This window comes from Mytilus galloprovincialis, chromosome 1, assembly GCF_965363235.1.
Source record: "Mytilus galloprovincialis chromosome 1, xbMytGall1.hap1.1, whole genome shotgun sequence".
Taxonomy (NCBI): domain Eukaryota; kingdom Metazoa; phylum Mollusca; class Bivalvia; order Mytilida; family Mytilidae; genus Mytilus; species Mytilus galloprovincialis.
This window is the reverse complement of record NC_134838.1, coordinates 46,584,723-46,712,604: the sequence shown is the minus strand read 5'-3', so window position 1 is coordinate 46,712,604 and position 127,882 is coordinate 46,584,723. Positions and strand designations below refer to the sequence as shown.

At 31.3% G+C, this 127,882-nt stretch overlaps 2 protein-coding genes and 4 long non-coding RNA genes across 7 annotated transcripts in view; 3 read left to right on the top strand and 3 right to left on the bottom strand.

The window, feature by feature from the left end:
* The window catches only part of LOC143079547 (uncharacterized), a 7,121-nt gene extending 1,589 nt beyond the window's left edge, over nucleotides 1-5,532 (top strand). The window contains exons 3-4 of the long non-coding RNA XR_012979439.1: nucleotides 2,526-2,720; nucleotides 5,251-5,532. This is a non-coding gene — a long non-coding RNA (uncharacterized LOC143079547). The remainder of the gene's footprint in view (nucleotides 1-2,525; nucleotides 2,721-5,250) is intronic.
* Nucleotides 5,533-20,531: 14,999 nt separating this feature from the next.
* LOC143079505 (uncharacterized) lies at nucleotides 20,532-26,255 on the top strand. The gene is made up of 4 exons (XR_012979425.1): nucleotides 20,532-20,639; nucleotides 21,694-21,960; nucleotides 24,652-24,846; nucleotides 25,703-26,255. It is a non-coding gene; the product is annotated as an uncharacterized LOC143079505 (long non-coding RNA).
* Nucleotides 26,256-28,336: 2,081 nt separating this feature from the next.
* Nucleotides 28,337-54,446, bottom strand: LOC143076032 (inter-alpha-trypsin inhibitor heavy chain H3-like). Its single transcript, XM_076251647.1, has 15 exons — nucleotides 54,253-54,446; nucleotides 49,425-49,588; nucleotides 47,227-47,337; nucleotides 45,961-46,193; nucleotides 44,667-44,830; nucleotides 42,424-42,712; nucleotides 39,856-40,535; nucleotides 39,084-39,171; nucleotides 36,036-36,227; nucleotides 34,032-34,106; nucleotides 33,548-33,622; nucleotides 33,067-33,141; nucleotides 30,715-30,825; nucleotides 29,156-29,464; nucleotides 28,337-28,642 (listed from the first exon to the last, which is right to left on the bottom strand). Exons 1-15 carry the CDS (start codon nucleotides 54,352-54,354, stop codon nucleotides 28,425-28,427), a joined length of 2,886 nt encoding a protein of 961 aa, XP_076107762.1. The 5' UTR covers nucleotides 54,355-54,446; the 3' UTR covers nucleotides 28,337-28,424.
* On the top strand, nucleotides 38,548-42,898 carry LOC143076043 (uncharacterized). The gene is made up of 3 exons (XR_012978519.1): nucleotides 38,548-38,612; nucleotides 40,012-40,159; nucleotides 42,828-42,898. It is a non-coding gene; the product is annotated as an uncharacterized LOC143076043 (long non-coding RNA).
* Nucleotides 49,638-52,273, bottom strand: LOC143076036 (uncharacterized). 2 transcript variants are annotated; one of them, XR_012978518.1, is made up of 3 exons: nucleotides 51,572-52,273; nucleotides 50,956-51,023; nucleotides 49,638-50,194 (listed from the first exon to the last, which is right to left on the bottom strand). It is a non-coding gene; the product is annotated as an uncharacterized LOC143076036 (long non-coding RNA). The 2 variants fall into 2 exon arrangements; XR_012978517.1 differs by having other exon boundaries at nucleotides 49,639-50,194; nucleotides 51,771-52,267.
* A 5,979-nt stretch (nucleotides 54,447-60,425) lies between the features above and the next one.
* LOC143061139 (inter-alpha-trypsin inhibitor heavy chain H3-like) lies at nucleotides 60,426-79,119 on the bottom strand. The gene is made up of 12 exons (XM_076233687.1): nucleotides 78,944-79,119; nucleotides 78,554-78,717; nucleotides 77,430-77,540; nucleotides 76,990-77,222; nucleotides 72,232-72,395; nucleotides 71,062-71,350; nucleotides 68,612-69,291; nucleotides 67,053-67,128; nucleotides 65,961-66,188; nucleotides 64,215-64,325; nucleotides 62,828-63,136; nucleotides 60,426-60,680 (listed from the first exon to the last, which is right to left on the bottom strand). The coding sequence occupies exons 1-12, from the start codon at nucleotides 79,025-79,027 to the stop codon at nucleotides 60,463-60,465; spliced, it is 2,667 nt and encodes an 888-aa protein (XP_076089802.1). The 5' UTR covers nucleotides 79,028-79,119; the 3' UTR covers nucleotides 60,426-60,462.
* Between the last annotated feature and the right edge of the window lie 48,763 nt (nucleotides 79,120-127,882).

Sequence of the window (127,882 nt, the reverse complement as noted above, 5' to 3'; positions counted from 1 at the left end):
TTAAAGATATATTCGATAAGACCATGAAACAGTTGCAACAAAATTTGGCCACTATAAGTCCTAGTTTTTATTTAGTTTTAAACGTTTGAGCGTTGCATCCGCAAGCCAATTAAGCAACATGGCCACCATAGTTAAAAGTATGGAAGTAAATTGCATCTTGTGTTTTTAATATCTCAATACTGTGAACGTCTGATTGGAATAAGAAGAGCAAGAACTAATTTGTCCGTCTCGTCAACATTTGTTTGTACAATATTAAATATTTGTAGACGATAACTCGTAAAATTGATCAGCATGGCAAGTTTTTATCTTACGTGTGACAATTTCCATTCAAATCTAATACTATTTATACATGTTTTGTGTATTCATCAAAAGAGAACTGAAGCTAAAAAAAATGTTATTACAACATTCCATATTGTCCATTTTTAGACATAACTGTATTAGTATGAAATAGAAAATTGAAACTTAAAAATAATTCCTGAAATATATGAATAGTAGACGGTATTTATACAAATGAAGTCATCATTCGATTAGTATGTCGTTTTAGTAGAACTTATAAACACGGAAATGTTTACATTCAAACTGGAAAAATATATATGTCATAAGTCAATAGGAAACACTGCAAGCGTAATATACTCACTATAAACATAATAAATTGTGGTATAACTGCCAACGAAACAACTACAACAGATGTTAGCAGCAGCAGGTGACCAAACGACCTTCAACAAGGAGCAAAACCCGTACCTTTTAGTCAGCTATAAAAGGCCATTATATGAACCGAAGTAATCAGTTCAACCAAAAAAACCAACGGCCTGATTTATGTATTACACAATAAACGAAAAATATATGTACAACAAAATAAACATAAACAAAACAAAACAAAGTGATATACAGCAGCGACGAACGACAACCACTGAATCGTAGACTCTCGACTAGGGACAGACAGCCACAGAATGTACCAGAGTTAAGCATGTATTCGAGCGCTCTGCTCTCCAACTTACCTGAGCCATGTCCAGCGGTGTATCAGCAAAACATGGGAAAAATCAGTTGAATGACACAAAGCAAAAACAAATCTATAATAATAAAGACTACGAACTCAGAGTCACAATGAAACAGTACTCACAGTTACTAAGTGTAATGCTAATTCAAAGCTAATTACAATTGATAAATAATTCATGTTTACAAGAATAAATTTTATCGGTATACATTTGATGAAACTAAGGTAAGGCAGATATAATTCATAAGAATAAAACAAGAATTTGTACAGGCCATAATACAGGTATCGACAAGACGTAGGACCGTAAGTGTCCATAATTTGATAGAACTTAGTATTCTATTCTCTCCATTTAATACGCAATCAATGTGAGTACCGATTAAACCCTATTAAATTGCTCAATTAAAAACCTTTCAGAAAAAGAGTGTTTTCAATGGATCGATAAGTTCACATGGATCGTATATAAGTTAACGGGCTTTATATACACCATCTCTTGAAGTAGGATGTACTATTGTTTGTGTAGACAAAACTTCTCAACCAAATCTTTGTACCTTTAAAATAATGTGTTTATAATGTTTCAAATTGGAAACCAGTAAACAAAGTTTTCTTTTTCCAAAGATGAAAGGATTTGAAAAAGTAACTTGTCTTGAACATTTACGCAGATTAATAAAATTTATCATGGAACCTGTTTGGAGTGCTGTTTATTATATGTCTTGTCTTGAGCGGCCTTCCTGTAATAGCGGGCACATTTTGACTCTGGTATGCAAAATTTGTGCAGTTTTTATTTCCTTGTTCAAGTTAGCGATCATTATATAGACTTATATGTCCGCCTCCGGGTGCGGGTTTTCTCGCTGTGTTGAAGACCCATTAGTGGCCTTAGGCTGTTTTCTTACTCTTTGGTCGGATTGTTGTCTGTTTGACACATTCTCCATTTTCATTTTCTATTTAATAATATATAATATATCGTTTAAACTTAGTTAATTCTTTTTATAGCAACAAGTGATTTATTTTTTTTTTGTGTATTTTGTAGTATTTTCATTGTGTGTTTAAGGTGTACGACATTTGGTCTAGATAATGAAGGGAGTATTTGCGTGCTAACAACTGGTTTATCTCCATTTCATTGTTTGTCTGTACCGATTCAGACTATCTTGACTGTTTATTTATAGCTTGTTTGTATATCTGCTATTACTCGGGTGAGTAAGACATTAGTGGTTGGTGTGTCTGATGTATAATAGTAACTGCCAAGTGTAATTTGGTGATATCTATAATCTGTTGTATGCACATGTACATGTATGATATGTTTAACTTTGATTTCAAGGTTAATTCAGGCCAATGACAATTGTCCTTCAATTTATAAATTTTCTTTTCAGATGTTTGAAATACTCTTTTATATCTTCATTTACAGACAAGAACATCTTTCTGACTTCGTTATAAATATGAAGAACAATACTATTTTATTTTTTAATTAAAAAAAATAAATCGGGTCAAATAAAAAAAAAAAAGATAACTTCAAGGTTGTTTTCTCTTTTTTTAGCTAACAGATGTGAAATGGCAGGCTTTATCTGGGTCAATGATCTGCTGTTTTGCTTTCAAATATACACAAATTCATATAGAAGCCATAATGAATCAAATCTAGCGTGTAGCAAAACAGAGGGAGGTAGACTAGCACGGATCGATACTAGTGACAAACAGAATCATGTGAAAATAACGATTTTATCATTAAACGGCGGTAAGTGCATTTTAAGCTCAATAAATGATATGGCTTTAATAAAAATGAAAAGGGTTTTAATTTCTATCACCAATTCGTAAGAGAGAGATTGGGTGTATGTGACCATCACAAAAAGTCAAAACATCTAAAAGTCAACATACGGTCTCAAACTCTATACACGTCAATGATACATGCTTCATCTATGTATCTTCCTCAAATAGTGGGAAAACACATTTTCACTAGATATGTTGTTTAAGAATCATAGACAGAACAAGCATCACTTTTTAATCGAAAAACTGGAACACTTTCTTTTTAATGAGGACCAAAGAACTTGAAAAGTGACAATATCGGCATACTGAAAACATACTCTAGCCTTCATGTAGACGTTACGCACAGTGTTCGGTTTAGTAATGGTAACGTTAGTCGACGTAATTTTCATTTATTTCAACCGACTTTTGTACAAAACGTTCAAGCACTATTTTTTATACATATGGCTTTTTGATGTTTGCCTTATTTAAAAAAAAATATAGACTGTGAACATGTCAGACTGATTATATATTTTTGATGAATAATCTTTCCATTCTCGATTTATTTATTTCCTCATAATCTTAACTAATTGAAATAATTTTAGGGTCTTTCTATCCGTACTACTAACAGTTACATTCCAAATATGAGTCTTTCGAGAAGATTAAAATGAAAAATAATTCTCGTTCGGGTCAATGGCAGGAACAGCTACTATATGTATCCTATGTTTGCTTGATCTATAATTTCAATTTCATTCTCAGCTTTTGGAAAGAAAACGGCAGTTTGAAATTGCTCATTTTAAAAAGTAATCTAGTCCTTGAATTAGGATCAGTATTTTTCACATGCGTCAGTTTGTCGGATGCGTGGAAATAACTATTAGTGTATGCAACAAACATTCATACTAGCAGAAACATATCTTTTACTAAAGGTCCCAAAGTCGAAAGGTTCGGTATTATAGAAAACTTATCATTTATCAAAAACTTCGACGCCTTTAAGATCAGCACATGGTTAACAAAACACTGATGGAAGTCAAATTTCTTGTTGATTTATTACATTTTAGAATAAATATTTAAAAACTCTCTCCAAAAAATATATCATTCAACAGAACGTGTCAAATGCTTAAGACCCAAAAATGCTTAACTTTTAGTCTATGGAAAATTAAATTTATATACGTTACATTGACGTTCCTTGCAAAAAACGTTCAATTTAAACGTGGTAACATTTTGGGGAGACATGGACAACTTGATGGAAATTGATGAAAAATTTAGCGTTTGCTTAACATTGAAGGCTTAAACCAATCTTTAAAAAAGTTACATTTCAGTAGTAACATTTGTTTTCATAGTTAAAATACCCTAAATTAGCATGGTACTGAAAAATCTTAAACAATGGCTCTATGGTAACATTTAAGGGAGACACGGAAAAAACTGGAAAAAAATAAAATAAGAGAAGCTATGTTAGAAATAAAAATGTGTTCGTAAAATTCAATAAAATTACATTTGCATGTAGAGGTGGCGAACCTTTTCTATGACTTATGTGAAAATATTGTAATATCGAAGTTCTTGCTTTCCTTTTTGTATACTCGAATTTTCAAATCTTACAGCTGTATTGAATTTCGAAAATGGCCACTAGAATGCGAACTGACATGATATTTATCGTAACCATTCCAGACCATGCATATGATTATATTATATCCCACCTGTTTAAATTTTATCGTAATCCATTCAGTAGTTTTTAATTTTTTTTCGTTTATATTTGTATGGTAAGTTATTGTTGTTACGTCTTACACGGCAAAAATGGCGTTATCACGGGACTTATTGCTTAATTATGTAATAATACATAAAATTAAATATTTTAAAATTAGGTTTTATTTAATATCGATTAAACCATGGAAGTATTATATTGACAATACTTCCATGATTAAACTGATGAACCAAGACAAGTAATTATTTGATAATACGCATAATTGATTTGTTTCTGTCCTACTTATGCATCAAGAAATGGTCAAATGAAACATAGACCGAATACCGTGCGTAACGTCTGTAACCGTATCAAAGGAAGTTTAACGTTCAGACCGGAATCGATGATATGTTGCTATAGTATTTAAAAGGGAAAGTTTTAAAAGATAACTGAAGTCAGGATATTAGGTAACTCTCCATAAATGTGGTGCATCCTAAACGCGTTTGCTCGATCTGTCTGCACGTGTTCCACGTACATGTAAAAAAAAAGTCGGTCATCAGTATTCATTTGAAAAAAATAGCAATAACCGAATGGACAGACAAACGGATATGCCAATACATAATGATTCATTATAAAAGGACGCTCTTCGACACATGTTTACAATGAACTAATACTTCTGAAAAAAAGTTTATAAAAATACCAACCTCCAAGAAAAGTCAAAAAGTCTATAAAAACTCACAAAATCAAATGTTTTACTTTGTCATACAACAGAATGCATTGAAAGCAACTTTCATATTCATGACCTGTACATGCATTTACGAAGAAAATGGTAAATTATCTTTTATTACAGTATTTGGCGGTTTTTGGATTGACGGGAATGATCTGGCACAAGAAGGTGTTTGGAAATATTCGGATGGATCTCCCATGACAACAACATTTTGGAATACAGCGCAACCAAGTAATAAGTTTGGCATTGAAAACTGCGCCTCTATGAGGAGCAGTTACGGGTACTTATGGAACGACAGATATTGCGAAGACGATATTAATTATATATGTGAAATCGTATAACATCATTTCATTTATAATAAACTAAAAATGTTAACCACTCAGAAATGTGTTATCAAAGAATTAAAAAGATTTATTAAATCTTACCAAATATTTTATTAGTGTTATAAAATGATCATGAGAATGTATTATGGTATAACTTTTTACATTTGAGTCTTCCGTGATCATACACATTTATGTCCATGTACATGTATACGAAAAACTCTACCGTTTGGTATATATATATACATGTATATGTATATTTTAGCTCCAAGTTCAAGAACCTCTATAGCACCCGAGATCACCCCAGGTTTTTAGTCAAGTTTGCGTCTTGCTTGACGTTAAGCACGATATTGCGTCTCAAATGGTAACGTCAATTTCTTACGTTTTACGGCGATTAATGATGTATTTGGGATAAGTTTTTTATTTCGCTTGTAAGTTTTGTTTTGCATATCAATATGGATACTTCTTAATGATTAGTTGTACTGAATATGCATGAAATATTTCCCACTGAAAGTAACGTAAGCAACAAACAACAAACTATGATATATCGTATTTGGGTAATGCATAAATCTATATGAAATGAGAAGATATATACGGTATGATGAGTGCCATTGAGAAAACTCTCTACTTTCTTGTCTTTGGTCTTTGTTGTGTTTGTGCATTGTTGTTTGTATTGTGGTCTTTTTTTACCATGACGTTGTCAGTTTTGTGCTGACTTATAAGTTTGAATGTTCCGTTAGTATATCCCGCAACCGTTTACATCTCTAGGCTGAAAGGCCCCCACAAAAAAAAATTACGAAGTGAGTGAAATATTTTGGGTATAGCGAAATAAATGTGTTGTGGGTCATAACTACAGAGTAATCTTTGAAATTATAACAAGCCTCCTGCTGAAGTAAATATCAAAACATTAAGTTATCATCTTATATGTAAATCAATTTCCTTTTCATTGAGAAGTTATCACAAACGATTGTACGGTGTATATATGTGGCTACTCGTATTGTCTTCAATATCTGAAAATTTCAGTCTGTCACACATTATAAAGTAATATATTTTTTCTTTATTTTTTCGAAAAGCTGCCTTGATACTGTATTAAAAGATTGTGACAGTATCATGATGAACAATATTGAATATCATTTAATAAGATAGAGGAATTTGTCTTTCTAAATACAACTTTCAATGAGAAAAAGGAATCTTACATTGAGACAACATTGAACTAGAGAGACAGTGCATTGTTTTTGAGAGAGGAAATCAAAAGTCTTAATATGGTGGATTGTACTGCCCGTAACAGAGTAGTGATCGAATTCGCGTTTCTTTAACGTCAGAATAAGTAACGTTATCGACAAACTTATTTCAGAAGTGACATAATTTAATTTTCTTCATCGACAAAATATTTCATATCCAACGTTTCATTGTTTAAGTCGAAGTTTTTTTAACACAGTATTTTTATAATCAACCTCTGTCATTGGCATTTTCATTTTAACGGTAAAGAATCAAATACGGGATCTCCGAAATTTCTATCATTTTTTACGAGGAAATCATTATTCAATCGAACATACATTTTGTATGTCTTTGTTCATAACACATATTATGAAATACAAAGGAGTTGAAATGATCAAATACTTTCGAACTGACGGAAACAAAAATACATAATCTAGAATGTGTGTTCTGTCATAAACAATGGCTTCGTCATGCGAATCGATGACATTGATCATGGCTTTATCGGGGTCGCATCCATCGTTTCTACAATAAACATGACCTCATCGATTTGCTCAATGTAGATATTATATACTGCTTGCACTGTGAATATTTATGGGATTCAACACTGTAATAGTTTTTCTTTCGTCTGATACAGAATACCCAATATCTTTTCTTTTTCATACCTATCTGTTTATTATGTCAATGGGATTATGTCAATCGTACATTGTTGCAATACCGACATGCTTGTACTTTGTCACAGAAAAAAACTGAAATAAATTTCCTTCAAATCGAAGTAAAAAATACAAATGTACCCTTTAACATTTGAAATGTTGAAGACAAAATTGCTCTATATCTTAAGTTATTGACGAATATTTGAAATTGAAACCTCTATAAGATGTGATGTACGGCATTTCATTTTATCATTGGTAATGATCCATATCTGACAGAGAAGAAATATTCATAATTCTCAGAAAGTTTTCATAAATATTGTTAGATACCACTAATCGTTCCAACAATCAAGACAACAGAGACAAACAGGGAAAAAATATGAAAATGAAAAGATATGACTTTAAGCGTTAGTATGTTCTGGGAGACGGCACCCAATTAACAAAAAAATAATTGATGTTTTAAGGAACTGTAGAGGTCTCCACAGGTTTTCAACAAAGGTAGAATTCAAAACCTTGAATATGAAAGCCTCGAAATCCATGATACTTTTTCTGTGCGGTAGTTATATCTACAAAATCCAACCATGTACACGACATATAATACATGTATATTCATACATGTATATTTATATATTGGGAATTTATTTTTTGTTTCAAAACAGAATTATAAGGTTATGTATAAGTGCCTCCGTTCACTGCACAATTGTAAATTGTCTTCCTAAAGAACAGCAAAAATAAATGGCACAAGTTCACGTAATCATAAAAAAAAGTCGTATAATTTACGTTATCGAAAAAAAAATCAGAAATACGGAATATTATATGTGAATGGTTAGGAAATCCGTTTCCCCTACATGTTTTAAAAGTCAAAGAAAAATGTTTTCCCTGATACAAACGTTTTAAGAACCATCTTTGTGTAACCTATAGACAAATTCGACTGGATACAAGGAAGTTAATATGTTTACTCTGATTTGAAATTATCTTTTAGAACTTTTTTTAGTAATTGAGAACCTATGTTGTTTATGGGTAATACAATGTAGGTGAAATGTTGCATGATCCCTCAAAATGACAGCAAGCGCAGTTTTCCGGACGATTTTCATTTGTACACTGCTAAAAACTGTCAGGTCCTGGCCATGGTATATTTTGGAGAAATGTTTTTTTTACTGATTTTCACTAAAAAAATATTCTCTGTGTGTGCCATTGCAAGAAATAGTTTTGCTCGTTATTTTGTCATATTAAAAAAAGATGTCAACAAAATTTTCCCGTTTAAACTGTACTAGAAAAAAGTTTGGCATGTGAAACGGGCGAACATATTCTAACAGAAGTACAAATACCAGCCCTCCCTTTTGTGTATATATTTGGGAAAACATTTCAAAGTTATTGATTGAATTCAAATCCATCACACATACGGTACACATTGTAGTCCGAAAAAATAAAGGACTTCATTCCTATCAAACACCTTTTTAATTGTTTACCAGTATATTTCTTTTAGTTTTGGGTAAAATTGTAAAGGAAATAATACTATCAAGACGTCCTTCCATAAATCTTTTTTTTCTGTTCTGACTTTGAAGAAATGACTACTATTCGCCCAATCGAAATGGTGCATGGACATTTTTGTTTCATATTATTAGAATTATTTTCAATATTATCGGTATTAAACTTGATTATCGACACATGAAAGTTTGTCAGCATTGTCAATCTTTTTAACGTTAAAGTACCAATAGTGCGGTCACTACTCAATTAAGTTTGTCGATAACGTAGCTAATTTTGATGGTAATGAAACATCAATTCGATCACTTCTCTGTAACTGGGTCAGATATCAATGCATTATCAACTCGAATTCAACATGGATTGTACAATGTTTTACATTGTATTACTAACATCATAATATTCCAAAATGACTTATTTTTTCGTAATCTTGAGTTGCCTTTTACTTGTGAAATACTGATCTGCCACACAAAGTTTTTCTTTAATTGTGTATCTTTATTGTAGTTATTGCCGCTTCCAAGAGTTTGGAACTATATATGTGAAAATATATAATTTATACTTGCATCAGTTTACTATTTTGATGCACCTTGTTTATTTTTGTTTGGAGTACACGTGATGCCAATTCATTCGAATCCAACGTTTAATTTGTTTGTAAACTTTTTAACGTAACCACCTGACTTTGATATGCTGTATTCATTTTTCATTGTTATCTTTTTTAAACATATGATTGGATAATTTGTAACAATTATTCAAGCTTTTTTTACGCGAACAATATGTCTTAATCCCTGTCGAAAACAAGTGCAATGAAATGACTAATATCAACAAACGTTACATTTATAAGAGTACTATTTATATGATATATCAGATATACATTGTAATTGATATATTTTAAAGTTTCATATGGATTTCGTTTTAATTATAACCATGTATCGACATCTTTTTGCTGAAATAAGCTTTCCCATTGTGGAATTTCCTTTTCTGGGTTGATTATGTACCAGCACGAGTCTGTTAGATATGAAGATACAGACGTAGACTTCAATAACTTAAATTTTTTGACGGTAAACTGTTTTCCTTCATTCGGCTTCACAATCAACTCTAACCCAAAGCTTTCAATTTCCATTCCAACAAACCAACCTATAAAAATATATAAAAGAAGCATAATAAACTGAACAAAAATTTTGGGGCATAGTGAACACACTAGTAAAACTATTAACACTGACGCGTCTTCTACATTGCACAGCACATATAAAATTTCACACAAACATATTGATACAAATGTATGTACTTCACAAAGAAAGACTGAGATACATCTTTTAGACAGCCCGTAAATTGTGAGGTGCAACAATAAGTACTCCTTAATTAAAAGACGAAATGCTTTATAAAAAAATAGTGCTCAATTACCTTGCTATAGCTACATGTAGTGGTAGTAAAAGGTCATGTAACTAAAACTGACCGGAAAAACGCACATTAAGGTGTAACTGACAATTTATATGGTTTGTAATACAGAGGAAATCCTTTTGTTGAACGTGTATTTTGAAGATATTTTACAAAGACAAAGTGATATTTTTTAACAATATACAATATCAAAAATTGGAAAGCGATTTGAAAATCAAGTATGATAATTGTTGTTTTTAAACAGTTCTTACGTAATGGTCCCGTAGCATTAGCGTTGTTTTTTTGTCTTATGTAAAGATGCAGCTGTACACCTAATAACGGGTCTTTATGAGGGGATACTGCAACTGTTAAATTGTATGACGGAAAATCGGTCGTTGATTTGTTGTTAATGTCATTCCATAGTTTTGTAACATTCGAAGTGGCATTCGATACTTTTAAAACCGTAGAGTCCAAATATTGTTGTTCTGTTCCTTCCCGAATTTCGACAGCTTTTATATTCTCTATTTTCTTCTGTTGATTTATTGTCTTTTCAAAGATTATATGAAGTGCTTTGTGTGGCTCTGAAATTGACATATATTTATATATATATATGAATATTAACATTTGAAATGAGACTGACATTTTCGAGTAGCATTTATATGTTTGCATTTCAAAATGTTGAATAGATGTTTAAGATTTGTACGTTAATGGAAATATTTCATAATGTATCAACTTTTCCAATATTTTATGTAAAACCCTATACATATATATGTCCTAGAAATAAATCATTGTCATAAGATATACAGTTTTAGTTATAATGTAAATTTGACAAACTACAAGTCTTTGTCATTTTATTATTTGAAAGCTGTAATCTTAAATTCTTAGTTACAGTTTTTTACAATATATTTTCTTGGCAAATTTTTTACCGTTTAAAAATTCTTCTTATTTTTGCAGATAAAAACTTTCGAGCACAGAATGAAAAACTTTTTTTGTGAAAATAACGTCACTTTATGAGAAAGCATTTGAAGATGATGTGTTGCCACCTTTTTCTAATGGATATAACTGTCAAAATTAGACGTTTCTTGGGTTCGGAATTAACCTCATTGCTTTGACTACGGGGCTATCCGGTGTATCCGCACACCTAAGACTTTTAACTTCACTTTACTTAACTGATAAAACAAATAATCGGATAATGCTATGTGAACAAATTCTTAACATTCTTTTATTTCATAAAATCTTCTGTATATATATATAAAAATAGAAGATGTGGTATGATTACCTATTACACAAACTCTCCACAAGAGACCAAAATGACACAGCAATTAACAACTATAGGTCACCGTACGGACTTTGTATGGTTTCATCCTAAAGATTTTGTGTAATTGGTGTTCAAAATTAGGGAGATGTTGAGAGTTCTTCAAATATTTTGAATTAAAGAAAGAATTTATGCTACGAAATATTATTGAATTTGAACCAAATACACTACCAAGTATGCAGATCAAAATTTATTTCAATCTGATAAAATTTGACAGCAATGATTCTATATCTGAAACATTGCTGATATGACGAAATCAGGTGATGCGAGGACACCGGGGACTACACATAAACAGCAAACTTTAGGCAGACTGTTAGAATTATTATCCGATTTTGTACTCAACTCAGAATAAACAAAAATTCAATTGATGACACTTACGAATCTGTAGGAATTTATTACGTAGCTAGGTCTGTAGATTATTCAGCTATCTATTTACGTGAAATAAGTTTTGACTAATTTCAAATATTTCAAATATCTTACTTCCTGAACTGTATAAGAACTGGTATTTTCCTGTGTCATTTGGATTTAGGTTCATACAGAGAGGTTCTGTTGATCCTTTCAGGTGTAAAAAGAAATTATGAGATCTTTGATCTAAATACAGAGGACAAATAATAAATTTATAACACAATTGGCATAACAAAAAGCAATTTCAATCATGGTATTTTGCTAATGTAAGACATATTACAGTTTTGAGGTATTATTTTAAGAATAAGTCTTGCTTTGCGTACCGAAGCATAAATTAAAGGTTATATACCGTTGACCGGTTGTAAAGCGGTGGCATTGTAAAATAAACATTTTTTCTTCAATAAAGGATGATGCATTTAAAATAGAGATGTCAACGAATACTCGAGTACTCGAGTATCACTCGGTAGTACCGAGTATCGATTACCAAAACAATACTCGACTAATCGGCTTCCTGTTTATATAATGGTGTTGCTTTCTTAGGCTTAAACAAAAAATATTTTTATTAAGAACGCCTCTCGTGAAATTAATTATTAATCAAATATAATAAAGATCCAAACAGAGAAATGATATATATGATCAGGAACATTATATACTGTTCCTAGATTAGACCAAGATCACTTTTTCAATGCTTACACACAGCTTATCTTAGTCAGAGCATATATTTTCATCAGCAGCACTGTTAGTTAACCTAACAAAGTTGAGAAATCGCCTTGTCCCAGACAAAGTTGATAAGATAATATTTTTTAAATAAGAACAAAGTCGTTGCATGAGAAAACGATTGACGACATCAGTAAGTTCTTATCATCACCCCTTTGGTAATTATTAAATGTGTGTTTTTTATGGTTGCCATTTTTTTACTGTTGTTTGAGTTATTTTTCTATACATATTAATTAATGACTTGCTTGGATTACTGTCAGCTAACATAATTAGTACATTGAGTAAATGGGCTATTAATTATGCTATAAAATTCCTTGGACTATTATCTAGTACTAGGTAATAATGTTGAGGGTTTTACGTTCATAAGGCAACTACCAACAATGCTTAAAATGGGTATAACTCTGTGTTTCCATTGTAAATGTTTTACCGAGTGAGTACTCGAGTATCGCTCGGTAAATCCAATGAATACTCGATTGTTAGTCTTCACCGAGTTGACATCCCTAATTTAAGATATTCACTTCAAAATCGAATGACACATGATATATATTCGTCTATACTAAATGTAGTATTAAGCAGAACGAAATTGATATAATTATATGAATGTTTGTATATTACTTTACTCTACTGAATATTGTAATTTTTTTTTTCGTTAGAAATAACAATTGAAAAATTTCAGAGATCAATCTCAGTTATTAACAAAATTGTTCATTGATTTTTCCCAATACATCACATTGAAATTGCACGTTGATCGTATCATTTTGTTATAGCTGGTTTTTTTTTACAACTTGTACAGCAGAAGTAAGACTTTTTATACACAGTTGCATACAATTGTTGTATATCTAATATATACATACATGCATATGTTTTGTTTGCTTGCATTTCATTAGCATATAATTTGATGTTATTTCTAAACGGTCATTTTAAACGTTAAATTAACTGAAAAGTATGACCGTAAGATATTGGTTTTGTTTTGATTTGAGCGTCACTGATGAGTCTTATGTAGACGAAACGCGCGTCTGGCATACTAAATTATATTCCTGGTACCTTTGATAACTATTTACACCACTGGGTGGACGTTTTGTCCCCGAGGGTATCACCAGCCCAGTAGTCATCACTTCTGTGTTGACATGAATATCAATAATGTGGTCATTTTTATAAATTTCCTGTTAACAAAACTTTGAATTTTCGAAAAACTAATGATTACATTAATTACAATGAAAAAAGCATGTAATGCTAAATTACTTTTGAATTACATTTCAATTACATGTTCTTTTATGGTGTTAATGATAAGAAATAATGTTTTTATAAATTGTAAAATAATATTTATTTTACAAATATCAATATAGCAGGTAAATACTTATTTAATATATAAGTCTGTAATATATTCTTAAGATTTATATTATTTATTTGACATACAGAAATGTTTGCTTAATGTCATATGAAACGAGTGACCGGTGAAAAACAATGTTAATCCAATTCTTGAACCAATGCATACATATATCATAAACTTAGTCTTCTGTGCACGATTTTATCATTTTTTAGCATCAAATTTCGTATAATCGTCAACAAATATTTCAATCAGTCAGTGTTGTTGTGAAAATATGTCAGCTAATTAATGGTCGTGTTTTGAAGCCGAAGTTTAACGATTGTCACCCGTTTGTAAACAATCAACAAAGAAGCATGGATATTCAGGTAAGCACGTGTATTTACATAACAAGTACAATAAGATATAGCTTATCTTGATGACGGAGCGATGTTTACGTTTGGTTTTCCATTCGCCCTTGCGTATTGCGAGTACCGGATTTTTACGAGAAAGGTCACGCTGCATACGGAAAACATGTCGGCGAATTGTTTGCTGGAAGCAAGCAATTAAAATAAAGTAAACTTCTTCTACATTTTGACAAATTATAGAAATTTCATGAGAAAAAAAATATACGTACATAATAAAAACTAGCCATTTAGTTATAAAAAACATATGTATATTTTTTTTTTAATTGAAGTTTCATATGACTTTAATAGTCATAGGATTTTTAAAAAAAAGGTGAGAATCATACATGTATATTAAAAAAATGTGTTACACCCAATTTACAGTGACCATGACAAATCTCACTACTAGTCTTGTTTGTAGTCTGCTCGACTGTCTTCTCTACTACCTGATTGTCTATTATTGTTCTTTGTATTCCAATGAATTCTTCAGAAATTTATTTAGTAACGCTATGAATACCAGATAATTAGTTATCTTAACCGTAGAAACTCGTCAATGGGTTGATAAATAATTATTGTATTATAAATAGCCTCGGAATAAATTTTATTTTATATTATTGGTTTGGGCATAGTAGTATTCACCTTATGTCAGATTATACATGTACATAGTTTTCTATTATAATTTAGATAGATCTTTGGCCATAGACCAATTAAATTCCTCTATTAGATATTTGTAAAGTTTTGTCTCATTAAAAAAATACAAGTCTTCTTGTCAAATATGTTGTGTGTATTAGTACAAAAATATATCAAAAATTCAGAAAGATTGAACTAATCCATCTTACGAATTTAGCCAATTCACATCCACACCCTTATTGACAAACTAGTCGAGAGATATTCAGAATACTGTAAATATGACCCTTTTGCACATGGCCTAATTATCTTTCCGTATCAAAATCAATTAAAATACAACATTCACAAAAAAATTATTTTTCCTTTCTTCACATTTCCAGCCTAAAAAAACTAAGAAATGAACAAGGAAGGGAAAGAAAAAATAATTGAGAAAAAATACACTTTAAGTAAAAGGATCTATAATTCGTAAAAGAATCACATGCACAAATGGTTTTCCGTGTGAGTATATAGGTCATCGTACGGCCTTCAACAATGAGCAAAGCCAAGTCTGCTATAACAGACGCAAAATTACGAAAGTAAAACAATTCAAACGAGAAAAATAACGGCCTAATTTATACATAAAAAAAATGAATAAAAACAAATAAATAACACACCAACAAACGACAACCACTGCATAACAGGCTCCTGACTTTGGGCAGACACATTCATATAGAATGTGGCGGGGTTAAACATGTAACCGGCATCCCAATCCTCCCACTAAACTGGGACAGTGGTGTAACAGTACAACATTAGAATGAACAAAACAAATCAAGTAAAAAAGGTTCAACTCATCAGATAGATACAAACAGAAATAATACCATGTGAACGTGGCCGGGTACTTGTATATCCTATCGACAAAATGACACTATGTACAGATCTGTGAGTACTAGCAGTAACTTACAGCTAGTTCAAAGCCACTAACAACTAATTTAAAACAAAACATGCATCTTAGTCTATTTCTAGATGAAAACGCCATATCGATGGAAATTAGAATATACTAGGCCGTTTTGAAAGTCTACTCTTAAATTTTGAAATTAGCATACATGTATATAGTTTATAATCTACCATATCCCGTCCATCATTCGTCATTGTCGGTTTTTTTTACCTAACGGTACTGCAGTATGTATGGTATCTTTTCACGGATAAGAAAACAACTGTTGTCCTATAGATTATGGTTTACTTATATATTTCAGTTAACAACCAGTTGCTACTTTAAGTTAGGTAAAATATATATAATTTCATTCTGTTTGGTAAGGTTATTTATTTTCAACTCTTCACCAGGCCAGACCATACCCGTAGCCAACGTTGGGGGTTGGTTCGGTGGACCCCTCCTTGAAAACAAATAAGCACTGTTAAAGTCAACGTTCTGTTCGAATTGTGACTGTTAAAGTCGAGTTTGTGGTTACAGCAACTATAAGTAATCATACGGTCTACACCACTATTAGCAAACCAGATACCTGGTTGTCAATCTGAAAGGATCCGACATGACAAAATGTGAAACAATTCAAACGAAAAATACAACTCATTCTCGAGACAAACTTGCCTTCAGAGTTACATGTGATCCATTAGCAAATAAGATTAGGCAACAAATATTAATCAAGTAATTGATGAGCTATATACACCAAACAAACTAATTTCCCGGTATTCGAAGCGTTACTAAATAAATTTCTAAAGAACTTATTGGGATTCAAAGAACAATAATAGACAATCAGGTAGTAGAGAAGACAGTCGAGCAGACTACAAACAAGACTAGTAGTGCAATTTGTCAAGGTTATTGTAAATTGGGTGTAACATTGTTGAATAATCTTTCTCAGACAGTTCATTTAGAATTTTAAATCATTGCACACAATCATTTTGTCAAATTTTTATACACAAAGGGATTATAGAAATAAAAGTTATCAGCTATAAAAACGAACAGGAATTAATCTTTTTATAATAAAACTTAAGCCTCAGTCACACTGTCACGTTTCAGCTATCCAGTTTTGCTACGTTTCCAAAACGTAGCGAAACGGCAATATACATTGCGAATCGTATCGATTCGTACTTAAAACGGCTATATTATACGTAGCTATGTGTGTATTGGTACGTGATCGGTCCCGTTTGTATTGATCCGCACAATACAAACGTGACTAAAAATAAAAACGTAGTAGGAACGTAGAAAAGCGCAGTAAAACGTAGAAGGAACTAGGTGTTATTACGGTTTAGTACGTATCTTTCACGCTTCATAAGGTTTTTGTATGGTATAGTACGCTTCATGGTACGCATTACTAGATTTCATTACGTTTTTCAAGTCCTTACATGTATCACGTGTCGATGCGTATTACTACGCATGTTATCTTCTTCTACGTATAATCAAACCACGTGTATCCATATTTCCCGCCAATTGATAAAATATTTTGTCAGTCTAAAAGCAAGATGAACAGACAACGGATGACAAATTATGGATTATTGTTACACAGTTATATCAATGAATCGTTGTCAAATCCTATCCCAGCACCCTACCTCCATAAATCACAAGATGTTTCGAACATCTATTTAGACCAATTAGAATCAACTAATTGACCATGGTCATGTCCATCGCCCGGAGTCCAAGCCAGTGCATGGTTTCACTTATTTTAAAAGTACTAAAAATTTTATATGGGACTCGACACCTCGTGATTTGTTTGACTCATACTTTTCTATACTTTTCTTTCTGTTTTTCATGTTTGTTAATTTAACAAACACAGTACAGAATATTTTTTCATAGTTTGCAGCATGTTAATTGCCCAGAGTTGTAAATGGTACTGTGTCTTTCAAGCTTTGATTCCTAGGGAAAGCGATAAGGGGTCTTTATTTTGCATTGTATTAAATTGTATTGCATTGTATTGTATTGTATAAAATTATTGTTTGATTGTATTGCTTGACCCTTATGGGTGTAATTTTGCAATAAAGATTATTTATAATCAAATAAAAGTTTTGGCTCCTTGTCATCTTTTAATTTATCCCAGTGTTTTGAAATATTGTTTTTATGTGTGTTTCCTGTCTCGAACACACTGCGGGAATCGACTGTAATGCAGATTTGGGTTTTACCATTAGTGTGTCATTTCTTTGATATGCAGTCACTTCCTGCAGTTTTATTTTTTTTTTTTTTTTTATTATTTTTTTTTAATATCTCCTTGAACATGTTGAATTAGGTGTTCAAAAAATAACGCATATTGTGTTTTCAAATCTACTGGATCGTTCGTACATCTCTTAAAGCGAAGCATTTCTCCTTTAATTATGCCTCTAAGTAGTGGCTGGCTGGCACAAGGACCTAAGTTCTAATAATGACCAGTTTTTTTCCAGAATGTCGTAAGGTCTAAGATTCTTGTTTCTCTAATCTTGGGCCTTTGAATACCAACACATCTAAAAAATGCATTTTAGTTTGTGCTTTCTCGCATGTAAATTTTAGTAGTGCTTGGTGTCTGTTAGCATGTTCAAAACATTGTGCTATTTCATCATCTGTACCTTCATTGGTAATAAAAAAGCAATCGTCCCTAAACATGTAGAGGCTAGACATTTCTGTTTAAGTTAGAAAGTCCTTAAAATACTATTTAAGACTTCATAAACTCTCAGAACGGCTATTTCACGTGCTAAACTATTTGCCATTGGAACTCCAGTTGAAGTTATCAGACGTCGGACCAACGTTGTGGCCTTTACCGCGCCCTCCACGACCCATTCTTCTGCCTCTGGTCCTCATCAGAACGGTATAATTTGAAACACACTAAAATATAAATCAAATATCGATAGAAGGAAAATTGGAATTAAAACGACAATGTGCAACGTAAAACATTTCAAAAGAGCAATTAACATAAAAGGGGAAAAAATGACATGGTTCCTATCAAAGTTTTGAAAGTTTTTCATGATTCGTGTATCCACAAAAACGTTATCTGAAGAAAAAACCAAAACAATAGAAAGTTATATACATGTATGTCTCTGCTTTTAGTTTTGTAGTACCAAAAAAAAATCAAATTTTTTAGACCATCAAATAGGAACCAAACAATTTAATTGAAATGACAGATGTATAATATATAATTACATTAGATGTATGTTTCATTTTCCCTCGGTTTTAGTTTGTTACCCCGATTTTGTTATTTGTCCATGGATTTATGAGTTTGAACAGCGGTATACTACTGTTCCCTTTATATATAATACGTTATTCTGAAAACTGCAATATTCGCGTTATTCCTTAATCAACTTCATTACACAATGAAATTTATCAGTCATGATAACACGAGGTCCTAAAATAAAGTGCACAGGTGAATTGGATACAAACTTGATAAATCGTGTTTTCATGATCCTAGCTAAGAAATGTAATTATAAGTATTGAATGCTTCTTTTTATAACTTCATAGGGTTGTAAAAGCGTTGACCGTGCGCACATTTTCAGAATGAAGCGCTTCCGGGCTTCATACAAAATGTACTTCGCTCAACGCTTTTATACCCCAATGAAGTTACAAAAAGAAGCATTCAATTCGTAATAATAGAGTGAACCTCTGTTGATTTCTCTTGATTTTCTGGAGTTACTTTGGTCCTTCTCTGCATTTCTGTCTTTTTTGTCTTTAAATTTGTTAATTTATGACGCCGTTTCATAGGTCAAAGGTCACAGCGTAGTGACACGTGATACTGCGTAGAATAAACGTACAAAACCGTACGAAAACGTGCGAAAACTTATTTCAACCGTAGTGAACCGAATTAGAAATGTTCTGACCCTTTGTAATACGTACTGAAACATAGTAAAACGTAGTTGATACGCAATGAAACGTATTAAAACTTATTAGAACGTGCCCCGTGTATTTATCGAAAAACCTAGCAAAACGTAACATAACGTAGAAAAACGTATCAAAACGTGGCATAACCTAGTAAAACGTACGGACCGTTACAAATTAACAAAAAATTACACGAAACGTATCATTTTAAAACTGACTAAAACCTAACTGTCGAAATGTGACATTTTGACTGGGGCTTTAATAGTCATTCAAGTATATAAAACATATTCAACTATTTTGTTTGTATTTGATGTTGCATCTGACTTTAAACTCCAGTTAGTTCAAAATTTTTGTCAAATATTCAATGTGGGATAGTTCTCAAAACAAAAATCTGATTCATGTTAATGTTATCCTTTTCATGAAATATCTCATTGTTCTAAAATTTGTATAACGTAGTCGTGTAATAAGAGACAAACACATATTGTTAAGTATTCATCTGAAAGAGAAAAAAAAAAGGTACACAAAATATACTTAAATTGATCAATAATGCATTTAAATAAATTGGCTGCTGGAAAAAAGTGGCTGCTATCTTGATTGGCTGCTAAAAGTGGCTGCCAGCTTGAGTCTAGCCATTTAAATCATTTTAAAAACTGTAAATACCGTTGACGAAAGTGCTCTTGACATTAGAAAGGTCAATATTTGTACAGTTATCAGTGTCATCTTACTAACTGTTTCCCATTTATCTTTTCGATTTTCAGGTCGTCATGACATTAAAATTACGTAATTTAAAATACTTAATATTGAAATTATCCTTTTAATTCCTTTATATCAAATTCATGGAAACTTAGAACACCAGTGCGCTTATAAGCTAATTTCAGCGATGGGTTTTGAAGCAGATTCCCTGCAGAGAATTTTTCTAGCATCGATTATTTTAGGTAAGCATGTTTAATTTCAAGAGCTGAAAAAAAGACATAATGTAAGATTAATAATATAAAACGGTTTTTACTGCACGAACTACGCATTTTGGATATGTAGTAAGTGTCACTTTACTCTAAATTTGTGGATGTGTTTACGTTGTTTTCTGTACTAATGCAATGAGAAATTCTCTGATGGTTTGATATGACGTCATTACAGGATCTAACCGTGAAATTCAGAATCTAACAGTGAATTTCAGAATTCATCGAACGTCTTGTTCAGAAATTTATAACGTATTATAATTGGTCAAGTCTAGACTTGTCTCACAAATGCAGACATGCATCAATGTGACATTGAGATGAAGATCAGCGTCGTTGATATGGTTATTGCGTGTTTTATGCTGTGCATGTACTTACCTTGTGTCTCGGTTGGATATCCCATATCCTTTGTTTTTTTATTATGCATTTTAAGTGTACCCTTGCTGGAATTAACTATAAAAGATATTAGTTTCAGAAAATTGTGACAGGACTTGGTAAATATTTTAATCAAAAGCGCTTATATACATTGTACGTATATAAATATAGTAAAACTATAAAATACACGAAGGGAAATAATTTCCACAAATAATTATTCATTTCAGTGAAAATAATAAAAATGAACACATTCGCATTTCAAATAAAATGTAAATACATGTATAAGAAGATGTGGTATACTTGAATTGCCAATGAGACAACTCTACACCAGAGACCAAATAAAAGTAATAAAAAGGGTTTATCATTTAAAAACCACTGTGGTCTTAATATCATACCATGTTATCTAAATAACAAAACTGTATAATGGACGAGAAAGAACATCAAAAAAGAAAATGATAATTCCGAACAGTGTTTTTTACTTTTTAATTCATTCATATCATAAATGTATCGTTCTTTTTGTTTTGAGTTTGTGTTTTTTTCTTCTTCAATATACATGTATAATCATAGTAATATGAGGTTTTGACCTGTAATGTAATATTTGTTGACAGTTTTTAGAATAAGGCTTTTGATGTTGATATGGTTTGTTAACTTTCATATATAGGAGAAGCAATATCGAGTCAAATAGAATACATAAGAATGCCGGGATTTGAGGGTTACAGACCGACAGACCCAAATCCGATAGTTATAGTACATTACACACCAGAAGATGGAATTTTGTCATGTTGTTTGGCATGTTTACAGAACGAAAATTGCCATTCGTACTTTTGGAACACTCGGGATTTTACTTGTGAAATGTATGCAACCAGATTTGATAACAATCATAAGATGTCTTTGGAACAAAAGTACGGAGAACAATATTACGTAAAAGGTAAGACTGTAAAACATGATTAACAAACAGAAGCAGGATCTGAAGATATTTTATTAGTGCAGTGTTATTCAAGTAAGATTATTTTAAGATGGTCTGGTTCGAAGGTCATTTTCAGCTATAACTTCTGTCCGTCGTTTTTCCGTCGTCTATATTTATAAAAATTAAAGATATATTCGATAAGACCATGAAACAGTTGCAACAAAATTTGTCCACTATAGGTCCTAGTTTTTATTTAGTTTTAACCGTTTGAGCGTTGCATCTGCAAGCCAATTAAGCAACATGGCCGCCATAGCTAAAAGTATAATATGGAAGTAAATTGCATCTTGTGTTTTTAATATCTCAATACTGTGAACGTCTGATTGGAATAAGAAGAGCAAGAACTACCTTGTCCGTCTTGTCAACATTTGTTTTTACAATATTAAATATTTGTAGACGATAACTCGTAAAATTGATCAGCATGGCAAGTTTTTATCTTACGTGTGACAATTTCTACATTTATACATGTTTTGTGTATAAATTCATCAAAAGAGAACTGAAGCTTAAAAAATCTTATTAAAACATTCCATAATGTCCATTTTTAGACATAACTGTATTAGTATGAAATAGAAAATTGAAACTTAAAAATAAGTGCCGAAATATATAAATAGTAGACGGTATTTATACAAATGAAGGCATCATTCGATTAGTATGTCGTTTTAGTAGAACTTATAAACACGGAAATGTTTACATTCAAACTTGAAAAATATTTATGTCATAATTCAATAGGAAACACTGCAAGCGTGATATACTCACTATAAACATAATAAATTGTGGTATAACTGCCAATGAAACAACTACAACAGATGTTAGCAGCAGCAGGTGACCAAACGACCTTCAACAAGAAGCAAAACCCGTACCTTTTAGTCAGTAATAAAAGACCATTACATGAACCGAAGTAATCAGTTCAACCAAAAAACCAACGGCCTGATTTATGTACTACACAATCAACGAAAAATATATGTACAACAAAACAAACATAAACAAAACAAAGTGATATACAGCGACGAATGACAACCACTGAATTGAGGCTCTCGACTAGGGACAGACAGCCACAGAATGTACCAGAGTTAAGCATGTATTCGAGCGCTCTGCTCTCCAACTTACCTGAGCCATGTCCAGCGGTGTATCAGCAAAACATGGGAAAAATCAGTTGAATGACACAAAGCAAAAACAAAACTATAATAGTAAAGACTACGAACTCAGAGTCACAATGAAACAGTACTCACAGTTACTAAGTGTAATGCTAATTCAAAGCTAATTACAATTAATAAATAATTCATGTTTACAAGAATAAAATTTATCGGTATACATTTGATTAAACTAAGGTAAGGCAGATACAATTCATAAGAATAAAACATGAATTTGTACAGGACATAATACAGGTATCGACAAGATGTAGGACCGTAAGTGTCCATAATTTGATAGAACTTAGTATTCTATTCTCTCCATTTAATACTCAATCAATGTGAGTACCGATGAAACCTTATTAAATTGCTCAATTAAAAACCTTTCCGAAAAAGAGTGTTTCCAATGGATCGATAATTTCACATGGATCGTATATAAGTTAACGGGCTTTATATACACCATCTCTTAAAGTAGGATGTACTATTGTTTGTGTAGCCAAAACTTCTCAACCAAATCTTTGTACCTTTAAAATAATGTGTTTATAATGTTTCAAATTGGAAAATAGTAAAAAAGGTTTTCTTTTTCCAAAGATGAAAGGATTTGAAAAAGTAACTTGTCTTGAACATTTACGCAGATTAATAAAATTTATCATGGGACTACATGCAACCTGTTTGGAGTGCTGTTTATTATATGTCTTGTCTTGAGCGGCATTCCTGTAATAGCGGGCACATTTTGACTCTGGTATGCAAAATTTGTGCAGTTTTTATTTCCTTGTTCAAGTGAGCGATCATTATATAGACTTATATGTCCGCCTCCGGGTGCGGGAGTTTCTCGCTGTGTTGAAGACCCATTAGTGGCTGTTTTCTTACTCTTTGGTCGGATTGTTGTCTCTTTGACACATTCGCCATTTCCATTTTCTATTTAATAATATATATTACATAGTTTAAACTTAGTTAATTCTTTTTATAGCAACAAGTATTTTATTTTTCTTGTGCATTTTGTAGTTTTGTCATTGTGTGTTTAAGGTGTACGACATTTGGTCTAGATAATGACGGATGTATGTGCGTTGTTTGCGTGCTAACAACTGGTTTATCTCCATTTCATTGTTTTTCTGTACCGATTCAGACTATCTTGACTGTTTATTTATAGCTTGTTTGTATATCTGCTATTACTCGAGTGAGTAAAACATTAGTGGTTGGTGTGTCTGATGTATAGTAACTGCCAAGTGTAATTTGGTGATATCTATTATCTGTTGTATGTACATGTATGATATGTATAACTTTGATTTCAAGGTTAATTCAGGCCAATGACAATTGTCCTTCAATTTATAAATTTTCTTTTCAGATGTTTGAAATACTCTTTTATATCTTCATTTACAGACAAGAACATCTTTCTGACTTCGTTATAAATATGTTCAAGAAATGTGAAGAAAAATACTTAGTCTATTTTATTTTTTATTTAAAAAAAATAAATCGGGTAAAAAAAAAAAAGATAACTTCAAGGTTGTTTTTTTTTTTTTTTTTTTAGCTAACAGATGTGAAATGGCAGGCTTTATCTGGGTCAATGATTTTCTGTTTTGCTTTCAAATATACACAAATTCATATAGAAGCCATAATGAATCAAATCTAGCGTGTAGCAAAACAGAGGGAGGTAGACTAGCACGGATCAATACTAGTGACAAACAGAATCATGTGAAAATAACGATTTTATCATTAAACGGCGGTAAGTGCATTTTAAGCTCAACAAATGATTTGGCTTAATAAAAAATAAAAAGGGTTCTAATTTCTATCACCAATTCGTAAGAGAGAGATTGGGTGTGTGTGACCATCACAAAAAGTCAAGACATCTAAAAGTCAACATACGGTCTCAAGCTCTATACACGTCAATGATACATGCTTCATCTTTCCTCTGTATCTTCCTCAAATAGTGGGAAAGCACATTTTCAATAGATATTTTGTTCACGATTCATCGACAGAACAAGCATCACTTTTTAGTCGAAAAACTGGAACACTTTCTTTTTAATGAGGACCAAAGAACTTGAAAAGTGACAATATCGGCATACTGAAAACATACTCTGGCCTTCATGTAACCGTGTCAAAGGAAATTTAAAGTTTAGAACGGAATCGATGATATGTTGCTATAGTATTTAAAAGGGAAAGTTTTAAAAAGATAACTGAAGTCAGGATATTAGATAACTCTCCATAAATGTGATGCATTCTCAACGCGTTTGCTCGATCTGTCTTCACGTGTTCCACGTACATGTTAAAAAAGTCGTTCATCAGTATTCATTTGAAAAAAATAACAGTAACCGAATGGACAGACAAACGGATATGCCAATACATAATGATTCATTATAAAAGGACGCTCTTCGACACATATTGACAATGAACAAATACTTCTAAAAAAAAGTATATGAAAATACCAACCTCCAAGAAAATTCAAAAAGCCCATAAAAACTCACAAAATCAAATGTTTGACTTTTTCATCCAACAGAATGCATTAAAAGCAACTGTCATATTCATGACCTGTTACAGTACATGCATTTACGAAGAAAATGGTAAATTATTTTCTATTACAGTATTTGACGGTTTTTGGATTGACGGGGATGATCTGGCACAAGAAGGTGTTTGGAAATATTCGGATGGATCTCCCATGACAACAACATTTTGGAATACAGCGCGCTCGGAACCAAGTAATAAGTTTGGCATTGAAAACTGCGCCTCTATGAGGAGCGGTTACGGGTACTTATGGAACGACAGATATTGCGAAGACGATATTAATTATATATGTGAAATCGTATAACATCATTTTATTTATAATATTGTAACAAACCTAGGGTTACTATAAACTGTTTAACCATCATTCAGGAGAAGTGGAATCGACGGCAGTGTGAAGAAACAGATTTGTAATAAACATAACAATGATATTTATTTCAACAGTATTTTGACTTCTTCTTTCAATATAATAAACATCAAATACACATTCATCATTCAACAGATAAAGCAATAAATCGGGTGGTCAATATAAAAGGTAGTTGACGGTTCAAGAGATTGATTCAGAATGACATGTTTGTCTACAGGCTCCTTTTTATGTCTTTTGGCACTTACTATGACGTTAGAGTAAACATCAAATCGTCCCATAAAAAGCAACGTTTCTTACGTCTTTTGGCTAGTAACGTTTTAGAACGACACACAGATTTCGTTATTCTTAAATAAAGAAACAATATTAAGTTGTCCTCACTTTGTCCTTCTTGTCCGAATTATGTTTAAAAGCAAATGAAACTAAAAGGACATTTCTACATAATGCTATTTTTAAACGGACAGTAAATTCCTTTCTCGATACGGTGTATGAACTTGGCTGTAATTTACATAACCTTACGCATTAGATATAATGCTTAAATGAGATCAATGAAAACCCTGTTCTATCAAAAATAAACACAATGTTAATGAAAAGGGAAGCACAAACATAATAAATACGCAATTTTCCTGCATTGATAAAGTGTTAACTTAAACAAATAATAATATGAGATCGCAAAGTGAAAGTACAGAACGGTGTCATGGCAGATGTAAACAAGTTGAATCATCTCAGGACGATATTTGTCAAAATAAATCACTATATGACGGGATAATCAAAGTATTTCATAGGTAAACATTACCAAGATATACATATAAAACTGACCCTTATCGCTTGCAAAGTACAAATAGTTTAAATCATGAGTATGAAAGTCAATGCATTTCAGTGTTTGTGCACTCCAAAGAAGTTGACCACCCGGCAATGTTCAAATAGATATATGTAATATACAATAAATAATAGGTTAAATAATAACAATTGTCAGTCCAGATTTGTCACAATATACTAAAAATGTTAACCACTCAGAAATGTGTTATCAAAGAATTAAAAAGATTTAATAAAATCTTACCAAATATTTTATTAGTGTTATAAAATGATCATGAGAATGTATTATGTTACAACTTTTTACATTTGAGTCTTCCGTGATCACACACATTTATGTCCATGTAAATGTATACGAAAAACTCTACCGTTTGGTATAAGGGTTCAAGAACCTCTATATCACCCGATATCACCCCAGGTTTTTAGTAAAGTTTGGGTCTTGTTCAGTCTTTAGTCTTTGTTGTGTTTGTGCATTGTTGTTTGTATTGGGGTCTTTTTTTTTACCATGACGTTTTCAGTTTATTGCTGACTTATAAGTTTGAACGTTCCGTTAGTATATCCCGCAACCGTTTACATCTCTAGGCTGAAAAGCCCCCCGAAAAATATAATTACGAAGCGAGTGAAATATTTTGGGTATAGCGAAATAAATGTGTTGTGGGTCATAACTACAGAGTAATCTTTGAAATTATAACAAGCCTCCTGCTGAAGAAATTTATCAAAACATTAAGTTATCACAAACGATTGTACGGTGTATATATGTGGCTATTCGTAATGCCTTCAATATCTGAAAATGTCGGTCTGTCACACATTATAAAGTAATATATTCTTTGTTGATACTGTATTAGAAGATTGTGACAGTATCATGATGAACAATATTGAATATCATTTAATAAGATAGAGGAATTTGTCTTTCTAAATACAACTTTCAATGAGAAAAAATGAATCTTCCATTGAGACAACATTGAGCTAGAGAAACAGTGCATTGTATTTGAGAGAGGATATCAAAAGTCTTAATATGGTGGATTGTAACTGGGTCAGATAGCAATGCATTATCAACTCAAATTCAACATGGATTGTTCAAGGTTTTACATTGTATTACTAACATCATAATATTCCAAAATGACTTATTTTTTCGTAGTCTTGAGTTGCTTTTTACTTGTGAAATACTGATCTGCCACACAATGTTTTTTTTAATTGTGTATCTTTATTGTAGTTATTGCCGCTTGCAAGAGTTTGGAACTATATACATGTATGTGAAAATATATATACTTGCATCAGTTTACTATTTTGATGCACTTTGTTTATTTTTGTTTAGAGTACACTTAATGCCAATTCATTCGAATCCAACCGTTAATTTGTTTGTAAACTTATTAACGAAACCACCTGACTTTGACATGCTGTATTCATTTTTCATTGTTATCTTTTTTAACATATGATTGGATAATTTGTAACAAATATTCAAGCTTTTTTTACGCGAACAGTATGTCTTAACCCCTGTCGAAAACAAGTGCAATGAACTGAATATTAATATCAACAAACGTTATATTTATAAAAGTTTTATTTATATGATATATCAGATATACATTGTAATTGATATATTTTAAAGTTTCATATGGATTTCGTGTTAATTATAACCATGTATCGACATCTTTTTGCTGAAATAAGCTTTCCCATTGTGGAATTTCCTTTTCTGGGTTGATTATGTACCAGCACGAATCTGTTAGATATGAAGATACAGACGTAGACTTCAATAACTTAAATTTTTTGACGGTAAACTGTTTTCCTGCATTCGGCTTCACAATCAACTCTAACCCAAAGCTTTTAATTTCCATTCCAACAAACCAACCTATAAAAATATATAAAAGAAGCATAATAAACTGAACAAACATTTTGGGGCATAGTGAACACACTAGTAAAACTATTAACACTGACGCGTCTTCTACATTGCACAGCACATATAAAATTTCACACAAACATATTGATACAAATGTATGTACTTCACAACGAAAGACTGAGATACATCTTTTAGACAGCCCGTAAATTGTGAGGTTCAACAATAAGTACTCCATAATTAAAAGACGAAATGCTTTATAAAAAAATAGTGCTCAATTACCTTGCTATAGCTACATGTTGTAGTAGTAAAAGGTCATGTAACTAAAACTGACTGGGAAAACGCACATTAAGGTGTAACTGACAATTTATGTGGTTTGTAATACAGAGAAAATCCTTTTGTTGCACGTACATTTTGAAGATATTTTACAGAGACAAAGTGATTTTTTTTTAACAATATACAATATCAAAAATTGAAGAGCGATTTGAAAATCAAGTATGATAATTGTTGTTTTTAAACAATTCTTACGTAATGGTCCCGTAGCAAATGCGATGTTACTTTGTCGTATGTAAAGATGCAGCTGTAAACCTAATAACGGGTCTTTAGAAGGGGATACTGCAACTGTTAAATTGTATGACGGAAAATTGGTCGTTGTTTTGTTGCCGATGTCATTCCATAGTTTTGTAACATTCGAAGTGGCATTCGATACTTTTAAAACCGTAGAGTCCAAATATTGTTGTTCTGTTCCTTCCCGAATTTCGACAGCTTTTATATTCTCTATTTTCTTCTGTTGATTTATTGTCTTTTCAAAGATTATATGAAGTGCTTTTTGTGGCTCTGAAATTGACAAACACACATATATATATATATATATCAATATTAACATTTGAAATGAGACTGACATTTTCGAGTAGCATTTATATGTTTGCATTTCAAAATGTTGAATAGATGTTTAAAATTTGTACGTTAATGGAAATATTTCATATAATGTATCAACTTTTCCAATATTTTATGTAAAACCCTATACATATATATGTCCTAGAAATAAATCAGTGTCATAAGATATACAGTTTTAGTTATAATGTAAATTTGACGAAGTCTTTGTCATTTTATAATTTGAAATCTGTAATCTTAAATTCTTAGTTGTTTACAATATATTTTCTTGGCAAATTTTCGACCGTTTAAAAATTCTTCTTATTTTTGCAAATAAAAACTTTCGAGCACAGAATGAAAAACTTTTTTTTGTGAAAAAATAACGTCACTTTATGAGAAAACATTTGGAGATGATGTGTTGCCACCTTTTTCTAATGGATATAACTGTCAAAATTAGACGTTTCTTGGGTTCGGAATTAACCTCATAGCTTTTGACTACGGGGCTATCCAGTGTATCCGCGCACCTAAGACTTTTAACTTCACTTTACTTAACTGATAAAACAAATAATCGGATAATGCTATGTGAACAAATTCTTAACATTCTTTTATTTCATAAAATCTTCTGTATATATAAAAAAAAAAGAAGACGTGGTATGATTACCTATTACACAAACTCTCCACAAGAGACCAAAATGACACAGCAATTAACACCTATAGGTCACCGTACGGACTTTGTTTGGTATCATCCTAAAGATTTTGCGTAATTGGTGTTCAAAATTAGGGAGATGTTGAGAGTTCTTCAAATGTCCGGTGATTACGCGCATGCCTGCTAAAAATAGCATATTTTGAATTAAAGAAAGATTTTATGCTACGAAATATTATTGAATTTGAACCAAATACACTACCAAGTATGCAGATCAAAATTTATTTCAATCTGATAAAATTTGACAGCAATGATTCTATATCAGAAACATTGCTGATATGACGAAATCAGGTGATGCGCGGACACCGGGGACTACACATAAACAGCAAACTTTAGGCAGACTGTTAAAATTATTATCCGATTTTGTACTCAAATCAGAATAAACAAACATTCAATTGATGACACTTACGAATCTGTAGGAATTTATTACGTAGCTAGGTCTGTAGATTATTCAGCTATCTATTTACGTGAAATAAGTTTTGACTAATTTCAAATATTTCAAATATCTTACTTCTTGAACTGTATAAGAACTGGTACCTTCCTGTGTCATTTGGATTTAGGTTCATACAGAGAGGTACTGCTGATCCTTTCAGGTGTAAGAAGAAATTAGGAGATCTTTGATCTATATACAGAGGACAAATAATGAATTAATAACATATTTGGCATAACAAAAAGCAATTTCAATCATGTTGTTCTGCTAATGTAAAACATATTGCAGTTTTTGGGAATACACATATCCTAGTTGTTTATGAATAAGTCTTGCTTTGCGTACCGAATCAAAAATAAAAGATTATATAGGGTTGACCTGTAATTATTTTTCGATATCAATAATTGTACTAATATTCAAGTAATAACTTCCAGCGTAAATGTGTAAAGCGATGCCTTTGTGGAATAAACGTTTTTTCTTCAATAAAGTATAATGCATTTAAAATATTCACTTTAAAATCGAGTGGCACATACTATATTTTCGTCTATACTAAATGCAGCACTAAGTAGAACGAAATTGATATAATTATATGAATTTTTGTATATAAGTTTATCTTACCTTCTATACATTTCCAGGAATATGATTGGTTAAAAGCGTCCGCGTGCAAACCGTGTATATTTGATATTAGGTTAGTAGGGAGGCGGGGCTTATCTCATACACGGTTAGTAGTGGAGTTACGTCCCTTTATATACCTTATTAGGTAAGAAGGGGGCGGAGCTTATTTTATACACGGTTAGTAATGGTGGTATGTCCCTTTATAAAAAACAAAACGGTACTGAGAAAAAATCTTAAAAGATCCAACAGACGAAGAAATTGATGATTAAGATTGAAACAAATTCATAAAACACATTTAAACCTTACAAGTCGTTATTGTTGGCATTTGTTTTTGTAGGATCAATGGTAGTATTTTCTTAGTGCTAACAGTATTGAAGACTTGCTCATTTTGAGAATCACTAGTCTTAATTTCACACGTTAAGATAGTCGGTAAGATAAATTCGTTACATAGTGTGCTAGTGACGTAATACGTTATATATGGGGTCAGTAAATTCCATATGGGGATTCGAGCTTCGCTCTCACCCCATATGGAATTTACTGACCCCATATATACCGTATTAGGTCACTAGCACACTATGTAACTAATATTACTCTACTGAAGATGGTATTTGTTTTTTTCGTTAGACATAATACTTGAAAAATTTCAGAGATCAATCTCAGTTATTTACAAAATTAATCATTGATTTTTCCCAATACATAACATTGAAATTACACGCTGATGCTATCATTTTGTTATTGTTGGAGTTTTTTTACAACTTAGAGCAAATAAGTTATATTCTGCTAGTACAGCAGAAGTAAGACATCTTATAAAATTGAGAATGGAAATGGGGAATGTGCCAAAGAGACAACAACCCGATCATAGAAAAAAACAACAGCAGAAGGTCACTAACAGGTCTTCAATGTAGTGAGAAATTCCCGCACCCGGAGGCGTCCTTCAGCTGGCCCCTAAACAATTATATACTAGTTCAGTGATAATGAACGCCATACTAATTCCCAAATTGTACACAAGAAACTATACACACTTGAGTACAATTGTTGTGTATTTAATGTATATATACATGCAAATATTTTATTTGCTTGCATTTCTTTAGCATTTGATTTTTATGTTATTTTTAAACAGTCATTTCAATCCTAAAATTAACTGAAAAGTGTGACCGTAAATAAATCAGTTTTGTTTTGAGTATATGTTTTTTTTATTTTAGATATTCTTGTTTCAGAATCTGCTGAATGATTTGCTTCCATACAGGACCTTTTCAGACAATGCATTATATTGTTTTATTCGTTGAGGTTAATAAAAACTACTGAACAATTCGAACATCAGCTGAACAGTTATGAATGGAATGCAAGCGCGATTCGTGTTAACAGTACTAAATATACCGTAAATATAAATCTAATATATAACCGAAAGAATGTTTTAATTTAATAATTTATTGTAAAGTCATTCAACCTATTCAGATCAATATGCCCATTCACGTCAACATTTGTTTATTTGTTTAAGGGTTGCGGATCAAAACTCATAATATTCCTTTGAATTTGAAAAAAAATGACGTAAACCGAATAAGAGTGCTTTTACTATGATTGTAGACAATATTTCAACTGATACAAATGTAACTAGAAATCGTGACCAATCTGTTGATTCTATTCAGTATTTTGTAAAAAAAAAAGAGCACACGAATTTTGCATCCCGGATCCAGTCTTGGAATCAATTCGACAATTTGACTGTTTATATACTATAATTGCTACCGCTGTCATCATTTCATTTATATTTGGCGAAGACAGAATTAACAAATTGTACGTTGCGTAACAATAATAAACAGGTACCTGGAATTACGACAGTTCCTTTGGAGATAGTGGAAACGTCAAGGGTGGTATCTGTCGTTGGTCTTAGTGTTGTAGCTGCAAGAAAAACAACAACATTATATTGGTTCTAAGATAAATTTTCCTGACTGGTAATTTTAATTTCAATTATGTTTTGATGGGGGATGACAAAAATTATGATCAATAAATCAATCTTACAAAACTGAATATATTGCAACCCTTTCCATGCTACTTCCAAACTCAGGTTAAAGTTAAAAAAGCAAACTGATACAAATATAACTAGAAATAGTGACATGTCTGGTTATTTTTTTTTTGTATTTTGTAAAAACAGAGGACACGAGTTTAGCATCCCTGATCCAGTCTGGGGAATTAATTTTAAAATGTGACTGTTTATATACTATTGCTAACTCTGTCATCGTTTCATGTATATTTTGTGTTGACAAGAATTAAGATTGTACGTTGCGTAACAATAATAAATAGGTACCTGGAATTAAGACAGTTCCTTTAGAGATAGTGGAAACGTCAAGGGTTGTACCTGTCGTTGGTCTTATTGTCTTAGCTGCAAGAAAAACAACAACATTTTATTGGTTCTTATGTAATAGTTTCTAACTTGTAATTCTGGTAACAATTATGTTTTAATGAGGGGTGGCAAAAAGTATGATCAATAAATCAATCGTTTATAAGTTAACATATTGTAACCCTTTCTATGCTACTTCCATACATAGGTTTTAGTTGAATAATAAAACTGATACAAATATAACTAGAAATCGTGACATGTTTGGTGATTTATTCAGTATTTTGTAAAAACAGGGGACACGACTTTTGCATCCCTGTTCAAGTCTGGGGATTTAATTTCAGAATGTGACTGTTTATATACTGTTGCTTACTCTGTCATCGTTCATTTATATTTTGTGAAGACAAGAATTAACAGATTGTACGTTGCGTAACAATAATTTTAAAATAGATACCTGGAGTTAAGACAGTTCCTTTAGAGATAGTGGAAACGTCAAGGGTGGTATCTGTCGTTGGTCGTATTGTCGTAGCTGAAAGAAAAACAACAACATTATATTCGTTCTAAGATAATAATTTCTGACTTGTAATTTTAGTAACAATTATGTTTCAATGGGGGTGGCAAAAAGCATGATCAATCAATCAATCTTTAAAAAATGAATATATTGCAACCCTTTATTATGCTACTCCCATACACATATTGTATTTGATTAATATCAAAATATGTTACCAATATAAAAGATACATTGCTGAGATGCCGAAATAGTATAGATGTATTCGTTTGATTTGTTATTTATTCGATAATGTTCTATTCCCGATTGTAGCATTTATAAATTTAGATATCTGAATAGTTGTCTGATCTGTAATTTTACTTGTTGTGTCTTCTATCCGATTGTGACATTTTTACTGAGTTTGGATTAGCTTGGCGGGTGATGTATGCAAAGTATGAGACGTTTACATCTCAATGATATCCTTCTCCTACAAATTGCCTTAAAATGAACAGGCAATTTGTTGAATTTTGTTTAAAAATTTCAGTCATTTTACAAAATGTCTAGGTAATTTTAGTCATTTTTTATAATGCCTGTCAAGGTGTAACACATATAAATAACCACTAGTCCTTTGTTTCATGGCTCCACGTATTGACATATATAGATCATGCCAATCATTATATTAGTTTGGTAGATGTTGTCCGAACAACTGTGAGCTAATGATGGAGCATTCAATACAGTTTGACATGGTCTACTGTTATGAATTTTTATAGACACCGTACTGTTCTGTAAAACTGCCCTAATTTTAAATTTTGAATTTTGAATTATTATAGTCTTTGTTGGAAGTCAATTATTTGCCTAATAAAATGGCAAACTACATGCAAGTTATAGCATGTATTTTGCCATTTTATAAGCAAACACGCTTGCAGTCGTGTACATCACCATATATTCGAGTTTATATACATCATTGGCTTTCGTTTAATAATATAATTGGGGAGTGAGGACGGCGTTCCCGATTAGAGTAAATACAAGAAACCGCTTTCTTTGTTTAACCAGTTCATCAAATAATAAAAACAAAAATATTTTGGCAACAACTGATGGATGACGATGGATGTACGGTTGTTAAACGGCAAAATCAATGCTTTAATGTGCATATTCAGAACGTTTGGCGATTATACTGTTTAATTATCAATCAGGAACGAGTCAACTCGGTTCAAGAATATAGAAATAGCATTTATTTTAAAAAAGACTATTCCAATTCTGTTCTTTTTGTTCTTTGTACAAAACTTTACTACAAACATACTGTCTAGTATTTAATTTTAGCAGTTCTCTTTCAGGTAAAATAAAGTCATGTATATGCATGTGAAGTCCTTTGAAGACGTGAATTTTCAAAACGCTGATTAAATTTTTCTTCTGTTTACAAAACTTTGAATTATTCGAAAAACTAAGGATTTTCTTACCCCAGGAGTAGATTACCTTAGCCGTATTTGGCACAACTTTTTGGAATTTTGGGTCCTCAATGCTCTTCAACTTTGTATTTGTATGGCTTTTTAATTATTTTGATCTGAGCGTCACTGATGAGTCTTATGTAGACGTATAAAATTATAATCCTGGTACTTTTGATACCTATTTTGTATTGAAAAGGTAAGTGTCAAATACAAGGGTTACTTTATCGCAATGTTAGAAGAAATATTGATAATTTTAAATCACAAAAATCGTAAGAGTATGTAATCAAAACTGTCAGAAAAAGACAATTGTCATTCTCAATTTCATATAAATTCCTTTTTTTTTTAACCCAAAATATCAAACACCTTGGGTACATTTATACTGACATACTTAGAAAAGCTATAGTATCAATAAAAAAGACTTAAATTACCGAATAGGTATTTTGAAGAATATTTCAGGCAATTGACATGGCAATTTCTTGACATGTTTACACATAACAAATGAAAGAATAATATTTTTGCTAAATACCTGGTCTCTTAAAGCTTTGCACGCTAAAACTTCTTCCGCCTCCGCCAATGCCACCCATAACTGCAACTCCAATATTTCCTCTACTTGATGGAAAATGAGATACAGACCCGGGTCCCATACTGTGGAACCGTCGTTTGAAACTACGAAAAATAGTGGGACCACTAGCGAGATGTTGAGAACTAATACCATGGGCTGTGAATAAATTTAAAAAAATCATTGTATTAGTGTTAATTTCATCTTTATCATAACATATAGACGATTGTATCATTAAATGTAAACGTTTCATCGTGTTCTTTTGCTAGACATGTATTAATTATTCATCCTAGTTATATATATCTTTAAATTTTGAAATGAAGTGAAATCTAACACGATTTTTCTTTGCAAGCTTTGTATATATCGAAAACTTGATATGAATTCAACACTCGCATCATCACTACATTAATAGTTTAAAAATTTCAATCGTAAAATGGTAGGTGTCTGGTAAGTGTGTACCATTTAGAGAAAAAGAAACACCAATAACTTTACAAATTTTAAAAGATGATAATGGCAATATAGGAACAAAGCATAACCAATACCGTACATGAAATTACAGCTCCGAATAAAGGAGATACATTCCTGTAAAATTATGCATGACTTATTTGCATAATGTATTGTACATCATGCTATTTGTTGCAGTTTATAAAAAAAAAAATGTTAAATGACATTTCAATGATTACTCGTTTGTAGCACTTGTCCTGCCTTTTCTTATATTGTGTGCACTCTTAACTTTTGGTTGAGAACATGTGTATAAGAATTTGTTAGGTGACGGGCATAAACACAACAATAAAACTAGAGTATTCTACGAATCATAGGCCGTGTTCACACCAAACGCTGTGTAGAGTAAACATGTTTACAATTAGTTTAGTGTAGTGTGCACTGGTTTCACATTACATTTGTTCACATCTATACACCATGTTTAGCTACCTGTACATAAGATTTGTTCTCACTTGTAAACTATGTGTCATTTAAATGTTCATTACGTAGAACTGAATTCAAAATTTTGGGACAATTTTTCTAGCGGTAAGGGAACAACCATTTGACTTCAAAAAAGGGGTTGGGTGGGGTGGGAATGGAAATATTCCGATCCCCAATTTGATAAAAAAAAAAATGATCATACAGATGATAAAAGAAATATTCTGAATCAAAGAGTTTCCCCATACATTATAGTGTTAAATATTGAAAAAAAATGTATTTGATCACCAGCGTCGAAAAAAAAGGAATAAAAACGTACGCGCGAAAAAAAATCTTACTCAGATAAAAAAAAAATAACCCTCCCCCTTTTTAAGTTAAGTGGTTACTACTTTATGAAAGCCATTATTATAATTTGCAGTAGTTTGAATATACTAGAGATGTCTCGATTACGCACTAGAAAACGTTAGCTGCAGCAGCGTGCTTACAGCCGAAAAAAAAGGATTGAGTTATTAGGGATCTCTAAATTTTTATCTTTTCTGTTTGTTTCAAATGGTATTTCTTCTCCAAGGAGTATTTGGTAAAAGAATAGGGTCACGTTTTTTAAAATTTATTTTAAGTGTTATTTAACGGATCTGAGATACTAGACAAACATATCATTTACCCCACACTTTTTTTAGTCATGCATTTATGCGTGAATCGTTGTTTGAGTAAAGACCAGTGGCAAATATTTCTATGTACGTCAAGTCGATTCGGGAAGACCTTTTCAAATGAATTAGGCAGCAACTATTTACTTCATTTTTAGCGAGGGAAAAAGGGGGGGGGGGGTTAGAGGGGCGTGGGCTATTGATTTTTCCAGGACAAATTTTGGTGACAAGTCGAAATCAATTTTAGCATAATATATATATAGTGGCAACTGAGGGTGAAACAAACAAATTTTTTTTCAGGGCCAAAAACTTTCCAAAACAAAATCCATAGCTCACCCCCCATCCCCTTGCCTTTATGTTTTATACTCAACTATAATAGCCCCACCCCCATGCCTTTATGTTTTATACTCAACTATAATAGCCCCCCCCTCCATGCCTTTATGTTTTATACTCAACTATAATAGCCCCACCCCCATGCCTTTATGTTTTATACTCAACTATAATAGCCCCCCCCCATGCCTTTATGTTTTATACTCAACTATAATAGCCCCCACCCCCCCGAAAATCAATTGGTTCCTGCTTTATGGGTTCGGCAATGATGCTGCTTTGAGTCTTAATCAGGGGTTAATAAAGTACGTGAATTTGTTTTTAACAACAAAAAATCTGTAAAATTTAGACAACAATTTCTGTAAAGAACTATACTAATAATTATCAAAAATATCAATTTTACTCAAAAATAGTTTCCTCCTTAAATATATACACGGTAAAACTAATGTCCTAAATGCCTAGTTTTGTGTACACTTAACCTACACAAGGCCTACATTGACTATCGACTGTGTGTAGATAAAACATGATTTAAACTACATGTAAACATTACTTTTATCAATGGGAACGCAATTGTGTTTAGTTTACGTGTGAGTTACACTAACACAACACCGAATTTAGGTCAATGTGAACACGGCCATATATGATTCGCTAAAAGGTTTGTTTATGTCTAATTTATAATCCTGGTACCTTTGAAAATTGTTATTTTATTTCTAGTTTATCAATTTCTAGTTTACTAAAATACTATATCACAAAACTGTACTGACTATTTGTTCACTAATACAACTTTGCTGTTGCTTAATTACAAGAAATTCTTTAAAAAGCCTTAAGCGTATTGATAAGTGACCACTTGTATTGGAAACCACAGTTTATGAATTATCCTTAAAACTAAAACCTTAAATATACTTCATAAGCAAATTTAATCATTATTTTATGAATAAAAAATGCATGATATGATTTAGGGAAACACTAGTATATGATATAAATTCTGATGCAATAAGCAGAGATTTTTGTTTGTTTGAAATGTGTTATTTACTTTGGTTTATCTATATTTTAAAGTGCTTTGTATTCTTGAGAAAAAACAAATTCGAAAATGAGATTCCGTAGTATTTTATGATTATCTACTCACTTTGGCTGCTGGACGGTCTTGGTTGTCTCTTTTGTCGGAGCTCAGGTGCAGTTACTACCATAGATGTAAAGGGAGTAACAAACTGGTACTTAAAAGACAAATTTTGGTGTCATTTATATGTTCATTATGCTCCAAATATTTGTGTATATATATATATTAAAAAAGCAATAGTAAGTCAATGTTTAGTACTTCGGTTTAAGGATAAAACCCTTTAGATAAATTTGTTTAATTGTTGTAATCATAATATTAATGTCCGATTTTCCAATATGTTTTTTATTAACTGTCCAGTTTTTTTCCGGAGCACCTGATTTCACTCCCGGTTTTTACTAGAGTTCGTGTTGTTTCTTATTTATTATTGATAACTGTTGATGTAAATGTCCTTTGATTTTGTGAGTCTTGGTTTACTCCTTGTTTTTAATTGTTATTGTCTTTCTTTGTATATGTCATTTTTCCTACACTAAATAAACAGTTGTGTTTGATGTTTGTAATGTATGTTTACAAAGCTTTGACTGTTTCCAAATAACATGTTCAATACAGTTGGGGTATTTAGGTAGCAATAAAACCATCATTTACTTTGGAAACACCTGTATTAGGACAGGAATATTACATGTACTTCATTTCCTTCCTTGGACTGATAAAGTCGAGCGTTGATTTTGTCCAATTTGATTTTTTTTTACCTTCCCACTTTTTTTAATATACCGTTCGGTAATTTTATCAATATCTGTTTAGAAAAATACGTTTAACGTCAAACGGGATCAGAAATCAAACTTACTTTTGTTGCCAAAGAGATAACCTTAGCTTTAATTTTGTCTTTCATAGTGGTCGTTATATCATCCTCGATGTCTTTGAGCAACTGTTTAATTGTGAGATATGCCCACATTTTTTCTGTTATTTTTGCTAAATCAGTATCAGTGGTAATTGCTTTCAGGTCTGGAACTGGTCTTGGTTTCCATATCAGATCTATGTATCCATTATTCCAACCCGTGACACGGGGTACGATGTTAGAACCGTTAGAATTCATTTTTCCAGAAACTATCAACTCTGAACCTCCAAAGTACGATGGATAACGGGTCTGTGTAAGTGTGTTCATGTCAACGTCACCGACATAATCAAAAGATACATTTTTTAAAAGAGCGGATGAAATTTCAGAATATAATCCCTTTATCTGCAAAGAGGCATCCGAATCTTCATATATTCGTCGCGCAAATCCATTATTCTGTGCAGACATCTGTTTCAGAAAGTTAAAATCCAAATTGTTTCCGAAACCTAAGCTAAAGATAGGTACTCTGGCTTCATTTTCAGTTTTTACATTTTTTAAAATATTACTCTGTAAAGTTTCTCCCGAAGTTGCACGTCCATCTGTTAGAAACATTACTATAGCTGATCTGTTAGTATCTAAGTGCTTCGTTAAAAGTTTTATTCCATCTGTTACTGCTGTGTTGATATTTGTTCCTAAAAAGTTTTTTGTTAAACTAATTTAATCACAAATTGCAAAGACTGTCTTTCCGTCACTGATCTTATGGTCTCTGTCTAATTTTCGTTTATTAAAATAATTGAATTCGGACCGTAAGATACACAGTACCATTGAAATTCGGTAATATGCCCGTGATAGACAGATTATGACTTTATCAGAGAAAATATGTTTGCCTTTAAAAAGATCGAGGCCTACTTTTGTAAAATTTACAGACGGAGATATTTTTCAATTCGGTCATTGCCTTGCTAAATTCAAAATCTAAATGAATAGTATTTTATAGGAAGACATACGAAATATTAATAAACACTCAATATATAAAAAGGAAGATGTGGTATGATTGCCAATTAGACAACTGTATACAAGATACCAAAATGACACAGCCATTAACAACTATAGGTCACCGTACAGCTTTCAATAATGAACAAAGCCCATACCGCATAGTCAGCTATAAAAGGTCCCGATAAGACAATGTAAAACAATTCAAACGAAAAAAATAACGGCTTTATTTATATATAAAAAAATGAACGAAAAACAAATATGTAACAAATAAACAAACGACAACCACTGAATTACAGGCTCCTGACCTGGGCATGTTGGGACAGGCACATACATAAATAATGTGGCGGGGTTAAACATGTTAGCGGGATCCCAACCATCCCCCTAACCTGGGACAGTGGTATAACAGTAAAACATAAGAACGTAGTATGTCAATTGTATATTATATATTCTATGGGGTGATATGAGGATGGGGCTTTGCAATTGAAATTGTACATTTAAAAATTTAAGAATGTTAGTTAAATGTGTCTGTTTTATCAGCGGCTGATTCAAACAATATTAGGCTTGATTTGAGTTTTATGAAATAATGTGTTGCGAGCGTTTTGTGAAACAGTACAGTTTGAAAATGTCCTCATGTATTAGAGGGCCAAAAACCAATAAATGCACAAAGAGTGTATTCTCTGAATGACAAAATGAAACATACCTTGTTCAGGTAACGAAACAACATTATTTCATTAAAATATCTTTAACTATTGTATAGCCTTGTCACCTAAAGTAGTTCTTTTTTTTTCTCAGTCAATGTATTGGCATAAACAGTTTTGTAATTCCGATAGGCTGGAATTTACTTGTTCTACTGTTTAACTGTTATCGGACGTAATCAAACATTGAACCATCAATTTTCTGCGAATTAGTTTAGAGTCCATAACTAGTCAGATCCAGGGTCTACGAGAGGGTCATCACATAATAGAAATAGGAAAAGACATGATTTTAAAAATATGAGGCTGTCTCATCAATACCACCTGGGATAATTTTAGTAAGTCGGAAGCGCATCAGTTTGTCTACAAGAGACTCATCGGTGACGATTGCATTTCAAAGTAAAAAATCTTAAATAATGTATGAACTTTTAAAGCATATTGAGGTTCCGAAATTCCAAAGTTGCATATGATAAGAGAGGTTTTATTATCTTTCCAACAAATGACGCACCATCATTCTTTATGATGTTAATCAGTAATTGTCCTTCAACTGATTACTGAAGAACGGGAGTAATATTATTCGACATATCTAACCTTACGAGGAGATTTTTGTTTGTAAAAAAAGTCGAAAAGTTTTTAAAGCTTTGGGTTGAGCAAAAAAACCTACGAAACCTTTTGTTCCTCTAAGTGTGAGCATTTAGACGAAAACGAAAGTTTGTGTTTATTTGAGCTCTGCATTACATTTGTTCACATATATCCTTTTCAGATATTTGTTGAAATCCGGCAATATTTGATCTCTTTATTTAGTCTTTGACTTCAAGTTTATCATGAAATAAGAAATCAAATAAATATCAAAAATTGTAATGTTCATTTAAGAAGTAGAACTAAAATAACTTACCTCCCCTAGCAATAACGGGGTCTATAAATCTGTTTGCTTTATCAAAATTAACTTGTGTCCCTTCTAACATTTCGGTTTTGCTTAACCAATCAAACTTGCTGTCAAAAAACAAAATATTTAATTTGTCTTCTGGTTTCATATCCTGAATGATTAGCTTCATTGCCTCTTTCAGTTGGTTCATTTTTCTTCCTTGCATACTCCCACTTTTGTCTAACACAAACATCACATCTTTAGATAGCGGTTTAATGTCTTTTGGGGCAAACATATGAACAAAATATCCATTTACTACCTGTAAAATATAATCTTCACAATTAGTATGACTTTAAGATTATTTGGTTCGTTGTTTTATTTATGTTTTAAGTGATTCTAATTGTTTAGATGTTTTATATTCCGTATTTTTGTAGACAAGTGATGCCATATGATCGTCAAACACAAAAGAAAAAAGACAATATTGTACAGAACGATTGAAACCAATAAATGTTTGAATGATCTCTGCAGTCTGGTTTGTTTATATTTCTACTTAACGGTCACTCAGCCATTGGACTGTGTTGGTATGACTACCAATATGTATTTTTGAAACGTTGTATCTTGTACGTTTTTAAATGGTAAAACACTTAAATAGATAATGAATATGTCAATGAAACACTAATTCAACACAATTATTTTCCAAAAAAAAAAAACAGTTTACGGCATTTTTCTTATTGAATCCGTGAACAGTGCACTGCTTTTAGATCGTGATCTTTTTTATCAGTTGTGTTTGGTTTGAAACTAGTTGTGCTATTGTGTGTATTATCAGATAGGTACTTTGTAACAGTGTCATTCTGTGTTATGTGCTATGTGCGATTAGTTGCGTTTCGATTTTTATCAATCGCAATAAGGCAATTAATTCAATTTGGGAAAAAAAAGATATTAAATAATTCTTCAAGTTCATTATTCTGCCTGATTGCTATCTATAGTTGCCTTCAAGTAAACTGTTCTTTTGATTGCTTATCAGGCAAGATGTCAAGGCATTCTCAACAATTGAACAATTAATTATTTTTAAGTCATAAAAAAATGGAAGAAGATTTGGTATGATTGCCAAAGAGAAAGCTGCTCACAAAAGTTCAAATGAACGTCCACTTGTATTTTTTTCCATCTGATGGGTTAATCCTTTTTCAACTGATTTTCATAGTTCGTTCTTATGTTATACTGTTATACCTCTGTTCCAGGTTAGGGGAGGGTTTGGATCCCGCTAACATGTTTAACACCGCCACATTCTGTATGTATATGCCTGTCCCAAGTCAGGAGCCTGTAATTTAGCTGTTATCGTTTGTTAATGTGTTACATATATGTTATTCGTAAATTTTTTGTACATAAATAAGGCCGTTAGTTTTCTCGCTTGAACTGTTTTACATTGTCATTTCGGGGCCTTTGAAAGCGGACTATACGGTATGGGCTTTGCTCATTGTTGAAGGCCGTACGGTGACCTATAAGTGTTAATTTCTGTATCTTTTTGGTCTCTTGTGGAGAGTTGTCACGTTGGCAATCATACCACATCTTCTTTTTTTATATTGAATATATATACAATTAAGGTGGTATTGGGGGTCTTTCACCAACTTGGATTGTAAAAACAAGAGAATCTGGGGTCAAGATTATCAATAAATTAGCAAAATTTGATGTAGGAATGCAGAAAACTAATGTGAATTTGCATTTAGAAGAACAATTTATAAGATTATAATTTATAAATTTTAATATTTTTACAAGTGTATATATTTTTTTGCTTAATTTTTAATGTTTTTAAATAGCATTTTAAAGGAAGGTAACTCTGAAGGTGCATTTTCTGAAGGAATCTACATGAAATTTTGCTATTTTGTATTTTAGCCGGGAAAAAACGCACAGTGACCCTATCTTTTCTTTTGATATTCTCAAAGCATTTTCTTAAAGCTATCTTCTCGTATTTTAGTTTACAATTCTATCATTGAGTTTAGCTTCTAATCACATAATGATGTTTTTCCTGTATAATCCATACAAAATGTGTCATTTTATCACAACCTGTAGCTTGACAAAATGCGCGGTGACCTATCATTTTTATTATATTTTTGAATATATATCAATAAATACTACGTTTTGGCAAAGTATGAACAAATTCTATCATTTTTAATTTAGACTCCCATACCACCTTAAATATGGCCTTCAACATGTTTAGCAACTGATAAAACAAACTAAATTGTACTATGAAAATAAAAAAAAAAACCAAACTTTACCAATAAATCTCCAGCATCTTTGTCCCTAGTTACATCATACTTCACTTTAAACTGTCCAGAGATACCTTGTTTTGACATTGCTTTCTGATTCTGAACATTTGGAGCGTATCTTATGTCAATTCTCTTTGGTGAAACATGTTTAATATTAACAAATTTAACATTTTCTAAAATAGAATAAAGTTCATGGTTAATAAGTTAGATTTTTTATTATATAACTACTTATAATTTAATTTTGGATGTAACGCGTCTTCTGATTGGCTGACGTTATTTTGTTATGAGCCCATAGACATAATTTAGTCATGTGACCGTGACGTCATCAACGTTTTTTCATGGTTTTCTACGGTTTAAAATGGAATTTAGAATTATATTATAAGAAATAACTGTAATATTTTTTCTGTCTATTCGAAATAACATAAAAAATGTGGTGCACACTGTTAAATAACCCGCTACGCGCGTTATTCAGTGTGCACCAAATTGTTTATGTTATTTCTTCATAGACAGAAAAAATATTACAGTCATCCCTTAAATATTTAAACAAGCATTCCTATGACATGTTTGTATATTGCATGCCCTATTTATCATAAAGCAACTTACTGATCTTTGATTTAAACGTTTTAAAAAGAATAACACAAACAGAGGAGTTAAAAAACCTTGTTCAAACTTTTAATGAAAGCTGCATTCATTATTAAACTATCTTTTATGTTATAACTTGAAATTTAAAATACTTGAAAATAAAAATGTTAATTCAAAGTTCTAATTCGCTGCTATTTAAAGCTGGTCTTATATATTTCATTCTTGTAAAACTACAATCTGCAATTCCAAAACCGGATTCAAAGAAAAAACGAAATTGCCTAAAGGTCTCATTAACGAAATGGACAGTTATATTACAAGGGTTTAAAAAGTCTTACATGTATTCAAGTTGTAAAAATGTAAGGTTTAAACGGTGGAAACTATTGATATGAAAATCTATTTTAATGCTGATGATACTTGGCTTTATTCTATATTTTCGAATATTAACTTCATTTAGTTCAAGTTAAAACATGGCTCTTATTTGTGATGATGTACTAACTATCGTTTGGACTTTACAATTTTCGTTATCTTGGTTTTGTGCAATAGTTAATTCCTCGAGGCTACAATCATTCAAATCTAATTCCCAAATTTGGTATTCCGGGAAATGCTTGAAATAATATGCAGTAATTTTTCTTGAGCCTGAAGTTGCAAACATAGTAAATAAAATCCTTTTGGAATATGCTGTTTTCCCCTTTTAAATTTTTATTTATACAAATATTCTTACCAACTTTTGTTTTGCCATCAAGTGGTGGTATTGATAGATCTATTATATCTCTTGATTCACTTATATAAACTTTTATTTCAAAGTCTTCCACTATTTGACCAGGATCTACATAAATCACGTGATGATATGATCCAAGGGTTCGTTTCAGCAATTCTTGATATTTCAGTTTGAAAACAACCGATGCATTCCTCTCCACATTAACAAGTATGTTAAACTTGTTTGAAGTTCGTGGGCTGTAAAAACATATGTTATATTGTTAACTGAATTTATGAAAAAGTTTTCTGCTAACTTCCATGCATTTCTATTCATGACAAAATACTTTCATTTAACAGTTAAATGTATGATAATGCAAACATTGATTCATCATTGTACTGTTGTTACCATTCAATTGTTTTGTTGAAAATTCGTACACCGGGTAAAACACATTACAATGCTCTCAAATCTGCTTACTGTTGTGAAAGGTTAGTAACGCGATTAACTTATGTGTTAATGTAATGACAATAACCTCATATTTTCAGAAATTTAATAGGTACATACTACAAGCAAGAAAATTACAGAAAATCTTAAACATATTGTACTTTCATTCTTTGTATCAATTTATAGTAATAATCATAATTTCTATTTCTTGAAATAGTAGAAATAACGACAAAACTAGATTATACAATTAATAATGCAGTCACTAACCCACTTCTGTATTAATATTCTTGTAATTGTTATTCAAATACATCAAATCACATACTTAAAAACCTAATCCTGAATTATATCAAATATTTAGAAGTTTACCTAAAACGTCACTTTTGTGGCGTTGAAACAGTCGTGTGATGGACAGTTCAATGTTCTGTTTTGCAATTTATTTGTACTGTATTCCTGTCATGTACTGTTGTCATTTTAGTTGTATGCTTAACATTGCCATAAAAGCGCGAGGTTTAGCTAGCCACGTAACCAGGTTTAACCAACCATTATTTCTTAAAATGTCATGTAGCAAGTCAGTAAAATTGGAGTTGTTACCTTATAGTTCGTGTCAGTGTGTTTCATTGTCGTTTGTTTCGTTGTTTCCCTCTCATAAGTGGTGGGTTTCCCTCGGTTTTAGTTTGTAATCGGATTTGTTTTCTCTCAATCAATTTATGACTTTTGAACAGCGATAAACTACTGTTGTCTTTATGTTTTCTATTAAGAAAACCTGGCAAATGTAGTTCAACAATTGAATAAAATAAGTATTGAGAGACTAAAGGTATTGTATGCAAGATTTAAAATCTTTACACTTACGAAGCAGCAATGTGACCTGCACTTTCACCGCGACTTTTTGCTTCTTCGAACTGTTTCTTAGCTTTCTCCTTTTCTTTCACATTACCAGCATATCGCTTGCCTCCTATTTCCCTGTGTAATATAGCTTTTGTAAGTGATCGTGATGTAGACTTTAAAGTTCTAATTAAGCAAACACATGCATCAGTTTGAATTATGTTAAAAAATATAAAAAAAACATCAATTATTCGTGGGAATTATACTATGCCTCGACCAACTTACTTTTAATTGACTTGATCGATATGAAATTGGGGTATCAAACATGATTGATTCTTATGGGAAAATTCAAAAGATATATCTTAATATCGACAAACAATACAGTTATATTTAAGGTACAATATATAGAGAAACAGACAAATAATAGTCAATAAAATGCTAGATTTAAACTTGATTGAATTTTTGTTCTCAAGACGAGTTAATATTTTGTGCTCCGATTTTTGGAGCCGTCATCTGTATAAATTTGAAATACTTGATGAGAATATATTAATCAAAAGCAATAGGTGAAGGGGTCAACAAGAAAAATGGCAGACAATATATGGAATGTATTATTAGTTACATAGTGTGCTAGTGACCTAATACGGTATATTTGGGGTCAGAATTTACTGACCCCCATATATACCGTATTACGTCACTAGCACACTATGTAACGAATTTATCTTACCGACTATCATAACGTGTGAAATTTAGACTAGTGACCTATCAAAATGAGCAAGTCTTCAATACTGTTAGCATTAAGAAACTACTTCCATTGATCCTACAAAAACAGATGCCAACAATAACAACTTGTTAGGTTTAAATATGTTTTATGAATTTATTTCAATCTTAATCATCAATTTCTTCGTCTGTTAAAGTTTTTTTTCTCAGTACCGTATTGTTTTTATAAAGGGATGTAACACCACTAACAACCGTGTATGAAATAAGCCCCGCCTCCCTTCTAACCTAATATGAAATATACACGGTCTCTACGCGGACGCTTTTAACCAATCATATTTCTAGAAATGTATAGAAGGTAAGATAATAATGGGTATACATTTCTCATATTTCTGTTATATTAAAATTTTGTCTTTGGCAATTGTGAATTGCCAAAGACAATATTTAGTATAACATATCCTATAACAGTTAATCAAATAATACTGGCATTCTTATTTCCTAAATGATGTAGGCAACAACCTTGTATCAATGAATTTATAACATGTATAATAAGCATCTTCACGTTGCTACTATAAGTGGGTTGATTGAATAAAGGTTCGTTTTGTGTAATAGTCGAGTAGTCCTTGAATAGCAAAACGAAAAAAAGGAATAAGGAGAAAATTGTATATGCATTTTGTCCATGTAGTGCGATTTCTATTTCTCATCGTCTAGGTCACACGGTCCCAAAATGTTGAACAAGCTACCAAACGTAAACGCAATCTTAGACTTTGGCGCAAATTGAAAAAAGACATCCAGCTTTTAACCTATACTCGTACTACTTGATATCTGTAAATATTGATTTGATTTAACATCGCAATACTTCAATGACAAAATGTCAAATGTATATTATTTCATCGATCCTCTACTTTTATTGAAGTGCTGCTTCTAATTATAATTTACGTGTTTTATTAAATAGAAGTACGTCACTAAGAGTAAGGGATTGATGAAATAAATATACTTTTCTGTTGAAGTCATCTCTTCGAAAGTTTCAAGGATGCTATTATCTTTGATTGACTGATTGGCCGTTATAGGGTACATGTTTAGTCTCAAATAGTTATTAAAGGTACCAGGATTATAATTTAGTATCCAGACGCGCGTTTTGTTTACATAAGACTCATCAGTGACGCTCATATCAAAATATTTATAAAGCCTAACAAGTACAAAGTTGAAGAGCATTGAGGATCCAAAATTCCAAAAACGGCTAAGGTAATCTATGCGTGGGATAAGAAAATTCTTAGTTTTTCAAAATTACCTTTAAATGAAGCGGTTTTTTTTTAGAAGAATTTGTTTGAGATTCACTAGGAAAGGTAGTGAAATGTTGTTATACAAAGTTTGATTGATAATTTTATCGTATAATACATTTGGGAGCATACATTTACTAATTGTCACATACTGTGTACTTTTCTTATAATTAATTCTCAATAAAGACCATATCGTGGGCTATCGGTAAAAGTAAAGCAATATGGTCTTACATTGTAAAGTCTGTTATAAAAGCTGAATCTGGTAGAGTCATATCAAACATAACTTCTGATGCTTCTTGATTTACGTTGAGAATTTTAGTCTCCACTACTGTTGTAGCAAATCTGAAGTAGATGTCTGATGAAATGTGCATCGACTTTATCTCTGGTTTTAATGTCTGGAAAAAATTATACAAGAACTTATTAGTCCTTGATAAACATTTGACAGCAGCATATGGGTACAGATGCGCATTAGTTTTTCCATAGGCCGTAATGGTAACGTTTTCTTCTATTGCTCAGTCCATATCGTTAACTTGGATATGTGTGATGGCTCGTTTCGAAGCTGAGACATTTTGACATATGTGGTTAAATTTTCGGGGTACGAAGTGAGATTACTTTTTCCGTAAATTAGCAAACCCCGAGTATCCTTTTGTGATGCGGCTCCTCATGGTAAATAATCCCATTTTTAACACAAAAAGTTCTTTGAAAATTTAATACTTTGAACACATTTAATAGCTCCATAGATTTTACACATTTATTCTGTGTTCCCCTACTTTCTAAATTAACTCAAATGGTTAAGCTCAGTCACTTGTTTATCATAGAAAAGTGTCAAATATCACTACACAGAGAATTTTTGTTTACACGTGACTTTTGAGTTCCTCAATTCAAGGCGCATTAGGGATCTTGTCCCATATTGAAATCCATACTTCTGATTTTTCCAAATATTTTTATGTGATCTTCATCGGTATAACATTCTGAATAAATCTGTGTATTTTTGTCCATTTCTGAAAAAAAATAAAGTTGTTTTAGCACTATAAGGCAATGACACTTTCGTCGCTATATTCATTTATTTTGAATACAATGAGTATGTATAAGTAATTTCTTCCAGAATACCTTCACTAGTCAAAACAAGGACAAAACTTCTGATTATAACCTCTTATTACAATACACAGACCCTGTTAAAGCATTCTACAAAATTTTCTTGTGCCTTAAAGTGCATTTTGACAGAGAAATTATGCAAAAATGAAGGTTGTATTAAAAAAACAACACCAAAATAATTATTCTTACTAGTGGAAATCTGGTATTTAATACTGTTAAAACCACTCTAAACTACTTGGAAATCATCCATATCATATAATTAGAGTACAATATAGTGCAAATTTTCAAAACTTGTCCTTTCACATAATTCTATTTGAGAAAAAAATGTTTTTTACATGTATTTCAGTGAAAACCTTTTATCAGTGAGAAATCCACAAGAGGTCTTAACGGAAACATTGTGACATCACATGTATAATGGCGTCATTAAATAACGACAGATCAAAGTAGTGCTAAATATAGTTTGCAGTGTTACATGAGAAACAGTTGCCGCAAGATTTAACTCGAAATATTGAGTCGTAACGATCTGTAACTAAGCCTTTTCATTTAATACCAAGACCATAGCAACAGTTTTCATATTAGCATATTTTTAACATACCGACTGTAATTTCAATTGCATAAATATCATAAAAAACAATTTAGAGCTTGCCTAATAAAACAAAATGCTTACCAGTTATTCAGGACTTTTTAAAACCTCTAGTTTGCCATCTCAGGTTGAAAATAATGATACGTCTGGAACTGAAATAAGACAAAAAAAATACTCAGGCTTTGTTATCATTTGATTTAAATACATAAGTATTATTGAGAGAGAAAAATCTTATTCTTGAAAGTTTAATCACAAAGAAAGACAAATGCTTCTTCCTTGTGGCTTAGCCACCTTCATTTAAACCTTTTGTATTAGAAGCAATGGGTAGTAGCTAACTAGCTTAATAATTGAATAGGTGCAGAAATATTGTTTTCAAAAAAGTTTGACCCTCCCCCTTTTTCAGTGCTGAGAAATGACAATATCTTTTGTTTTGCTCATGTGCATTAAAAATAATAATTCATGATTTTCTTAAAGCATGTAAATGTTTTTTCTGTTTTTTATGCATATGATATCTACTGACCAGGGGTCAAATCATTGGTTAAAAGCACATGCGATGATGTATCTCACTTTACTCGTATGAAGTGTGTTATCTCCCTTGATTATCAGGTATTCCTGTAGACCAGAGTGATAATTACATAACAAAGACTATATTGTGTCATGTTTACTTACAATTTAATAATATTAAAAAGTTATTTCTTGCCTTTTCAATGTAGCAAACAAATTCCTTTCGGATCTCTCGGAAGTAAACAAAGTTATGATTGTGCCTAAAAAAAGTGTTCAGCCCCGTGCCAGTAATGTATTTTAAAAGCGAAAATTTCCTTGAGTTTTTGCTGATCTTTATCAATAATATTTATCTTAAACCATTTATGATAACTAGGTATAAATAAAAAAATACTAACCATCATTTTCGGTGGTGTACAGGTGAAATCATCCATAAATCAGTCCGACAACTTCTGGAATTGAGCTTCTAAATTGTGTACAGATGCGCATTAGTTTTTCCATAGGCCGTAATGGTAACGTTTTCTTCTGTTGCTCAGTCCATATCGTTAACTTGGATATGTGTGATGGCTCGTTTCGAAGCTGAGACATTTTGACATATGTGGTTAAATTTTCGGGGTACGAAGTGAGATTACTTTTTCCGTAAATTAGCAAACCCCGAGTATCCTTTTGTGATGCGGCTCCTCATGGTAAATAATCCCATTTTTAACACAAAAAGTTCTTTGAAAATTTAATACTTTGAACACATTTAATAGCTCCATAGATTTTACACATTTATTCTGTGTTCTCCTACTTTCTAAATTAACTCAAATGGTTAAGCTCAGTCACTTGTTTATCATAGAAAAGTGTCAAATATCACTACACAGAGAATTTTTGTTTACACGTGACTTTTGAGTTCCTCATTTCAAGGCGCATTAGGGATCTTGTCCCATATAATACCAAAAGCTTAAACAACAATTATGTGCATTGTTACAACACAAAATAGTTTTATCAGAACGAGCGTTTTATTGACCCCACACGGGCAGTGTTTTTTTAAATGTGTTATCTCGTCACCAATTATTTCATTTTCTGATTGGTGATTTCTACTCTAAGTTCTTATACATTTTAAATTTTATACTTTCTATTTTCGTTATGAAACATGTATGATGACATTCATGTCTTTGGTTTTGATGTTATATATTTATGTTATATTTGTTATTCTCGTGGGATTTTATCTATGTGTGTTACATTTTAGTGTTATGTCGTTGTTCTCCTCTTATATTTAATGCGTTTCCCTCGGTTTTAGTTTGTTACCCCGATTTTGTTTTTTGTCCATGGATTTATGAGTTTTGAACAGCGGTATACTACTGTTGCCTTTATTTAACCCATGGATACATCATCGGATTTTATTTGTTTAAGCTGAAATCATACCACATCTTTTTGTCTTTATATTTAATTACACAGATTTGTACCTCTGGTATTCAACGAATATGTGGGTAAACATGTAACATTCAGTAGTCAATAGTGAAACAATGAAATTGGTTTTAAGGTATCGTTAAAATCCCCAGTTTTTACAAGATGTACAAATGAATTTTTTCATTAAGGCAAGTGCAAATACAATTCTTCAGTTAAGGAGGATTCAGATGACATCAATGAACACTACAAAAACATTATATAATATGTAAACAAAGAAATTGCATATTGCAATTGTAATTGCATTACACAAATCAAAAATAAAATTCGATTTTACAGTGCAATTTTTGGTACCATTTGATCCATTCCCTCGTCAAGCCTGGTCGAATACAGTTTCTTCAGGTATTAAATACCAGTTCGCAACGTTAAGTTATAGAATAAAATGTCCCTCAATTATAGATAATTCCTAACTTCGAAACGATCCCTTGTTCGCAAAAGTGTGTGAAAATATTGAAAATTGTTTATACCATTAAGTATTGTTTTCGAACATTACAATTTCATTCACCATCATATCTGCATATGTGGAAAGAAAAATATCCGATAAAAAAATATATAGTACACTTATATTTATACCTTTCATAACTAATGCGCTCTAATGCTTCAGAATGACATAAATTGTAACAAAATGAAGATAGTGAGTTTGAGTTTTTTATGTGTTATTGTCTGTTGTCATTGACGAAATGTAAATCGTCCTGAATTTTTTTAAGTATCAATGACCTAACAAATATTAAATGGAAACGTCTTCATAATGTCTTATGCCATTCAAATCAACGCAGATTTTCGTATCACTTTTTCCTATGACACTCCGTATATAAATGCAAGAAATAGATAACAGGTCAAAACAATAAGAAAATGTTGTTTATTAGCTACGACATTTCATTGTTTACAATGATAATTAATCTATTCGTCTTAAGGTGTAATACTTACCTTGTTTTTATACAAACATGTTGTCTTAAACATAGAATATTATTTCTGTGTGCTAGTTTATAACATCCTACATTGAATATATACATAAACGCGTATCATCTAAATTGACAAATACGTTTTTTGTTTCGAAGGTTTTCAAAATTTGACATTTGTATGAATGTTAGCTCGTTTAGAAGAATCGTGCGTGTGGTCATATTGCATTACACGAATGAAATATTAAGTAATTACGGTGATCCTTTATAATTGTCGATTCGATTTTAAAGTTAAGATATAACTTTTGTAATCCCTTATCGAAAATAACTTTCCTAACTACTAAGTTAAGAAAAACACATAATTGAATTACCTTTTGGGAGAAGGTAGAGAGATGAAGTTTAAATTGGTATGTGTTGTATATCTGTTTTATGTGAAAACATTTTAATTACTTTTGTAGACAAAGGTGAATACAATAGATCTTGCAAAGACGAAAGAAAATATTATATATATATGATAGCAGAAAAAACTTACCTGTGAAAGTACCTGTTCTTTAACTTGCATTAACAGCAAGCACAATAAGTTAAGATATACTTTTGAAACTGTTGTAACACACATGTTGATACTTCTGTGCATTATAAACTTGTTCAATTTCGTTTTGGTTGATTATCCTTTTATAACAACATTGTGTTTACGAAAGTGATAAAAGGTGAAAAAATATATAACGTTCCCGGATTTAATACATCTGATTAGCATAATTTGTGAAACAAAAATCCCCTGGATTGTTTAAAAACGTTGTTCAAACAGTATGTGTAATTAAAGAAGGTGACATATAGTATGATTAATTAGTGTAACACTATATGGTAATAGGAAATAATTCACTGAGGAACACTTAATCAGTTTTTAATTGAACAAAAAGAAAGAATTATACTACCGAAAACATATGTTTTATCAAGCAGGTTATCATGTAGTTTTTTTTCAAGCAACGTTCTTCATCACAAGGAGGTAACATCTATTTTCAAAATCAGTCTGTTTCTGTTGTTTCCTTCAGTTACACAAAAACATTGAGCCTAATGTATTTAACTATAAGCAAGAAGTGCTGGACCTTGATTCAATAGAATACATCAAACGAACCCCTGACATGTGACTGTTCCCACTCGCCTTATATTTATAGCTCGTCTGGTGATGAAATTATTTAAGATCTTAACATAATCCAACACGAACATCTTCGAAATGTATTATGGCATGTTGCTAATTTCAGAGGACCCCAACATATCAATTTTAACCATAACTTCTGAAAAATTATGGATTCCATTGAGGACTACGATAGACTTACGGTGATGAAGATGACACTTCATTAGAATGGGTTAAAACAATCATGTATGTGATAAAACGTCGATTTCATAAGCTGAAAAACTGTGTGAACGATCGACAAACAGTCCGTTCTTAGAAACAGAGATTCTTTGAAATGTCTAATATATCTTCACGATAAAAAATATGTTGTTGTTTCTGCGGAAAATTTTTAATATTTTGTGAATCGTACAACAACGAGTGTCTATTAGAGAGCATTAGGAATAAATGAGTTCTAAGGTATCCCACACAAATACATATCCTCTTCCATGGAGGAATAAATGAGTTCTAAGGTATCCAACACAAATACATATCCTCTTCCATGGATGAGATGTTGCTGAATTATACATCCGTCAGGTTTTCAATGAACATAGCATTGAACAGCTAATATGAGGGCTTACCTTGATTGTGTCGTATACCTAAGTTCACAAGCAACAGTGCATTACCGATTCCCTTATTTTTTAATCCCTAAACTATTTACATCATTAATTCATCACGTTGTTTGTTTTTCAATATGTGAGTAAAAATATTTGCTCTATTATACCTCAAGTTATAAGGAATCAGGAAAAAAAAGTTACTGAAAATAAAAACAAAAATCTTATACTTGTTTCGCTTTATAAATATTTTGATATGAGTGTCACTGATGAGTCTTATGTAGGCGAAACGCGCGTATGGCGTACTAAATTTATAATCCTGGTACTTATGATAACTATTATACAAAGATTGTGACAATTCTGAATTTAACAAATGTTTAATACGTATTATAAAAACAGTTAAACTATCACAATCATATAAGTTATTAAGACAGTTATAAATAGTTATTCTACAAAGTATTAAAGGCATACTCAAGTTAATTTCCATTACAAAAAAAAACCGAGGTCATATCAAATACTAGTAATATGATATTTTTTATAAATTGTGATCGAAATATTTTGCTAACAAATATATAGATATGGTTATTTTAACGGTAGTTTTTCTTACTTTTCTGACCTTTAACTTAATTATATGCTCCTGTTTTACCTAATTTGTTTTTTGAATAAGATTTCTAAGAATTGTTTAATTTTTCTTTCTTTATGCTGGATTTTAATGTAAACATAAGTAATTACGAATTTACTTCAAACCATATCGTTAAACACTGACAGATTGTACAAGGATAATGACAAATAACCTACCAGAGGTAAAAAGCGTAGCGCAACAATCATCTATCATGTGCCTGACGTGTAAGACAATATTTAATCGTAGTAATTAAGTCGTTGAAAATTTTATTCCTATTGTTTATAAAAACAATTGACCAAAACGTGACCACTTCTTTAAAGACAATACTTTTTAAACTTAGTTTTACTTATACCTAAAATGAAACATACTAATTTGCAAAAAAAGGTTCACTTTTATTTGCTATTCTATTGCAATTTTACTTCCAATTGTGCAACTCTTTTGTGTCTGCAGTTTTGAAATGCAAATCACTGGAAAAGTATCTAATGCTAAAAATTTGATGTAGTACTTTAAATAGTGAACAACTTTAGTAATTCATTTCAGAAAGTACGAAGTCCAAATAAGTCATGTCATCAACATTGTATTCACAATCCTGGTTTCTGAAGTGGTCTCAATTTTTAATTAAATAAAGGCAACAGTAGTATACTCGATTGAGAAAAAAAACCAACAAATCCAGGTTATAAACTAAAACTGTGGTAAACACATCAACTATAAGAGGAAAACAACGGAACAACAGAATCACTGTGCAACAACAAAAAAGGGACTATGTAATACATACAGAAACGAACTATGAGATAGCATAAAACGTACAGTCAATCTTATATCACCACTTTGAACTCTTAGTTTGATAACTTATGTTTGATCAGCAACCTATTGCAACTATAAGACAACTTTTCTGTCATCCTCGAAGTCAGTTTTTTTAAGTCTTAATGTGTATCTAACAGGTGAACGTTACACGTCACGTATGGTCTTTGCTTATAACAGTTATATAATCATTAATTTCGAATTACAGAATATCTTGCAAGTAATATAAGTGCTACCATAAGGTAATTCATTGACAGTCCTAAATTTCTACAAAATAGGAAGCAACAATGTAAAGATGTTTTTTTTTTATTTAATATATAACACATTTGACTACATATAAATAATTGCTTTATCTGAATTATTTTCATGAGGCTTTATCAAAGTGCACTTCAATTTTTCTACTTGAATTCAAATTTTGAAAGCAAGTTGAACTGAGATATTGGCAACGAATGATATCCCAGCTTTGTGTATTTGGCTAACGGGAAGTTAAAACAAGATGAGTCTGAAAACAGATTTCACAATAATTGTTTACAATGAAGCCCGATAGCTTTTTTTAAAAGATTTCTTTGTGAATTGTTATTATATTTTCAATGAGTCGTACAATAAATAAACATACGAACGGACGGACAAACAGACAGAAGTAAAACAATATTCTTCCCTCCTTTGATACGTAGCATAACATAATGGTTTATTTTTGAATATATCATGCTTTAAACTTCGACTCTGATTTCTATTGAATTTAATTTCTTCTTAGACCACACAAATTTAATTACTTATTCGACCAAGGCGGCAGTACATATTTTGTCCTTAACAAAACAAAACAACATTAAATGTCCCTGATTCTTATAACCGGGAGTAATCGTGTCTAACTACCATGCCAGTTTTTTTTAATAAACATTAAAAAAAAAAAAAAGAAGTGATCGCCTAGAGCATTTTTATCAATGTCAAATCGTCTTCCTTTAAAACTGTTATATTCATTTGATAAAATTTACTGTTTGCAATAGCATTAATTGTTCTATATAATAAGGATGTTCTTATCCCAAGAATAAAAACATAGCCGTATTTGACACAGCCTTTTTCAACTTTTGATCTTCAGTGCTGTACAACTTTGTACTTTTTTCGCTTTCGATCTTTTATATCTGGGCGTCACTGGTGAGTCTTGTGTGGACGAGGCGCGTTTTTGACGTTTTGAATTTTAAACCGGATACTTTTTGTTATTCATTAATCATGTGTTTCTTTGTCTAATACATTCTCCTATTTATTTGTATTGTAGTCCTGTAATATTATGTTGTCATTTCTATGTTATATTTAACATTGCCATTAAAGTGCGAGGTTTGGCATGCCACAAAACCAGGTTTAACCCACCATTTTTTCCTTTAAACATGTTCTGTACCAAGTCAGGAATATGGCCATTGTTATATTATTGTTCGTTTCTGTGTGTGTTACATTTTAATGTTGCGTCGTTTGTTTTCTCTTATTTTTGAGTGTAATTTCACATTGCGATAAGACGTGTCACAGTACTTGTCTATCCCAAATTCATGTATTTGGTTTTGATGTTATGTTTGTTATTTTCGTAGGATTTTGTCTGATGCTTGGTCCGTTTCTGTGTGTGTTACATTTTAGTGTTGTGTCGTTGTTCTCCTCTTATATTCAATGCGTTTCCCTCGGTTTTAGTTTGTTACCCCGATTTTGTTTTTTGTCCATGGATTTATGAGTTTTGAACAGCGGTATACTACTGTTGCCTTTATTTATCGAGCATAAGCACATGAACAAAGTCAAATCGATTCTTCACTAAATCATTCCGATTTTCGTTGTTAGATTGAAAATCGCAGAAGGAGGAGAAGTGTTGCCTTCAACTGCAATATCGTTTGCCGGCGGAACAAATCTATACATACCCGCTGCATTTTTATGCATCTGTCCTTAGTCTTCCTGTCGTTTGTTGGTGTGGCTCATATGTGCTTCTAGTTTTGTATATATAGAGTAGACTGTTGGTTTTCCTTTTGGAAATGCTTTACACTAGACATTCTAGGGCCTTTTATAGCTTGCTGTTTGATGTAAGCTAAAGCTCCGTTACTTTGAGCTATAACTGTATAATTGTTAACTTTAAATACATTGTTACATGGTTTTGGATGGAGTGATATCTTATTGACACACAAATCTTATCACGTCAGATTTAAATATCGGAGAGATATTATAAGATTTAAAGAAAGCTTTTGATCTGGTTAATCATATAATCATATTGAAAAAACTGGAATATTTTAATGTCTCAAACAAGTTAAGGTCAATAACGTCATGTCTAATACTAAATGCATAAAACTGGTGTACCACAAGGCTCTATCCTTGGGCCTTTGCTATTTATCTCATATATATATATATCAATGATTTACCACTGAGCATAGAAATTTCACTAATAGATTTATATGCAGATAAGTCTAGATTATATAGGAAAGGTAATGCTATACTTCAGTAAACTGCTAACCTTCAAAATGATATTTATGTAATTGATAACTTGTGTTCGCAAAATTGTATGAAACTAAATGCCAAACAATGTTAATCAAAGGTTACTGGTTCAACACAGAGTCTTTATTTAACTGGTAACAATTTAGATATCTTTATTTTAGATGAACAAATTGATAATGTAGATTGTAAAAAACTTCTTGGTTAATATATCGACAAAAACCTTAATTAGAATGAGCAAATAAATAAAATGTCATTTACAATATCAAATAGAATCAACGTTTTACAAAATATAAGAAAATATTTACAGATGCATATACAATGAGTAATACACTTTTATCTTTCAAAAACAAAATGTTACAAAGTTTTCATCAATTTTGCAAATTGATATGTTTTTTAATTTGTATCTAGTCTTATTAGATGCAATTCTATATTATGTATAATATATCATTATAATATTGTTTGTACTTATACATATGTTATTGTTATTGCGAGAACTCACAGAATGATTAGTTTTAATTAATGGGATTATCCTCTTGAAATAAAGATTCTTTATATATTTATTTCTTATTTAAAAGTATTATCGTTTATTTAAATATACAGATAATTCGAAAAGGTGTTGTACAATACAGCCAAGGTGAACTAATATTGCACTCTGGTGACAATGTTACTTTTAGGATACACATCATAATTCACCAGAACATACAATAAGTAGAGAAAAATCCTAGACGCACAATTTGGATTTTATTTGGATTTTATTGTGCGATCTAGTTGTTAAGAATCTGTATGTTTCTAGTATGGCATTGTGTAGCACTGTTGTATTGACGATTTAAAGAAATATCAAAGTACAAGTGGTCAATAAAGTTTCATACCATCTTTTTTTATCAATATTGTCAGAACTTATGATTTTATGTTTTACAAAAACAAAATATAATCCCTCGCATTTACTCTTCAAGCTCGCCTCAAAATTTGCAAATTAGATATTTTAATTAATATTTTCGAATCGCTCGCTCTCACAAAATTTTGGAGTGCAAAAATCCATAGAATAGGAAATCAAATCGGTGTCGCCTAAATATAGAATATAATAACCAACAGCACCAACATTATTGAACTTTTGAACTTTATTTTAATCTCGTATAATTATAGCCATGTATCAACATCTTTTTGCTGAAATAAATGTTCAAACGGTGGAAATTCGATTTCTGGGTTCTTTATGTACCAACATGAGTCTGTTAGATATGAAAATACAGACGTAGACGTAAGAAACACATAATTTCTTATAGTAATCTGTTTTCCTACATTCGGACGAACAACTATTCCACGCCCAATGCGTTTTATGTTCATTCCAACAAACCAACCTATAAATAACAAAAATGATAAATTTAAAAAAGAAATGATAGGAATATTGAATATGTAGTTTCAACTAAAAGCATTGATGCAAACACTGAATTAAACATTAAATATAAAAACACAAATAAAAGCAAAGAATCAGAAAGAAAGCCATATTTTTTTTTCAAACAGCAACCGAATGTAATTTCCTACCTTCTATCAATTTTGAATTTAGCTTGCCTGATGAAGCATATTAATACAAACGCACGTCTCGCATAACAAACTATAAGTTACTGTAGCATATTTACCTGACGATATAGACCGAGATGCTGGTATTTAGCACCAAAAAAAAAAAAAACCCGGGAATTGTGATATAATTATAATTCGAATATGGATAAAATGTAAACTACTAGTATATATCAAAATGTTAAGGCTTTAAATAAATATCTATTTGAAACAAGGCATTAAATAAAACTTGAAATCAACATCAAGTTTAGAAAACCTGCTTGTTATCTTATCGCTTAATGTCATGATGTATGTTAATTAATATTTCAATTTGATGATACTATCATTTTTATCTTGTAGTTGATTTTTTCATATTCAACCAATTTGAAGACATATTGTGCATTGTAACTTACCTTCAGAAAAAAAATTGCAAACACTTGATAGTATGACTAAACGTTTTCATGAAAATACGGATGTTTTGTGTTATTAAAATTTACTGTTACAAAATGATAAAAATTATTATAAATTAAGGAATGTATCTCCCTCATGCAAAGCTCTGATTCCTTTCACGGATTTGGCTATACTTTTTGGACCTTTTGGATTATAGCTCTTCATCTTTTATATAAGCTTTGGATTTCAAATATTTTGGCCACGAGCATCACTGAAGAGACATGTATTATCGAAATGCGCATCTGGTGCAAGAAAATTGGTACCGTTTATTTTATTACTACCATTGGGTCGATGCCTCTGCTGGTGGACTATTAGTCCCCGAGGGTATCACAACCCCAGTAGCCAGTACATCGGTACTGGCATGAAAATACTGATGTTTTGTGTTATTAAAATTTACTGTTACAAAATGATAGAAATTATTATAAATTAAGGAATGTATCTCCCTCATGCTAAGCTCTGCTTACTTCCACGGATTTGGCTATACTTTTTGGACCTTTTGGATTATAGCTCTTCATCTTTTATATAAGCTTTGGATTTCAAATATTTTGGCCACGAGCATCACTGAAGAGACATGTATTGTCGAAATGCGCATCTTGTGCAAGAAAATTGGTACCGTTTATGTTATTACTACCACTGGGTCGATGCCTTTGCTGATGAACTATTAGTCCCCGAGGGTATCACCACCCCAGTAGCCAGTACTTCGGTACTGGCATGAAAATACGGATGTTTTGTGTTATTAAAATTTACTGTTACAAAATGAAAAGAAAATTGGTACCGTTTATTTTATTTCATATTATGTAAACATAAAAACTTGTGAACTAAGCTTATTCCGTGCATGCATGGGCGAACTTCACCTAAGTCAAAATTTACATGCATGGACTAAGTCTGCTTCATTCATTGAATAGTTTCAAATGTCTATGTACAGTAAGTTTAGCTCATACATGCATGGACAAAGTCTGTTGTGTTAGTCCATGCAAGTATGGACTAACAATGGACTTCTACATAGACGGATGACTGTACCAATGATGGATTCAGATAAACAAAATGTGTCTAATCAAGTGTTTAAGCAATCTACACATACCTATTTAGGCACCAATTTATTTTATTCATAATGATATCAACAATGTGTTTTGGAAATCCTTTTGCTACTGGATTCGAATTGTATTATTTATCTTCAAATACATGCACCGGTTACCGAAGCCTGTTTAATTGATCCATTCGCAACCCTTGAATACCAGACGGATAACATAATGTCGCTGAATGTGTCACAAAATATAAATTTTATATATTTCATATCAGTATAGTCAAACAATGATTTGAAAAATTGAAATTGGAATTAATCAGCCATTGAAGATCAATGTTTTTTCTGATTTTTAGGATAAGAGTAAATTTCTGATTGCAGAAAATTCGAATATTTATTATTATTTGTCAGTATTTTTTATATGTAAAAGAACCAACATGTAATGATATTTAATACTCTTGTTATTTTAATATTACTTACGCAATGGTCCAGTTGCATTGACGATGTTGCTTTGTTTTATATAAAGATGCAGCTGTAAACCGAACAAAGGGTCTCTAAAAGGGGAGATTACAGTTGTAAGATTATATTGGGAAAATGTTGTTGTTGCTTTGTTCTTGATCGTCTTCCATGGTTTTGTAGAATTCCTATTACCATTCGATATTTTTATCATCTTTGTATCCATAAACTGTGTTTCCTTTCCTTTCCTTAACCGTACAGCTTTTATGTAATCTCTGTTTTTCTTCTGAGTCATTGTTTTTGCAACGATTACATGAAGGGACTTTTGTGGCTCTGAAATTATTTTTTTTTATCTATAGTAGCTAATTTTTAAGCTTACAATTAGTTTAAATCAGTTTTTATCAAATATCGATAAAGTGACATTTCGGTCTCTTGTGGACAGTCGTCTCATTGGCAATCATACCACATCTTCTTGTTTATAAGGTTAATGTATTTTCATTGATTACGTTTATTAAAAACGTTTCATACATCTTTCATTCAATACTCTTTATCCGCCTTACATTCGTGTACTCATTCAATACGGCAGCAAATAAATATGATATTTATATTCGACATGCATACATTTGTTATCAGTGACTAACTGTAACTATTTGTCATGTTTAATATCTAGAGCAGAAGACTATCGAGTGGAAGTGTAAATGCTAAGGAGTAATTCATTGAACTTTCAAAGAACTTTTTGTGTTAAAATGTTGTGTTTTTTTCACATAGAGAAGTCGCATCACAAAGGTCTTTTTGAAAAAGTCGGTCTGACTTCGTATCTTGAACATTAAACCACATATGTGAAAAAAAAACTTTAACTTCAAAGCAAGCCCTCATATCGAAGTTAATAGCATTGACAGAATTGAAAAAAATGCTACTACTACCGCCTACTCGAAATAATTGCGCATGCTATTGACTTGACTGTGTTGAATGCGGCAATATGTCTGTTTAAGATGTTTTACTTTTTTTTTTATCCTTGTTGGTTGTTTTAGGGAGGAAATTGATAAAAACAAGTACAAATTAATTAGTCATGTCCATTTATTTTACAAATTGTAATGTTCAACCTAGTATTTACCTATTGCACGACAGCAAATGGCGTGTTCAACTTTTCTAACTCTCAAATAACCTCTTTGGCGATGTCTAGTCAAGACGGACAATGGGACATTAGGAATATATCGTTGATCTGTTTCCTATGTAGTTCTTGTATGATTTTGTTTGGTTTGCAGGTTTTTAGATTTATTCGTTTTGATGAAAATAGGATTTAAAAAAATTAACTTGCAAGTTTTTTTTTTTTTTTTTTTTTTTTTTTTTTTTTTTGTAATTCACTACAACTTTGAATATATGCGAAATTTTAAACATTTAACTGTCTTACTTTTTGGACTGTATAAGAATTGATACCTTCCAGCATCTCTTGGATTTAAATTCATACAGAGAGGTACTGTTGATCCTTTCATGTGTAAAAAGAAATTAGGAGATCTTTGGTCTGTAACACAAGACAAACATTTAAAGATATTAAACATTAATATAACGTTATATCAGCGAAAAAGATGGTTTAACGATTTCTTAATATTACTAAATACATACTTGCATAGTTATTTATTTTGTCTTCGAGCAAATATATGAAAAAATTGATTACAAAACAATGAACGAAAAACAAACTTGATAAACCATAACAAACAGCAACTACTGAATAATAATACTCTTGACTTGGGACAGACACATACAAAATGTGGCTGGGTTCGACTTGTTTGCTGGCCAATACCCTAAACTGTTATCTCTGATAGGGTTTTACAACTACTGGGCCCATATAATTGTTTTGGTATGCGTAACACTCTAGAGTCTATCAACAGTCAATTAGTCAGCAAATTTGTTTTTAGACATAAAATTGCATATATATGTTCATGTTCTATGAATAAATTGTTATAAAATGTTGAATTATTCAAAACTTTCAGGTTCCCCCGTAAGCATAGATTGTACAAGTCATGTTTGCGACAATACATACACCGAAGATGATAAGGAAATGATCAACTTTTCGATCCAGAACATATGTGTTGAGCTATGTGGAGTGACCTTTCAGTCAAACCATCGGTATTTTTAATATGTGGAGTGACCTTTCAGTCAAACCATCGGTATTTTTAATTGGTACTTATTGTGTACTCCTTTTGGTCGGTATAGAACATATTTCATACTGGTATTCGCACAAACAAAAATTAAAACAAAAAAGGAATTTTGGACATTTTGTTAGTAATATTTTCAATTATTTTGATCTTGTTCTGTGACTTGGCAATCAAAGTGGTACTGAGATAAAGATTACTATTGGTAGTACAAGGTCTGGTTCGTATATTAATCTTTCCCTGTATATCCCCGATATCGCCAACAATATCTATGATATCGTCAATTTTATCGACAATGTAAAATCGACATCAATGAATTTTACACTATTTTATACATAACCAAATATCGATGACAAAATCTGACAATGTCGACACAGTATCGAGTCGGAGTCAAGTTTAAATGAAAAAAAGACATATCAACTGATTAGATGAAGAAAGAATATAAAGAAGGGCGTAGTGTTAGATGATGACTGAATTGTAAGTTACCTTTTTCTATATATTTACATGAGACAATTTATCATGATTTTAGGGAATTTGCAGTTTCATTCTCTCTTTTAATGCCAACTGTTTTGATTTGAGCACCACTAAAGTCTTATGTAAAGAACAGGGACCCAGACACATTATATATATCATTGTGTGTGTTTTAGGTAAAAACCTTTTAACTCGTTTTGTCTTTCTAAAATGACACCTTCCATAAAAAGAATGATTATCAAATTTTGTATTGATATCGTTAGATAAACTGAAAAATGCTTACCTGATAAAGCATTTAAATTAGCAAAAAAAACGTGTCATAAATAAATTTCTAATCTCAAGGAAAAATAGTTCTAAAGGGCATGTTCGATGCAGAAAAATATCAATTACAAGCACATGATTTGAATATGTACTTGCCCAAAATTTGCTGCAAATAATATACATTGTTTTAAAAGAGAATTTATGAATACATGAAATCCATAAGGTTTAGGCACATTTACACGTAAAAATAGTAAGAGATAATAAAAAATTACCATGTGCTCCGCCACCACCGTGACTAACATCAATATCTCCAACTCCACCGCCTCCTCCGCCTCCGCCACCTCCACCACCGCCACCACCACCACCACCACCTCCACCTCCACCACCACAGCTACCGCCACATCCACTCGGTCTGCTTGCGATTCTAAAACTGCTGGCACTTAAACCGCCAGAATGCAATTGAAAACTGTTGCTACCTTGAGAATTTGCATGGCCTAAATCTATGTATAGAAACTCATTAAATGTGGATCAATATAAATGATTGTATTTGCAATTCAACACTCTTATTATCTATGTAATTACTTTGAGATTAATTATCCCATAAATGATCAAGATTCGACGGGGTTTCTGTTATTTATAAATTGTTTTCAGTCCTTTGTTTTGGAGCAATAATAAAATGTAACTTGTGTTCGGTTTAAGGTAACATTATCACAACAACGATTTGACGCTGGTCGGAAGTAATCGGGTGAGTTTGTTATATCTGAAAGTCTAACCTATACGTAATCCATGTTATTTTATCGAATAATTCAATGATTAAAACCTTCCATTTTTAATTTTCCTCGGAGTTCTGTCTTTTCTTGTAATTTTAATGTTTTTCGTGATAATATCAATTTGTATGTCATGTAAAAGAGAGACGAAAGATACCAAAGGGACAGTCAAACTCATAAATCCAAAACAAACTGACAACGCCATGGCTAAAAATGAAAAAGACAAACAGAAAATCAATAGTACACATGACACAACATAGAAAACTAAAGAATAAACAACACGAACCCCACCAAAAACTAGGGGTGATCTCAGGTGCTCCGGATATCATGGCTCTTTATACAAATATACATTTTCATAATATTTTGTTTATATCTTGGTTTTTATCAGTTCGCCAGTTATTATGCTTTCATTAATTTATAAAGGATGTGTTACTCTTTAAAATAAATTGATTTTATAATGCGACAACAATTTTAATTGAAATACTACAATTTCAAAGTTTGTAAACTAAAATGAATATATAAATCAAATTTTGGAGGGTAATATATTTGTTTTTCTAATTTTTGTTTGTTTCTGTTACTTAGGGGTTATTTACTCACTTTGTCTGAATGGTCTTGATTGTCGAAGCTGGGGTGCTGTAACTACCATAGATGTAAAAGGTGTGACAAATTGATACTGAAATTATACATTTTTTGTTTGTTGTTAGTGACATGTTTTATAGTTTAAAACCGCTATAATTGCAGTTTATAATGTTTGTAATGAAAGCACTGTGCCTTTGCTTTTTGTATTTTTTCAATGTACCTGTACTGTTTCTGTGTAATTGAAAGGATATTTAAAAATTATTTAAAAAAACTAAACAAACAAACTCAATTATGATTGTCTATCAAACAAACAAAAAGTCAAATTAGGCAAATTAAGAAAATGAAATAGAACTTCCTGCTAATATACATGATATCTAGATACTGATAAAGAATTGAAAAGTAGAAGCAGGAAATCTGTTAATGGTAAACATGTAACCTTTTCTTTTTTATTAAATAATCCGCCCATAAAACTTTTATTTTTAATAAATTAGTGTGACCGATTAAATATGACCTGCCGTGAATGAAACCAATTATTGTAAACAAGTTATCGATTACGCGTTAGTCATTTAAAAATACATTTTACCTACATTCTTGTTGTTCAGGCCTGTGTTTGCTGTGTTGTGTTTTGTGTTAACATATAAGTTTTTGTTTAAACATAATTTCAAAGGATATCGATCTAAAACGGAAGTTATACTTTTGACTTTGTCAATTATCATTCTTATTGTTTGGAAACAAAATAAATATCATACTAAATATTATACTGTCAAATAATTGATTGGGGATTGGGCATTTTATGTAGAATTAAGGGTCAAAGCCTTTTGTACTCAATTTTACAGTTTGTTCTTATCTTGTAGTACGTTATATCATTTTCTTAATTTGAAAAGTAATTTACTCTCGTAAACATGTTTTTTTTTTTCTTTTTTGTGACTTTCCCATGTCCCTCTTATTCAATAGAGGTCACTGGTTGATGTGTGACATATTTCTGTTTTGTTTTGTTTTATCATAAATCAGGTCTTTGATTTTCTTGTTTTATTTGTTTTAAAATTGTTTCAACTAAAATTGTAAGTTTTTTACGCGCAAAGTTTTTTGTATTCTGCATATTCGTAGATCAGTCTAATTAAAGTTCATTAAGAAAACTTAAACAGGTTTATTGTCAATCTCTGATCTGACCATGCATAAGTTATTTTAAAATACATGAAATTCTAGTGTATGCTATAAACCCTATACTGTCAAAGTTAGAAACAAAAACCGATGTAGCAAAACGTGCCACGTGAAAATTGCAATACTAATATGTGTTTTAAATATTCACAAGAGCATTTGGTAAACTACCAAGCCGTCTGAAAGTCGTTTCCCAATCAGTTAATAGTACAGAATATGAAACAAACTTGAATAATTACTGTTAATTGATTTGAAAAAATCGTAAATTCAAACATTTATTTGAGTAAACATGAAACGTTCCTGGATTTTTTTTTCGAGCCCCTAACAATTAGAAAATAACAGATGTTGTGTTGTGGAATATTAGCACATTTTCATAACATTTGAATATATGAAGTGTTAAAAATGAATTATAAACATACCTTTAAGGCCAAAGATATGATTTTAGCTTTAATTTCGTCCTTTTTTGTATTTGTAATGTCACCCTCGATATCTTTAAGCAACTGCTTTATTGTGAGATACGCCCACATCTTTTCTGTTATCATTGACAGATCAGAATCCTTGGTTATTGCCTTGAGTTCAGGAACTGGTCTTTGTTTCCATACCAAGTCTGTGTATCCATTATTCCAACCTTTGACACTGGGTACGATGCTAGAACCTTTAGATCTCATTTGCCCTGCAACTATCAATTCGGAACCTCCAAAGTAATACTTGTAGTGGTTCTTGGTGAGTGTATTCATATTGACATCACCAGCATAACTAAACGTGACATTTGTCAACAAAGCCGATGAAATTTCGGAATATAATCCTTTAATCTGCAAAGAGGCATCAGAATCTTCATATATTCGTCGTGCAAATCCATTATTTTGTAATGACATTTGTTTCAGAAAGTCAAAATCAAGATTATTTCCGAAACCTAAGCTAAAAATTGGAATTTTAGCCTCATTGGCTATTTTTACATTTTGTAAAATTGAGGCAGGTTGTGTTTCTCCTGCAGTTGGCTGTCCATCAGTTAGAAACATTACGATAGTTGACTTCTGCGTATCAAGGTATTTATTCAATAATTTTATTCCATCTGTTACTGCTTTGTTAATGTTGGTACCTACAATAGTAAATAAGATTAATAACAATACCTTACAGTCTCCCTTATTTAACTATCTACACATAAGAGTTAAAGATATCTTTTCATTTGAAATCTTACTTAGCCTTTTGTTGTCTGATTCAAGTGTAATGAGTGTGTGCTCAATTTTAGAGTCAAGGACACAACGGTATATTGAGCTATTTTTTTTTAAAGAGACATTCATAGATCAAATATTTGTTTTGTTGGGTATTTTTCTTGCTTTGGAAAGACTTTCTATATTTCTTTCAAATTAGTTTGTCGACTATTTAATGACCCTCAAATGCGTTCGATTTCAAAATTGTCTAGTCAGGGGCGATTTATACACTTACATACGTTGTGGAATGAAGCTTTGGAGATCTTCTCAAAGATTATCGTTTTGGTTTTTATTTTGTTGTTGTTTTGAATTCGTACACCGTTATTCTAGCTTATAAAACCGAAGAAATAATTCATATAAAATTGCGTCATTAAAAACGTTATAATATCTCTAATTACAACAATCAATAGATTTATTTTTCAAATTAACACGAAAATACAGTCCAAAATATACTGGTTCATCTATAGAAGTGATATTTCTAATACAGGAAAATTTCACTCTCTTTTGTATATTTGTTTATGAACTGTTTTTTATACTTAAGAGAATTTACTACTTAAAAAAAACCAAAACAAGAAAACTTCAATTGATATATCAAATTAAATATGAAAAATGAAAAAAAAAGTTTGAGAGTGTACCGAAACGGGTCGAAATTTAGCATACATAACTTTATTTTATGTACAAATATATGCGTTGTATATATAAATACATATTTTGTTAACTCTTCCGATAGTAAAAAGAAAAGTAAGAGTGAACAAATAGGATTATATACATCTCTCATTTCTACATGTAAGTACCTAATTTAGCATTTAACTATTTCAACCTTATCAGGTGCATGCATAAACATATTCGAGGCGTAAATTGATCGTGAGAACTTTTTTCATGTCTTTTTTGAACATTGGTAGCTTTGAAATCAAATGATACGTTTCAGCTGTTGGTGTCGCAATTGTGGAAAATAAAATTGGATTGTGATAACGTCAAATGACGACGTCAGTGGTTATCTATAACACAGATTTTTCATAACGGTCAACCAACTGGTGAATGCGTCAGTAAACATTTCAATGGGAAGACCAGAATTTTACTATTTGGAATACTAGATTTTGGTTAACAGTTACCCTATTTATTGTAATTCTGAAATCAGAATAGGAAACGCAAAGTCTGAAGAATTGAATCAATTGATAAATATATACATATTATATTTCATATGCATGCACTTTTGGAATGTTGATAGATAGAAATGAACAGATTACAAAAATCTTCATTTGGTCGTAATCTGTTGGGTTTTTTTTTTTTTTTTTTATTAAACCCCAATTTGTCAATTTCTTCATTGAGGTCAGGGTTTCAGGAAGATTTGGTATCCTAAGTTTATTCTATTTTTTTTTTTTTTTTTTGGATAGAAAAGTTCAACAAAATGCTCTGCAACTTCGAACTTTATTTGGCCTTTTTAACTTTGTCTGATTCCGGCGTCACTAATGAGTCTTTTGTAGACGAAACACAAGTCTGGTGCAAATACAAAATGTCAATCCTATTTTTTATTATGAGTTTATTTGTAATGGAAGATTATTATGATTAGAACAAACCAAAAAGGTAAAAACTAAACAAAAAAGACTAATTGAAAACGTCAGTTGGTCTCTTGAACAACATGTAATTTTATTACTTACTTCCTCTAGCAGTAACGGCTTCTATAAACCTCTCCGCAGAACCAAAATTTACTTTTGTCCCTTGTAACATGTCAGTTTTGCTCAACCAATCCAAACTATGATCGAAAAACAAAATGTTAAATCTGTCTGTTGGGTTCATATCCAGCATGATTAGTTTCATCGCTTCTTTAAGTTGAATAATTTTTCTACCTGACATACTCCCACTTTTGTCTAGCACGAACATCACATCCTTTGAAAGTGGCTTAAAGTCTTTTGGGGCAAACATATGAACGAAATATCCATTCACTACCTGTTTTAAAGAAATAAAAATATACTCTGATTTTCTAGCCTCAAGAAAAAGATGTTTAGTATTGGGTTTTTCTATAAAACAGTGGCGCAAAATCATCAAATGAAACGGTCAAGTACTATATCTCAACGTTAATTATTGATTTCTATTTGTTGTATGTAAATTGGGTCTCTCTTTCATACAGTGTATTTTAGTTTTTATTCTACTAAACCATAAAGAGAATAAGAAGATATGTAAGTGTCAATGAGATAATAATTCACCAACATAGTTTACATAAAATAGATATGGTTAGTTGTTGAATTGTTTTGTTGAGAGTTCTTTAGTCAAACAAAAAACTTCTCCCGTTTTTAAATTGATTTCTTAATTTGGTTGTTAATGTTATAATGATAGCATAAAACTGAACTCTTCTGATTCCGTTCGTGCGAAAACTGAAGCAAAAACAGTTATCAAAGGTACCAGAATTATAATTTCATACGCTGGACGCGCGTTTCATCTACATGAGACTCACCAGTGACACTTAGATCAAAATAGTTATAAAGCCGCACAGGTACAAAGTTGTCAGCATTGAGCACCCAAAATTCCAAAATGTTGTGCCAATTACGGCTGAGGTAATCTATTCCTGGGATAAGGAAATCCTTAGTTTTTTTTCGAAAAATTCTAAATTTTGTAAACAGGAAATTTATAAAAATTACAATATTATAGATATGCATGGTAGCACCGAAGTGCTAACTACTGGGCTGGTGATATCCTCGGGGAGGAAACGTCCAACAGCAATGGCATCGACTCAGTGGTGTAAATAGTTATCAAAAGTACCATAAAAATAAAAAATAACCATTGATATGAACATGTATACTGTAGTAAAAAAGAAAAAACAGAAAAAATACCAATAAATCTCCAGCATCTTTGTCCCTGGTAACATCATATTTCACTTTGAACTGTCCAGAGATACCGTCTTGTGACATTGTTTTCTGGTTCTCAACACTTGGAGCGTATGTTATGTCAATTCTCTTTGGTGAAACATGTTTTATACTAGCAATTTTACTAACATCTGAAAACACAAAATGACATTTTAGCTTTAAGTCGTGTTTATATATTAAAACATCTTTTATTTCTGTTTTAAACGAAAAATATAAATATGATCTCTTTATATTGTCCTGGATATTTGATACTTTGCTGAAGTCAGGGGGTTTTGTCGAACCCGAAATCCCCACATATATTTTTCTTGCTTTCCAGAATCTCAATATCTCAATATAAAAGTAAATAACTGCCGATGTATCTCAACAAGTTAAAAATTGAAAAGAACATAGATAACATAACAAGAAACGATATCTTGAATATTGAAAATATGAAGAGAGTTTTTTTTTTAACTACATAATAATTTTATTCATGAAATATTGCTTGTTACATAAACAATCAAGATTCCAAGCTTATCTTGACGTACCCTGTTACAATCCACTGACTACCCGCGGAATAATCAGCTGATTTAATTAATTGACATACATTTTGTTTACAAAACATTATATTAACAATACTAGAAAAACTATTTATTGATTAGGTTTCTTTTAATTGTAAGCAACATTGGACTCATTGTCTTATGTCCATGAATATTGGTATCTACTCTCTTTGTGTATTCATTAACAAAAAATCTGTAGACGTCTATATTTTTTTTCTGCTCAGATACATAGTACGACTTATATATTGAAAAACTAATAATTGTAATCAAAAAATTTATTGAGTAATACTTGTTGTCTGTAATTTTGTATCCAAATGAAAAATCTCAATTACATTTTTTTAAGAGGTCGTACATTTGTTGTCAAAATCTTGTCAAATAAGAACAGTTGAAAAAATAGTGAGCATAGTCTTCTTCTATGTTACAAATATTACACAAACTATTATTAGATATTTTCCATTGTAATAAAAGCTTTTTGGTTGGTACAATAAACTGTAGTAGTTTCCATCTGTATATCTTTAATTTATTTTCAGCCACCTGTTTATCTCTACTGATGGTTCTTTTTTACATTTTACTAGAGATAACATTAACGGTACCAATTTTCCTGCACCAGATGCGCATTTCGACAATACATGTCTCTTCAGTGATGCTCGTGACCAAAATATTTGAAATCCAAAGCTTATATAAAAGATGAAGAGCTATAATCCAAAAGGTCCAAAAAGTATAGCCAAATCCGTGAAAGGAATCAGAGCTTTGCATGAGGGAGATACATTCCTTAATTTATAATAATTTCTAACATTTTGTAACAGCAAATTTTAATAACACAAAAAATCCGTATTTTCATGCCAGTACCGAAGTACTGGCTACTGGGCTGGTGATACCCTCGGGGACTAACAGTCCACCAGAAGAGGCATCGACCCAGTGGTAGTAATAACATTAACGGTACCAATTTTCCTGCACCAGATGTGCATTTCGACATTTCGAGAGTCATATAACATTTTATTTGAAAAAAGTATAGTAATTTTTTGATACTGACATAGCGTTATCTAGAATGTCTTTTAAGTAAATTATATCACTCTTAATCCAGTTTTCAAATATAATTGGTTTATTATGAAATGCAATAAATCTATTCCCCCATATTGTTTGCTTTCTAATATCAACATATGTTACTGGTTGTTTTGTTTGCCCACCCCAGTTAAAATCCAAGACTTTACTTCTTCTCTATAAAATTCTGGAACATACATGTATTTAAAATATTCTAATTTTTTTATCATCTAAATTTACATTAAATATAGCTAAAATATTATTAGACACTTTTAGATATTTAAAAGGTATAAGCTTCCAGTTGGCAAATTTACCATTAACAAGTCCTTTTTTCCTTTTTCATATGCAAGTGTTATCAGGTTTCTTTTTACTTTGTCTGGCTTCCAAACCCAAATATATTTAAAGCTTCGTGTTTCTAGTTCTTTAAGATAATTTACAGGAGTTAAGCAAACACTCCCTAGAATGTAAACAAAGGCAAAATTAATGGTTTAATAATTAGTATTTTCCCTGAAATTGAAAGATTCCTTTTTTTTCCCATTTCTTGAACATTTTCATCATTTTCTCTATTTTACAATCCCAATTTAATGTTTTGCATTCCTCTTTATCATGTCTAAAAACACCCCTAATGCTTTAATAGGTTTATCTCCCCAATTAATCCCCGCAATTTTATCTTTCCATGATTTCAATTTCCAATCCCTAATCCTTCTGTTTTATTTCTATTTACCAGTTAACCTGAAAACGAGCCATTTTTTTTTATTATATTCATTGCAGATATTACATCGTTTTTATCTTTACAAAATAATGTTGTGTCATCTTCTAGTTGTGAAATTTTAATGCTGTGACTTTTCCCATCTAACTTAATAGTGATTCCTTTTAATTTGTTCTTATTCCTCAACTTGAGAGCCATAATTTCAACAGCCAAAACAAACAATAATGCTGATAAAGGACAGCCTTGTCGGATTCCCCGTGAATTTTTTTAATTTTCAGATACCCACCTATTGTTCATAACACATGTTTGAACATCTGTATTCGTAGTTTTAACCCACTTAATAAGTGATTCATAAAACTCCAAATGTTTCAACGTTCTAAGCATAAAATCCCATTCTAACGAATCAAATGCTTTTGTAAAATCCACAAAAACACTTGCTCCCTCAATTTTGTATGTATCTGAGTAGTCTATTACATTTTGGATTTGTCTCAGATTAAACACAATGAATCTATTTAACATAATCGGTTTGGTCCTCATTTATAATTTATGAAAGTACCTTTTGAAAGCGTTGCACAAGAACATATGACAAAATTTTAAAAATCTATATTAAGAAGGGATATTGGACGATAGTTTTCCAAAAGTAAAGGATCCCCTTTTTGAATATGAAAGTTATTATACTAGTACGTTGTGAATATGAAAGACTGTTTCCACCGTGTCCTGTATTTAAGACATTTACTAGTAGTGATTTAAGCTTATTCCAAAAATAATCTATAAAATTCTACCGTAAGTCCATCAAAACCTGGAGATTTATTTAATTTCATTCTAAAGATACCATATTTGCATTCCTCTACTGTAATTTTGCAATCGCACATTAGTTTATCATGTTCATCAACTCTATTTTCTAATTTTGTATCGTAAAATATCAAGAGTTAACTACATCCAACTTCTATAATCCAACTTGCCAAAAGAAAAAAAATAAGAAAAGTAATTAAAAAAAAGTCATCTTAAAATTTTGATAACAAATTTGAATATGTAAGAGCAAAAGCTTTAAAAGTAAGATGACTGACAAAGAGAAAAGTATTTGAAAGGAGAAGGTCTGGTAAGGGTTAGTTTTAGTCTTATATTTGAAAAACATCTTATGAAAGATTTTTGGCATTTTTCAATTACGGAAGTGTCTACTTTAGTCGATTCAATTAGTTTAAGTAAAATATTTGAACTGATTTTGGTCATTAAAGACGCTCAAATCCAGCTTAAATGCAAAAAAAATATCAAATATGCAATAAAACGTGACTTTTCAGATGTTGTTTTTATCTATAATGGAAGTGGTCGCTTTCCTGTTCAGTCTCAACCTTTATATATGCTATGCTTTATTATCAAATACAACATATATTTAAATATTAAAACTGAACACAAATGCGGCATATTCCACACTAGACAAAAACCGTCTAAGAAGAGCAAACATGCTAAAATTGTGAAGATTTAATTAATATTGAACGAAACTATCATAGCTGTTAATTGTTGCATGTGCATTGTATTGTTTAAACAGCCCATTTTTATGAAACATTAGTATTCTACCTTCAAACAAATAGCTGACAGATTACATTTTTATATATTGGTAAAAATGCTTTATTGTGGGGACAAAAGGGGTTTTAACCGGGCATCCTCCTTAAATGTCTTTTTCAATGTAAATTACAAAATATAGGAAGTTTAAACAATGAAGTATGAAAAACTTGACTACGATGACAGCCTTTGCAACCATGTCAGAAATATAATAGTTATTTACATTCGTTCCGTGGTTGGCATAGTTTGATATTTGATTTCGTTAGGCTTCATGGGTTTCTTCTTCTTTTTTTACGTAGGGAGTCAGCATTTCTGTCAATATATTTTTTTCAATATTGACTATGTCACTTATTGGCATCAATGTTAGGTGATGGAAGTCCACATTTCATGAATATATGAAGATTATCGTACGAAATAACATATCATATAGCGTAGATTAAGTCGTGTTTATAATAAGTTACACACTGATTTTAGATAAACCGTATACTCACTCCGGTTTTGAAGATTGTGTCTTCCTGATTCAACCAAATAACATACACGTGAGACTTTTATATATAATCCCTTCTATATAAATCTGATCAACATACAGTTTGAAATTTGTAACTAGTACTAAACGTTATCAACCGTTTAGTCACGAAACATTTAACGTGGCATTCGGCTAACCTCGGTAATTACCCTAAATACATTTGCCGATTTGTTTCTAATAGGCTCCTCCTTACTTCTTTATGAAGAAGTCTGAAGTCGATAAATCAGTAAATATAAATCATGATATCTAAATCATATTTTATTTTTGCTTAAGTGAAGAAACAATATTCAATATGATTTGTTATCTATAGAAAGTTGATTGGCCATTAATTCTCATCTTATTATAAATCTTACCAGTTGTGTTCTTCCCTTCTAATGGTGGCATCGTTAGATCTATGATTTCTCTGGACTCACTAATGAACACTTGTATTCTAAAGTCTTTCACTATTTGACCAGGATCTACATATATCACGTGCTGATATGAGCCAAGGCTTCGTTTTAGCAATTCTTGATATTTCAGTTTGAATATCACTAATGCATTCTTTTCCACATTAACAAGTATGTTAAACTTGTTTGAAGTTCTAGGACTGTTAAAATAAATATTTGATGATGAATGAGTTATACTAAAGCAGGTAGTTATATAATGTAAATATACCTCTGTTCATGATTACAGTTTTTAACCAAAAGTCAAAATTAATACAGATTCAACACCATAAAATGAAATTAGTCTGGTTGCTTTACAATTTGTCTGATTGAAAAGTAATACTCCATGAATTTTTATTGCTTTTACTTACGAAGCAGCAATGTGACCTGCACTTTCTCCACGACTTTTCGCCTCTTCGAAATGTTTCTTTGCTTTCTCCTTTTCTTTGACATTACCAGCATATCGTTTGCCTCCTATTTCCCTGTATTACAAAACATCGTTTTATGTAGTCGCAATGTACAAATAGAAATTTCCAAACCCCAAAAAATTATTACAATGTCTTTCTTTTTCCTAGAGGAACTTGTAATATATATTTACTGCAATAAAGCCTTTCCTTGATATCACCATTCGTTTTTTGTCGGGTTCGTGTTGCACAGTGGTTAGTTTCTGGCTTTTTTTGTGTACATCTTTTTGCTGCCTTTTGGTGGATGTTCGTTTATTGCCATGGCTTGTCATTTGATTTTCGACTAATGCGTTAGAATATCCCTTTGATATATTTCGCATGTCCTTTGCCTAACATTAAAATTCGTGCATCACAAAACCAACTAAAGTCAATATGTTGAAGACAATTAAACAGTTTGTACATTATTTTCCGTTTCCCGTATCTTGACAATGACATATCTGTCGTAATATATGAGTTCATAAACAAGTTAAGCTTCTTACAGTAAAATCTATGTGTGTTTGTGTAATTATGTTACACATATTTTCTGATTCTAACCAAAAAATAACGGCTTCTACCATCTGTTCAGAAGACTGTCGAAGAGAAATGACACCAATTGTTTCAATGGACATATCAGTCTTCTGTTCAATGTTTCTATATTTTTAAAATAGCAATTATTAACTGTTAGTTTTGCATTGCTGATGTACAAATATTCGCTTCGACAGAAGTTTTATATTAGTTTGTGTCCGAAATATTTTTTGACGTGCACCAAGTTTTAGTCGACGAAATGAAATAAATTGACTTGTGTATAACATTCATCATGAAATTGTTTTCAGTCTCATCCAAGTACTGTTTAATTATTTACACTAACAAGAAAAGAAAAGAAAATTTGAATTTTCTTACTTAAATTGATTGCTTATTATGGAGTATCTGTAGTAAATTTAATATTAGCTAATATATATAAATGTATTAATTGTCAAATATCGTTTGTCAAATGATATAAAGAATTGCTAGTGTAAAGCAATCAATGATACATCAAAGCAATATAGTCTTACATTGTAAAGCCTGTTATAAAAGCTGAATCTGGTAGAGTCATATCAAACATTATTTCTGATGCTTCTTGATTTATGTTGAGTATTTTAGTCTCCACTACTGTTGTAGCAAATCTGAAGTAGATATCTGATGAAATATGCATCGACTTTATCTCTGGTTTTAAAGTCTGCAACAAAAATTAAGATAAGTGTATAAGTCTATAAAAATCAGTCCGGCATACAGTTGTTCACTTGAAAGCGATTAAAAGACCTGACGGACAGACACGGATAGACACATAATGTATAAAAAATACAAGAATTCTGATTACTGCTTATCTTTTGTTTTTACCAAATGCTCTTATAGCATTTATAAAAGATATGCTGAAAATTTACAAAAATGTAAATAAAACATACCTGTGCAAAAACACGCTCATCAACAAGCGCACTTAGCATAACAAATATGCTGAGGCATATTTCATAAACTTTAGTCGCAAACATGATGTTATTTCAGTGCATTATCCCATTATCCCAATAACATGCAGTTTCAAGTCTAACTGCATATTTCATAAAAGATATTTCACTTTTATTACAGATTTTTTTTTATTTTCGAAGGAACAACATGATCCCGGATTTAACAATGAGAAACATGTGATGAATATCAGATTTAAAAATTCCCCTAAAAGTTTATTATTACAAAATACATTACCATGCTTGTTTTTAATGCGACGTTAAATTAATGTTACAAAATGTTTACATGCCGTTGATTAATGTAAATCTGTCTTAGACACAAGGATAAACATTTGCTTAAAATTTAATCACTTACTTTGAGTTCAAGATTAAACACAGCTTTATAAATGCTATATTTGTATATAAATTTACTCTTGCACTATTAGGAATACAACTCAGCCTTAAGTCAATCGTTAATTATCTGATTTGTTCAAGGTGTGAACTAGTTGTTTATTCCTGTCTTCAATCCCTTTTTTATTTAATCCGAATTTCTCGCTTTTTAAGGTCAAACGTTCAGTATCATATTTGGTTTTTTTCTGACACGGTCATTAAGAGGATATTCAACACTGTAAAGCACCATTCCCCATGTGAATTTGAAAAATCGCCTTAAAGAAAACCATTCACAATGCTTAACAACATAAAATGGAACGACCACTCAACCACCAAAGCCGTGATTACGATTAAAAGCTTACTTTATTTCCCATTCATTACAATATATTTTGTTCTCCGGTATACAATTATATACAAGTACATTATCCTCCTACCATAGCTGTGGTCCAATTTTCAAAATCCGTCCTGCATTATAATTTTTTATTTATTTTCTTTCGTTATTGTGTTATCAAAATGTGGAAATTCAAGCTCTTTGATTTCTTACCATATTGTTTTGGTAGATGCTAAAAAATATATATCGAACCTATGGTTTCAATTTGTAAACTTGGAAGAGGCCTCCTCTCCTTAAAATTTACGGACGCCATCACGAGTTAATTGACCGTTATGCACTTCTGTTTTCACATTATCGCGTTTTTGACTTTTAGACTTTATTGAACAGGTTGGTCCTTATATGCTATTAGGACAAACGAGGTTTTGTAGTGCGTTTCCCATTTTGTTAGCTTTTGTTCGTATGCTTAACTTAATTTGTACTTTATGAAAAGCAAGTTGTTGGGATACAAATTTTAGTTTATGATGGAATGACACTTAACCGCTTACAAGTGGGATTATGTTTGATTTTCATATAACGTAGACATAAATTTTAAAAAGTTTAATTGAGCTCTAGAGCTGATTTGCCAGTCACTGTTAGAAGTCATTTATGTCATTATTGCCATTTTGCGTAAGTTCTTCTTTAAACTAAGTTTAAGTTTTAGTATTGCTGTGAGTGATGTGTTTTATGTATTCTGGTTTTTTTCTGGTTGGTTTTTCTGTTGGTCTTTTTTTTCTTTTTAAGCCATGGTATTGTACGTTCATTTGATACCTATGAATTTGAAAGTCCCTCTGGTATATTTCGCCTCTCTTTGGTGCCTGCCCCACTGACCTTAGATGGGAATTCTGACAATCCTAGTCAATTAATATTGGAGTCGAGCGCACCTGTCATGTCAAGATTTGAACTAATAACCTCTGATTAGACAGGCTGATGATATAGTAGTCCGACTACTTAGACCACTCAACCACCAATGCCGTAATTCTGAACCAACGCTTTCTTTATTTCAAAATCATTACAAAGTATTCCATTCTCCTTTATATGAATGCATTACCATCCTAAAATAGCTATAGGCCCTTTTCCGTCCTGCAATATTTTTTCAGTTAAGTGTGACGCTGATCGAGTATGCAAATTTGTTAGAGAACAGCTGAAGCCTGCTTTCGAGTGCTAGATTTTGTCGCTATGTAGAAGACCAATTGCTGGCCTTTGGATGTTTTCTGCTTTATAGTAGGGTTGTTTTCTCTAAGATGCATTTACCATTTTCAATTTTCATAGCTAGATATAATATGACGTAGTACATGTATGAGTTTTAATAAACATCTGTACAAGAAAAGGTATTTTACTGTTCAGTAACGGTAAGTAATAGAAAACACAGTTCAAGTTGTTTTTTTTCGACAGATTGGATTTTGATTACCTCTTAGATTTTATCTCTCTAAATTAGCAGAACAATATAATCTAAGGACGTCGCCTACATATCGATAACAAAATAAATTCTATCATATTTAGGCTTTTATTTTTTTACTACTAACAAGTGTGGACACAGATCAGTGTGGATAGTATGTTTGGATGTTTGACACTGTTTTGTATGACAAAAGAAGTTCCATGTTTTTCCCAAAGGGTTCTATATTATTAACTGTCTTGCACAATTTGACAACCAACATGAGCATTAGGAGAGTTGTTTATTAAATATTTAGTGTTCTATGTTCAAGACGGGCATGGAAGAGACTCTTATTGCATTTTATTACCAAATGATTATGATAGAATATGTTCCACATCTTTGATTTTGGATACATTTTGAAGCTAGGAGAGGAACACATAACAGGTTCATTATTTTATGATGTGATTTTTTTTTATATGGGAGATGATATCTGAGAACATGTATTTGCTTACTATTTGTATGGTTCTTTTTATATTAATTTGTGGAGGATCATCATTATCATAAGTAAAAGATTTCGTTTAAATGTCGAAATTGTTTCTCAGATTAGAAGACATTTAATTGTTTTTAGTAATTAATTTACTCAGATTAGAAGACAATAGTAATGACAATGCCTGACATGATGCTTGGGGCTAGATGAGCTAGAGAGTAAACTTCTGTGTTATTTTATATTAATTATTTGAAAATATTTCCTACAAAGCAGGTTAAAGCAAGAACCTTTGTGAGCATGCTTCAAAGACTCATAACTGCTACAGAAGTTATCTGATAAAATTTCAAGTGGATATGAACATCTACTTAATATGTCTAAAGATCTAAAAAGTTATAGTATTCAATAGGAAAAAGGTTTTGCAAAAATATTCTCTTTTCAATTTATTTTGTTATATGGATACAACTATAAGTAATACCAATACAGTAAGGCAGTTTTGTTGTGGTATAAAAGTATATTGTAGTAATTAATAATTGCTGTTAATTCACACAAATTAAAAAATAAACAAATGAATGATAAATGTTGAACATGAACAATGAAATATAGTTTTTGAATTCAATTAGGCCAAATAGGCCTTATAAATTTTGGTCTTTTTTTTAACATACTGAATGACCATTTACACTCAGGACTAAGGCATCATGTTGGCAGTATAGATGTACAAAAATAAAGTGTAACATAACAATCTTGCATCATATTGCTCATTTGCTAGTAGCAAGAGTAGCGTTGTTTGGTAAATTTGTGTTTTTTTTTAAATTTGGATTATTTGGCTAATGGACAAAAAATGTTTGATTTAAATCTAAATAAAATGCTATTGCAATGTACATGTATCTCCCTATTACTTACATTGTACATAGAATGGATACTACTTTGATAATTCCCTGTACGTACATGAGAGTTGTCTGTCAAATCTTTATTTCCCAATGAATGAATTGCATAACAATGAACTGAGCTCAAAGCTAAGCACTTTCATAATACACTTAGACAAAGAGCTCAATCCAGTGATATACTTTGTACTACAGGTCCTTCATGAACATCCATCGACCAAACCCACATCTTAATAACATGCCATACTACATGGTTGGATCAGAAGTCCTGAAAGACATGAATTTTATTATTGTATTTTAAGTATATATACACAGGTTAAAACGTTCACAAATTTGTGGTAAAAGCATTCAGTATCTATCAACTATCAATCGCTTCATGCACAAATTGATATAGGTTGAGTGCATGCCTCTCTGTTGGAAATAAGAACATATCTCCACTTAATTTCAGTTAACTGATGAACATGATGAAAAAACATTCAGAACTATTAAATTGTATCTTAGACTTGTGAGTGTCTATTTACCATCACCACTAATCAATAATATATGTAAACATATACAAAAAATCTAGATACAATGTACATGAAGATAGAGAGAGAGAGGTATTGATGATTTTATACAGAGTTTTATGTAGTTTACTTTCGAAAAAAAGACATTCCAATGAAATGGATGTATCAGACATGTCAGATGCAGAAGCTAATCTATATAACTCTCCCAGTCATCCATTATGGAGTCAAAGTCTCGTGACAGTACTCATGTACAACTAAAACTATGCCTAGTAATTCATCTGATTCAACAAATGCAAGTACTGTGAAATGTTTCAAAACAGACTATTAATTGTGAAGTAATTGCAGGTCTCCCCATTTATGCAAGGTATAACAAATTGACAAATAAATAGATGACCATTATTCCATGTAGTCCAAAGCAAGGTGTCACAAAAAAAAAATAAATAGCTAACAAATTGACAAATAATTAGATAACCATTAGTCCAAAGGAATGTGTCGCAGGAAAAAAATAAAATATCCTTTCAACATGGTCAAGACGTCATAATTATTTGGCTTAGATGACCATTTGATAATTTGGGGGCCAGAAGTAATTTTTCCAAATTGAATATTCATTTTCATCTGTTATGCTTATTTTATTCAGTAGACATACATGTGGATATTATGATTATTCATTTTCAAAATCATCCTCCCCAAAAAGTCAAAGAATAATCCCCTTTCCTTTCAACTTTATACCTATATGTACTACCTCTGTACCTTTGTCTTCAGATCTAATCCTCTTGCACCCTGTTTTTGTTGCTCTCCAGAACATAACTATATTAAGTTTAGCTTCTACAGACCCCTTATCTGGGATCTGGGAAATGTCCTACTATAGTGAGAATTTCTTCTTACAATCGATAGGGATTTTTATTTGGGGTCAAAGTTTTGAAGCTGTGTGGTAAGGGGAGTGGGGTCATTATGTGGTTCATAAAGTGGTTTTTTTTTGGGGAGGAGGGGGGTCAATAAATTTAAACATACCCCTCAGCTGATAAACAATGACCGTTCCCTAAGTTTAGCTTATACAGACCTCTCTACTATAGTGAGAATTTCTCCTCGGTAAGGTTCCAGTTTTCATTATTTAAATCCGACTGAAAACATGAAAAAGCATTCCGACCTGGGAGTCCTTGCCTTCACCTGTGATAAATCTTAGTGTCAAGAGACAGATTATTCCAATGGTCCACCATACCCGTAGCCAGGGGGGGTTCGGACGACCCCCCCCCCCCCCTTGAAATCAAATAAGCACTGTTAAAGTCAACGTTTTGTTCAAATTGTGACTGTTAAAGTCGAGTTCATGAGTCCAACGAACCCCCCTTGGAAATTCCTGGCTACGGGCCTGTCCACTAAGAACAAATTTTACTGACGGCTAGAAATGTTTGCATATATATATATACTAATGCTTACCAAATCCTTGTGCTTACCTATTCTTTGATGCAAAATATCCAAATGAAAAGAAATGATAAATGTCCAGCTGGCGATATACGATGACCTAATTTTGGGAGAAAATATAAAATAGAGAACTCTATCAAAATTTCACGGAGCTGAATTTCCGGATTATATAAATCGAACGTTTTGAAAAATCTCTCAGGTTTCCCACACAAAACGAAGGTGTCAAGTTAAGAATTTTGAAACAAAAAGATCATTTCAGCGATACAGGCCTAATTTATATGTATGTTTATGTGCTTCGTGTCAACCTCATTTAAAAGTTTTCAAATAATACACTTCCGCCCGCCATGATCCAGTAAATATATATTTTGTTATACGTGTAGTTAAAAGTGTAATTAAATACATGTGGTCATATGGACTTGTTATTATTAGAATTATATGAAATAATTTGTAAATATTCTCTTGATGTTCTTAATGCGTTATTGCTACCATGTTTTCCTAGTTCTTAGATTATATTGTAATACTTCCAAGAGATTTTAAAGTATACTAGAACACACCCGTGATATCACGGGTCCGTGACTGAATTAAAGTATATCTATATAACTATGCGCAAGCCTTAGTTTAGTATTAGTATTGTCATCTGATAAAGTCATGCCGATTATAAGATACACGGTTTTTCTCTGCTTTCAAGTCTTTCTGTTTGAACCCGTCGCACTGAAACAATAATATTAATTATTTGGAAAACAAAAGGTCCTGGAATGGAGTATTTTTTAATCAACAGCATTGTCCTATATAAGTTATAAATAAAGTTGAATTCTTTGCTTCGCTGTTTTACGTCATGCCCACTAACAAATTGAAAACTGTACCTATACGCCTTATTTTTAGTCCAGATTTTTAGTATTCGTATTGTTATCTTAGAAAGTCTTACTGATTAAAATACTACAATAGGTAACAATTTGACAATTTAGTAGTGTCAACCCTGTGGTTATGACCCGTGTATATAGCATATTAATCCTGAATACAACGTTTGGTGGTGCGCCTGTCAGATGCGGAACGTACAGATAAGGTAATAGGTAACAGGTGAATATACTATTGGTATCGGTAGCGGACTCGACCCGGAACTTCTTAATTATTGGCAATATTAATTACGTGGAAAACAAAAGGGCCTGGAGTGGTGTAATTTTTAATCTACACCTTTGTACTATATTAGTTATATATATAAAGTTGAATTCTGTGATTCGTCGTTTTTACGTGATGACGGCTGACAAATTGGACCTCGTAATTTTAGTATTATAGATACATGTAAAAAATAAAAAAATTAAAGACCACAAATTGAAACGAAGACATCATGTTACAAAATATAACAATGATACAAAACGGTAACATACGCAACTATTATCAGCATCTGATCGCAATCGATATCGATAAATTTACTATAGATTATTAAAGGAAATATTGAATTTTGGTTAACTGACAGTAAACAAAAATAAATATCTTTTTCATTGGCATCACATTAGAAAAAACATTTTCTTAGCTTTCTAATGACATATTTTATAATTGAATCGTGATAGCAGAAGTTACGGCCATTTTCATTTAAAAAAAAGTGGTTCATTCCCTATTACTTCATATAAAAATTAATTTTAATATGTCTCTGTCCTTTCAGAAGTTTCTATCGGGAAATATATTTAATTTTATACTTGAACATTTATGTAAAATTTGTATTAAAAAGGGCACTTATTTTAATTATTGTTCTGTTAAGGTAAAGTTTACGGAGAGCTGTCTCATTGCAACTCATACCAACTCATCCCCGGAAATCTTCTTGCATTTATATTGTACATGTATTTACAGAATTTTTTATTTTATTATTTATCGAATGAATGAGATAGTTGGAATCGTTAAAATTTAGTATTATACATGCAAACAGATGCCTGCGACCCCTGTTGTTTCGATTAGCATGTTTTCTAAAGATATCTGTGAAGTTCACAAATCTCATCATTCATTTGATCACCTGTTGTGAATTTCAGATAACACTGTCAAGTTCAGTCAAATCCGTGGTTTAAACTTTCCTATACATATCAGTAATATTATTTTCCGGGTAGGGTATTCCCCCCCCCCTTTTTTTTATATAGTATACTCGGAACATTATTGTAAACACTTTTTCTGTGGGACTTTCTTTACGGTTTTAGGAAAATTTGGGAATATCCGTACATAAATTCATTAGTATGTGCTTCGATTGGCTTATATCTAAATAAAAAAAGTAATCTAAGATTACATCATTATTGTAGGTGAGAGACCTATCCATCCATCAACGAACATGTGAAGCGTGTATAAATATTGTTGAAACTGAGAAATATGTATTGATATAGTGTCAATTGTAAGATGACCTGCAAACTGATCTTTTATAGAAAAACTTTGTCACTTCGGAACATCCAAACTTAAAAAAAAAACCAATCCAATTTGAAAAATTGTCTATTGTTTTATAGGTAGCCAGTGAATGTGATAGAAGTGCCAAAATCTGCAAATTTATTTTATATAGAAGACGCTGCTTTTCAAATCGTTAAACTGCTTGTCTTAACTGAAGACATTTTTAAAGAAATTTGAAAATTTAGCTGTACATTTATACTTATTCATTATTAATACGACATCTGTCTTTTTTTCACAGAGCAAAATTAAAGCTATTTAAAGGACAATACGTTGATGTACTACATGTAGGGTGTTTTCCATTGTGATTTATAAACAAACTGCATCGTCGCGGGCAAAAGTACTATTAAACTGCATCGTCGCGGGCAAACGTACTATTTAGCATTTAGTGTTGAAGGCCAATTTTTCTCTCAGAAATCATGGCTGAAAAGTAAGAGAAAATATTGATAAACAAACAATTCTGGGAGGTAACTGAAATAAGAGTAAAAGCAGAGTCTGAATTTATTCTTTTAATAAAGACTGAATTTATTCTTTTAATAAAAAAGCAAAATGTTGCAATGAGTTTGTGTTTGTGTGTGTATATTCAAATTCTACGCTGTCTCATATTCGGGTTTACGTCGAAAGATATATATATATATGTTTTGTTATCATGATCTCATGTTTGTCCTTTTTCGACTTTTTATTTTGTATGCATGGTTTGATATTCGGTAAAATCGAATTGTATATCTTTCGGAAATAAAGTCAGTTTATACAACTCGTATTCATGCCGCGGAACCTAGCATGCTATAGTGTCATATATTTATAATATTGTTTACTTAGGGTTGTCAAATTATTTACGAGTGTCAACATTATCTTTACAAACTCAGCATGTTGTCTTGATAAGATATCACACACAGAAAAGACTGATCAGACGGATAAGAAATCAAAATCATGCGCGATAACTCGTACTGGCTTACACTGAGGACAATAGTTGGCCATGAACACCTTCGGAGTCATGTTGTGGTTTATATCACCATGTACAATACTATCAATTCCATGATAATGTATGTGTTTTAATAGTAAACCATGTATTACAAGCAAATCAACATTAATAAAACACGCTTTCACTTTCTTTTCTTTCTTTTTCGTATGAGTTACATATTAGCTGAACATTTTATTAAAAGACAACAAAACAAGTTGGTTTAACAATCCTTCGCTGTGTTGATTCCAACAATAAATACACCGAAATCATCAACATGCTGGATCTTTTTTTTTCCAATACTCAAATGAAGCCATATAAAAACAAAAAATACTCAAAAACCCAAAATGAATCTTTCAAAATTCTTCAATTTCACTTTCACATATATCTATTAGATATGTTCTTTAGATTAATAACCCACGTTTCAGGGATTGTTTACATCTGATATATGACAGTAAACTTGGAATTCATGATGGTTACGAAAGTAGAATGTCTGCTTCATGTCTTCTTCTTTTCCTCTATATTGACACAGATGATTTCAACTATAACATTGTACATTGTTACTACAGCTACTAGTTAATCTGATAACGATAAAAAGCGCTTTCTTTATAAGGATATTGTCTAATTTAAATGGCAATAGTTAGTGTAATAGTGACATTTTTAGTGGTCTTGTGATGTTTGTGAATATAATTTTATATATGTGTTTTATTTTATGAAATAAAAGATACTAAAAAAATCAAAATAATTTATTGTGAAACCATTGCTATAAAAATAATAAAAGTCAGAAAATAAATAATAAAAAGATAGCAGTTAAATCTTTTAATAAATTGTTTGAATCATTTAATTAAAGTGTTGGAATTTATTGTATAGAAACTGGTCTCTTTATATAATGTGAATTACCTTTACATTATTATGCAAATGAGTTTAGTCCGGGTAGATTTCCCGCTAGTCATGCACGCTTGGTTATTGTTTTCGTTTTACGGGTAGATAGTTATCTAGTTAGTTCGCTGCTGAAAGTTGACGGGGTTGGATGTTCTTTTGTATTGAAGATTTGTCCAAAGTCATGTGGTTGTTATAGTTGAAAATATCAGGTATGTGTAGGATAATTTCTATTGTCGGGTTTCTGTATTTTTCGGTTTGATATAGTTCATATAGCGCGCATTTGTCAAATTAGTTCTAGAAATGCGGAATTCGCTATTATTGTTAAACTAACACTTTATTGCATGCATGTTCCTTATTTTTAGTGAATGCACATCCTTGACGCACAAGTATGAGTGGTCAGTGAGCCTAAAATCCATAATTTTGGTATGTGTATATTAATGTATTATAAAAACATAATATTTTAGCGTGAGCGTATTTTTTCCATATTTCGGGTGAAATGTGTATGTTAATGTAGAAAATGTTTTCTATATTCTATTTGTATTCTATTACATTGAAAAGTATTTACAAATTAAGAAGGATTGTCATTTAGACCGTTTTACGATTAGTAGATACATACAGTTTAACATGAGCGTGAAGAAATAATTCATTGTTTACATACAGTGATTGCCGACACCTTTTTGTCGAGAATACTAAGATAATTATATTTTACTTAGTTTGATACATGTGTGCAAATTATAATTGCACGAGGAGGTATATTTTTGTAGAGTTATATGGTCCGAGACCACAATTGTCGTCCCTTGATTTTCGTTGTTCACGAATATAGTCCCTAGTGTTAACAGTGGGTTACTTGCCAATAATTTTTATACCCCTTCCAAATTTATTTCTCCATGTTTAATGCCTCAAATTGTAAGTAGGGGGGTGAAACTACACTGTAAAAAAATTTGGGTCCAGAATTTTACAGGAAAGTAGTGATTTGGTCCAGCTGAAAAAGGTTAAAAATTAGCACTTCGGAAGCTGTCAAAAGATTTCAAGACACCCTAAACACAAAATTGTCCATATTTTGAGTTAGAGGCGATGAAGTTTTCTATATTTTTGATATAATTTGTCCCAAAAGTAGTTCAACACACTGTAAAAATTTCATTGAGAAAGCGCAGGTGGGATTTTTTTTATTTTCATTTATGTTCTAAAAGAAATGCACTACGAATTAATTGTGTTCTCGGACCTAAGAGGTGAAGTCTGTAAATATAGAATCTGTACTTTGGCAACTTCCCTAAATGATTTGGTGGTTTCAATTTGTCAAATAGCATGAAACTAAAGGATTTACACTTTTATTTTATAGAATTTCTGCAAAAATGACCAATTTTGGCATTTTATGGTCAAAATAGGCATTTTAAGGCTTTTTCAATAATGATGCATACATGGCATCCTGACTTTTTATCTGACAGGTTTTCATGTGTCAATACTTGTGTTTCTATGCCTTTATCTAGTTCTTTTGCTTGTTTATGAACTCAGAATCTACAGAAAAGAACATTATCGCAGACAATATGTACAAAATGTGTTGTATAAATGACCCTTGTCTTAACGCCCTGTTTGGATGAAGTCAAAAGTGGGGTTCTTGGTACATAAAATTTGAAGTCCACAATAAAGACCTCACTAAATTTGTATCAAAAGCACTTTGCAATGTCTATTGTACCTGTTCCATCTCACATAATATCTTTCTTTTCTTCTGTAGGATAGCAAGTGGTTTAGATATAAGCCTGTTGAGACTAAAATTGCATTCAAGTTTTTCATTAAAAAGGCAAAAATCTTTGTATCATACCATACTGTCTGTAAGAAAAGTTAATTGCAAGAGCCTTTTTGTGCTCAGATTTGTTGTATCATGTCACATGAGTATAGAAATGATAAAAAAGACACAATTTTTTATTTCTTATAGCCTCAATATGCATTTTTTAATGTAAATATGTGGCACGGCCTAAATTGACCCTTATTTCTTTCCAGTCTTACTTGGCTTAAGACCCTTTTAAAGTAATATGATATGTTATTTGTGACTTTTCTTTCCATTTAAAGTACATTCAATACATATGTAAGGATTATTTATAACCTAAAAGCTTCACAAATTTAAAATTGCTGGAAAATATTACATCTTCATGTAAGGCCCCCTTTCATTGAAAAACCTCAATTTTTAGGCCCAGGCTGATATAAATTTGACTTTTGAATAATTATGCTAAGTCTGATATATCAAATGAGTACTCTATTGCTTTTAGTACATAATAAATGATATATTAGGGCATTTAAAAAGTATTTTTTTGCAATATTTTAATTTTCAAAGCCCAAAATGTTGATAGTTGAAATTATTCAATTTTAACGTCAAAATTAAACACGCAAAGATGAGTATAGAATTTAGCATATTGTCTATAATATATATCCTATTGTTATGAAACTTTGCAAGCAGTGTTATAATTTATTAAGCTTTGGTCATACCAAGTTTTTTTAAGATTTGTCAACTCTTTCTATCCTATTAGGTCCGAGACCACAATTGTCGTCCCTTGATTTTCGTTGTTCACGAATATAGTCCCTAGTGTTAACAGTGGGTTACTTGCCAATAATTTTTATACCCCTTCCAAATTTATTTCTCCATGTTTAATGCCTCAAATTGTAAGTAGGGGGGTGAAACTACACTGTAAAAAAATTTGGGTCCAGAATTTTACAGGAAAGTAGTGATTTGGTCCAGCTGAAAAAGGTTAAAAATTAGCACTTCGGAAGCTGTCAAAAGATTTCAAGACACCCTAAACACAAAATTGTCCATATTTTGAGTTAGAGGCGATGAAGTTTTCTATATTTTTGATATAATTTGTCCCAAAAGTAGTTCAACACACTGTAAAAATTTCATTGAGAAAGCGCAGGTGGGATTTTTTTTATTTTCATTTATGTTCTAAAAGAAATGCACTACGAATTAATTGTGTTCTCGGACCTAAGAGGTGAAGTCTGTAAATATAGAATCTGTACTTTGGCAACTTCCCTAAATGATTTGGTGGTTTCAATTTGTCAAATAGCATGAAACTAAAGGATTTACACTTTTATTTTATAGAATTTCTGCAAAAATGACCAATTTTGGCATTTTATGGTCAAAATAGGCATTTTAAGGCTTTTTCAATAATGATGCATACATGGCATCCTGACTTTTTATCTGACAGGTTTTCATGTGTCAATACTTGTGTTTCTATGCCTTTATCTAGTTCTTTTGCTTGTTTATGAACTCAGAATCTACAGAAAAGAACATTATCGCAGACAATATGTACAAAATGTGTTGTATAAATGACCCTTGTCTTAACGCCCTGTTTGGATGAAGTCAAAAGTGGGGTTCTTGGTACATAAAATTTGAAGTCCACAATAAAGACCTCACTAAATTTGTATCAAAAGCACTTTGCAATGTCTATTGTACCTGTTCCATCTCACATAATATCTTTCTTTTCTTCTGTAGGATAGCAAGTGGTTTAGATATAAGCCTGTTGAGACTAAAATTGCATTCAAGTTTTTCATTAAAAAGGCAAAAATCTTTGTATCATACCATACTGTCTGTAAGAAAAGTTAATTGCAAGAGCCTTTTTGTGCTCAGATTTGTTGTATCATGTCACATGAGTATAGAAATGATAAAAAAGACACAATTTTTTATTTCTTATAGCCTCAATATGCATTTTTTAATGTAAATATGTGGCACGGCCTAAATTGACCCTTATTTCTTTCCAGTCTTACTTGGCTTAAGACCCTTTTAAAGTAATATGATATGTTATTTGTGACTTTTCTTTCCATTTAAAGTACATTCAATACATATGTAAGGATTATTTATAACCTAAAAGCTTCACAAATTTAAAATTGCTGGAAAATATTACATCTTCATGTAAGGCCCCCTTTCATTGAAAAACCTCAATTTTTAGGCCCAGGCTGATATAAATTTGACTTTTGAATAATTATGCTAAGTCTGATATATCAAATGAGTACTCTATTGCTTTTAGTACATAATAAATGATATATTAGGGCATTTAAAAAGTATTTTTTTGCAATATTTTAATTTTCAAAGCCCAAAATGTTGATAGTTGAAATTATTCAATTTTAACGTCAAAATTAAACACGCAAAGATGAGTATAGAATTTAGCATATTGTCTATAATATATATCCTATTGTTATGAAACTTTGCAAGCAGTGTTATAATTTATTAAGCTTTGGTCATACCAAGTTTTTTTAAGATTTGTCAACTCTTTCTATCCTATTAGGTCCGAGACCACAATTGTCGTCCCTTGATTTTCGTTGTTCACGAATATAGTCCCTAGTGTTAACAGTGGGTTACTTGCCAATAATTTTTATACCCCTTCCAAATTTATTTCTCCATGTTTAATGCCTCAAATTGTAAGTAGGGGGGTGAAACTACACTGTAAAAAAATTTGGGTCCAGAATTTTACAGGAAAGTAGTGATTTGGTCCAGCTGAAAAAGGTTAAAAATTAGCACTTCGGAAGCTGTCAAAAGATTTCAAGACACCCTAAACACAAAATTGTCCATATTTTGAGTTAGAGGCGATGAAGTTTTCTATATTTTTGATATAATTTGTCCCAAAAGTAGTTCAACACACTGTAAAAATTTCATTGAGAAAGCGCAGGTGGGATTTTTTTTATTTTCATTTATGTTCTAAAAGAAATGCACTACGAATTAATTGTGTTCTCGGACCTAAGAGGTGAAGTCTGTAAATATAGAATCTGTACTTTGGCAACTTCCCTAAATGATTTGGTGGTTTCAATTTGTCAAATAGCATGAAACTAAAGGATTTACACTTTTATTTTATAGAATTTCTGCAAAAATGACCAATTTTGGCATTTTATGGTCAAAATAGGCATTTTAAGGCTTTTTCAATAATGATGCATACATGGCATCCTGACTTTTTATCTGACAGGTTTTCATGTGTCAATACTTGTGTTTCTATGCCTTTATCTAGTTCTTTTGCTTGTTTATGAACTCAGAATCTACAGAAAAGAACATTATCGCAGACAATATGTACAAAATGTGTTGTATAAATGACCCTTGTCTTAACGCCCTGTTTGGATGAAGTCAAAAGTGGGGTTCTTGGTACATAAAATTTGAAGTCCACAATAAAGACCTCACTAAATTTGTATCAAAAGCACTTTGCAATGTCTATTGTACCTGTTCCATCTCACATAATATCTTTCTTTTCTTCTGTAGGATAGCAAGTGGTTTAGATATAAGCCTGTTGAGACTAAAATTGCATTCAAGTTTTTCATTAAAAAGGCAAAAATCTTTGTATCATACCATACTGTCTGTAAGAAAAGTTAATTGCAAGAGCCTTTTTGTGCTCAGATTTGTTGTATCATGTCACATGAGTATAGAAATGATAAAAAAGACACAATTTTTTATTTCTTATAGCCTCAATATGCATTTTTTAATGTAAATATGTGGCACGGCCTAAATTGACCCTTATTTCTTTCCAGTCTTACTTGGCTTAAGACCCTTTTAAAGTAATATGATATGTTATTTGTGACTTTTCTTTCCATTTAAAGTACATTCAATACATATGTAAGGATTATTTATAACCTAAAAGCTTCACAAATTTAAAATTGCTGGAAAATATTACATCTTCATGTAAGGCCCCCTTTCATTGAAAAACCTCAATTTTTAGGCCCAGGCTGATATAAATTTGACTTTTGAATAATTATGCTAAGTCTGATATATCAAATGAGTACTCTATTGCTTTTAGTACATAATAAATGATATATTAGGGCATTTAAAAAGTATTTTTTTGCAATATTTTAATTTTCAAAGCCCAAAATGTTGATAGTTGAAATTATTCAATTTTAACGTCAAAATTAAACACGCAAAGATGAGTATAGAATTTAGCATATTGTCTATAATATATATCCTATTGTTATGAAACTTTGCAAGCAGTGTTATAATTTATTAAGCTTTGGTCATACCAAGTTTTTTTAAGATTTGTCAACTCTTTCTATCCTATTAGGTCCGAGACCACAATTGTCGTCCCTTGATTTTCGTTGTTCACGAATATAGTCCCTAGTGTTAACAGTGGGTTACTTGCCAATAATTTTTATACCCCTTCCAAATTTATTTCTCCATGTTTAATGCCTCAAATTGTAAGTAGGGGGGTGAAACTACACTGTAAAAAAATTTGGGTCCAGAATTTTACAGGAAAGTAGTGATTTGGTCCAGCTGAAAAAGGTTAAAAATTAGCACTTCGGAAGCTGTCAAAAGATTTCAAGACACCCTAAACACAAAATTGTCCATATTTTGAGTTAGAGGCGATGAAGTTTTCTATATTTTTGATATAATTTGTCCCAAAAGTAGTTCAACACACTGTAAAAATTTCATTGAGAAAGCGCAGGTGGGATTTTTTTTATTTTCATTTATGTTCTAAAAGAAATGCACTACGAATTAATTGTGTTCTCGGACCTAAGAGGTGAAGTCTGTAAATATAGAATCTGTACTTTGGCAACTTCCCTAAATGATTTGGTGGTTTCAATTTGTCAAATAGCATGAAACTAAAGGATTTACACTTTTATTTTATAGAATTTCTGCAAAAATGACCAATTTTGGCATTTTATGGTCAAAATAGGCATTTTAAGGCTTTTTCAATAATGATGCATACATGGCATCCTGACTTTTTATCTGACAGGTTTTCATGTGTCAATACTTGTGTTTCTATGCCTTTATCTAGTTCTTTTGCTTGTTTATGAACTCAGAATCTACAGAAAAGAACATTATCGCAGACAATATGTACAAAATGTGTTGTATAAATGACCCTTGTCTTAACGCCCTGTTTGGATGAAGTCAAAAGTGGGGTTCTTGGTACATAAAATTTGAAGTCCACAATAAAGACCTCACTAAATTTGTATCAAAAGCACTTTGCAATGTCTATTGTACCTGTTCCATCTCACATAATATCTTTCTTTTCTTCTGTAGGATAGCAAGTGGTTTAGATATAAGCCTGTTGAGACTAAAATTGCATTCAAGTTTTTCATTAAAAAGGCAAAAATCTTTGTATCATACCATACTGTCTGTAAGAAAAGTTAATTGCAAGAGCCTTTTTGTGCTCAGATTTGTTGTATCATGTCACATGAGTATAGAAATGATAAAAAAGACACAATTTTTTATTTCTTATAGCCTCAATATGCATTTTTTAATGTAAATATGTGGCACGGCCTAAATTGACCCTTATTTCTTTCCAGTCTTACTTGGCTTAAGACCCTTTTAAAGTAATATGATATGTTATTTGTGACTTTTCTTTCCATTTAAAGTACATTCAATACATATGTAAGGATTATTTATAACCTAAAAGCTTCACAAATTTAAAATTGCTGGAAAATATTACATCTTCATGTAAGGCCCCCTTTCATTGAAAAACCTCAATTTTTAGGCCCAGGCTGATATAAATTTGACTTTTGAATAATTATGCTAAGTCTGATATATCAAATGAGTACTCTATTGCTTTTAGTACATAATAAATGATATATTAGGGCATTTAAAAAGTATTTTTTTGCAATATTTTAATTTTCAAAGCCCAAAATGTTGATAGTTGAAATTATTCAATTTTAACGTCAAAATTAAACACGCAAAGATGAGTATAGAATTTAGCATATTGTCTATAATATATATCCTATTGTTATGAAACTTTGCAAGCAGTGTTATAATTTATTAAGCTTTGGTCATACCAAGTTTTTTTAAGATTTGTCAACTCTTTCTATCCTATTAGGTCCGAGACCACAATTGTCGTCCCTTGATTTTCGTTGTTCACGAATATAGTCCCTAGTGTTAACAGTGGGTTACTTGCCAATAATTTTTATACCCCTTCCAAATTTATTTCTCCATGTTTAATGCCTCAAATTGTAAGTAGGGGGGTGAAACTACACTGTAAAAAAATTTGGGTCCAGAATTTTACAGGAAAGTAGTGATTTGGTCCAGCTGAAAAAGGTTAAAAATTAGCACTTCGGAAGCTGTCAAAAGATTTCAAGACACCCTAAACACAAAATTGTCCATATTTTGAGTTAGAGGCGATGAAGTTTTCTATATTTTTGATATAATTTGTCCCAAAAGTAGTTCAACACACTGTAAAAATTTCATTGAGAAAGCGCAGGTGGGATTTTTTTTATTTTCATTTATGTTCTAAAAGAAATGCACTACGAATTAATTGTGTTCTCGGACCTAAGAGGTGAAGTCTGTAAATATAGAATCTGTACTTTGGCAACTTCCCTAAATGATTTGGTGGTTTCAATTTGTCAAATAGCATGAAACTAAAGGATTTACACTTTTATTTTATAGAATTTCTGCAAAAATGACCAATTTTGGCATTTTATGGTCAAAATAGGCATTTTAAGGCTTTTTCAATAATGATGCATACATGGCATCCTGACTTTTTATCTGACAGGTTTTCATGTGTCAATACTTGTGTTTCTATGCCTTTATCTAGTTCTTTTGCTTGTTTATGAACTCAGAATCTACAGAAAAGAACATTATCGCAGACAATATGTACAAAATGTGTTGTATAAATGACCCTTGTCTTAACGCCCTGTTTGGATGAAGTCAAAAGTGGGGTTCTTGGTACATAAAATTTGAAGTCCACAATAAAGACCTCACTAAATTTGTATCAAAAGCACTTTGCAATGTCTATTGTACCTGTTCCATCTCACATAATATCTTTCTTTTCTTCTGTAGGATAGCAAGTGGTTTAGATATAAGCCTGTTGAGACTAAAATTGCATTCAAGTTTTTCATTAAAAAGGCAAAAATCTTTGTATCATACCATACTGTCTGTAAGAAAAGTTAATTGCAAGAGCCTTTTTGTGCTCAGATTTGTTGTATCATGTCACATGAGTATAGAAATGATAAAAAAGACACAATTTTTTATTTCTTATAGCCTCAATATGCATTTTTTAATGTAAATATGTGGCACGGCCTAAATTGACCCTTATTTCTTTCCAGTCTTACTTGGCTTAAGACCCTTTTAAAGTAATATGATATGTTATTTGTGACTTTTCTTTCCATTTAAAGTACATTCAATACATATGTAAGGATTATTTATAACCTAAAAGCTTCACAAATTTAAAATTGCTGGAAAATATTACATCTTCATGTAAGGCCCCCTTTCATTGAAAAACCTCAATTTTTAGGCCCAGGCTGATATAAATTTGACTTTTGAATAATTATGCTAAGTCTGATATATCAAATGAGTACTCTATTGCTTTTAGTACATAATAAATGATATATTAGGGCATTTAAAAAGTATTTTTTTGCAATATTTTAATTTTCAAAGCCCAAAATGTTGATAGTTGAAATTATTCAATTTTAACGTCAAAATTAAACACGCAAAGATGAGTATAGAATTTAGCATATTGTCTATAATATATATCCTATTGTTATGAAACTTTGCAAGCAGTGTTATAATTTATTAAGCTTTGGTCATACCAAGTTTTTTTAAGATTTGTCAACTCTTTCTATCCTATTAGGTCCGAGACCACAATTGTCGTCCCTTGATTTTCGTTGTTCACGAATATAGTCCCTAGTGTTAACAGTGGGTTACTTGCCAATAATTTTTATACCCCTTCCAAATTTATTTCTCCATGTTTAATGCCTCAAATTGTAAGTAGGGGGGTGAAACTACACTGTAAAAAAATTTGGGTCCAGAATTTTACAGGAAAGTAGTGATTTGGTCCAGCTGAAAAAGGTTAAAAATTAGCACTTCGGAAGCTGTCAAAAGATTTCAAGACACCCTAAACACAAAATTGTCCATATTTTGAGTTAGAGGCGATGAAGTTTTCTATATTTTTGATATAATTTGTCCCAAAAGTAGTTCAACACACTGTAAAAATTTCATTGAGAAAGCGCAGGTGGGATTTTTTTTATTTTCATTTATGTTCTAAAAGAAATGCACTACGAATTAATTGTGTTCTCGGACCTAAGAGGTGAAGTCTGTAAATATAGAATCTGTACTTTGGCAACTTCCCTAAATGATTTGGTGGTTTCAATTTGTCAAATAGCATGAAACTAAAGGATTTACACTTTTATTTTATAGAATTTCTGCAAAAATGACCAATTTTGGCATTTTATGGTCAAAATAGGCATTTTAAGGCTTTTTCAATAATGATGCATACATGGCATCCTGACTTTTTATCTGACAGGTTTTCATGTGTCAATACTTGTGTTTCTATGCCTTTATCTAGTTCTTTTGCTTGTTTATGAACTCAGAATCTACAGAAAAGAACATTATCGCAGACAATATGTACAAAATGTGTTGTATAAATGACCCTTGTCTTAACGCCCTGTTTGGATGAAGTCAAAAGTGGGGTTCTTGGTACATAAAATTTGAAGTCCACAATAAAGACCTCACTAAATTTGTATCAAAAGCACTTTGCAATGTCTATTGTACCTGTTCCATCTCACATAATATCTTTCTTTTCTTCTGTAGGATAGCAAGTGGTTTAGATATAAGCCTGTTGAGACTAAAATTGCATTCAAGTTTTTCATTAAAAAGGCAAAAATCTTTGTATCATACCATACTGTCTGTAAGAAAAGTTAATTGCAAGAGCCTTTTTGTGCTCAGATTTGTTGTATCATGTCACATGAGTATAGAAATGATAAAAAAGACACAATTTTTTATTTCTTATAGCCTCAATATGCATTTTTTAATGTAAATATGTGGCACGGCCTAAATTGACCCTTATTTCTTTCCAGTCTTACTTGGCTTAAGACCCTTTTAAAGTAATATGATATGTTATTTGTGACTTTTCTTTCCATTTAAAGTACATTCAATACATATGTAAGGATTATTTATAACCTAAAAGCTTCACAAATTTAAAATTGCTGGAAAATATTACATCTTCATGTAAGGCCCCCTTTCATTGAAAAACCTCAATTTTTAGGCCCAGGCTGATATAAATTTGACTTTTGAATAATTATGCTAAGTCTGATATATCAAATGAGTACTCTATTGCTTTTAGTACATAATAAATGATATATTAGGGCATTTAAAAAGTATTTTTTTGCAATATTTTAATTTTCAAAGCCCAAAATGTTGATAGTTGAAATTATTCAATTTTAACGTCAAAATTAAACACGCAAAGATGAGTATAGAATTTAGCATATTGTCTATAATATATATCCTATTGTTATGAAACTTTGCAAGCAGTGTTATAATTTATTAAGCTTTGGTCATACCAAGTTTTTTTAAGATTTGTCAACTCTTTCTATCCTATTAGGTCCGAGACCACAATTGTCGTCCCTTGATTTTCGTTGTTCACGAATATAGTCCCTAGTGTTAACAGTGGGTTACTTGCCAATAATTTTTATACCCCTTCCAAATTTATTTCTCCATGTTTAATGCCTCAAATTGTAAGTAGGGGGGTGAAACTACACTGTAAAAAAATTTGGGTCCAGAATTTTACAGGAAAGTAGTGATTTGGTCCAGCTGAAAAAGGTTAAAAATTAGCACTTCGGAAGCTGTCAAAAGATTTCAAGACACCCTAAACACAAAATTGTCCATATTTTGAGTTAGAGGCGATGAAGTTTTCTATATTTTTGATATAATTTGTCCCAAAAGTAGTTCAACACACTGTAAAAATTTCATTGAGAAAGCGCAGGTGGGATTTTTTTTATTTTCATTTATGTTCTAAAAGAAATGCACTACGAATTAATTGTGTTCTCGGACCTAAGAGGTGAAGTCTGTAAATATAGAATCTGTACTTTGGCAACTTCCCTAAATGATTTGGTGGTTTCAATTTGTCAAATAGCATGAAACTAAAGGATTTACACTTTTATTTTATAGAATTTCTGCAAAAATGACCAATTTTGGCATTTTATGGTCAAAATAGGCATTTTAAGGCTTTTTCAATAATGATGCATACATGGCATCCTGACTTTTTATCTGACAGGTTTTCATGTGTCAATACTTGTGTTTCTATGCCTTTATCTAGTTCTTTTGCTTGTTTATGAACTCAGAATCTACAGAAAAGAACATTATCGCAGACAATATGTACAAAATGTGTTGTATAAATGACCCTTGTCTTAACGCCCTGTTTGGATGAAGTCAAAAGTGGGGTTCTTGGTACATAAAATTTGAAGTCCACAATAAAGACCTCACTAAATTTGTATCAAAAGCACTTTGCAATGTCTATTGTACCTGTTCCATCTCACATAATATCTTTCTTTTCTTCTGTAGGATAGCAAGTGGTTTAGATATAAGCCTGTTGAGACTAAAATTGCATTCAAGTTTTTCATTAAAAAGGCAAAAATCTTTGTATCATACCATACTGTCTGTAAGAAAAGTTAATTGCAAGAGCCTTTTTGTGCTCAGATTTGTTGTATCATGTCACATGAGTATAGAAATGATAAAAAAGACACAATTTTTTATTTCTTATAGCCTCAATATGCATTTTTTAATGTAAATATGTGGCACGGCCTAAATTGACCCTTATTTCTTTCCAGTCTTACTTGGCTTAAGACCCTTTTAAAGTAATATGATATGTTATTTGTGACTTTTCTTTCCATTTAAAGTACATTCAATACATATGTAAGGATTATTTATAACCTAAAAGCTTCACAAATTTAAAATTGCTGGAAAATATTACATCTTCATGTAAGGCCCCCTTTCATTGAAAAACCTCAATTTTTAGGCCCAGGCTGATATAAATTTGACTTTTGAATAATTATGCTAAGTCTGATATATCAAATGAGTACTCTATTGCTTTTAGTACATAATAAATGATATATTAGGGCATTTAAAAAGTATTTTTTTGCAATATTTTAATTTTCAAAGCCCAAAATGTTGATAGTTGAAATTATTCAATTTTAACGTCAAAATTAAACACGCAAAGATGAGTATAGAATTTAGCATATTGTCTATAATATATATCCTATTGTTATGAAACTTTGCAAGCAGTGTTATAATTTATTAAGCTTTGGTCATACCAAGTTTTTTTAAGATTTGTCAACTCTTTCTATCCTATTAGGTCCGAGACCACAATTGTCGTCCCTTGATTTTCGTTGTTCACGAATATAGTCCCTAGTGTTAACAGTGGGTTACTTGCCAATAATTTTTATACCCCTTCCAAATTTATTTCTCCATGTTTAATGCCTCAAATTGTAAGTAGGGGGGTGAAACTACACTGTAAAAAAATTTGGGTCCAGAATTTTACAGGAAAGTAGTGATTTGGTCCAGCTGAAAAAGGTTAAAAATTAGCACTTCGGAAGCTGTCAAAAGATTTCAAGACACCCTAAACACAAAATTGTCCATATTTTGAGTTAGAGGCGATGAAGTTTTCTATATTTTTGATATAATTTGTCCCAAAAGTAGTTCAACACACTGTAAAAATTTCATTGAGAAAGCGCAGGTGGGATTTTTTTTATTTTCATTTATGTTCTAAAAGAAATGCACTACGAATTAATTGTGTTCTCGGACCTAAGAGGTGAAGTCTGTAAATATAGAATCTGTACTTTGGCAACTTCCCTAAATGATTTGGTGGTTTCAATTTGTCAAATAGCATGAAACTAAAGGATTTACACTTTTATTTTATAGAATTTCTGCAAAAATGACCAATTTTGGCATTTTATGGTCAAAATAGGCATTTTAAGGCTTTTTCAATAATGATGCATACATGGCATCCTGACTTTTTATCTGACAGGTTTTCATGTGTCAATACTTGTGTTTCTATGCCTTTATCTAGTTCTTTTGCTTGTTTATGAACTCAGAATCTACAGAAAAGAACATTATCGCAGACAATATGTACAAAATGTGTTGTATAAATGACCCTTGTCTTAACGCCCTGTTTGGATGAAGTCAAAAGTGGGGTTCTTGGTACATAAAATTTGAAGTCCACAATAAAGACCTCACTAAATTTGTATCAAAAGCACTTTGCAATGTCTATTGTACCTGTTCCATCTCACATAATATCTTTCTTTTCTTCTGTAGGATAGCAAGTGGTTTAGATATAAGCCTGTTGAGACTAAAATTGCATTCAAGTTTTTCATTAAAAAGGCAAAAATCTTTGTATCATACCATACTGTCTGTAAGAAAAGTTAATTGCAAGAGCCTTTTTGTGCTCAGATTTGTTGTATCATGTCACATGAGTATAGAAATGATAAAAAAGACACAATTTTTTATTTCTTATAGCCTCAATATGCATTTTTTAATGTAAATATGTGGCACGGCCTAAATTGACCCTTATTTCTTTCCAGTCTTACTTGGCTTAAGACCCTTTTAAAGTAATATGATATGTTATTTGTGACTTTTCTTTCCATTTAAAGTACATTCAATACATATGTAAGGATTATTTATAACCTAAAAGCTTCACAAATTTAAAATTGCTGGAAAATATTACATCTTCATGTAAGGCCCCCTTTCATTGAAAAACCTCAATTTTTAGGCCCAGGCTGATATAAATTTGACTTTTGAATAATTATGCTAAGTCTGATATATCAAATGAGTACTCTATTGCTTTTAGTACATAATAAATGATATATTAGGGCATTTAAAAAGTATTTTTTTGCAATATTTTAATTTTCAAAGCCCAAAATGTTGATAGTTGAAATTATTCAATTTTAACGTCAAAATTAAACACGCAAAGATGAGTATAGAATTTAGCATATTGTCTATAATATATATCCTATTGTTATGAAACTTTGCAAGCAGTGTTATAATTTATTAAGCTTTGGTCATACCAAGTTTTTTTAAGATTTGTCAACTCTTTCTATCCTATTAGGTCCGAGACCACAATTGTCGTCCCTTGATTTTCGTTGTTCACGAATATAGTCCCTAGTGTTAACAGTGGGTTACTTGCCAATAATTTTTATACCCCTTCCAAATTTATTTCTCCATGTTTAATGCCTCAAATTGTAAGTAGGGGGGTGAAACTACACTGTAAAAAAATTTGGGTCCAGAATTTTACAGGAAAGTAGTGATTTGGTCCAGCTGAAAAAGGTTAAAAATTAGCACTTCGGAAGCTGTCAAAAGATTTCAAGACACCCTAAACACAAAATTGTCCATATTTTGAGTTAGAGGCGATGAAGTTTTCTATATTTTTGATATAATTTGTCCCAAAAGTAGTTCAACACACTGTAAAAATTTCATTGAGAAAGCGCAGGTGGGATTTTTTTTATTTTCATTTATGTTCTAAAAGAAATGCACTACGAATTAATTGTGTTCTCGGACCTAAGAGGTGAAGTCTGTAAATATAGAATCTGTACTTTGGCAACTTCCCTAAATGATTTGGTGGTTTCAATTTGTCAAATAGCATGAAACTAAAGGATTTACACTTTTATTTTATAGAATTTCTGCAAAAATGACCAATTTTGGCATTTTATGGTCAAAATAGGCATTTTAAGGCTTTTTCAATAATGATGCATACATGGCATCCTGACTTTTTATCTGACAGGTTTTCATGTGTCAATACTTGTGTTTCTATGCCTTTATCTAGTTCTTTTGCTTGTTTATGAACTCAGAATCTACAGAAAAGAACATTATCGCAGACAATATGTACAAAATGTGTTGTATAAATGACCCTTGTCTTAACGCCCTGTTTGGATGAAGTCAAAAGTGGGGTTCTTGGTACATAAAATTTGAAGTCCACAATAAAGACCTCACTAAATTTGTATCAAAAGCACTTTGCAATGTCTATTGTACCTGTTCCATCTCACATAATATCTTTCTTTTCTTCTGTAGGATAGCAAGTGGTTTAGATATAAGCCTGTTGAGACTAAAATTGCATTCAAGTTTTTCATTAAAAAGGCAAAAATCTTTGTATCATACCATACTGTCTGTAAGAAAAGTTAATTGCAAGAGCCTTTTTGTGCTCAGATTTGTTGTATCATGTCACATGAGTATAGAAATGATAAAAAAGACACAATTTTTTATTTCTTATAGCCTCAATATGCATTTTTTAATGTAAATATGTGGCACGGCCTAAATTGACCCTTATTTCTTTCCAGTCTTACTTGGCTTAAGACCCTTTTAAAGTAATATGATATGTTATTTGTGACTTTTCTTTCCATTTAAAGTACATTCAATACATATGTAAGGATTATTTATAACCTAAAAGCTTCACAAATTTAAAATTGCTGGAAAATATTACATCTTCATGTAAGGCCCCCTTTCATTGAAAAACCTCAATTTTTAGGCCCAGGCTGATATAAATTTGACTTTTGAATAATTATGCTAAGTCTGATATATCAAATGAGTACTCTATTGCTTTTAGTACATAATAAATGATATATTAGGGCATTTAAAAAGTATTTTTTTGCAATATTTTAATTTTCAAAGCCCAAAATGTTGATAGTTGAAATTATTCAATTTTAACGTCAAAATTAAACACGCAAAGATGAGTATAGAATTTAGCATATTGTCTATAATATATATCCTATTGTTATGAAACTTTGCAAGCAGTGTTATAATTTATTAAGCTTTGGTCATACCAAGTTTTTTTAAGATTTGTCAACTCTTTCTATCCTATTAGGTCCGAGACCACAATTGTCGTCCCTTGATTTTCGTTGTTCACGAATATAGTCCCTAGTGTTAACAGTGGGTTACTTGCCAATAATTTTTATACCCCTTCCAAATTTATTTCTCCATGTTTAATGCCTCAAATTGTAAGTAGGGGGGTGAAACTACACTGTAAAAAAATTTGGGTCCAGAATTTTACAGGAAAGTAGTGATTTGGTCCAGCTGAAAAAGGTTAAAAATTAGCACTTCGGAAGCTGTCAAAAGATTTCAAGACACCCTAAACACAAAATTGTCCATATTTTGAGTTAGAGGCGATGAAGTTTTCTATATTTTTGATATAATTTGTCCCAAAAGTAGTTCAACACACTGTAAAAATTTCATTGAGAAAGCGCAGGTGGGATTTTTTTTATTTTCATTTATGTTCTAAAAGAAATGCACTACGAATTAATTGTGTTCTCGGACCTAAGAGGTGAAGTCTGTAAATATAGAATCTGTACTTTGGCAACTTCCCTAAATGATTTGGTGGTTTCAATTTGTCAAATAGCATGAAACTAAAGGATTTACACTTTTATTTTATAGAATTTCTGCAAAAATGACCAATTTTGGCATTTTATGGTCAAAATAGGCATTTTAAGGCTTTTTCAATAATGATGCATACATGGCATCCTGACTTTTTATCTGACAGGTTTTCATGTGTCAATACTTGTGTTTCTATGCCTTTATCTAGTTCTTTTGCTTGTTTATGAACTCAGAATCTACAGAAAAGAACATTATCGCAGACAATATGTACAAAATGTGTTGTATAAATGACCCTTGTCTTAACGCCCTGTTTGGATGAAGTCAAAAGTGGGGTTCTTGGTACATAAAATTTGAAGTCCACAATAAAGACCTCACTAAATTTGTATCAAAAGCACTTTGCAATGTCTATTGTACCTGTTCCATCTCACATAATATCTTTCTTTTCTTCTGTAGGATAGCAAGTGGTTTAGATATAAGCCTGTTGAGACTAAAATTGCATTCAAGTTTTTCATTAAAAAGGCAAAAATCTTTGTATCATACCATACTGTCTGTAAGAAAAGTTAATTGCAAGAGCCTTTTTGTGCTCAGATTTGTTGTATCATGTCACATGAGTATAGAAATGATAAAAAAGACACAATTTTTTATTTCTTATAGCCTCAATATGCATTTTTTAATGTAAATATGTGGCACGGCCTAAATTGACCCTTATTTCTTTCCAGTCTTACTTGGCTTAAGACCCTTTTAAAGTAATATGATATGTTATTTGTGACTTTTCTTTCCATTTAAAGTACATTCAATACATATGTAAGGATTATTTATAACCTAAAAGCTTCACAAATTTAAAATTGCTGGAAAATATTACATCTTCATGTAAGGCCCCCTTTCATTGAAAAACCTCAATTTTTAGGCCCAGGCTGATATAAATTTGACTTTTGAATAATTATGCTAAGTCTGATATATCAAATGAGTACTCTATTGCTTTTAGTACATAATAAATGATATATTAGGGCATTTAAAAAGTATTTTTTTGCAATATTTTAATTTTCAAAGCCCAAAATGTTGATAGTTGAAATTATTCAATTTTAACGTCAAAATTAAACACGCAAAGATGAGTATAGAATTTAGCATATTGTCTATAATATATATCCTATTGTTATGAAACTTTGCAAGCAGTGTTATAATTTATTAAGCTTTGGTCATACCAAGTTTTTTTAAGATTTGTCAACTCTTTCTATCCTATTAGGTCCGAGACCACAATTGTCGTCCCTTGATTTTCGTTGTTCACGAATATAGTCCCTAGTGTTAACAGTGGGTTACTTGCCAATAATTTTTATACCCCTTCCAAATTTATTTCTCCATGTTTAATGCCTCAAATTGTAAGTAGGGGGGTGAAACTACACTGTAAAAAAATTTGGGTCCAGAATTTTACAGGAAAGTAGTGATTTGGTCCAGCTGAAAAAGGTTAAAAATTAGCACTTCGGAAGCTGTCAAAAGATTTCAAGACACCCTAAACACAAAATTGTCCATATTTTGAGTTAGAGGCGATGAAGTTTTCTATATTTTTGATATAATTTGTCCCAAAAGTAGTTCAACACACTGTAAAAATTTCATTGAGAAAGCGCAGGTGGGATTTTTTTTATTTTCATTTATGTTCTAAAAGAAATGCACTACGAATTAATTGTGTTCTCGGACCTAAGAGGTGAAGTCTGTAAATATAGAATCTGTACTTTGGCAACTTCCCTAAATGATTTGGTGGTTTCAATTTGTCAAATAGCATGAAACTAAAGGATTTACACTTTTATTTTATAGAATTTCTGCAAAAATGACCAATTTTGGCATTTTATGGTCAAAATAGGCATTTTAAGGCTTTTTCAATAATGATGCATACATGGCATCCTGACTTTTTATCTGACAGGTTTTCATGTGTCAATACTTGTGTTTCTATGCCTTTATCTAGTTCTTTTGCTTGTTTATGAACTCAGAATCTACAGAAAAGAACATTATCGCAGACAATATGTACAAAATGTGTTGTATAAATGACCCTTGTCTTAACGCCCTGTTTGGATGAAGTCAAAAGTGGGGTTCTTGGTACATAAAATTTGAAGTCCACAATAAAGACCTCACTAAATTTGTATCAAAAGCACTTTGCAATGTCTATTGTACCTGTTCCATCTCACATAATATCTTTCTTTTCTTCTGTAGGATAGCAAGTGGTTTAGATATAAGCCTGTTGAGACTAAAATTGCATTCAAGTTTTTCATTAAAAAGGCAAAAATCTTTGTATCATACCATACTGTCTGTAAGAAAAGTTAATTGCAAGAGCCTTTTTGTGCTCAGATTTGTTGTATCATGTCACATGAGTATAGAAATGATAAAAAAGACACAATTTTTTATTTCTTATAGCCTCAATATGCATTTTTTAATGTAAATATGTGGCACGGCCTAAATTGACCCTTATTTCTTTCCAGTCTTACTTGGCTTAAGACCCTTTTAAAGTAATATGATATGTTATTTGTGACTTTTCTTTCCATTTAAAGTACATTCAATACATATGTAAGGATTATTTATAACCTAAAAGCTTCACAAATTTAAAATTGCTGGAAAATATTACATCTTCATGTAAGGCCCCCTTTCATTGAAAAACCTCAATTTTTAGGCCCAGGCTGATATAAATTTGACTTTTGAATAATTATGCTAAGTCTGATATATCAAATGAGTACTCTATTGCTTTTAGTACATAATAAATGATATATTAGGGCATTTAAAAAGTATTTTTTTGCAATATTTTAATTTTCAAAGCCCAAAATGTTGATAGTTGAAATTATTCAATTTTAACGTCAAAATTAAACACGCAAAGATGAGTATAGAATTTAGCATATTGTCTATAATATATATCCTATTGTTATGAAACTTTGCAAGCAGTGTTATAATTTATTAAGCTTTGGTCATACCAAGTTTTTTTAAGATTTGTCAACTCTTTCTATCCTATTAGGTCCGAGACCACAATTGTCGTCCCTTGATTTTCGTTGTTCACGAATATAGTCCCTAGTGTTAACAGTGGGTTACTTGCCAATAATTTTTATACCCCTTCCAAATTTATTTCTCCATGTTTAATGCCTCAAATTGTAAGTAGGGGGGTGAAACTACACTGTAAAAAAATTTGGGTCCAGAATTTTACAGGAAAGTAGTGATTTGGTCCAGCTGAAAAAGGTTAAAAATTAGCACTTCGGAAGCTGTCAAAAGATTTCAAGACACCCTAAACACAAAATTGTCCATATTTTGAGTTAGAGGCGATGAAGTTTTCTATATTTTTGATATAATTTGTCCCAAAAGTAGTTCAACACACTGTAAAAATTTCATTGAGAAAGCGCAGGTGGGATTTTTTTTATTTTCATTTATGTTCTAAAAGAAATGCACTACGAATTAATTGTGTTCTCGGACCTAAGAGGTGAAGTCTGTAAATATAGAATCTGTACTTTGGCAACTTCCCTAAATGATTTGGTGGTTTCAATTTGTCAAATAGCATGAAACTAAAGGATTTACACTTTTATTTTATAGAATTTCTGCAAAAATGACCAATTTTGGCATTTTATGGTCAAAATAGGCATTTTAAGGCTTTTTCAATAATGATGCATACATGGCATCCTGACTTTTTATCTGACAGGTTTTCATGTGTCAATACTTGTGTTTCTATGCCTTTATCTAGTTCTTTTGCTTGTTTATGAACTCAGAATCTACAGAAAAGAACATTATCGCAGACAATATGTACAAAATGTGTTGTATAAATGACCCTTGTCTTAACGCCCTGTTTGGATGAAGTCAAAAGTGGGGTTCTTGGTACATAAAATTTGAAGTCCACAATAAAGACCTCACTAAATTTGTATCAAAAGCACTTTGCAATGTCTATTGTACCTGTTCCATCTCACATAATATCTTTCTTTTCTTCTGTAGGATAGCAAGTGGTTTAGATATAAGCCTGTTGAGACTAAAATTGCATTCAAGTTTTTCATTAAAAAGGCAAAAATCTTTGTATCATACCATACTGTCTGTAAGAAAAGTTAATTGCAAGAGCCTTTTTGTGCTCAGATTTGTTGTATCATGTCACATGAGTATAGAAATGATAAAAAAGACACAATTTTTTATTTCTTATAGCCTCAATATGCATTTTTTAATGTAAATATGTGGCACGGCCTAAATTGACCCTTATTTCTTTCCAGTCTTACTTGGCTTAAGACCCTTTTAAAGTAATATGATATGTTATTTGTGACTTTTCTTTCCATTTAAAGTACATTCAATACATATGTAAGGATTATTTATAACCTAAAAGCTTCACAAATTTAAAATTGCTGGAAAATATTACATCTTCATGTAAGGCCCCCTTTCATTGAAAAACCTCAATTTTTAGGCCCAGGCTGATATAAATTTGACTTTTGAATAATTATGCTAAGTCTGATATATCAAATGAGTACTCTATTGCTTTTAGTACATAATAAATGATATATTAGGGCATTTAAAAAGTATTTTTTTGCAATATTTTAATTTTCAAAGCCCAAAATGTTGATAGTTGAAATTATTCAATTTTAACGTCAAAATTAAACACGCAAAGATGAGTATAGAATTTAGCATATTGTCTATAATATATATCCTATTGTTATGAAACTTTGCAAGCAGTGTTATAATTTATTAAGCTTTGGTCATACCAAGTTTTTTTAAGATTTGTCAACTCTTTCTATCCTATTAGGTCCGAGACCACAATTGTCGTCCCTTGATTTTCGTTGTTCACGAATATAGTCCCTAGTGTTAACAGTGGGTTACTTGCCAATAATTTTTATACCCCTTCCAAATTTATTTCTCCATGTTTAATGCCTCAAATTGTAAGTAGGGGGGTGAAACTACACTGTAAAAAAATTTGGGTCCAGAATTTTACAGGAAAGTAGTGATTTGGTCCAGCTGAAAAAGGTTAAAAATTAGCACTTCGGAAGCTGTCAAAAGATTTCAAGACACCCTAAACACAAAATTGTCCATATTTTGAGTTAGAGGCGATGAAGTTTTCTATATTTTTGATATAATTTGTCCCAAAAGTAGTTCAACACACTGTAAAAATTTCATTGAGAAAGCGCAGGTGGGATTTTTTTTATTTTCATTTATGTTCTAAAAGAAATGCACTACGAATTAATTGTGTTCTCGGACCTAAGAGGTGAAGTCTGTAAATATAGAATCTGTACTTTGGCAACTTCCCTAAATGATTTGGTGGTTTCAATTTGTCAAATAGCATGAAACTAAAGGATTTACACTTTTATTTTATAGAATTTCTGCAAAAATGACCAATTTTGGCATTTTATGGTCAAAATAGGCATTTTAAGGCTTTTTCAATAATGATGCATACATGGCATCCTGACTTTTTATCTGACAGGTTTTCATGTGTCAATACTTGTGTTTCTATGCCTTTATCTAGTTCTTTTGCTTGTTTATGAACTCAGAATCTACAGAAAAGAACATTATCGCAGACAATATGTACAAAATGTGTTGTATAAATGACCCTTGTCTTAACGCCCTGTTTGGATGAAGTCAAAAGTGGGGTTCTTGGTACATAAAATTTGAAGTCCACAATAAAGACCTCACTAAATTTGTATCAAAAGCACTTTGCAATGTCTATTGTACCTGTTCCATCTCACATAATATCTTTCTTTTCTTCTGTAGGATAGCAAGTGGTTTAGATATAAGCCTGTTGAGACTAAAATTGCATTCAAGTTTTTCATTAAAAAGGCAAAAATCTTTGTATCATACCATACTGTCTGTAAGAAAAGTTAATTGCAAGAGCCTTTTTGTGCTCAGATTTGTTGTATCATGTCACATGAGTATAGAAATGATAAAAAAGACACAATTTTTTATTTCTTATAGCCTCAATATGCATTTTTTAATGTAAATATGTGGCACGGCCTAAATTGACCCTTATTTCTTTCCAGTCTTACTTGGCTTAAGACCCTTTTAAAGTAATATGATATGTTATTTGTGACTTTTCTTTCCATTTAAAGTACATTCAATACATATGTAAGGATTATTTATAACCTAAAAGCTTCACAAATTTAAAATTGCTGGAAAATATTACATCTTCATGTAAGGCCCCCTTTCATTGAAAAACCTCAATTTTTAGGCCCAGGCTGATATAAATTTGACTTTTGAATAATTATGCTAAGTCTGATATATCAAATGAGTACTCTATTGCTTTTAGTACATAATAAATGATATATTAGGGCATTTAAAAAGTATTTTTTTGCAATATTTTAATTTTCAAAGCCCAAAATGTTGATAGTTGAAATTATTCAATTTTAACGTCAAAATTAAACACGCAAAGATGAGTATAGAATTTAGCATATTGTCTATAATATATATCCTATTGTTATGAAACTTTGCAAGCAGTGTTATAATTTATTAAGCTTTGGTCATACCAAGTTTTTTTAAGATTTGTCAACTCTTTCTATCCTATTAGGTCCGAGACCACAATTGTCGTCCCTTGATTTTCGTTGTTCACGAATATAGTCCCTAGTGTTAACAGTGGGTTACTTGCCAATAATTTTTATACCCCTTCCAAATTTATTTCTCCATGTTTAATGCCTCAAATTGTAAGTAGGGGGGTGAAACTACACTGTAAAAAAATTTGGGTCCAGAATTTTACAGGAAAGTAGTGATTTGGTCCAGCTGAAAAAGGTTAAAAATTAGCACTTCGGAAGCTGTCAAAAGATTTCAAGACACCCTAAACACAAAATTGTCCATATTTTGAGTTAGAGGCGATGAAGTTTTCTATATTTTTGATATAATTTGTCCCAAAAGTAGTTCAACACACTGTAAAAATTTCATTGAGAAAGCGCAGGTGGGATTTTTTTTATTTTCATTTATGTTCTAAAAGAAATGCACTACGAATTAATTGTGTTCTCGGACCTAAGAGGTGAAGTCTGTAAATATAGAATCTGTACTTTGGCAACTTCCCTAAATGATTTGGTGGTTTCAATTTGTCAAATAGCATGAAACTAAAGGATTTACACTTTTATTTTATAGAATTTCTGCAAAAATGACCAATTTTGGCATTTTATGGTCAAAATAGGCATTTTAAGGCTTTTTCAATAATGATGCATACATGGCATCCTGACTTTTTATCTGACAGGTTTTCATGTGTCAATACTTGTGTTTCTATGCCTTTATCTAGTTCTTTTGCTTGTTTATGAACTCAGAATCTACAGAAAAGAACATTATCGCAGACAATATGTACAAAATGTGTTGTATAAATGACCCTTGTCTTAACGCCCTGTTTGGATGAAGTCAAAAGTGGGGTTCTTGGTACATAAAATTTGAAGTCCACAATAAAGACCTCACTAAATTTGTATCAAAAGCACTTTGCAATGTCTATTGTACCTGTTCCATCTCACATAATATCTTTCTTTTCTTCTGTAGGATAGCAAGTGGTTTAGATATAAGCCTGTTGAGACTAAAATTGCATTCAAGTTTTTCATTAAAAAGGCAAAAATCTTTGTATCATACCATACTGTCTGTAAGAAAAGTTAATTGCAAGAGCCTTTTTGTGCTCAGATTTGTTGTATCATGTCACATGAGTATAGAAATGATAAAAAAGACACAATTTTTTATTTCTTATAGCCTCAATATGCATTTTTTAATGTAAATATGTGGCACGGCCTAAATTGACCCTTATTTCTTTCCAGTCTTACTTGGCTTAAGACCCTTTTAAAGTAATATGATATGTTATTTGTGACTTTTCTTTCCATTTAAAGTACATTCAATACATATGTAAGGATTATTTATAACCTAAAAGCTTCACAAATTTAAAATTGCTGGAAAATATTACATCTTCATGTAAGGCCCCCTTTCATTGAAAAACCTCAATTTTTAGGCCCAGGCTGATATAAATTTGACTTTTGAATAATTATGCTAAGTCTGATATATCAAATGAGTACTCTATTGCTTTTAGTACATAATAAATGATATATTAGGGCATTTAAAAAGTATTTTTTTGCAATATTTTAATTTTCAAAGCCCAAAATGTTGATAGTTGAAATTATTCAATTTTAACGTCAAAATTAAACACGCAAAGATGAGTATAGAATTTAGCATATTGTCTATAATATATATCCTATTGTTATGAAACTTTGCAAGCAGTGTTATAATTTATTAAGCTTTGGTCATACCAAGTTTTTTTAAGATTTGTCAACTCTTTCTATCCTATTAGGTCCGAGACCACAATTGTCGTCCCTTGATTTTCGTTGTTCACGAATATAGTCCCTAGTGTTAACAGTGGGTTACTTGCCAATAATTTTTATACCCCTTCCAAATTTATTTCTCCATGTTTAATGCCTCAAATTGTAAGTAGGGGGGTGAAACTACACTGTAAAAAAATTTGGGTCCAGAATTTTACAGGAAAGTAGTGATTTGGTCCAGCTGAAAAAGGTTAAAAATTAGCACTTCGGAAGCTGTCAAAAGATTTCAAGACACCCTAAACACAAAATTGTCCATATTTTGAGTTAGAGGCGATGAAGTTTTCTATATTTTTGATATAATTTGTCCCAAAAGTAGTTCAACACACTGTAAAAATTTCATTGAGAAAGCGCAGGTGGGATTTTTTTTATTTTCATTTATGTTCTAAAAGAAATGCACTACGAATTAATTGTGTTCTCGGACCTAAGAGGTGAAGTCTGTAAATATAGAATCTGTACTTTGGCAACTTCCCTAAATGATTTGGTGGTTTCAATTTGTCAAATAGCATGAAACTAAAGGATTTACACTTTTATTTTATAGAATTTCTGCAAAAATGACCAATTTTGGCATTTTATGGTCAAAATAGGCATTTTAAGGCTTTTTCAATAATGATGCATACATGGCATCCTGACTTTTTATCTGACAGGTTTTCATGTGTCAATACTTGTGTTTCTATGCCTTTATCTAGTTCTTTTGCTTGTTTATGAACTCAGAATCTACAGAAAAGAACATTATCGCAGACAATATGTACAAAATGTGTTGTATAAATGACCCTTGTCTTAACGCCCTGTTTGGATGAAGTCAAAAGTGGGGTTCTTGGTACATAAAATTTGAAGTCCACAATAAAGACCTCACTAAATTTGTATCAAAAGCACTTTGCAATGTCTATTGTACCTGTTCCATCTCACATAATATCTTTCTTTTCTTCTGTAGGATAGCAAGTGGTTTAGATATAAGCCTGTTGAGACTAAAATTGCATTCAAGTTTTTCATTAAAAAGGCAAAAATCTTTGTATCATACCATACTGTCTGTAAGAAAAGTTAATTGCAAGAGCCTTTTTGTGCTCAGATTTGTTGTATCATGTCACATGAGTATAGAAATGATAAAAAAGACACAATTTTTTATTTCTTATAGCCTCAATATGCATTTTTTAATGTAAATATGTGGCACGGCCTAAATTGACCCTTATTTCTTTCCAGTCTTACTTGGCTTAAGACCCTTTTAAAGTAATATGATATGTTATTTGTGACTTTTCTTTCCATTTAAAGTACATTCAATACATATGTAAGGATTATTTATAACCTAAAAGCTTCACAAATTTAAAATTGCTGGAAAATATTACATCTTCATGTAAGGCCCCCTTTCATTGAAAAACCTCAATTTTTAGGCCCAGGCTGATATAAATTTGACTTTTGAATAATTATGCTAAGTCTGATATATCAAATGAGTACTCTATTGCTTTTAGTACATAATAAATGATATATTAGGGCATTTAAAAAGTATTTTTTTGCAATATTTTAATTTTCAAAGCCCAAAATGTTGATAGTTGAAATTATTCAATTTTAACGTCAAAATTAAACACGCAAAGATGAGTATAGAATTTAGCATATTGTCTATAATATATATCCTATTGTTATGAAACTTTGCAAGCAGTGTTATAATTTATTAAGCTTTGGTCATACCAAGTTTTTTTAAGATTTGTCAACTCTTTCTATCCTATTAGGTCCGAGACCACAATTGTCGTCCCTTGATTTTCGTTGTTCACGAATATAGTCCCTAGTGTTAACAGTGGGTTACTTGCCAATAATTTTTATACCCCTTCCAAATTTATTTCTCCATGTTTAATGCCTCAAATTGTAAGTAGGGGGGTGAAACTACACTGTAAAAAAATTTGGGTCCAGAATTTTACAGGAAAGTAGTGATTTGGTCCAGCTGAAAAAGGTTAAAAATTAGCACTTCGGAAGCTGTCAAAAGATTTCAAGACACCCTAAACACAAAATTGTCCATATTTTGAGTTAGAGGCGATGAAGTTTTCTATATTTTTGATATAATTTGTCCCAAAAGTAGTTCAACACACTGTAAAAATTTCATTGAGAAAGCGCAGGTGGGATTTTTTTTATTTTCATTTATGTTCTAAAAGAAATGCACTACGAATTAATTGTGTTCTCGGACCTAAGAGGTGAAGTCTGTAAATATAGAATCTGTACTTTGGCAACTTCCCTAAATGATTTGGTGGTTTCAATTTGTCAAATAGCATGAAACTAAAGGATTTACACTTTTATTTTATAGAATTTCTGCAAAAATGACCAATTTTGGCATTTTATGGTCAAAATAGGCATTTTAAGGCTTTTTCAATAATGATGCATACATGGCATCCTGACTTTTTATCTGACAGGTTTTCATGTGTCAATACTTGTGTTTCTATGCCTTTATCTAGTTCTTTTGCTTGTTTATGAACTCAGAATCTACAGAAAAGAACATTATCGCAGACAATATGTACAAAATGTGTTGTATAAATGACCCTTGTCTTAACGCCCTGTTTGGATGAAGTCAAAAGTGGGGTTCTTGGTACATAAAATTTGAAGTCCACAATAAAGACCTCACTAAATTTGTATCAAAAGCACTTTGCAATGTCTATTGTACCTGTTCCATCTCACATAATATCTTTCTTTTCTTCTGTAGGATAGCAAGTGGTTTAGATATAAGCCTGTTGAGACTAAAATTGCATTCAAGTTTTTCATTAAAAAGGCAAAAATCTTTGTATCATACCATACTGTCTGTAAGAAAAGTTAATTGCAAGAGCCTTTTTGTGCTCAGATTTGTTGTATCATGTCACATGAGTATAGAAATGATAAAAAAGACACAATTTTTTATTTCTTATAGCCTCAATATGCATTTTTTAATGTAAATATGTGGCACGGCCTAAATTGACCCTTATTTCTTTCCAGTCTTACTTGGCTTAAGACCCTTTTAAAGTAATATGATATGTTATTTGTGACTTTTCTTTCCATTTAAAGTACATTCAATACATATGTAAGGATTATTTATAACCTAAAAGCTTCACAAATTTAAAATTGCTGGAAAATATTACATCTTCATGTAAGGCCCCCTTTCATTGAAAAACCTCAATTTTTAGGCCCAGGCTGATATAAATTTGACTTTTGAATAATTATGCTAAGTCTGATATATCAAATGAGTACTCTATTGCTTTTAGTACATAATAAATGATATATTAGGGCATTTAAAAAGTATTTTTTTGCAATATTTTAATTTTCAAAGCCCAAAATGTTGATAGTTGAAATTATTCAATTTTAACGTCAAAATTAAACACGCAAAGATGAGTATAGAATTTAGCATATTGTCTATAATATATATCCTATTGTTATGAAACTTTGCAAGCAGTGTTATAATTTATTAAGCTTTGGTCATACCAAGTTTTTTTAAGATTTGTCAACTCTTTCTATCCTATTAGGTCCGAGACCACAATTGTCGTCCCTTGATTTTCGTTGTTCACGAATATAGTCCCTAGTGTTAACAGTGGGTTACTTGCCAATAATTTTTATACCCCTTCCAAATTTATTTCTCCATGTTTAATGCCTCAAATTGTAAGTAGGGGGGTGAAACTACACTGTAAAAAAATTTGGGTCCAGAATTTTACAGGAAAGTAGTGATTTGGTCCAGCTGAAAAAGGTTAAAAATTAGCACTTCGGAAGCTGTCAAAAGATTTCAAGACACCCTAAACACAAAATTGTCCATATTTTGAGTTAGAGGCGATGAAGTTTTCTATATTTTTGATATAATTTGTCCCAAAAGTAGTTCAACACACTGTAAAAATTTCATTGAGAAAGCGCAGGTGGGATTTTTTTTATTTTCATTTATGTTCTAAAAGAAATGCACTACGAATTAATTGTGTTCTCGGACCTAAGAGGTGAAGTCTGTAAATATAGAATCTGTACTTTGGCAACTTCCCTAAATGATTTGGTGGTTTCAATTTGTCAAATAGCATGAAACTAAAGGATTTACACTTTTATTTTATAGAATTTCTGCAAAAATGACCAATTTTGGCATTTTATGGTCAAAATAGGCATTTTAAGGCTTTTTCAATAATGATGCATACATGGCATCCTGACTTTTTATCTGACAGGTTTTCATGTGTCAATACTTGTGTTTCTATGCCTTTATCTAGTTCTTTTGCTTGTTTATGAACTCAGAATCTACAGAAAAGAACATTATCGCAGACAATATGTACAAAATGTGTTGTATAAATGACCCTTGTCTTAACGCCCTGTTTGGATGAAGTCAAAAGTGGGGTTCTTGGTACATAAAATTTGAAGTCCACAATAAAGACCTCACTAAATTTGTATCAAAAGCACTTTGCAATGTCTATTGTACCTGTTCCATCTCACATAATATCTTTCTTTTCTTCTGTAGGATAGCAAGTGGTTTAGATATAAGCCTGTTGAGACTAAAATTGCATTCAAGTTTTTCATTAAAAAGGCAAAAATCTTTGTATCATACCATACTGTCTGTAAGAAAAGTTAATTGCAAGAGCCTTTTTGTGCTCAGATTTGTTGTATCATGTCACATGAGTATAGAAATGATAAAAAAGACACAATTTTTTATTTCTTATAGCCTCAATATGCATTTTTTAATGTAAATATGTGGCACGGCCTAAATTGACCCTTATTTCTTTCCAGTCTTACTTGGCTTAAGACCCTTTTAAAGTAATATGATATGTTATTTGTGACTTTTCTTTCCATTTAAAGTACATTCAATACATATGTAAGGATTATTTATAACCTAAAAGCTTCACAAATTTAAAATTGCTGGAAAATATTACATCTTCATGTAAGGCCCCCTTTCATTGAAAAACCTCAATTTTTAGGCCCAGGCTGATATAAATTTGACTTTTGAATAATTATGCTAAGTCTGATATATCAAATGAGTACTCTATTGCTTTTAGTACATAATAAATGATATATTAGGGCATTTAAAAAGTATTTTTTTGCAATATTTTAATTTTCAAAGCCCAAAATGTTGATAGTTGAAATTATTCAATTTTAACGTCAAAATTAAACACGCAAAGATGAGTATAGAATTTAGCATATTGTCTATAATATATATCCTATTGTTATGAAACTTTGCAAGCAGTGTTATAATTTATTAAGCTTTGGTCATACCAAGTTTTTTTAAGATTTGTCAACTCTTTCTATCCTATTAGGTCCGAGACCACAATTGTCGTCCCTTGATTTTCGTTGTTCACGAATATAGTCCCTAGTGTTAACAGTGGGTTACTTGCCAATAATTTTTATACCCCTTCCAAATTTATTTCTCCATGTTTAATGCCTCAAATTGTAAGTAGGGGGGTGAAACTACACTGTAAAAAAATTTGGGTCCAGAATTTTACAGGAAAGTAGTGATTTGGTCCAGCTGAAAAAGGTTAAAAATTAGCACTTCGGAAGCTGTCAAAAGATTTCAAGACACCCTAAACACAAAATTGTCCATATTTTGAGTTAGAGGCGATGAAGTTTTCTATATTTTTGATATAATTTGTCCCAAAAGTAGTTCAACACACTGTAAAAATTTCATTGAGAAAGCGCAGGTGGGATTTTTTTTATTTTCATTTATGTTCTAAAAGAAATGCACTACGAATTAATTGTGTTCTCGGACCTAAGAGGTGAAGTCTGTAAATATAGAATCTGTACTTTGGCAACTTCCCTAAATGATTTGGTGGTTTCAATTTGTCAAATAGCATGAAACTAAAGGATTTACACTTTTATTTTATAGAATTTCTGCAAAAATGACCAATTTTGGCATTTTATGGTCAAAATAGGCATTTTAAGGCTTTTTCAATAATGATGCATACATGGCATCCTGACTTTTTATCTGACAGGTTTTCATGTGTCAATACTTGTGTTTCTATGCCTTTATCTAGTTCTTTTGCTTGTTTATGAACTCAGAATCTACAGAAAAGAACATTATCGCAGACAATATGTACAAAATGTGTTGTATAAATGACCCTTGTCTTAACGCCCTGTTTGGATGAAGTCAAAAGTGGGGTTCTTGGTACATAAAATTTGAAGTCCACAATAAAGACCTCACTAAATTTGTATCAAAAGCACTTTGCAATGTCTATTGTACCTGTTCCATCTCACATAATATCTTTCTTTTCTTCTGTAGGATAGCAAGTGGTTTAGATATAAGCCTGTTGAGACTAAAATTGCATTCAAGTTTTTCATTAAAAAGGCAAAAATCTTTGTATCATACCATACTGTCTGTAAGAAAAGTTAATTGCAAGAGCCTTTTTGTGCTCAGATTTGTTGTATCATGTCACATGAGTATAGAAATGATAAAAAAGACACAATTTTTTATTTCTTATAGCCTCAATATGCATTTTTTAATGTAAATATGTGGCACGGCCTAAATTGACCCTTATTTCTTTCCAGTCTTACTTGGCTTAAGACCCTTTTAAAGTAATATGATATGTTATTTGTGACTTTTCTTTCCATTTAAAGTACATTCAATACATATGTAAGGATTATTTATAACCTAAAAGCTTCACAAATTTAAAATTGCTGGAAAATATTACATCTTCATGTAAGGCCCCCTTTCATTGAAAAACCTCAATTTTTAGGCCCAGGCTGATATAAATTTGACTTTTGAATAATTATGCTAAGTCTGATATATCAAATGAGTACTCTATTGCTTTTAGTACATAATAAATGATATATTAGGGCATTTAAAAAGTATTTTTTTGCAATATTTTAATTTTCAAAGCCCAAAATGTTGATAGTTGAAATTATTCAATTTTAACGTCAAAATTAAACACGCAAAGATGAGTATAGAATTTAGCATATTGTCTATAATATATATCCTATTGTTATGAAACTTTGCAAGCAGTGTTATAATTTATTAAGCTTTGGTCATACCAAGTTTTTTTAAGATTTGTCAACTCTTTCTATCCTATTAGGTCCGAGACCACAATTGTCGTCCCTTGATTTTCGTTGTTCACGAATATAGTCCCTAGTGTTAACAGTGGGTTACTTGCCAATAATTTTTATACCCCTTCCAAATTTATTTCTCCATGTTTAATGCCTCAAATTGTAAGTAGGGGGGTGAAACTACACTGTAAAAAAATTTGGGTCCAGAATTTTACAGGAAAGTAGTGATTTGGTCCAGCTGAAAAAGGTTAAAAATTAGCACTTCGGAAGCTGTCAAAAGATTTCAAGACACCCTAAACACAAAATTGTCCATATTTTGAGTTAGAGGCGATGAAGTTTTCTATATTTTTGATATAATTTGTCCCAAAAGTAGTTCAACACACTGTAAAAATTTCATTGAGAAAGCGCAGGTGGGATTTTTTTTATTTTCATTTATGTTCTAAAAGAAATGCACTACGAATTAATTGTGTTCTCGGACCTAAGAGGTGAAGTCTGTAAATATAGAATCTGTACTTTGGCAACTTCCCTAAATGATTTGGTGGTTTCAATTTGTCAAATAGCATGAAACTAAAGGATTTACACTTTTATTTTATAGAATTTCTGCAAAAATGACCAATTTTGGCATTTTATGGTCAAAATAGGCATTTTAAGGCTTTTTCAATAATGATGCATACATGGCATCCTGACTTTTTATCTGACAGGTTTTCATGTGTCAATACTTGTGTTTCTATGCCTTTATCTAGTTCTTTTGCTTGTTTATGAACTCAGAATCTACAGAAAAGAACATTATCGCAGACAATATGTACAAAATGTGTTGTATAAATGACCCTTGTCTTAACGCCCTGTTTGGATGAAGTCAAAAGTGGGGTTCTTGGTACATAAAATTTGAAGTCCACAATAAAGACCTCACTAAATTTGTATCAAAAGCACTTTGCAATGTCTATTGTACCTGTTCCATCTCACATAATATCTTTCTTTTCTTCTGTAGGATAGCAAGTGGTTTAGATATAAGCCTGTTGAGACTAAAATTGCATTCAAGTTTTTCATTAAAAAGGCAAAAATCTTTGTATCATACCATACTGTCTGTAAGAAAAGTTAATTGCAAGAGCCTTTTTGTGCTCAGATTTGTTGTATCATGTCACATGAGTATAGAAATGATAAAAAAGACACAATTTTTTATTTCTTATAGCCTCAATATGCATTTTTTAATGTAAATATGTGGCACGGCCTAAATTGACCCTTATTTCTTTCCAGTCTTACTTGGCTTAAGACCCTTTTAAAGTAATATGATATGTTATTTGTGACTTTTCTTTCCATTTAAAGTACATTCAATACATATGTAAGGATTATTTATAACCTAAAAGCTTCACAAATTTAAAATTGCTGGAAAATATTACATCTTCATGTAAGGCCCCCTTTCATTGAAAAACCTCAATTTTTAGGCCCAGGCTGATATAAATTTGACTTTTGAATAATTATGCTAAGTCTGATATATCAAATGAGTACTCTATTGCTTTTAGTACATAATAAATGATATATTAGGGCATTTAAAAAGTTTTTTTTGCAATATTTTAATTTTCAAAGCCCAAAATGTTGATAGTTGAAATTATTCAATTTTAACGTCAAAATTAAACACGCAAAGATGAGTATAGAATTTAGCATATTGTCTATAATATATATCCTATTGTTATGAAACTTTGCAAGCAGTGTTATAATTTATTAAGCTTTGGTCATACCAAGTTTTTTTAAGATTTGTCAACTCTTTCTATCCTATTAGGTCCGAGACCACAATTGTCGTCCCTTGATTTTCGTTGTTCACGAATATAGTCCCTAGTGTTAACAGTGGGTTACTTGCCAATAATTTTTATACCCCTTCCAAATTTATTTCTCCATGTTTAATGCCTCAAATTGTAAGTAGGGGGGTGAAACTACACTGTAAAAAAATTTGGGTCCAGAATTTTACAGGAAAGTAGTGATTTGGTCCAGCTGAAAAAGGTTAAAAATTAGCACTTCGGAAGCTGTCAAAAGATTTCAAGACACCCTAAACACAAAATTGTCCATATTTTGAGTTAGAGGCGATGAAGTTTTCTATATTTTTGATATAATTTGTCCCAAAAGTAGTTCAACACACTGTAAAAATTTCATTGAGAAAGCGCAGGTGGGATTTTTTTTATTTTCATTTATGTTCTAAAAGAAATGCACTACGAATTAATTGTGTTCTCGGACCTAAGAGGTGAAGTCTGTAAATATAGAATCTGTACTTTGGCAACTTCCCTAAATGATTTGGTGGTTTCAATTTGTCAAATAGCATGAAACTAAAGGATTTACACTTTTATTTTATAGAATTTCTGCAAAAATGACCAATTTTGGCATTTTATGGTCAAAATAGGCATTTTAAGGCTTTTTCAATAATGATGCATACATGGCATCCTGACTTTTTATCTGACAGGTTTTCATGTGTCAATACTTGTGTTTCTATGCCTTTATCTAGTTCTTTTGCTTGTTTATGAACTCAGAATCTACAGAAAAGAACATTATCGCAGACAATATGTACAAAATGTGTTGTATAAATGACCCTTGTCTTAACGCCCTGTTTGGATGAAGTCAAAAGTGGGGTTCTTGGTACATAAAATTTGAAGTCCACAATAAAGACCTCACTAAATTTGTATCAAAAGCACTTTGCAATGTCTATTGTACCTGTTCCATCTCACATAATATCTTTCTTTTCTTCTGTAGGATAGCAAGTGGTTTAGATATAAGCCTGTTGAGACTAAAATTGCATTCAAGTTTTTCATTAAAAAGGCAAAAATCTTTGTATCATACCATACTGTCTGTAAGAAAAGTTAATTGCAAGAGCCTTTTTGTGCTCAGATTTGTTGTATCATGTCACATGAGTATAGAAATGATAAAAAAGACACAATTTTTTATTTCTTATAGCCTCAATATGCATTTTTTAATGTAAATATGTGGCACGGCCTAAATTGACCCTTATTTCTTTCCAGTCTTACTTGGCTTAAGACCCTTTTAAAGTAATATGATATGTTATTTGTGACTTTTCTTTCCATTTAAAGTACATTCAATACATATGTAAGGATTATTTATAACCTAAAAGCTTCACAAATTTAAAATTGCTGGAAAATATTACATCTTCATGTAAGGCCCCCTTTCATTGAAAAACCTCAATTTTTAGGCCCAGGCTGATATAAATTTGACTTTTGAATAATTATGCTAAGTCTGATATATCAAATGAGTACTCTATTGCTTTTAGTACATAATAAATGATATATTAGGGCATTTAAAAAGTATTTTTTTGCAATATTTTAATTTTCAAAGCCCAAAATGTTGATAGTTGAAATTATTCAATTTTAACGTCAAAATTAAACACGCAAAGATGAGTATAGAATTTAGCATATTGTCTATAATATATATCCTATTGTTATGAAACTTTGCAAGCAGTGTTATAATTTATTAAGCTTTGGTCATACCAAGTTTTTTTAAGATTTGTCAACTCTTTCTATCCTATTAGGTCCGAGACCACAATTGTCGTCCCTTGATTTTCGTTGTTCACGAATATAGTCCCTAGTGTTAACAGTGGGTTACTTGCCAATAATTTTTATACCCCTTCCAAATTTAGTTCTCCATGTTTAATGCCTCAAATTGTAAGTAGGGGGGTGAAACTACACTGTAAAAAAATTTGGGTCCAGAATTTTACAGGAAAGTAGTGATTTGGTCCAGCTGAAAAAGGTTAAAAATTAGCACTTCGGAAGCTGTCAAAAGATTTCAAGACACCCTAAACACAAAATTGTCCATATTTTGAGTTAGAGGCGATGAAGTTTTCTATATTTTTGATATAATTTGTCCCAAAAGTAGTTCAACACACTGTAAAAATTTCATTGAGAAAGCGCAGGTGGGATTTTTTTTATTTTCATTTATGTTCTAAAAGAAATGCACTACGAATTAATTGTGTTCTCGGACCTAAGAGGTGAAGTCTGTAAATATAGAATCTGTACTTTGGCAACTTCCCTAAATGATTTGGTGGTTTCAATTTGTCAAATAGCATTAAACTAAAGGATTTACACTTTTATTTTATAGAATTTCTGCAAAAATGACCAATTTTGGCATTTTATGGTCAAAATAGGCATTTTAAGGCTTTTTCAATAATGATGCATACATGGCATCCTGACTTTTTATCTGACAGGTTTTCATGTGTCAATACTTGTGTTTCTATGCCTTTATCTAGTTCTTTTGCTTGTTTATGAACTCAGAATCTACAGAAAAGAACATTATCGCAGACAATATGTACAAAATGTGTTGTATAAATGACCCTTGTCTTAACGCCCTGTTTGGATGAAGTCAAAAGTGGGGTTCTTGGTACATAAAATTTGAAGTCCACAATAAAGACCTCACTAAATTTGTATCAAAAGCACTTTGCAATGTCTATTGTACCTGTTCCATCTCACATAATATCTTTCTTTTCTTCTGTAGGATAGCAAGTGGTTTAGATATAAGCCTGTTGAGACTAAAATTGCATTCAAGTTTTTCATTAAAAAGGCAAAAATCTTTGTATCATACCATACTGTCTGTAAGAAAAGTTAATTGCAAGAGCCTTTTTGTGCTCAGATTTGTTGTATCATGTCACATGAGTATAGAAATGATAAAAAAGACACAATTTTTTATTTCTTATAGCCTCAATATGCATTTTTTAATGTAAATATGTGGCACGGCCTAAATTGACCCTTATTTCTTTCCAGTCTTACTTGGCTTAAGACCCTTTTAAAGTAATATGATATGTTATTTGTGACTTTTCTTTCCATTTAAAGTACATTCAATACATATGTAAGGATTATTTATAACCTAAAAGCTTCACAAATTTAAAATTGCTGGAAAATATTACATCTTCATGTAAGGCCCCCTTTCATTGAAAAACCTCAATTTTTAGGCCCAGGCTGATATAAATTTGACTTTTGAATAATTATGCTAAGTCTGATATATCAAATGAGTACTCTATTGCTTTTAGTACATAATAAATGATATATTAGGGCATTTAAAAAGTATTTTTTTGCAATATTTTAATTTTCAAAGCCCAAAATGTTGATAGTTGAAATTATTCAATTTTAACGTCAAAATTAAACACGCAAAGATGAGTATAGAATTTAGCATATTGTCTATAATATATATCCTATTGTTATGAAACTTTGCAAGCAGTGTTATAATTTATTAAGCTTTGGTCATACCAAGTTTTTTTAAGATTTGTCAACTCTTTCTATCCTATTAGGTCCGAGACCACAATTGTCGTCCCTTGATTTTCGTTGTTCACGAATATAGTCCCTAGTGTTAACAGTGGGTTACTTGCCAATAATTTTTATACCCCTTCCAAATTTATTTCTCCATGTTTAATGCCTCAAATTGTAAGTAGGGGGGTGAAACTACACTGTAAAAAAATTTGGGTCCAGAATTTTACAGGAAAGTAGTGATTTGGTCCAGCTGAAAAAGGTTAAAAATTAGCACTTCGGAAGCTGTCAAAAGATTTCAAGACACCCTAAACACAAAATTGTCCATATTTTGAGTTAGAGGCGATGAAGTTTTCTATATTTTTGATATAATTTGTCCCAAAAGTAGTTCAACACACTGTAAAAATTTCATTGAGAAAGCGCAGGTGGGATTTTTTTTATTTTCATTTATGTTCTAAAAGAAATGCACTACGAATTAATTGTGTTCTCGGACCTAAGAGGTGAAGTCTGTAAATATAGAATCTGTACTTTGGCAACTTCCCTAAATGATTTGGTGGTTTCAATTTGTCAAATAGCATGAAACTAAAGGATTTACACTTTTATTTTATAGAATTTCTGCAAAAATGACCAATTTTGGCATTTTATGGTCAAAATAGGCATTTTAAGGCTTTTTCAATAATGATGCATACATGGCATCCTGACTTTTTATCTGACAGGTTTTCATGTGTCAATACTTGTGTTTCTATGCCTTTATCTAGTTCTTTTGCTTGTTTATGAACTCAGAATCTACAGAAAAGAACATTATCGCAGACAATATGTACAAAATGTGTTGTATAAATGACCCTTGTCTTAACGCCCTGTTTGGATGAAGTCAAAAGTGGGGTTCTTGGTACATAAAATTTGAAGTCCACAATAAAGACCTCACTAAATTTGTATCAAAAGCACTTTGCAATGTCTATTGTACCTGTTCCATCTCACATAATATCTTTCTTTTCTTCTGTAGGATAGCAAGTGGTTTAGATATAAGCCTGTTGAGACTAAAATTGCATTCAAGTTTTTCATTAAAAAGGCAAAAATCTTTGTATCATACCATACTGTCTGTAAGAAAAGTTAATTGCAAGAGCCTTTTTGTGCTCAGATTTGTTGTATCATGTCACATGAGTATAGAAATGATAAAAAAGACACAATTTTTTATTTCTTATAGCCTCAATATGCATTTTTTAATGTAAATATGTGGCACGGCCTAAATTGACCCTTATTTCTTTCCAGTCTTACTTGGCTTAAGACCCTTTTAAAGTAATATGATATGTTATTTGTGACTTTTCTTTCCATTTAAAGTACATTCAATACATATGTAAGGATTATTTATAACCTAAAAGCTTCACAAATTTAAAATTGCTGGAAAATATTACATCTTCATGTAAGGCCCCCTTTCATTGAAAAACCTCAATTTTTAGGCCCAGGCTGATATAAATTTGACTTTTGAATAATTATGCTAAGTCTGATATATCAAATGAGTACTCTATTGCTTTTAGTACATAATAAATGATATATTAGGGCATTTAAAAAGTATTTTTTTGCAATATTTTAATTTTCAAAGCCCAAAATGTTGATAGTTGAAATTATTCAATTTTAACGTCAAAATTAAACACGCAAAGATGAGTATAGAATTTAGCATATTGTCTATAATATATATCCTATTGTTATGAAACTTTGCAAGCAGTGTTATAATTTATTAAGCTTTGGTCATACCAAGTTTTTTTAAG

Coding starts and splice junctions, on each gene's coding strand:
- LOC143076032 (XM_076251647.1), bottom strand. CDS start 54,354: ATGCACAGAAGTATCAACATGTGTGTTACAACAGTTTCAAAAGTATAT. Junction 40,536..42,423: donor CCCCGTTATTGCTAGGGGAG/GTAAGTTATTTT, acceptor AAAACTTTTTAG/GAACAAATATCAACACAGCA. Junction 33,142..33,547: donor AGGAACTGTCTTAATTCCAG/GTACCTATTTAT, acceptor TTTTTCTTGCAG/CTACAACACTAAGACCAACG.
- LOC143061139 (XM_076233687.1), bottom strand. CDS start 79,027: ATGTTTGCGACTAAAGTTTATGAAATATGCCTCAGCATATTTGTTATG. Junction 77,223..77,429: donor GCAGGTCACATTGCTGCTTC/GTAAGTAAAAGC, acceptor TTATTTTAACAG/TCCTAGAACTTCAAACAAGT. Junction 69,292..71,061: donor AGCCGTTACTGCTAGAGGAA/GTAAGTAATAAA, acceptor TTACTATTGTAG/GTACCAACATTAACAAAGCA.